Source organism: Larus michahellis, chromosome 1 (genome assembly GCF_964199755.1).
Source record: "Larus michahellis chromosome 1, bLarMic1.1, whole genome shotgun sequence".
NCBI lineage: Eukaryota > Metazoa > Chordata > Aves > Charadriiformes > Laridae > Larus > Larus michahellis.
The window spans coordinates 59,684,383-59,795,962 of NC_133896.1; the positions used below are offsets into that span (position 1 = coordinate 59,684,383).

Genomic DNA, 111,580 nt, shown 5'->3' on the forward strand with positions numbered 1-111,580 from the left:
TAGTGTAAACATGGACCTGTGCCCAGACAGTGTTGGCGGTGGCTGGAAAACCAAGACTGAGAGTCTAACAAGAGAACTGGGAAAAAATCTGCTCCACTGCAGACATGGCGCTGGAGCAAATCTGTCATCGTTCAGTGTACTGAGGGCTTCAGGCAGCCCAGTTTTTGTGTTGGGAGCAGGCACCACTCTTCCCATTTCCCCAGCTCCTTCCCATTCTTCACAGTCACTCAGGAGCCATTTCCCCATAATCCTACTTACACACACATATCAGGCAGAGCTGATAAGGAAGGAGAGGAGGGTCTGATAGCCAAGTTGCTCTGCCACAGGCTCCCTGTGTGGCCTCATCATGCCGTGGCCCAGTTTCTCCCCATAAAATGACTAACAGCACTTCCTTACCTCCTGGGGGCGGTTGGGAGGATGAAAATGGCGACAGCCACAAAGTGCAAAGTTATTACAACCATCCGTCCAGAGAGACTGCCAGCTTTAGCACGTAGGCTGCTATCAGACGTGGTGCTGAGAGCATTCCCAGCGGCTGCCCTGTCGGATGGAGCATGTGGTGCACTCCTCTGGCATAGGTGCCTCTGGGCTCAGAGGGTTGAACAAACTATTTTCTGCCTCGGAGAGAGAAAGTAAACCTCTTCCACCAGGTTCTTCCTTCTCTTCCAGGAGAAGACGTCAAAGGAAACCTCTGCCACCCTGGGCACACTGGGAGAAACAGAGCAGGGGCTCCCGCCCTGCTCTGCAGCAGCCCCCTGATAGGAAAGAGCTGAGAAGCCGTACTGGGATCCATACTGTGAGCCCCCGCTCCTCCCTCCTCCACAAAAGCAACAACTAGGTGTGGAAAGATGCTGTCAAACCCTACACCACATCAGTTCTTGCCACAAGTGCTCCCTTGCCTCCAACCACCCTGAAAGGAAGCACAGCGTAAACAGTCTAGTTAGATCTATTCCAGACGCCTGCTGTGGTGCATCATGAGATTAACATATTAACTCTGAAAAACTCACTAATTTTAAGGAAAACTCTGTACTTAAACTGAAAGAAGTTTTGCAGAGATCAGCAGTTCATCTAATGCCAGGGAACCAGGGAAACCTGTTAACAGCAGACCCTGTGGATAATTGAGAAAAATATTCAACGCTGCTTTTAAAGGACCCTGGATTACAATATTGCATGGGTTGGTAATACTTTGCTCCTAATCTTTTCAAATATACATTTGCAATGGTTTGTTTATCACTAGCTTTTGCCTTGCAATCAGACAAACACGGGCTTTGCTCCTACTGGAGCTCCAGCTAAGCAGGGTAAGCCAAGTCAGACATTGCAAGAAAGATTACGGACAACTACGTCTACCTGATGCAGGAGGTTTGTTTTATTGGTGGGGGTTTTTTTGGACATAAACTGTCCAAGGACATAAGCTGGACATGGACTGTTTTACACACAGTCAGGCACTGAAGTTTTACTTGCTAAAAAGCAGGAGAAGAAACCAACAGCTCAAAATTATACGAACTAAACTACAGCACCTGAGAGGGAGACCAAGGCAGCCCACAGGGCAGGGAGGAGGGGAGGCAGGGACATGAGTACACGAGGGAGCTCAGCACGGCGGGGTGGGAGGGATAAACCTGCTGAAAGAAACGGGACTGGCACTGTGCCCGACATACGCATCCTGGAGCCTGGCAGACCTTCCCTAAGAACCAGTTCCACGAGCGAAGCTCCATCAGTCAGACCGTCCTGCCACTGCGGCTGATTGAGAGCAGCCTGCCTAGGGCTGGCCACGTCCTCCAGGCAAAGGGAAGAGGAGTGCATTCCGCCTCTTACACCACAGCTTATTTGTTTATGTGGCTTCAGCCATGCTATGTGCATATGCTTACCGAGCTCTACAGAAATCAGCAGGGACAATAAATAATGCTTTCACAGACAACTGCTCCCGTGCCTCCTTCACTTGACCAGATAAACAGAGAACATATATTTCTTTTTTACTATCAGGGAGCAGTCACAAACAAATGCCACAAAAATCTGGCCCTAAAACAGCACGCAGAGTAAAAATTAGCCCTGGAGCAATTGGTTGTGTGGGCATGTTTCCCACTTTTTCATCCAGACATACTAAGGAGGAAGAAAGCTGGTGAAAATGGAGAGCTAGGAACTCCCCTGGTGGAACAGAGACCTGGCTGCTGGAGCTCTGTGGTGGTTGCTCTGGAGCAGCCTCTCCATGCTCCAGGGCAGGCAGCACAGCCGGAGAAAAAAGGGACACATCTAGGGCATGCTAGACTGCCAGGGAACCACAGCAAGGACAGCGTGACGTGGCTTGCAGACATTAGAGTCCCAGCTTGCCCTAGAAACCATGTCCCCAACCCTGGTGTGCATCTGCCCTCTCCTCATTCCTGTGCAGGACGACATGAAGTGCCCACCTGGGACAACCACCTTGATTTAAAAAAAAACAAAAGAACCAAACCAGCCAAGAATTCAGGAGCCCAGAGCTACTGCCTTTCCTCAAGCTGTATTTCTTTTGAAGCCAACAATTCTTATTTCTCCCCCTAATCTTGTCAGCAACGATCCAGGCGCAAGCTGTTTGGTTAAGGTGGCCTGTTGCCCCAGTTTTGTCCTGTCCCTATCTTTCACCTTTACTTCACATGAGGAAGATGCATATTATATTTCACATAAGCCCAGACGTATGTGAGTGATTATGTGTGACCAGCTACATATAATTATCTTAGATGTAGGCCTATAAATGATTCATTAAGATCCGTATCAGCTGGTTATTTAACATGTCCTGCTAATTAAAACTTTGTGATAAAGATAACTACAGCTTTCTGTAATTATGCCTCTGGACAGTGTGATGCAGTTCCAACTAGTACTTGCAATCCTGGGTGTAAGTTGACACTTAAAGTAGGGTAGAAAAATATAGGTTAACTGCTGCTCTTAATTGGTCTTCGTTACTAAGATTGTTGAAGAATTTAATTGTACAACACCCTGGGACTCTTCTGCATAGTGCACATTACAGGCACCGTTACATGATGATGCTGTACATTGTACTATCCTTTTGTATACCTGAGAAGCTTGTGAAAAACAAACAAACAAGACTATTTCACCTAGAAGGAATGTATCTGGCTTGGCTCATCTTGGGGGGGAAAGTGGGAGTTGACCAAAGACACGTTTGAGGCAATGTAGTGTGTTTTACCCTACAGGATCAAATTCGGCATTTCTTGCTGAAGCCAGAGATCCTCTAGGCTCACTCTAAGCTTCTCCTGAGTAAGGTCCACAGATTTGTGGTCATCTGGATCCAGCTTCCATCAGTGCCAGTAGGAAGAAACACAGTGACACAGAAAGCCCATTAGGTGCTTGTTTTGTTGGTTGAAAAGGGGGCTACACTAAGTTTACTTCAATGTAACTAAGTAGGTCTAACTCAGTTTGTCTCCAGTCTTGTTCTCTCAAAATACGTTTGGCGTTGAAGGAAATATGCCTATGTATGAAACAGGTAGGGTCTTTAAAACATTTTCTTGGGATAGCTATCAATGTAATAAAACATCAGTAACAAGTGATAAATGCTGAGTAAAAGAAGCTTTTCCTAAGCAGCTTATGCTAAGAAAATAAATCTTGCCTTACTACCAAAAGACTACACTAAGAGTCGTCCTTCTAATCTCATTGGCAGCCTGATATCACCTGATATACGCTAGGATAAACATAAGATCAATCACCTCAGTGGCTCTTCCACTGCAAGTTCTGCTTGGTTCATCACAATGGGAGATGACTGCCCTTGTGTCGACACTTGGTGTCTCCTGGGAGGATGCTCCTGTTGTCATTGGAGCAGGGCATGTTTCACCCAGGGGCATGACTCAGGTATAACTTGTTGGCTCTTGTTAGCCACGGAGCATTGCCTAAACCCTAAAGTCTGCATCCCATGGGAGCAACACACTAACTTAATCTGTGGTTATTTTCTACAAACACTAATTTGTGAAGACAAAATGAAAACTATAGAAGATAGGTCTATCAAATGCATTTGAGTCCCCAAAGGTGACCTGGTATAGTTCATACCACCGTGGCCAGCACCAGTACCTCACCAGGGTAGGAGAAGCAAGAAGTAAACTCTGTGCCGACCCTAAATGCTTTCTTCTCCCCACTGTCTCTTTCCAGCTTCTCATATCCAGTGTCATTCATGTGGTGCCGCATCCTAGAAAGCTACTGCAGAACAGAGCTAGAACAGAATAGGTAAAGAAAATCATTAAATACAACTTTGCTTCAGTTAACAAGGTTTTTACTGACTGACTGACCTCGTGTCTCTAATGGCATAAAAGGTGTATCTAAAAACCTTGGCCATACCAAACAGGCTGTCTGCCATACAAGAAAGTTAATGAAGCCCAGTTTCCTACAAACCTGTGTCTCAGACCTCATTATGGTGGCTCCTCTATTTACTTTTCAGTTATTCTCACGATACAGTGGATGCGATTAGTCCTTAGTCACTCCTGTCTCAACTGTTCTTTGGCATGTGTTGATGTCTGAGTTTCAAGTTAATCTCTTCAGTGCCCTGTGATACCAGCCATTGCTGATCACGTTGCTGATAGCAGCCTCTGGTGATTACTCAGGGGAGCACTCACGGTGTAGCTTTCTCCTCTATGGCAGCATTTCATGGGGTTTCTCTATCCAGTGATCTACTTTAATTAAACTGATAGGAAATTAACTATGTTTGAGACTCCTACTGGTAGTTTATCAGAAGTGATTCAGACTGGTCAGTCTCAAATAAGGAGGTACAGACCAAGTGAGTGTTTAAGTTTCAAACCTCCCATGAGACAAAGAAGTTCACAAAACAGGATAGCCTTGCATCTGCCAGCTCTAGCCTGTTACGATGCCAGCAGACAGTTATCAGTTTGTAGAGAAGAGATCTGGTCTTAGAAAAGAGGGAGACGAAGCTGAAGCTCTTCAGGAGTTCCTCAGCAAGCACCGCCCTTGCTCCTGTCTTTGAGGGATGCTGCTGTCTTTGAAAGATGTCTCAGACATCTTTGTTCTTCTTTAGAAACATCTTGCAGAGTGTCCCCACTGACCACTTTTCCCAGCAAGGGAAATGGGGCAGCATACAACCCTCAAAGGGCTCATCTGTCCATAGTTCACCTCCATTTTCCCAAATATTGGTATGGCCACCTGCTGGGACAGGCAAGAGGCGGCACCATTTCTATGGGGTGATAAAATCCAGGCAAGCTCACCCTGACCTGAAACTATAAGGAAAGATAGCTTATCCTTGTCAAGGTTCACACTTGAGCAACATTGTAGGTCAGTAGCTGCCAGTGAGTGAACGGCAGCGTAGACAAGGCAGTGTAGACAAGGCTGGGGGTTAACCGCAGACACAGATGCATGGCCGTGGCAGCATAGAGATGGAGCACAGACAGGGTGTGATGGCACCTGGACCCAGCAAGTTTTCTTTCAGCATGAAACGGGAACAGCAGCAGGAGCGCCCAGAGCCTGAAAGGACAGGGAGGAGGAGAGTCTGTCCCGCATTAGGACGGGAGCCATGTGCAGCACAGAGAGGGGAGAGGGAAGGCTCTAACGCCATTTAATGTGCTCCTGGCTCAGCAAGTGACTCCATGGCTGCAAACAGCATTGGTGCAACTCAACACTTGCTGCGTTTTCTGTTTTGCATGTCCTTTGGGTGCAGCAGCACCACTGGAAAGGGCACAAATTCCCATTGCAAAACCTACTTCACTGAATAGGAGAGGCACTCGAGCAGAGGAAATGCTATTTCCCTCTTGCGCTACAGTATTTCCCTCTGCCTTTGGGTGACATCATCCTGGCATTCTCCTCCAAAAGCAGGTGGTTCCAGGCACTGACTGACGGTAGCAAATGAATTATCATCTCCTCTGAAAAGATATGGAAACAGAATGGGATTAGGTGCCTTACCCAAGGGCCATGAGGAGAAATGGCATCAAATCCAGAATTAGAGCAAAGGTGCTCCAACAATAGGCTACAAGCTATAGGTTTGCACACTGCCTAGCACAACGTGGCCGTAATCCTGCTGAGGCCTCCGGGCAGCACTGCAATATGTATCATCATAATAATGAGTTTCTAATCCCAATCAAATGCCCAACCCAGTAGGCACCGCCTGACTCACAGCAAGGATTAGCTGACAGATTGTAAACAATAGTTGTGGGAGTTACTGGGTCCATTATGCAATCCTTTTATGCTGAATATACGGGAATAGCTGAGAAAATCAGGAGCTTTTGCTGAGAGCATAAGTAACTGAGATTTTCAACTATAAGTAATGGGTATTCTCATTCTTCAACCCTAGGGATAACCCATCGAATATCATTGCACACCATTCCTAACTCTTGAATCAACCAGATTAACAAGGACAGGGACTCATGTTTGTATTGCGAGACAATAAAGACAAGCTACTTACAAGATGATCCTCTGAAGCATCCAGACTGTGCCTGCTTCTTCCCATGAATAGGTCCTACTATCTTTCGTCACAAAAGTGCCTCTGTCACAAGCCAGAACACATGGGAGAAGCAGGAGGTGCATGGGAAAAATCAACAGAAATTAGAGAAATTACCGCTTCTTTGTGAGAATGAAAAAACTGGAGATTCAATAGATTTTTTGCTGTTAAAATCCATGCTACTAGGCTAGAATTTAGTTCCAGGAAGAGCTGAGAGCAGGGATCTAGGAGACAGACAGAATTGCTTGAGTTACCGTAACTCAAGAGAAACTCATCTGAGGACAGACAGCCTGGTTTAGCCACCAACACTCAGTCTAATCACTGCAATTTCACTGAGCTTGAGCTTCATTGTTCACCTCATGAGGGAGCTGCTTAAACCACCCCCCAAATCAACTTAGAGGGGGAATGTATTAAATAGAAGTCAGCTAGGGACAGTCTTCAGGTTATACTTTAAGCTAATGATGAAGAAAAAAAACCCAACAGGTTTTTTTTATTAATTTTCCTCAGTATTCAGACATTATAATTTATGATGTTTTCACACAACTTTTTTTTAATTTCACCACCCTTTCCATAAGAAAAACAAGGTATAGAATAGTAAATCAGACCTAACATTTGCCAATCCAGATTCTTTGGTAGAGGAGACAAAACAAGCTTGCAGAATGAAGGTTTGTTGCTAACCTTGTCAGCAAGCATAACGAAAATCAAGGGGAATTATATGTGCTAATTTTGTTATCTTTCTGAAGCTTGTGATCTCAAAAATCCTCTGGGATTTTTTGAGATGCTCCCTCTCTGTCAGTTCCAAATAGGAAAGCGTGCTTCATGCGCATTCCTCAGATGAACAGCAATTAACAGCAAAACAACAATTATGATAAATGATGAACAATAACAAAAGAACAATGGAAGGAGCAGGCCTCTCCACCTGTCTTTTATGCACCATTGCAGCCGACTCCTCTGTTTTTGGCTGGGCAGGATACATATTCCAGCACAGCTGAAGTCAAAGGACTTTTGCCATTGAGTTTAGCATCAGCATCAGGACAGGGGCAAAGCAGAACTAAATGAAAGGGATTTCAGTATGATCGGCTGAGGCCTGTCAAAGAGCCCTTTAAGCTTTGCACGCCGGATGGTGGTGGAGCTGACGGCAGCAATGAGGACTTTGTTGGTCGCAGAGTTGGGGTCATGCCTGCCAGACGCGCATGGGGGCTTATTGCTTCACACGAGCATCTTTGGCAGCCTCTGATCCATGGGGTGGCCCATGAACAACGAAGAAGATATTGAACCAGATGTGCACTGCCAAGGTGATAGAGGGAAGGGAGGACAGTAGTGTCCTATCTGGGAAAACTCCCCTGGCACCTCTCAGTATGGACCAGTTTAACTATAACTAATGGAATTAAGTATTAAACTGCCAAAGCTACTTGCAGTTACAACGTGCTGAACTGAAATCCCTTTTGGAGGAAAATGATTCAATTTACCCCTCTCTTCAAGTTCCAATTTTCAGCTTGCTCACATGCCTACAAGGCAACCTTCAGGTAGCTTCAGGTCTACCTTCAGGTCTAGTCTTGGTGGGGTTCTAATCACGGGGGTTGAACATAAGAGAGGGGTATGCCAAGTTAGGGACTATGATTTAAAATAAGCTTACCTTTTGCAGAATGGAGAAAACAGCTAGAGAAACATCAGATCAAGTAGTTGTTGTTGGATATAATTGTTGGCTCTACTTGACCCGAGTCAAAGCCTGCACTCTGAGTCCAGTGCAAAGTCTTCCACTGACTTCGATTAAGGCTGAAGCATGTTCAGGTTAGCAAGGACAACAAAAGAAAGCATTGGGGCTGTTCATAAAGACCTGGAAGTAACATGCCTGAAGGAACAAGAGTAATTGACTGTGCTCTAAGTATCTATCAGACCTACAGGCCATTTTCATAAACCTAACAGCAAGGGAATGATAAAGGAATTTTGTCATTAACTGTGAGGTTTAGCAATTACTTTCTTCATTTCATACTAGGCCTGATAATGGAACATGAAAGCAGAGAAGTTCCTCCTTAAATGTAGTGCTGCCCTGATACAATATGTGCTGTACACCATACTTCTGCACACTGGAGCATCTTGCAGTCCATTTGTTTTCTAGAGAATGGAGTGGAAGGCTGCGGCTGACTGAGCAGCTAATTATTCCCTTTACCCTCGTCCTTTCCCTGCATCTTATTTCCAGGTGGGATTATTTTTGCGATTACTAGGGTATATTTATAATGCAGAAAAATCAGATGCATCCACACCTGTTTGGTAAAGCTGAGGAAATGTTAAGCAACAAAACGGCCCAGTGATGGGGAAAGCCGAATGTTCAGCTCTGATCACAAGGCTGCAGAAAGTCAAAGAATGTGTAATAAGACTCCAAAAAATGGTCCTTGAGCAATGCACGAGAACAAGACAAACCCCAAGGCTTTGCCAACTCACCACATGAGGAAATTCCTTCCTATCCCAAACATAGCCAGAGATTCAGCAGCATGTCTGGGAGCAAATATCATTAGGGCTGATCTAGCTTGTTTTTATCCAGGCGTGACACTGGCACTCAAAAGACAATGTTGGGTTTTGATCTTGCCTTTGAATATTACACAAGGAATCCCCCACGGCAAAAAACTCCAAATAGTGATTAACCTTTTAGGGCAAAAGCCAGACTTTTCAAGTGTTTGATCTAAATTCAGTTATTTTTTAATTTCCAGGAGTAGCTTTTTTTCTTCCTGTTGGTGCTTAGTTCACATAGATTCCTGGGCAGGTCCCGAAGATCTCCTGAAGACACATCAAATCCTACATAAAGACCTGAGGTCCATTAGAGGTTAATGCATTTAAGCTGTGAAAACATGTTTCTGTAAGTGGCAGCACAGCTATGTAGAAATCTTGAATACGAAGTAATTTAACATACAAGGAACATCTTGCAGTTCTTGATGGAGTCAGGTTGCTCCTTTAATTTCCATCCTTGAGGTGGTAGTGGCTGCTCACTGGGAGGGAGGGCAGCATGGGGCTGTTACGAGATGCAACTCCTGGGAAGCCGCCGAGCATGTGGGATTTCAAGGGGTGCAACTGGAGTTGAGGACATTCAACACTACAAAGGATCTGGCCTTTCAAATGCTTCTCACTGCTGCAGGCCAAAATAATTAAAAAATCAGGGGATATCTTGTTTATGCACTGATGTCTCTCATGTCCAGGCACTCTATGATAAATCCTTACAATGGTCATATAAACTGCTCCTAATCTGATTTGGCAAGCTGGCCCAGCGATTCCTGCTTCTGATTAAAAGTGTTTCCTTCTTCACTTGCTCAGTGAAGGCTTAACTCCAGTTAAGCCATCACACTGAAGTGATGAACAGCAGACCCAACAGATCATTTATAGATACCAAACCGGGCTGTTTGGTGGTACATGGCACAAACCAACTTCACTGGCAACAGCCGTCTGCTCTGGATCCACCTTTGAAGACAGGGACTTTCTGGAAGCTCCAGGTGTCCTGAGAGAGTGGGAAAAGCAAGTCAGGTCAGAAATTCAGCCTCCATAATCATGAGGTGAAAAACTGGGCTCAGTTCTACTAAATTAAGCAACAAAGTGGAAACCTCAGAGAAAAACGAGCAGCATTTTTCAGTCTCCTTGCAGCTCATTACGCAGCCTGGCAGCACTGTTCTGTGTAACATAGCTTTTCCCAAACCAAAGCTGTGCCAAGGTATTGTTGAAGGGAGACAGTCCAAAACAGCATTTGGGGGTAAAAACATACAGACATTACAATAATCCAAAATCTAAGCATTAGACATTCAGAATGAAAGATGCGCTGAGAAACAATGCAAGCCCCGCTGAGCGTGGAAATGAATCGTTACTGCAATCAAACTATCTTGCCTCCGCTTCAGATTCAATATCATGACCATGAAACTAAACTAAAATTACAGGCATGTAAGTGTGATCAGAGTGTTATAGTCTGACTACCTTACAAAAATTTAAGGTTTAAAATGTAAAAATGATAAAGGTAGAGTCCAAACATTAGGTGGTAGGACAAAATAATATTACCCTACAATATATTTGTAACATGCTTCGACAAGCCTCTATCCCCTTCCCTTGTTCTATTGCCTGAGCTAGTGTATAAATATTTTTCTAACTAAAGAATAAGATACCCTGGTGCAAGGTGGGGAGAGATTGGATTTTGATTAACTACTTAAGAGACCAAAAAAGGGATGGGTGAAAGAGCAAGTCTGCTTCCCCATATCTTTTATTCTATTCTTGACCACAAAGTAAAGATCAGAAACTTTGCATAAGTATCCGATCCCTCACCACACGAGCAACGTGATAGACGGAAACAGAGAGCAAGACCCAGCTTCTGCATCTTGCTTCAGGAGTAACTCCATGGAGTTGTCTGGAAGCTGGTCCATGGTAAACCACATCCCCCAGTGATGGCATTAACGCCGTGGCCAGCAGCAGTGTGGGGAGAGGATGGAGAGGAAAACGTCAGTACCTGAATTGCAAGAGCATATGTAATGCTGTTTCTTCTCAAGTCCTCAGAGCATCCTGCAGCAGTTTCTCCTTAAAACCAGACATGCTGAAAGAGCCACAGCTCCCTTGCTCTTTTTTGCTGCAGTGCAAAGCCAAACTTCTGCATGCACTGAGCTTCTGTCCTTCCTCACGCGTTCGCTAGTCGCCAAACCTGCCAGAGCTGGGAGCAAGAAGAAACTCAATGGCAAAAAATGCTGATCACACATCTGTAACAACATGGCTGACATCAGCGATGCTGAATCTGCTTACGGAGTATCCACTTAGCATCCTGTGAGATCTCCATGTCACATTTAGGACACTGCAATTTCAGTTTAACTTCTTTGTTTTCATTGTGCAAAACAATGTAATTTAAGATCTGGGAATACTGCAAACCTAGTACACCGCAAACAGCATCCAGCATCTTTCTGCGTCACTGTACCCCTGGAGCTCAGACAGAGGACAAATCCTTCCCAACCTATGGATTTCTCCAATCGTTTTTCCCTCTTCAGACAGGGAAACATGCAGAGCTGAGTGTTTCATTATATGCTAAGACAAAAAGTACAATAAATTATATTTACTTAATCTCTGCTCAAGGGTTCATGCATTCCTCTTTACTCCCATGCTGCCCTTAGGAGTCAGCCTCCCTTGTTCCTTCCAAGGCTATGAGCATCCTTCAGCTCCTGCACGTAATCCTGATCTCTCACGTGTGTTTCCTGCCTGGCATCATCTGATGCAGGGCTTTCAGCCTCCCCAAGGTGCAAAGCCCTCAGATGTTTGTAGGCAGTTTAAATATCCAGGAAACAACCAGGGAGGATTGCAAAGACTTTAAGAAAACCTCTTCCTAAACAAAACCAAGACATTTATAGATTACAGCAAGGAGTCATGCAGCCATGAAAGAGCAAACAGCTAAGCACAACTTTCTTCCCCCCAGCTACCCACGCTGCCATCAGGTCCGTGGTATTTGCAGGAAACTCAGGGACTCCCAGTCTCCTACTTCTGCCTCTTGCTCCAGAGAGTGCCTGTTCCTTGGTGAAGGGCATTTCCCTTTAAAAGAGTCAGCCTGTGGCACTTCTGCCCATTCCCCTTGTACTAGGGTTTTCCATGCACTAGTCCTCAAGGGGAAATGCTGACAGAGCTACTTCAAGTCAATGACTACCAGTTGCTGCCAGCGCTCTGCCAGGGTGGAGTTTCTCAAGGTTGATGTGCCTTGCCTCAGTGTCTAAGACCAAACTGGTTTCCTGCTGCCAAAAACCTCACGATGTTCACCAGAACAAAAATGAATTCATAGGCTGCCACTGACTCCCTCAAAACCCTTGCTGTCTTTCCAACTTAGGAAGTGGAAAATAGAGGAGTTCTCAGAATCTGCTTTCCCTACGTAGGGTAAGCGGCGTACAAATTGTACCTTACTGCTCTGGGCTTTAAAACCTTTATTCTTCTAAGTTGAAACCACAGCACGGTTTCCCACACGTACCGTATGAGAGCAGTTTCTAACCAAAGATGCATTCCCACTAGACTCACCCCGTTCTTGCTGTGGGTACTCAGGGTGGGATGCATCCACAGAGTGTGCGCACTACACGTACAAAACAGTGGATAAATCCCTGTGAAGGAAAAGTTAGCCTCGTGTTTATATTTAGAGCTAGTATTTCATGTAAGCTGTGATGTTACAAAGTCAGGCATATATAGTATTATAAAGACATTTCTCCTTGCCCCTTTGTACATAGCTTGACAGAAGCAAGCAAAAGTCTCTGACAGATGCTGATGAAATGAGCTATCTGGTTACAGAGCTGAAATATTTGGAAAGGACACAGTGAGAGCAGAATCTATTGCCTTTCTGAAAAGGGGATTTAATTTCTAAACTAACCACACGTGGCAATGAACAACCTTGTCTCTGCCCTCTGGTGACAGCCTGCAGGCACCGTGCAATTATAATTAAAGCCTTTTATTGTTTTTGTCCCAGATTAGATTAAGTTGGTATTTAAAGATACAATTTTCTCATTGTGCTGTCATGCCAGGACAGAGACGTGGCTGGCTGTGCACTTTTTTACTGGGGAGCAAAAAGAAATCTGAATGCTTTGAGGTAAACATGGCTGTCAAGACTCCTACCTTTCAGGAAGAGCAGGAGAAGGAATTACAATGCTTCTAGACTATTATTATTATTGATATTAATTCTTAGTTTTCAGTTTAACTGGGAAAACCATTTGAATAAGTTCACACAGCCACTATAGACAAGGCAGGGAAGAGAAGGCCACCGTGCCTTCTAGTGCTGCCTACAGCAGAGGTCCTCTCCCTCCCTGGCCACAGCAAGGTCAGCATCCCTGCTCCCGAAGTTAAGGTCACCTCCACACACAGCCATGCTGGGCACCTCCTCATGCTGCAGGATTGGGATGTTTCTCAAGAATAAATCTTTTCATGCAGCATCTAAAGCTCTGGGACTTATGGATCAATTTACACAGCAAGACCTATGATTGGGTCAGATGATGACCTACACAAGGATCATTGAGTTATGCATCCTTTGTCACATAAAGCAATATCTCAACTATTGTTGTTAACAGTATTATGATTTTACACACACAGTAGCTCACCTGAGGGCTACAATGACAACACGCAGACAACGCAAACCAGAGTAGCTCAATGATACAGCAAGTGACCCATTGGTACCGAGCCACCAGCTTTCTGGTTAGCAGCATCTCCACACGACAATGTGATCTCTGGCCTAGGCATCGCATGGGCTCTCCAAATCATTCCTCATTTATCTTGTGATGATTTTATCCAATCAACATCAGTCTCTGGCAACCCTTGCTTTTTTGCTGCTGATTTCAACCCACCATTTTAAAGGTCAAAATTAATTTGTCTTACAAACTAATTTTACCAATCTTTTTACATTTCAGACCAATCACCTAGAGCAACAGTTTGTGCATTCACCTCTGGCAGCACTTGGGCATCAAGGGAAGGCCGTGTGGACTCCACTGCAAAAGCAGCAATGCCTTTCCCTTTTCACCTGACACTGCTGTCCTTCAGAGGACACCCTTGCTGGATGGGGCTGGTCTCAATGCCATCCCCAGCCCCTGGGAGCTGAGCACACACCATCCCAGCAGGCTGAGCTCGCCCATCACCTCTTGAAGCTGCACCCCTTGGCATGGAAAACTCTCATTCCCCAGGCCAGTGAGAGTGCAGAAACAGGCCTCCAGCCCTTCTTTCTGTGAATATTCAATATGAAATATGTAACCATCTGCAGGGACAGGGACTGAAATTAACAACCCCACCCCTCTGCTTTGGATGGAAGAGCATCTTAATCCGCAGACTAAGAACTTGAGTTTTTTTTTCTTGTGGGCCATGGGGAATATGGCAGTATTTGCATAAAGCAAAGCAAGTTTGTCTGGAGGATTAGCCTTCAACAGGGTAAGGAAGAGTCCCATCTTGGAAGTGGGAGATGGGGATTCAGCTGCTCAGAGGTAGAGGTTAAAACAGAGCCCAACTCTTGCATAGTCCAGGAAAGCACCTTCAGGTATGACCGACAAGAAAAGCCCAACACAATACCAGCCACAAGCTACAAACCTGAAGCAGAATTGCCTCTGGCAGGCTGTTGGGTACCCAACTCCCCACCCATGGCCCTGCCTCTGCATGATGTGACAGCTGTCTTGCAAACCCTCCATTCAGGTGTTTGGGACACCCCTCCTCAGGCACCTAATACTTTGCTCAGCCCCTGCTGCTGCGTCCCTGGCTCTGGGGTACCAATGCACATGTCAGCGTACAGCCACAAACCTTCCCAGAGCAACAGGGCTGCCTCACGTAATCTCTCACGTAGCCTGGGTGCACGGGTCCCTGCTCGCTCATATATTTTCCTCGTTACAGATGTTTGAATCATGTCACACCAATTAGCTGTACAGGAGGGACAGTGGAAGGTGACTTAGTTTTGACGTCACAAATAGCCTCACCTATCTAAGCTGCTGACCTGACTGTATTTTAACCCACTATAATTATAGCAATTTAATGCAATTTTTTTATAACTAGGTTATTTACAACCTAATATTTTTCAGTGTCACATGGACCCAAGATTTTATTTTTATTATATGAAGAGTGTAAGGTATCTGTGCTACTCTGATATCAAGAGTACTCAGTGAAAGATTTGACACAGGTATTAGCTTTCTTAAAGGGACAAACATATAACTAATTTTAACTCCAAGCTAATTAAAGCATACACCTGCAAATTCTCAAAAAAAAAAAAAAAAGGTCCTATTTCTACTCAGTAAGTGTTGTAAAGTTTGTAGAGGACAAATTGTATTGTTCATACAAATAGCTTATGAACCCTAGCCTTATGTACAAACTAGAACTCAATTATAACTATAGCATCGTGACTATTAACTCAAAAATACAGTAGGAGGGGTAAAAATAAATAATCATGGCATACTATAGTTTGGATAAAAATCATACTGCTTATTAGCTCTATTCCAGTATTACAAAGCAGATGGGTCTTATTGTGAGACAGATCTAAGAAATGCCATCAGAGCAAGGAAAGAATGACAAGGAGCAACGCATGAGTACTTGCAAGTATCTAACATTCCCAATTTTAAGAAAATGGGCTAAAGGTGACAACAAATAGCTAATTGCCCAAACAATTTCAGACATACGGGTATGAAAGAAAGGTGAAACAAATAGGCGAGGAGGTTGAGATGGCATGACAAAGAGCAACAGCTGGAAACTGAAAGCACAAAAGAGACATTTTCATGAGCTCCATTTAAATCCCTATTCCGAGAGGCAGTAGATGGGCTCAGAGGGGTTTTTCCAGACCATCACTTATCAAGTAAGGCACAAGGGACTCTGACTGTAGTCTGTTTTACAGCACTTTTACTGTGGGAGTTTCCTATACTTTATACAGGAGTAAGACTTGTAATTTGTTACAGGAGTTGTGGACAATCAGCTCCCAGATCTTTTTTTCTTTTTTTTTTTTTTCCTGTGTGGATACAGAAAGATGGCTAAGAATTGAAAATCACACCTTTTTACCATGAAAGAGCATGGAAGAATGGCAGTCAGGTTTCAATATGACATTTATCAAAGTCGACAAGAGCTCTGCCAGCAGTCACAATGGCGGCACATAACAGCACGTGCTCAGCCAGTAAACGAGAGACCAGGGGAGCCACAGGCTTGCTGCATATGGGACCAGAAACACCAAAAGGTCTTATATCAAAACAGCTTTTCCCAACATGACAGGTTTGCTCTGCCTTACATGGGCTGCTGCTTTCAATCCTTTGGGATTGTCCGCAATGTTTCCTACAGGCATTATTTTCACTCACCAAAATGTGTCTAGTCTGACATCAGGCATTACAGAAAGATACGAAATCCAGTGCAGCACAGGCAGCACCTACACAGCCGACTGCATTCACTGCCTATTTCCCAGCCTGTGCAGCCCTACAGCAGTGTCATTGCCTGCACAGCATTACACTCAAGGACTAACTTCAGCCGTACCGGCAGCATAGCGGTGCCCTGAATGTGGACCTGGCCTGGATACCACTGTCTTCCGCAGCATGCTGTGCTGCAGGCAGAAAAAGCCCTCCAGGGCCTTATTATTTCTAATTATAACGCCTGGCAATCGTGCAATGTTTTGGCAAAGTTTGGCATGGTATCTTATGTTGCTTTGGACTGATTGAGAGAAGCAAGCGCCATCAGCTGAGCAGCTCCCAAGGCGCATTCGTCAGCAAAAGCAAAGTTCTCCAATTAGTAAGTCGGCCCCTTCTGCCTGAGCACTGAAGCGCTGCAGAAAGAACAACTTTCCACCAGCAAAGGGCTGAGCAAGCACTCCTGCCTTTGCCACTGCTGTTTGAACCACAGCAAGATGGGGGGCTCTGCTGGAGGGAAACACTAGTGGAAACATCGGGCTGGGACTCGGGAGATCCCTGCTGCTAACCCTGCCTCCAGCACCCAGGCTCACCAGCTACGTGACAGGCCCTTCCTTCCCCCCACACTCATCCTTTGCCTTATATATTTATGGGAGAAGTTTCTCAAGGCAAACAGTGCCTTTAATATGAGACTGTGAGACTCATTACTGGGCACCTGAGGGAGCCCAATTTCAAATGGAGCCCCCATGTGCTGCTGCATCAATGATTATGAATGATCTCGACTTCAGAAAAGACCTGTATCCCTGGTGGAAAATTACAGCTCAGATCTTCCCTCCATTTTAAAGCCACTGCGTATCTGTTAGTTCACGTTGCGGCTCACAGCTGTAAATGAGCTAGCTGGAGCTCCAGTAACAGCCTTCCTGCCCGAGCACAGAGCCCAGCAGCCACTCATTCATCCTGCTGGAACCATCACGCTCTTGTGAGCGGGCACCTTAGTACCCACCTCAAAAAAAGGCCAAACGGGTTCCCTACCCCGCACTGCAGCCTACAGTCTAGGCATAGCATAGCTCAATGGGCTCCGTTTGCAGGAGCAGGACATGCTTACTTGTTTAAAGAACATTTTATTGACCCCTTCAATGGCATGTCTCAAACTCAGATTTAGGAAGTGGGTTTGTGCCTTTTTTAAATAGAAAATACCTGAGCTGCTCAGGAGATGCTGAGAGTTGTATAACATATGCAGAAAATCTATCAAGTCCCCATAGAAAAGATGTCTAAGTGTGGCTCTACATTCCTTTTTCTTTTAAATGCACTTGAGAACAAGACTTCATAACACACATTGCTGAGAATCTGCAACTGTCACAAAAGGGAGTGGAAATATAAGTACTATCTTAGAAGAGCCTCTCTGACATGCTTAAGAAATAAAGTCACAACAGCCCCTTCAGAGTAATCACTGAAAAATCTAGCTGGAGAGATGTATTTCATACACAGAACATTCAGCTTCTCTCCCTTCCTGGGCTCTGGAAATGCTTTCTTTTGACCTGTCTGAGATTTTCCTTCTACTTCTTCAGCTTTTTCCTGATGAGCTCCTGCTCACGTACAGTCCTATTCACATGGTCAGCTACCCTGAGCTCTAGCTGGGCTCCTCTAATTATTTTTTTAACAATCTAGCAAAAGATCTCATAGTAAAAAAAGTAACTTCTGAATAAGAACATCCAGAGACTTAGCACACTTAAGCATATTAATTTCATAGCTCTAATGGATTTGTCCTAGTAATCACAAGCATCCTAGTAATGACTGCTCTTCCCCCTTCTTCCCCACCCTCATTTACAAAACAGTGAAATTAATGGAGCCTGTGTTTCTACAGGTTTGCATCTTCTGTTCTTCAGCAATCCTCACTATCCCAGCAATAACCAGCTCCTACCCTCTACTTCTGGTGACATACGCATGGGCAAGATGCTGGATCAGCATCGTCTGGACAGAGGTATGAGCATGGTCCCCTTCGTGGGCCCCTGTCTGGGCCCACCTCCTTGATTTAAAAGGCCTCTTCATAAATCAGATGAGAATATATGAGAACTTTGAGACTTTTGAGTTTCTCTCAAACTCTGATGGACTTGGCCAGTGGGATCAAAATTTAATGGTGGTGACAAGCAACCAAGTCCCACTGCCTTGATGCAGGGGGGCTGGAAAAGGTGTCCATTCCATGAGCAGGGGCAAACTCTTCCACTCTTCTGTGGTGCCCAGCACCCTTTGTCTCCTTCCACTGCCTCTCCCCATGCAGAGTGTTAAACTGCTGTTGTAACGGCATGTCCCCATACCCCAAAGCCCCTTTGAGGGGATGGCTGCCCACGAGCTGGGTGGCATTGGGGACTATTTTTGGGGCACAATTCTCAGCCAGCGCCCTCTTCCCTCTCACATTCTCTGTAAGCCTCCCAGACCGTTTTTTAGTCTCCTGACTTAATTGGGTGTGATCCAGATGGCAGACACCTGCACACACCCCCACTAATTACACTGCATGAATAAATGCTTCATCCAGAGAAAATAAATGAGGAAGAAATTAACTCATCACCCTCCCCTGCTGTATTACAAACACAGCATCCCTGGCAGTGGCCCCAAGCTCTAGGAGAGACACCCAATAAAGTCACCCGTGTATGACCTGGAAGCTACGCAGCTGCTGGCAGGAGGCCCCAGATAGCTCCTTGGGATGTTCCAAGCTTTCCAAGTGGAAAGCTGTCCTCCTCAGCTTCAGCTAGAGGAGCTTCCTCCATGGGAAGAAAACCTCCCTGTAATCCAAGTTGAGGAGGGGTTGCAAACAACCAGCATCAGAGCCAGCCGTGCAGGATGGCCTTCCATGCTCCCTAGGTTGTCTCACTGATACCCGCCACCCCCCACCCCCTTCCCCCGCCTCGATCTTTAAGAGACACCTCCTGAGGTTGCCAGCAGCTTGCCTTACTCCTGAAAAAGTGAACACAGCTGCTCCTACCAGAGCTAGTGGACAGACCTGCCGGCGTTTGAGAAAAGCATTTCAGGAGAGAGTCCACCCCGTAAGGCTGGGTGGCCCCAGCACCAGCCAGCTTTGTGTCCACCCTGGGCAAATGTGGCCTCTTTCCCTGCCTTCTTCTCTAGCTGAGCTTCCAAATCCAGGACAGACAGCCATATTAATATAACAAATCCTCTGAAGAGCTACGGAGAAAGAGGCTTTTGGAGGAGGAACACCAGTACAGGGGAAATGTGATACAATGAATCAAGTTTTGCAATTCAGAAATTCTCACTTTCGTTCTCTAGCTTACTCTATTTCTTGAAAAATTAAAGAAATAAAACTTTGCTTTCTGAGGAAGGGGGATGGGGGAGGAAGTGTAGTTTCAGACACTGCCTATCCCCACCCAGGACAAGGTCAGGCCCATCCAAGGTTCTTGAGGCATTTGGGAGAGCGAGAAAAGGCTTTGCCTGGGTGTGGGGGTTGGACAGGGCGCAGTGCTCTCACCACCGGTCACTCTGAAGCAAAGGGTTACTGAAACAGGCAAATGTCTGCAAAGAGTTTCAGTGAATCAGCATTTTACAGCAATATAGGTTACAGAGGGGAGATGAATTCAAGGCTGCCAGAGCTCACTGGTGGTCATGGCCCCTGGTTGCTGTCCTCACCCCACACCTCACAGTTCTCAAAGGGCTCCCAGGAGCTCCCCTCATCTCAGATCTCAAAGTAGAGTCCCAAAACTGCTGCACTAGCTGCTGCATCTGCACCTGCCTCTGCCAGCTACGCTTGACAAGCGGGTCCAGGGACCGTGGGCTCCTCAGACCTGCAAAGAGGTGGTCTGACACCAGGACTGCAGCCCCATTAACAAGAGTTTCAATCACCCAGGGACACTCAGGCATCCGAGAGGCACCTGAACACACACTTCTTGTGTCAGCACAAACCTGCTTGAAGACACAAACCTCGCTGTTTTCTCACAACAACAAGCAAAAAAAAAAAAAAGAGAAGCAGCCACACCAGCTACAGGGAAGGATGGAAACAAAACCTCAGAGAGCAACACCCACCTTTGCTGGACAAAAGCCCCGAGATAGTCACCTGCCTGGGTACGGCATGTGCTGTACATATCAGAAACCTGGTTTTGCCAAAGAACCAGGACAGTGATTCTGGCATAAGCTCAGGCATTTCTCCTTTCCAAGGGCACCTGCTCAGGAAGCAGGGCCTGGCTGGTAATGCAAGAAAGATAAAATAGGAGCAAAAGTGAGAAAAAAGTCTCAATACTTGTCTCTATGCTTTGTAAAGACAAAGCATAATTGGGCATGCACACACTTTAACTATTTCATACTCTTAAGATGGGAAAAGGCTTCACTCAAAAAGATAATTTCCTTTAAAAAATTGAAGCATTATTTATCATGGGTTTTTTTTTCTATATTTCAAGGATACTCTCTAAAGGTTCCAGTGTTGTAAGAGTCTTTGACTTTTCTGTCTCTCTCTGTCTTTGCCTTCTGCAGCTGGGAGAAGAATCTAAAGGCCTTAAATAAGTCTAAATATGAAAGTCAAAAAAAGGCTTTGAAAATAAGCTGTGAAGGAACACTCTGTATTTGAACTCTACAGAGAAAATTAAAAACAAGGGAAAACGTAGAGCTGAAACTGTAATACATCAAATTTTTATATGTATTTATATATATATTTTTCAGAGGGCTCAATGTCTTACTGCTTTCAATGGGACTTTTGTTTGTGTAAAGATGGAAGAACAGAGCTCTGTTTCACCACGGCTCTGTGCTTTGTCTATCTACAGTCCCCAAATTTTTACTCCAAACTGGGGTAGGACACCCGTCTCCAAAGAGCAACTAAGCTCATGTAGGACAGGAGCGTCCTCCTTTGTGCAATAGCACCAGCACCAAAATCCCAGACCCACTGAAACTGGTGGCAAAACTCCCCAGCTCCAGAAGAGCTGGCTTTCCACTGCCAGACACACGTGGTCGCCTTGCTGACTCCCCCAGCACTCTGTCACCCCACCAGGCCCCTGTCATGTAAAAACAACTGTGCTTGTGCCCACAGGGACTTTGCCTTGGTGGGTTTCTCACCTAGAGATGGCACTGCTCTTACCACATCCTGAGCTGCCATCGGGCTGGTCCCCATCACCTGCAGCATCCCCAAAACCAGACTGGAGGGAGCCAGTGTCAAAGGCTGTGCAGACACAGACCCATGTTGGGCACCACCCTCAAATGACTGCTTTTTCCTCTTCATGGTTTGCCTCCTGATGGTTGCATGAACATCCCTGTGCCAAGTTCATCATCTGTTCATGGCCAGCCACATCAAGGTGAGTCTTTCCTAGCAAAATCTGATGAATGGCCCACCACCACCACCTACACCCCATGTCCATCAGCACAAAGTGCATGATCCTGCAGCAGAGAAGCACTCCTCCACAAACGGCCCTAACTCAGCTAGGAACAGCTGACATATTCTGCAGGTTTTCTTACATATATATATATACACACACACATATATAGCCTTCTCCTTCTATCCACCGAGTCTTAAAATATGACCCATCACCATAACATTTGAGCACAACACTATACATGGTGCACACTGCAGCCCCAGTGAAGTGTCTCCCTCTGATGTCAAGGAAAATAATTTATAGGCAAAAAAAGACTGAAAAGTAATTCCAGGGAATGGATAAAGCTTCCTAGTAACTCAAAGGCGGAGGAAGGCACTTCCTGCCACTTTTACTATTGTGGTTTGTAGGAGCAACGAGGAGGATGGCTGGAAAGAGTCTACTTTAACAATAGTACTCACTTACCAGCCAGAGAGGGGAGAAAATTGCTGGAGCTTCAATCAATGTCTTACAGATTTCTCAGTACCACAGATAGGGCTCCAGGGGACAGACCTACGACCGTGGCATCACAAAATGCCCTTTCTCTCCCCATTTGTAATCCAGAATTTCTCCAACCTTGAAGGAACCTCTCACCTCCATGCCACAGCTTCACCCCCAGGAACAAACACAGTACCCACCTGCAAGAGCCACTGTGGACTTCTCTGCTCACCAGCACAGTGTGAATGCTAAGTGCTTGATTGCATCTTTTTTTCTCTCCTGTAAAGGCAATTCTCATTCTACCCAGGTTAACTTTCAGAGTGAATGAGCCCTGCTTTCTGTTCTCATCCGTGTCTCTTCCAGTCACAGAGAGACTGCGGCAGCGCCTCTTCCTTTTTATTAGAGGAACTTTTGGTGTCAATTAAAGTGCACAGACCCAGCTTTTATCTTCTGGCCCCACTGGTACAGCTCTCTTTTGAGAGGCAGGATCCCTTGGTGGAGCGATTACAGCAGCTGAGCATCACTGAAGAGATTAATTCTCCAGAATAAAAGCTAGATGATGAAGGGAGACAGAGTGGGTGACTGTGTACACAAACATTAGACTTTGTTTGCTAATGCAAACAGCTCTCAGGGTGAGAAGGGGATAGCAGAAATATTCAGTTAAACATTTAGCTCCCTGGGTTTACATACAGTGACATACACAGAGGTGGTGTTTGCATGGCTGACACTACTGGCAGCGTTGGATTTTTTAGGGATACTTTCCCAGAGCATTTTTCTTGCCAGGAGAATCTTTAGTGAAATTGTGCAAGCGTAATAGATCCATCATTCACATATACAGAGCCATGCAATTTTTCTTCCTTCTAAAGTACAGTTTCTTCCTCTTTTTACAAGGTATTAATATAGGAAAACCTATTCCTGACGCTTCGATACAGCTTCTCAGGTTTCCCACATGGGTTCAGATCTCAGCTGATGTTAAGTCAGAGTATTTATACAAAGGAAAAAGCAAGCCTGTGGTGTTTTTTTTAGTGTTGATTTTTCTGTGCCTTTGTGGCTGGGCTTTTATGTGATAGCAAAATGTAAATGCAGGAAGCCTTTTCTGTTCTTGGGTTAAAAATGCACAATCACAGAAAGACAGTATCTCCAAGTACTCACATTTTATATAGTATCCGTGGTTATCAAGGAGTCTATCAGGAACGCCAAAAGAGACTGCCCAGCTCCTGAAAGCTAGAAGATTCATTGCTTGAGATGAGGCACTAGTATAAATGAAACGCAGTAAGGTCAACACAAAAAAATTGAGGGAAGTCAGCAGCTTAAGATCCTTTTCTTTAAGCAATAAAAGTGTTTCTTCTACACGTATATTCCCTTAGAAAAGTAAACCCCAATGCCAAGGATTCCCTCAGAGCACTTGCTGCTTCTAACAGTTACAGCGCTGTGCTAAAGGATGCAGATAGGAACCTTAAATTAACCAGAAGCTCTGCAGAAGAAAGTGAAACTTAAGCTTCGCTTTTCTCAACCCAACTGAGACGTAAATTAAAAAAATAATGCAATTACTGAAAAACAGAGCAGGGTCCCAAAAATTTCCTCAGCTTTGCTAACTTTGGTCTTACTTACATTAAGATGTTCTGGTAGACACAATGCTTTCCCTAAACAGATCCTGGGATAGGATACTCCAAGGAAGTTAGGTCCCACCTCAGCCATGTGCTTGGCAATGATACATTTCAGGTGTGCATTTAACTCCTAATCATCTGTGTAAGTCACCTGCATAATTGATCTTACAGCTCTGAACAACAGGGCCTGAACTTGCTGCAGCATAACCAACTTCTGCTCTCTCAAAATCATGAGGTGAGGACTCAAAAAAGCACTCGTGAGGAGGGTTTACTGAGGCACCTTTATTTACCTTCTTGTGCCTGAGTCCTTTCCATCTTGTCCACAATTAGAGGTAGAAACTTTTCCCCTCTTTTTTTTCTGAAAAGAACAACTAAAATGCAAGAGGAACCTCATGACTCCAGGAGCTGCAGCTGTAAAAAGAAAAGCACAGACAATTGAGCGCACATGTTGAATCTGTGAGGCCGTTGTGAGAAGTGCCATTTTTTTCTGGTCCAACTGCAATTAATTGGAGCGTTGCTACTGTTTCCAGGGCCAGCAGGACTGCCTTTTCCTGCCTGCTGAGCTCTGCGGCAGGTGAGTTTCAAAGGGATGAATTCCAATTTAATTAGAGGAAAACAATTTTCTTTTTAAAAAAAAAAAAAAAAAAAAGCCTAGCCAACAAACTGTTCTTACATTTCTCTCAAAATGAACACATATATTATATAAAAACCAAAAAAAAAAAAAAGTAAAGCAAAGAAACTTGACTGCTTTCCACTCCTAGGAGAAGCTGGAAACCCATTTGATATTATGTTTTAAAATACCATTTTTGCTAGCATTGGATACCTTAGTTGGAGGACCCCATGATGGATGTTTTTTTCCCCTCTGTGAAAAGCTTCTATTTCCTCTCTTAAGCCACAAATGTAAATATAGAAATAGATCATTCTGAATTGGTCTGTTTGCGATGATTTATTTAATGGCTAACCACAGTGTCTTGGGCTACTGATACATAATTTAAATATGTCACACAAATACAGCACTTTGTTTTCAATTCATCCTCTGCACATATTCAATAAATCAAGCATGTGAAAATAATAAAGAAAGCGAGGCCTTGGTTATCAATTCTGACAGGGTTCACGGTCCTTCTAAAATGTGTCTTTAAGTAATTTTAGCTTGCATTTGAACATAATGCTCATGACAGGCATGGCTTAAACTGAGCCAACAGAGCTTTAAAATAAATACTGGAAGCTGCTTGCTGAAAGCTGATGCAAAGTCTAAGTCCCATTCCAGCAAACATCCCTGTTTCCCTCAGCAGCTCCAGTCCTGGCATGGCCTCGGCAGGCTGAGGATTCCCGGGACCTCTTTGCTAGCCAGGGTGATGGTCACCAGAGACCACTGCAGGAAAGAAACCCCCAGCTTTGAAATTCAGCTTTTGGCCTCCCCCGCTTCTTCCAAAGACTATTTGGATTTGGGACTTACTTATTTGCCCTTTGCACAGGAGTGAACGTCCCCACTGTTTCCCACCCAAGGTCCAGACCAATCCTTAGTGATGGGGAAACAATCTGGAGGTGATGGCTTTCTGTTGAAGTCCTCCAGGATCATTTGTGTATCATGCTGTTCTGCACACTTTCTGTACTCATATTAAAGCTCTTTGCATGCGAAAGCATTACAGCACACATTTCACGCTTACACTCATTTAGGCTTTACCATTGGATCCATTACACATTGCAATTAAAAGCTACTCTCCTGTGCAGCATTTTAAGAAAGATGCACCTTTAACATTTAAGGATACCATATCTTGCTGCAGGAAGTCAGATCTTCAATGAAATCTTGTCTGCTTTGATTAATAATGGATGACATTTTTGCATAGGAAAGTAAAAAAAAAAAGACACTCTATTGATCTGAGAGACTCAAGTACATGAAACATGAACATTTTTGCCTACATTTGTTAACTATTGATACGACAGCAATACTGAGCAGAGGCTATTTCACAATATATACAAATTTAAGGCTGGAAATAGACAAAGTCTTAAACTGCATCGTGTTCAGTTTCTTTGAAAACTTAAACTGATGTTGAACAGACAGAGAACCTGCATATACTGACAGTTCAAGGTTATGCATAACTTACCCGAATATCGCAATGTTGTTAACATACCAGAAGCAGTGGAGACTGCGCAGGCACTTAAATGACTGAAAGAGTTTTAAAGACTTGGGGGTAGACCTTGAGCTGGGGAAAAAAATCATTTAGAAAGTACTGTTGATTAGTCTGACCTCATGTTGAAGGAAATAATAATCAAGACGCAGAAACGAATGGAGGCAAAAACACAATGTGATTTTAGGAATGGCGGATTGCATCAGACTAAACTTGTTGGATATCTACATGTCTTGATGAGGGAAAATGGTAGATCTAATCTACATGGACTTCAGCTACATTTGAGTGAGGCCCACATGGGAAGCTATCAGTGGATCCAGAGAAGCCACGTGTGGTGGGTTGTGTTTTGTTTTGTTTTTAATTAAATGCCCTTGTTCCAGTTCATACCAAGAGGAGACTAGTCCTCTTCTGATTTCAACAGATTTCACGGAGTTTACAGGTTGAGAGTCTGAGTGCTGATGAAGACAGAGGGTCTTCTCCGAGCAGAAGCTGCCATGGCTTCCCTGCAGCTGACAGCAGACCAAATATACCTGAGCAGGACTTGGTGGCCAGCACCTCAGGGCCACAATGTCACCCTCCACAAACCCGGGGAGCTGGCGGAAGATTTGCCCAGGTACGGAGCAGCAGTTTGCAGCATTCGATGTGCAGGAGAGGTCTCAGAGCCAAGGTGGGGGGATTATAATTAACCAGCAAGGACGCACTGGGAGGGCACTTCTAAGCAATGAATATTTAACTAGAAGAGCTGAGAGGCAGAGGCAGTCCATAAAGTAAGACTGATGAGTCATTGACTGTCAGTCTGTGCCTTCATAGTGCATCAATATTTCTATTAGAAGGTCACAAAATTAAAAATATTACTGGGTCAAGTTTAACCCCAGAAGTTTTGAAAAAAGGTAAGAACAGTGGAATTATTTCCATGAGATCATTTTCTCTTCCCAGCTACATTTATCTAGTGGCAAATACTGCTGTTCTCCAATGTTTCTGGTCCTGTCACTTCTTCCCAAGCTCAAATTCCCCTTTCAACCAAGCGCCCTATGTTTGAGAATGGATGATTTAGTGGATGTGAACATTTATAAACACACCTTCCTAAAAAAAAATGCCATTGCATGCAATTCTCCCTAACAGGAACACAAAAAGGAACAAGTCTCATGTGAGAGACACTGGGTACCGCCAGAGGGATGGCAAGTCAATACCATCAAGATGATGAACAATGACAATCAAACTAGCCAGAAGCACCAGCCCCTTTGAGGCTATTGTTTCTTGTATTTCTGTGTCATGCTCATACTTAATGCAACACGTCAGTGGTAGAAAGCAAAACAGAAAGCAGGTTTAAATATATAAAATGAGTTTAGTATATGAAAAGCAGTTAAAGTTGACATTGCTCAAATGAGAAGTGAATACATCCAGATAACTTGTATTTACCTTTGACTACGGCACCGCATGGGCCAGAGCTGGAAAACAAAAGCAATAGTCTCCTTCCCCTTGCGAGATCAGTGGAAAGGGCAAGTATCAACACCAGTAACAGATAAGTTAGACATCCAAAGATTGTCATGTTTTCACACGCAATGTTTTCTTTTATGTTGGATGGCTTTAGCCTGCAGCTTTATACCTAATATATGATTCTGGGCAGAGACGCCTGGGTGTGCACGGGTCAATCCTAGAAAGACCAGTATATCATGAGAGCTGCCAGGCTGTGCTTTGGTTTCATGGAGTTAGTAAGTCAGTATCTAGTGATTTCCCACACGATTATGGCTAACAATGTCAAACCACATGTGTGTCTAGGCCAGGGCAGATATAAGCTAGGCATGTTTCATGGTCCTCACCTCTCCCTGCAAATGTAGTTACAACTGAGTTAATCCAGTGCCACCAAAATCCATAAACATTGTGTATTGACTTTAGTACAGACAGGATCAGACTCTACATCATCTTACTGCCTATAACCTACCTTACAAGATAAAGAGTTTTAAAAAAAAAAAAAATCAAATCAATGACAAAACCCCTATTGATTCTGGAGGCATGGGAACAAGCCTGTGATGTGAAAAGCCAGCAGGATGCTTTCTGGCTAGGAAGAGCTAAACAGAATTGCTTTTCACTCAGTAAGCAGCAGAAAAGCAGGAGTTCACTGTGGCTACTAGATATCCCCTTAAAAGCTGAATGTACAATTGAATCAATGCTTATATTTTTACAATCTTACACATGCAGTGGGGAAAAAAGTCTGTATTCTGATCGTAATATCTGATGGCTCAACAACAAAGACCATTGAAGCAAAAGGAAAAAAAAGGGGCATTTAAAAATTCATTGGGTGACAGCGGGTACCTTGCCTTTAGGTAGGAATTGTTTCTGCTAAAGAGAATTTAGCAGAGTGAACTAAGTCATCGTATAGGTTTGCAAAGCCCATTCATTGAGGTAGCAATTTGCATGAAGCAGTCTTGCAATACGTAGCAAAACTCGATAGGGAAAAAAATCACTTACTGGGCGTATCCCTGCAGATTAAATAGCCTTGGTAGAAGCAGAAGTATTTCTAAAATTTGAATCACTCTTCTTGTCAGCAGTGAATGAGGAAAAATCCTCCCTAGCCACATCCCTAAGTTCAAGCATGTGCAGAAGCTCTGTTTAGGTTGCTGAGAAGCAAGTCTGACCCAAATCCTACCCTTTGAGCAGTTCAAGCCCTTCAGAGAACAAGGCTTCCAGTGACACCAGGGTTTGACCTCTGGAGGGAGGTAACTTGGGTCTCCACACCACTTCTGGCTCGATGCAGAGGATAGGAGGCTGTAGCACACTTGGACTGTTGCTGACTGTTGCAGACTGTGGGAAGCGGTGTGGGGCTCAGCTTACAGCCATCCTAGTGCTAGTGAGACAAAAATTGGGGGGGTGGGGGTGGTGTCATCTTGTTTATCCTATATTTTGTGCAACTAGGACTGGTGCCTCTCTAACTGCATGTCTGTTGGTGACTGAGAGGCTACAGCAGGGACCCAACAGTGCACTTAAGCACACACTTAAATTTCTCTCTAGTAAATCCTACCCTGGAGTGTGCTGCTGAACCTACACCCTGGTTTGCATTTCTCTACGGATCCCTCTGCCAGGTGAATGAAGCCCTTTTTGTTAGGAGCATCGGATTCAGACGCAATGGTTTGGACTGCGCTGCTACTCCTGTGGGGTCTCAGAAAGAAGGATCAGGAGGAGTCACCTCAGAGGAGCTGAGAGCGTAGCAGAAAGTAAATGCCATACACAAGAGCAAAAGGAATAGTGCACTTTCTTCAAGGAGCGTGACAAAGGGGCATCTTGGGGCCCCGTGTGGCACCGCTGCATAATGTCCAATGGCCTTGCAAGGCACAAATGTACTTACCTTTCCTTATTTTCTAAGGCATATCTCATTTTCAAAATTGGCTTGCAGTGAAAGGCTTCTACAGTAGCTATGTCATTTTTGAGGATGTAGTCTGAGGCTTCCTTCATCATTTCTGAACATTTTTTCATGGAATTACTTGATCCGAGTATGTGAATGTGGGAAACTGGACACAGCTCCTCTGGGATGCAGGTTAGTGTCTTACATGGGCACAAGCACAGGGATCCCGCTCCACACTCCGAATGGCGCTGCCCACCCCAAAGGTGAACATTTGCAGTTTGAAGGGTGTCTGGCTTATCTACAAGAAGCAAAACGTGCAATTCTTTACTGTCTGAAACTCTTTGCAGAGTAGCCATCAGACCCTAGCATTTCACAGCGGATGAGAGCTCGTCTCAAAGAGCAAGCAACTCCAGTGAGTTATTTCTAGGAAAAACTATTTTTTTAAAACACTGATTAAAAGCAGATTTGCGTTCCTAAAACTAACTCATCCTAAAGATCAGGAAAAAAACCAACTGCCATAGATAGAAAACTCTGACAATGCTGTTGCAGAACAAAGCCCGATAGTATAAGCAATTAAATGATCGTTATTTCAGTTGCTGGCTTTCCTTCCTGATAAGCGTGGGAAGCAGCAGTAAAACATCTGCCTCATACAGTGCTGTACTACACAACATGCAAATGCCTTCAGCAGAGGCACGCAGTGATTTGTACTGAGTGGGTACCCATGTACTGCAGTAAAATAAATACTGAGTGGCAGAAAAGGAAAGCTAATGATTTTTTTGTTTTTATTACCACCCTATCCCATACACATTCTTCCCTTTTGAAAGTGCTGTTCCTGGTCAGGGCCAGCTCAGAGAGCCCACATTGCCTGAAGTACATTTTCTTAGTTGAGACCATGGGCAAGACACCACGTGGCTTTGCAGCCCCTACCTCAGGTTCATGTGTGAGCATGTCTTCTCTTGAGTCTCTTTGTCTGTGACGCATGCAGTTGTGAGCTAGATGTGCTCTGAACTGACAGCAGAGTTTTGGCGGGGAGGAAGGCAGCTCTCTGCCCCCCGCAGTCCTCTCATGCAACTCTCTGGGGGAGCATTTGCAGCCACCGTGCACGTCAGCCTTGCAGCTGGTCCCGCACTCCCATGGCTCCCCGGAGAATGGCTCCAACATGCCTGTGGAAGCTCCTCCAAGACACGATACCAGGACCCTTGTTGGTCAGAGCAGGCAGAAAGGAGTTGTAAGAGGAACATGCCCTCTGGAGATCTGCCCTGTGTTCACGGAGGCATGAATGGCTGTGGATCTTCCAAAGTCCACACCGATATTAGGAAGGGCTGCAATCTGCAGAGTGATCTGCTTTACTTCCAGGCCCACAGGTCCCCCAGAATCCTCCTACCACGTGACCTCTCTCCAGATGGTGTCCCCTGGCGTTCCCAAAAAGCAGCAAAGCTCCTTGGGCGAGTCAGTACATGGTCAGAAATACATTGCTTCAGGCTTCAGTGCTGAAATTCATCATGCACAAGGTGCCACTGCTTCTTCCACCTGTGTGGTTCACCTGTGGCAGAGCCCAAGGACATTTAACACCAGTGGTGACGCCTTAACCCTTAGCTAAGGAGCGTGTGTGTAAGTGTTCTCTGTAGCAGCTGCTCCCGGCAATAGTTATCGTGCCCTTAGGGATCAAGGCCTGTCCAAAACCAATACCTTGGTTGTTTGTGTTACCAGCAGCAGCACACACACAAGCTGTCCCAGAAGACCAGGGATGCTGGGCAGCCTGGAGCAAGCACGTTTCCCCAGCTGCTCTGTCTTAGGGCCGGAACACATGATTTTCAGTTTGCCTGGCACCGCCTTACCTTTCTTGGGAAGTTTTCTTTGCTGTGCCAACAGAGCCTCACACTGCAGCAGAAAGAAAAAAAACAAAGATAAAAAAAAAAGACTCACAGTTTTACAGTAGCCGCAAGGACAAGACTGTTTTGTCCTCCTCAGCTGTGCCCTGTTCTGGTGCGCTGACTTGATGAGATGGAAGAAAAAAAGGCAGGACAGCAGATGGTCTCAGTGCCACATAGTGGATCAGCTAATGGAGGGAAAATGACTTTCTGAATGAGAAAGGCTGAGACGATTATAGGACTTGGAGTGTGCAAAGGCTGGTGGTAACAGGAGAGGATAGTGGGATGGAAGAGGAGAAAGAGGCAGTAACCAGGACACGAAATGCTGTGGGACTGGACAAGGCTTTTAGTTATAGGAGCAGAGAGAAAAGGCAACACATCAGAGCAGTGCTGGAAGAAACTGTAAGCTCTGGAGATAGAGGCAGAAATTCCCACAGGGCTGGCTGGCAGTCCTCATGGACTGGTGATGCCGCACTGCTAGATGCTCCACAAACTCATCATAAGGCAAGGTCTGCCCCAAAGACCACCTACTGCTCCAAGGGGCACAGCAAGTTTTCTTTGTTTACTCCTTGATGCTACTTGCTCCACAGCTTGGCATCTCTCCTTGCACTGCAGAAGAGAAGAGGTGCTCACCCTCTAGCCCAGGCAGAGAAGACCTTAGAGAATAACCAACATTTCCCTCCACGACAAAGAGAAATGGGCATTGCACTAGTGGATGCCAGCACTGTGATCCATGCAAAGACAAAACCCTCTTGATGCAGCACGGTAGGGTTGCTGGAGGAGCCTGAGCTAAGAAATGAGACTGGTTTTGGTGTGGGGCCCTGGGCAGCAGGTCGCTTTGGAGAGGGAGCAGTGGCCTTCAGCAATGAGGTGCCAAACAATCACTGCGGCTCTTTCCAGATGCTGAGGAGGGGGAAAAGCCTTTGAGTGAAGTGTTAATTATAGGGATTGCATTCCATTTCCGACAATTAAGGGAACCCATCTGTAGACATTTTAATTAACGGAGATCTTACGAGGAGTTTCAGTTTGGCTGGAGGGTCTTACTGGGTGTATTCTGTCTCCTCGGTATTTTCTGTAATTGTGCAGCCATTAGCATTTGCCCTTAAAGACAATGTTAGATGGCAATAAATAAGGAATGGACAATACAATGATTTTCATACATAGCAGATGTACATATTTGCCTCTTCCCCTGACTCCCACCATCTTTCCTAAATTAATACAACCACTAGCTACAAAAGTCTTTTTTTTTTTTCCTTAAAAAAAAGGGTGGATGGTACAATTCATGTGCATGAAGCCATTTTCTAAAAATGAAATGAGGACATTTCACCCTGTGTAATATATCATATAAAACCAGGCATAGGGTGGATATTAATAAGAATGATCCAAATAAATCCCTGTTCTATCTAAAGTATTTTCATTCCATTTGTTTTTCTATGTGTTACAATTAAAACTTATCAACATTTCTATTGAACTGTTTTCTCCCAGCTTCCTTTATACATAGTCCCTATTCTGAGATCAGCTATTTTTTCCTCAGTTTAACTTACTGAGTTTCTCCTAAAAGCACCTCAAAACTAGCAATCCCAAGAGAAACAAAAAAATAGTTTAAATTACATGTGCCATGTTTAATGTATGCTTAAGACACCCCAATGCATTGACATTTGTGCAGCCAGGAGGAGTGCATAGCCAAAAGCCCAAATCACTGGCCATCTTCTCTTGCCATCAGGGGGCTTTGGGTCTGACCTACACTCATTCCTTCACTCAGGAACTGCCTGAGAGGTCCCACACTGCTAGCTCCTGCTGTAGACTATTTAGGTTTTGCTTGGTCTGAACTAATTATTCCTCATGCCCTGGTTCCCCAGACACAGCTGAGTGTCCTTGCATCTGGCTGTGGGCTGGGAGCTGCCAGGCTTGCCGGCCAGGCAGGGCTGGCAAAGCCCTGGTGTGAAGGGGGGAGACTGAGCCCTCCTGGCCCACCCTGCCTGTGAAACAAAGCCCTAATGTAAAGCCCAAGGAAAGTGACCAACCAAAGGTTGACCCAGGTCAACCAGGCATGACTGACTCCATCAGGCTCTGCCTCCAGCTTCATCTAGCCTGATCTTAAGACAGGAACGAGGGTCCGAGAGTGAAATCCCTGGAAAGCAAGGGAGGCAGCAGCTCTGCAGTTTCTAGGCTCTGCCTGTTGAATGCCACAGCGTGTGTTAGCCCATGTTGCAGCCCAATCCAGACATCATCCCTCCGGGCCCACTCCTCAGCAGTATGGATGAGGCTGCTCTCACAGGGAGGGTCACGGAGCCGGAGGAAGCCACTGCCCGGTGCTGTGAGCTGAAGGCAACTGCACAGATCTCTTTGAGGCTGTGGGATGGTCCCACAGATGCAGCTGGAGAAGTGTCTTCACTATATAGGTGCTTTGAATTTCCTGCTGCTTGGATTTCCCTTCAGTTCCTTCTATTTTTTTCTCATTTTCAGAGACCATTTTTCATTCACTGTCTTTAATGAGACATTCAGTTCCTCAGCAATATCCAACTCATCAATCTTTTCCCTTCAAGAGCACTGCTGCTTTTATTGATCCTCTATTCCTTTTATTATATACAAGGCTATACACAGACACTCATATATATGTGTGTATACAGCAGATTCTTTTCCTTTTGTCTGTCTTTTTGTTCTTTGCTGTGTTTAAGTTGTTTGTAACATTCTTCTAATTACATGGCTGTTGATTACCTTATTGATTTATTGGGCCCTGAATGATCTCTCCTCTTCTGCTGCAAGTGCTTGAGTTTTCCTAGTTGCTCCTAACACCCACTCTTCTCATAGATGTCTCTCAGGAATAATATTAACCATCTTTCCTGACATTCCCTTTCTCCTGTCGCTCCTGCTTGTTAGCTGTCCGCTGGGACCTACCCACTTATCCACAGCTTTCTGGTGAAATGTGCTCTGCAGCAATGAAGTATGTCCATCCTGGCCTTTGCAGAGTCAGCCCTGAGTCAAAGTTGAAGTCTAACTAACGTCAGATTAACGTTTAAGAGACTTGGTAACGTCTGGCCTTCTAACGAGGCCTGCCATGTTGCTCAGAGGCCCAGCAGACAGCTCTGCTTTCTCTCCTCTTTGTGCTCATTGCGCTCCCAGTGCAATCCTTCCCAAATTTCCAAAGCTAAAAAGCTTTACATATTGTCTATTCTCTGTCTCAATGCCTGGAACAAGCCACTGCCGCCTTTACCACTCAGCCAAGTGTTACTGAAAACACAGTAGATACAGACAATCTGCTATGCAAACCAGCAGGCCTTTGGGGGTTTGAGGCCCTGAGTAATGCAACTTCTCCTGTGGGAGCGGTGCAGAAAAACAAACCAGCTGTCTGGATTGAAATCACAAGCAATTAACAGCAGTTTCAATTAGCCAGAACAGAACTTTATAAATATTTGCGAATTACACCCTACCTATTTTCACATGAAGAGCGGCAACCCTAGATCAGAGGGAACGTCGTCTGAGGGAATCCTGATGGTCAAGGGTTCAAGAATATTTCAGAATTATCTTCTTAATTAGAAGCAGCACAGCCCACTCTGCTGTGCGCAGACGGGCACGAGAACTACAGAGAGAAATTAGAGAGGGAGACTGGAGGGAAACTCTGGCAGCGGGTCCTCGTCGCAAGGCACGGCGCGGCAGGGATTCCAGCAGGAGGAGATCCCACCCCTGCCCGCCTCCAGCATCCAGCAGAGACTCCACACTCGTCAGACTGCAGTTATCATCGGAGAAAAAAGGACGCATTCATCTATACTTGCCCTGGGAGAAAGGACTGTTTTGGAAATGAGTGCCCTTGCATACAAGAAAGATTTCTTTGGGTGGATGGGGGGTGGATATGGGTTTCCTTTTCGGGGCACTGGAGGCCAAAGGAAACTTACGGATGGTAATCACTGCCACGTTAAAACACATCATGTCATGATAACGGGAGAGACAGAAACCCACCCCAGATCGTCTGATAAAAATAGCTAAGATACATGGGGAATGGAATCCACCACCACCTCGGTGAAGCCGCAGGAATCTCTTTCCATTGTAAATACACGCCATACAAGGATGCCAGCTCTCGCAGGAGTGATAGCAAAACATAAATCACGCTAACTAGTAACAGGACCCACCAAACAATGCAAAATGCCTAGAAATTGAGGCTTGGCTCTACACACAGAGAACTGTGCCTAAACTTGGAGCATTTTCTAGGGCAGCCGGAGGTGAGACTCAAGGCTCTGCTCCAATCACGGGGAGGAGGACCTAAACCTGGGATACAGTCTGCACAGATAAACCCACACACCTGCATATTTTGTTGCTAGATCGTTTCTGGGGAGATTGTTAAGTGCTCAGTGTGTCTAACAGCCAAAGCCCAGGCAAAGGGAGTACTAGTTTGAATTTGGGCATGAGTTGCAGGAAAGAGGTTATTGTATCAGTTTCAGATGAGGAATAGTTCAGTCAAACCTGATACTCTGACTACATTTTGCTGTCATTAATTATTTAGAAACTGTCTAAATCGGGATTTAGATCCTGAGGTTAGGTATGCAAATTTGGAAATCTTGGCATACGAAACACCTCCCAGGGCTTCAGTTTTGTCACGATTTTCCACATACGTTAACGAGAGCAAGAAAGAGGAGAGTGACTTCTCTCACCAGTGCATGCATGCTCTACCTGCCCACTGATTCCAAGGGACGTGCACACGCAGCCTTGAGAATCAGCCCAGGATTTTCTGTCAGTGGTAGTAAACTGTGAATTAAATGAGAGTTCATCAAGCAGTGCTGTTGTGGTTTCAAAATTGCATTATTCTTTATCTGGATCCACAAATACACGTTTGATTACGGCTGTAAGCACATGACAAAATGCCTTGCAGTGCAAATGCTACACAAAGATAACATTGCGATAATTTTTCTTCTATCTACAGACTTTGTTACTTTGGGTGATGTTTTATGGTATGGAGCATAAAGCTGCAATAAATCTTTCAGATACTACCTTCAAACACGCACTAAGGTAATTTTTCCTTTAACAATTGTGAGTTGATCTTTTTTACATGACCACTCAACACTTTTGTCCTTAAACCAGAGGATTAAACCAGTGCTTTCCAAAGTGTGACCATTTACAGGCTCTAAGTCTTGCCTGCAGCCCGCAAAGAGCCCTGTGAATGGCAGCTGTCCCCCAGCGAGCCAGCTGGCTGCTCATGCTACAAGGAATTAAGGAATGGTCCTGAATTCTCCCTACGGTGATTTGGAGCACCGTGGGACAGGCAAGGTGGCTCGGCCTGACACCACAGCCTCCGTTAGCACTTAAAATCACAGCTTGTTTAGCCTCCACACATATGCGGCAGAGAGAAAAAGCCTCTTGTGAGCTCCAGCTTCTCGAGCAGAAGTCTAGCAATGGGAGCCAGGACAGAGGAGGCATCCCCTCCTCAGTAAGCACTGCAATTTGTAGCATTTGACGTCAAAAATAAAATCAAGGCCCGACCGCGCTAATTGCAAAAGAACCAATACACATATGCAAATACTTTGCACAGGGTGAGCTGCTTTCTTAAGCCCCCAGCCATGCCTTGCCGAGCTGGCCGAGCGCACAAGGGGGATGCTGAAGGACCTGGTGGGGCAGCCCTGCAGAAGGGAGAGACACTGGATCCCATAATGCTTTTCCCTGGAGGGGCTGGTGGTAGAACTGGGACTAAAACCATCAAAATCCCCAACCACTTGGAAACCAAAACCATACGCATGCTAAGTATTTCAGAACATTGTAATGTTGTGTAGTACTTAAAATACCTGCAAATGATCATTTCTTCCTCTTCTCTCCCCCTCAAAAAAGGCTTGTTTTATAAAAGGACTAATTATCCAGTTGGTCAAGACACAACGGATGCTAAATTTATTCATGGACCCTCATCTGCCAACGCACTTCCATTTCTTATCTGATTTTTTGCTTCTTTCCTTCAGCTGGCTACTGACCTTACAGCATCCCTTTAATATTCCTTCTTCCCTCTCTAAGGTTTCTGTAAAATCCTTCCCTACTTCCATCACCTTTCTTCCATCCATTCGCCAAGCTGCTTTGAAATCCCCGGCTCTTGTGTGTGTAGCAGTCACCCTGCGGTCTGAATGCAACATTAAGGATGGTTGCTGGGGCAAGCCCTTCCTCAGAGCAGTGCTCTGTTTCTATCTACCACCAGGTACAGTTGACTTTGCTTAAAAATATTCCTAGTGTGGAAGGGGGTAAAAGGCACTTGAGAAACACGCATAACCCAGGTAATTAAAGACCTTGCGATGACCACACGGTCCGAAGGTCCAGAAAGCCAAACACACCTGAGGAAAAAATCCTCCTTCTCTGTAATTGCTGAGTATAAATTGCTCTTTTATTAATTATTTAGGTGAGTACCAGCTACTCCCAGTCAGAGTAATCACAGTTAACAAGATTATCTTCTTGTGCTAGCTGTAATTAGCAGAGATCAGACAAAAAGTATAAATTACCTGGCATTAGGTGCACAAGCTTCTACTAACCGCAGGTCCTCAGACGTGATCTCGCACATTGGCTGCACTTCGGCGGTTTGCAGCTCTTTTGCAAGAGTTTCAGATTGTGAAATTTGCACTAAGACCTACTGCAAGCAAGCAAAGGAGCAGCATTCTGAAGAGAGAAGCTCCTTGTGGGCATCTTTTCCATTTTCTTGTCTGTATCTTCCATCTTTCTGTTCTGCAGAAGGTTTTGTAAAAAATATTGAAATCAACTCTATTTGCATTTTTTTTTAATTTAATACTGAAGTAATTTTGCATTTGTGGTGCACACAATTCAAACCCAGGAGCTTACATCCCTTGAAATCAACATTAAGATTACCTCTCTGTGTCTGCTTAAGATTTCCCTATGCTTTTTGGATCAATGAAAATGTCCCCCCCTACCCAGAAATTCTTCCACACCTTTGAAATTTTGAATTTCTGGGGAAAAAATGCAATAAACAATCGAGTTGAAAGCTGAGGTAATGGCTAAAATGTGAGAATTTTGTTTGCTTAGTCATTTAAGGGAGGGAATTCTTGCCCAAACACTTTTCTATTGAAAATAAGGAGCACAAAGGAGGAAGAGAGGAGGTTCTCTTTCTACCTAGCTTCATCTAATCTAATCTAATCAAATCAGAACAACCCAGCTACATTAGCAAGACCTTGTGGAGGAAGGCCTCAAAAATGGGCAGAGACATACCTGAGGCTGTTTGGCACGTCTGTGACAGCACAGACAAGAACCCAAATCTCAGGGGTCCCAGCTCCATGCTCTTGTCATAAGGGTCCCCAGGGTACAGAGACAGCCTAATAAAAGCTTCAGGTAGATAAAAGCTTGACTATGTTTTTGAAAGCCAATTTTTAAGTAATTTCTAGGTGAAGGATGTTTAAAAAGAGAATGTCTGTTTATGCACTCAAGCACACAGGGCAGCGTTCCTGAAAAGCAACTTTTAGAGTAACAGAGAAGATTCGGTTTCCAATTTGGAAAAACGGAGCAGTTACCACTGATGGCATCGATACAGCAATTCTGCCATTTCTATGTATTTCCCCTTCCCTGGCTGCCAGCAGAATATTTTGGATGACTAAACCCACTTTTTTTTCCTTCTCAAATCCAAACTTCTCCCTGAAGGCCAGTCTCAAGCTCCCGTTAAAAGGCGACCTGGCACGTTTTATCCCTGCAGGCCGTACCCGGCGGCTGCCCTTGCCCCCTGCGAGGCGGCGGGCTCTCCCCAGCCCCCCCAGCCCAGACGGACCCCGCCGGGCGGCGGCGGCAGCGCAGCTCCGCGCTCGCAGCACCATCTATGGAGCGGGAGGAGCACAGCAGCCAGAGGAGCGGGAGGGCTGGAAAAAGGGAATGAGGAAATATTCCTCCTCAGGCTGCAGTTTGCTCCCAAGGGCACAGGAAGAGAGGCCAAGCTGTACGGCAAGCCCTCGAAGGGCATTTAGGTGTCGCAGGCGTGCGACGCCGTGCGCTCACGACTGCAGGCTGCTGCGCATGGGGAATCATAGAACGGTTTGGGTTGGAAGGGACTTCAAAGATCATCTCATTCCAACCCCCTGCCATGGGCAGGGACACCTCCCACTAGACCAGGTTGCTCAAAGCCCCATCCAGCCTGGCCTTGAACACTTCCAGGGATGGGGCGTCCACAACTTCTCTGGGCGCCCTATTCCAGTGCCTCACCAACCTCACAGTGAAAAACTTCTTCCTCATATCTAATCTAAATCTATCCTCTTCCAGTTTGAAACTGTTACCCTGTGTCCTATCATTACACTCCCTGATAAGGAGTCCCTCCCCATCCTTCCTGTAAGCCCCCTTTGGGTACTAGAAGGCTGCTGTAAGGTCTTGGAGCCTTCTCTTCTCCAGATGAACAACCCCAACTCCCTGAGCCTGTCTTCATAAGAGAGGTGCACCAGCCCTCTGATCATCTTTGTGGCCCTCTGCTAGACCCGTTCCAACAGGTCCATGTCCTTGCGCTGAGGACTCCAGAGCTGGACGCAGTATTCCAGATGGGGTCTCACCAGGGCGGAGTAGAGGGGGGAGAATCATAAGTGAGCCCCTCCAGGCACCTGTACTTGTATAGCTTGTAACACACCAATGATGTACTTTTTCCTTCCATCTCATACTCAAAAAAATGACTGAGTTTCTCTGACTTTGAAGTTTTAGCAAACAGAAAAAACTGCTTCAAGTACATGTACAATACAGCACATTTTAGTTTACCACAACATTTTAAAGTATAATTTTAAAATAATAAAGCTCACAGAGCTTACTAAATAGGCAGTAACAATAGTTTTACTTAAAATATAGATGACATGCAGGGATCTTATTTTTATTTTTTTTACCTCAGAGCATCACTTTCAGTTGCCTACACCGCCCATAAATACAGGGATACAATTCTCCAGGCATTTGCAAGCCCTGCTGTGACAGAAGCCAGTCTCCCAACCACGCCCAAGGGGAGCAGCATGGGCACCCAGCTGCCTTGGCAAACTGCCTTATCCTGACACGGGGGGGAAGTGGTGAACATGTGTATTGCAGCCCGCTGTGGTCCAGTACAGACAGGATTGATAACTTACAAGAAGGTTCATTAAATGTCACTTTTCTTCAACAGAAACCAGTCAACTCTGTCACTAAGCCCAGCATAAAACTAATTTCTGACTTCTGACAGGTACCCCTCATTCCAAATTAGCCCAGGATCCCCTCAGCGGGGCCTTCACAGGTTTGCTCTCGATTTAACTCCTTTCATTCTCCTCCTTTCAGAAAGACCTGTAAGCAGGTAGCACCAGTACGAGTTGTCTCATCCATACACATTATCCTGGGGTTTTGTTTCCGAGAAGGCTCAGCCTGCAACGCTCCTCTCCCCGTCCTCTACCAGCTCAGGGAAGGCCCAGCCAAATCCCTCAGGAACAGAGCTTTCTTGAGGAATACTTTAAGCTCCATTTCTGGAGAAGAGGTCTAATAAGAAACAATATCCTGGACTTTATCCATACTGGGTTTATAACACATGTGCAACTCCTCCTTGAAAATCACAAGGGGGTTAGGCAGGGGCCAGGGGAGAAAACCTCTGCATGATACAATACTTTTGGTCAATTTTTCTGTGCAGCCAAAGCCTCAGCCTTTTTTATTTATTTGTGTGGTCACAGCAACCACGGGTAGGAAGAAAGAATATGAGGCAAAGGGCTTTTATGAACTTCCTGCTACTCAGAAGGCAACTTCTCCCCTCTGTCCCACTGACCCACTTACCGTTTCTTCCACTGCAGTCCTGACACCATCACTCATACACGCCAGCACATCAGTGAAACAGCATCTTCATCACAGATTTTCCTTTGCTAATCTAAGGATTTGCCAGCACCAAAAAGAGGAATCCTCCCTTTAGCATTTAAGGAGGGGGAAATTCACTTACCATAGAAATTAACTGCTTGGGAAACGTCTTCTTTCACCTATTGAACTTCCAGCCTGATTGGGAAAAAGGTGATATTTAAGCATACATTCTTACCTCGAGGAAGTTTCTCTGTGGGAGTTTCATAGCCTATTCATTCAGAACAGCTTGGTGGAATATTTCATTTAGATGGTATTTCTTTTTAGTATAAGTCAGCAGAAAAAAATCCAATATGATCTTGTCTTGACAGAAAAAAAACCTACTTCCTAAAAGAGTGTAGGCCTATAGTCTTCCCCCCCACGCCCCCGCCTACTTAAACAAACAGAATTGTTGATTCTACTGATTGCATATGGCCCTAGGAAACCTTCCATTCTACCTGGACTGATCTGTGGAAAGAAAATACTTAGCATCTGCTTCTCCATTCTCACTGTTGAGATTTTTTTCTTCTTCAAGATCAGTCAAAGATTCTCTGCCTCAAGACAGTAAGCATGCCTGTATTTTCTTAGCAGTACTTTTTGATTTTGCCATCGTATCCAAATCAGTATGCAGAGATATTTATATTAACTATTATCATCTAAAAATCTAGGAACAGGCAGAACCCATGGCAGTCTATTCTGCAGCAAGCACCCTGCTGCGTACATTGTCAACCCATAAATCTAGTCGGAATTTTAAACTGACACACAGAAGTGCCCCACAACTGGAAGTCACCCATGTGATACAAAGATCAAGATAATTAACTCCTCCCACATGAGAATTAATTTGTGCACCCACTCAAGTAGGTAACTGACCTAGTTATATGTAAAATGTAGTAATTTAGACTGCTGCTTCAGAGACCTCAGTGGTTGTCCTGGTCTGAGAAAACATTTAGATACAACTCCCCTAAACATCTGAGACAGTACTGACTGAGTAGTCAGAAAACCTGACGTGTTTTTAGAAATCAACATCCTTGAAGAGCAGCAAATTAGCTGCTTTGCAGGAAAGACTACCAAGCTATCAAGCAAATTGCAATTTTAACAAAATAACCCCCTAGATTTCGAAGAAACATTTAAATACGTTGGTGAAAAACATTTAATGGTAAGAATACATACCTGCATGCAATTTCAACAAAAAGGCCTGAATAGTTTGGATAATGTTTTTCTTCAGTATCATGAAACTTGAAGTGAAAGGTAATATAGTTTCACTGTTCGTGGCTTCCAGATTAAGTCTAAAAATTACATTTTCCTTCTTTTTTCCTGAAACAGTTTTGTTTGGAAATATGTACTGGAGCAGTAGCGTACACAAAAGACAGACATATGTATCTATATATACAATTTTCTTTTATTAACAACGTATGTCATTACTGAACAAGGCAACTGGGAAATACAAGGACTGGACATATACATGAAAATTTTACAACTTGACAAAAAATTGGCATATGACTTATATACAGATGCGATTAATAAAGGTTACAACTCTACTGTATTTGATTAAACACAGTCCTAAGCACTTACATTATGAAAATATGACGTTGATCATACAGAGGTCAAGTTCTGGAATCTAAAAATAATAACAATTTAAAAACTTCAAAACCTTCTATGCCCATCCATTTTACAGACCATCACTACAGCTTTTCCTACTGCCATATACATGAAAGATTATCAAAAATATATTGATGGGTCTATCGCTAATCATGAATGTTTATATTTACATTAAGTTAGCAAATTTTTCACCAAATACTTTATATACAAAACTCAATTTTGCCCTTTGTGAAAGTCGTTAAAAAGTTAAAAACCATAGAAATGCCAGTTAGAAATAACGCATTCCAAAAATCGGACTTGTTTACAACAACTGAGAACAATTGAAAATAATTTATGAAAAGGTATGTCATTTTAGTACACGTACTCTCACAACACTTTAGTTCCAATACAGAGTAGCAGGAATTTTGTTCTGGGTGTGTTCTTTGAGTGGTATCTTCTCTTTCAATAATGCTGCAAGAAAAGAAAAATAGAATTATTCTTAAGCAGTTTGTCATGAGTCTTTGAAGAAGGCAGAAATAATTCAAGGGACCAATATTCCTTCTCCCCTTCTCAGTGCAGGAAGCCCTGTCCCCATTTGTATTGGCCCAAACATTCAAAATTCTTATTTCTTACTTGGAGGCTAAAAGTGGAAGAAAAAAAAAAATTAAAAAAAACCAACCAAACAAACAGAAAAGAGAAACCCAACAGCCTCTGTACTTCAGTGCTATTCAGAAGGCACACATCCTTTTGCCAGCAGTGTTTTTGAATACGAGCTTGGCTGGTTTTTGTATTTGACTAGAATGCTTTTGCAGCATGCTTTGAGCACCCCTAACAAAATCAGTCCTCTCTGCCAAACTAGAAACCCCTCCAACCTGTCTCTCAATTGAAAAAGAGCTTAGACAGGAACCAGACGTTCGCTCTGCAGGCACTTCTTCTACACAGACACGAGCACCTAAGGAATTCTGCAATACAAAACATGGATGCTGAATGAATCTACACATACTAAGGATTAGACAGCTACTGAAACAGGAACTCTCTTGGAATTATGTTCTGCTCAGGCCCACCTGAGTACCAGAAATCCATTTGAGAACACAGAAGCACACTTTACAGTGCTTCCAGTATGTACGAAAAACAGCACATGGATCAATCGAATCGCGAAGGTCTCAGCTCACTTCTTCAAGTGACAGGCATTATGGAAACAACGCTGTGGTTCTTCACTGAATCACAGCAGTACAACACAATTGTTCATAAAGCACCGCAATAACTTTGTCAAAGCACTGACACACATAATAAGCAAAATTAGATCTTGCTGTCAAATCCAAATGAAGTGGACTGAATTTCCCTTTTTATCTCTAGAGATGCTGAATGCATCTTCTGTACTTGCTGTATGGAATCCCTGTCTTCCAATTCCACCAAAGTCTCTCCATGTGCTATTATTTCACATATGTGCTATTCTTACTCATTCTTCAAACTCCATAATGACCAACTCTTAACTTTTTCTTTGTTTGTAAAAGATAAGGGTGAAATGACATGTCAACCACCTTTAATCTATGCAGCCACACTCCTAGTCTTGAGATCTTGTGCCCTCTTGTTTCAGACAGCCCTCCCTTCTTTGGCTTTCCTCCTAAGTAATTATCCTCCAACTTGCCCTTCAGGTCATTCTTCTCAAACCAAGCTCACTGGAGGAAGGGGTATAACATCTTTGGCCTTCTCTTTTCTCTATCCTGTTCCTAAGTCACTTCATCCAAAACACGAGATCCGGTTACCTTCTCAATATTCATGATTTCACACAAATCAAACTATTTCTCCAGTTTATTGCTTCTCTCTACACATTTTCAGACCTGTTCACATATATCTTTCTAGCAATGTTGCCTTCTCCAAATTCAAGTACTTTTCACCACAGCTTTTCTTCACAAACTTTGGCAATCTGAGCATCCTGCTTAGGTTACAGACCAATGACAAATGGTCAAGTCTTCAAGCCTTTCTTGTCTCTACATCTTTCGCATGCAGTAACTGTATCAGCATTTTGCAAGTTTTCGGCAGTCTTTCTAAAACGTGTTCTGCTTAGTCCACTTGAATGTCTAAAACTCTAATCCAGGCCCTGAGCCTTTCCTTTTAAGTTGTGTTAGTCTTCCGATTCAGGTACACTCCCACAAACAGTGCTGCTGGCACAACTTAAGGTGAGGTGTGGGAGGAGACAGTAACTGAAGATACATAAACAGCTCTGCTAATGTATATGAAACTACAGTTTCCTCATCTTCCTTTCACTAACACCTCAAATAATCTGTGTCTGATAATCTTCGGTCTGGTTCTATTTTTATAACTACTTCCTATCTCGCATTTTGTAAACTCTCCAGAGCTAGGATTTGGTATGGTTCATACAGTACCTGGAACTGAAATATTTACAGCAAAAATTTAGGATCCTTTACATTGCAGTGATAGGAAAGATACCACAGCCACAAAATCTGTACAGGAATTTACTCATTAACAGGATAACTTTAAGGTTTCTCAGATCTTACCAGTTTAATTTGTGCTCTGTCGCTGGACTTTTGGTCCAACGCTCTGAGTTTCTTCTTCTGGATTTGGGCGTTTCCCTGCACTAATGCCAGTACCAAGGGTCGTTCTTCCTGATAATTTAAAACCGGTATTGACATTAAGACTCTGTTGACATTACACTTCATATATTCAGGAAAAGCGTTTCGATTTTTTTTGTTGTTCTTTAAATTACCTGCTTGTAATAAGTGTGATTGCTGATTGTCTCCATGAGCATAGTGTAAGATACTACTTGCTTGACAGTAACCTGTTCAGATACAGTAGATATTTATTATAATAAATAAAATTTAAAACTGCAAGCAAGAGTACAATTACATTCTTTACAACAACAAAAAGGAGACGATTTATTTTCCATTATCAAGAAAAACCCTTCCATAAACCGTCCGGAATGCAGAAGAGTTCTTCTGCAAATAATAAAAGTGCCTCATGGCAGTCTACAACAGTTAAATATATATATGCACAGCGAACAATATTAACTGCGTACATATTTATGCATTATATTTGCAACAAGCAGAATGTTTATATATCCAAACACTTAAATTCCAAGCTGTTATGAATTTTAACATTTGTTCTGCCCAGTCTCCTCATCCTCTTTATTATTCTGTTATAGCAATACTAGTGAATCCTTAGCATAACTAAGCTGTGGAAAAAAAACCAAAACCAACAACCAACCAACACGCAAGTAACTTAAAGACGCAAACTATTTTCTGGTTCATGTAAACTATCCACTGGCAACCTTGACACTGAGCGTTCTGCATAAATAATGCAAATTAGCAAAAGCAGTTGCAAGGTTTCTTATTCTGAACAGTTGTGGTGTTCTGGTTATGTTCTGGGTGCTTAAACAAAACACAGATTACAGTCTTTCATGGTCAGTAAACACACAACCTGTTAAGACTGCAAAGAAAGAAACAGTTAGTGCTAAATTTGATTGCAACTTTGATCTATCACAAAGCACAGCTTAAGTCTCTGTATACAGTAACAAAAATTTGCCTCCACAATAGGAGAACATCCACACAAAACTGTGGAAATTTATCACATATGGAAAGAGTCATAGTGAAATCAAGGAAAAGATAACATGCAAATTTTGTTATCAAATACACAAAGTGAACTTCTTTCTTTCAGTATCTTTCATTTAAAGTAACCTAGGATAATGTTTATTAATTTTTGTTTAGTCATACTTGTGATCCCTTCCACTCAAAACATACAAATACTGTTCTGCATGAGCATTTTAAAGATAAAAGTGACAAGACAAGCAAGTTCACTTTAAGAAATAATTTTTACGTTTCAAGAACAGAAACAAGGCCAGTTCAAGTCGCAGACAGCAGCTGTCACAAAAAAAATAAATAATATCTATCCACATTATTTTGATGTTTTGTCTGTCTTTCCATAGTTGCAAGGATTTGGAGATCCTCTACAGACATGGACTGCCATAATACCTTGCTGCTGAATTCCACTTGCTCCTGTATGAGAGTCTCCCAGGGCACACGGCTGAACAACTGTATGGCCATCACCAGTTCCCAGCTGAGCTCCTGGAGAGGCAGGAAAAAGACTTAAATATAACCAGACACAATTCCAATTCTGGTATTTTAAATGTTGGGGATTTCCCCCACACACACTTCAAGAGGTGGACTTTGATTGTGTTTTTTTAAAAAAAAAAAAAAAAAAACAAACAAAACAAAAAACCCAAAAAACAACACAACCCTCGGAACAGGTCCAAAGCTCTAATGCTTCCATCTTTCCAAAAATCACACTTGCAAATTCAGACAAATACACAGTAACCTCCTACAAAATGGATACATTTCTGATGTGAAAAGTGTAAGTACATGTATGCATTTAAGTATAGATGTGTACACTTTAAGGAGAAAAGAGTGCACATAATGTTAATTTTTTTAACTAAGCCCTTCCTGTCTTGTCAATCTCTGAAGCTAAAAGAACTAAAAGCTCAAGCACCCAGCTTTAAGGAGTCTAGATTTTAATTCTTTGAGAGGAATGGTACTGGCTGAGAACGATAAGGTCCACCTTCCTCCACAATCTGCTTCTAACCTTGACTAAAGCCTAATGAGAATACAGACCCAGTAAATTTCCAGTTCTGTTGTATCCTTTTACAATGAGGAGTCCAAACTGTACATAGCATTCGATATATTGATGCACCAAGGATTTATACAACGTTAATACTATTTTTTTCCCTTAGTAACTAGCTAATGCTAGTCTTTGTATGTTACAGTAAGAATGTTAATAGTCTAAAGTAATTTTCATCAAAACTGTATGATAAATTCTACATTCAGTTCTTTCAGACACCGTCTACCAAATTGTTGTTGACATTATGGTATAATTAAATTTCAGTAAGCAAACTAACACTAGCATTAGAAAATTAACAGTTCTGACTTGAAAATTCACAAATCACTCTATTATAAATATGAGGATGCTCGTAGACTTCTAGGAGAAAAATCACATTCAAATGCTTTTGAAATCAAACCGTTTGATACATGTTAATAAGTAATCTTCAGGGGGAAAAAATAGTCTAAAAAATTCTTACATGTTTTAGAAAAAAATCTACGAGATGTCTACATACAAATACTACCAAACAGTGAATAAAATTGAAAATGTTTGTGATTTGTACTGAAAATTGTCTTGTGAAAACAGCTCGCTCTTACAATACATAATGCCAAAGGCATTATAAAAGAAGCTTGTGCAGTTCAGTTCAAATAATTGTAGGTATTAAAAGAATTTGACTGACCTCCTGTACTACCACAACCAGAAATGCTTTCTCCTGGTGAATAGCCCATTAGGCCACCATTTCCATTTCCATTTGGATTAGAAGGCACTGTTGCAAGAAGACCTAAGCAACGAAATAAAACAGAGAGCCACAAAGAAAGAGAGCAAAAAAAGATTAATTGTAGTACACTTTTTTTTCTTCATGATAGTCAATTCTCCACTTTCACCCTGACTGGTTCACCTTTATAACGGGAAAACATCTCTCTATTTTGCCTAATTCTGGGATCTTGCCAAGTAATTTTAGTTCACAATTACTTAACAGGCATTTTCTACATAATATTCTGCATAACCTTTCCAATATCAATCGGTTACACATATCAACTATGTTGCATTGAAGTGCAATGTATCCCGATTCAACATCCGATATCTGAACACACTGACTGCTTACACCTTCCGGAGCAACACAAGTGCATGTGGTTTACCTCTCAGGGCAAAGGGCACAGCCTTTCCCAGCTAAGAAGAATGCTACCAGAGTTTGCACTGGTCTCTGTCTGAGCAACAGCATTTGCAAATGCAAATACAGTATGGCTGAAGTCATGAACCACATTAATTTTCTAATCACTGGTTTTAAAACCAAGAGTATCAGAATGCACGGAAGACCCAGTTTAACCCAAAAACTTCCAAAAACCCACAAAAAAAATTTCTGTGTAAGACTTGCAGAGAGGCGCTTCACTCAAACTCTTCCTTCCCTTTCTTGGTTACATTTAATATTTTCACTTATTTGGATATATAACCCTGGTCACCACACTGAGCTCACAATTGATTACCATTGCTACAGAACAAAATTATTAATTGCTAGAACGTGAGAGAAGTTTTCAAATAAATAAAGCCAATAGCCTATAAACCATACCCAGTCCTCTGTATCGTGAAAGCTGCTGGTAGATCTGTTTCATCCTCTCAATATTCAGACGGCTTGCCTCGGCATGATTTACCATTGGTTTGGGATAATTAACTCCTATAATACATTTTGCAGCCTTCTGGATGCTCTCTGGGGCATTCCAAGGATCATAGATGTATTTTGCAGGATAACCTCTAAGTACTGGCAAATAACGTCTTAAAAAAAATAAAATAAAAAGGTCATTGTAAGTGTAAAGCCACTCGACAGTTTAAGCAACACCCACGAATCGCTGCAATTTCTGGATTGTGAGATACCTGATATAATCCCCATTTGGGTCAGTTCTTCTGCCAAAACCCACTGGACAGTAGCAGTGAAAAAACTGCTGAAAGAAGGAACTGCAGGATAGCCACATCCAGCTTCCAGCATTCACGCTCCAATCCGCGTCAAGTAAGAGCTCTTCAAAGACCTTAAGAAATTAGAGCAACAAGTTAGTCTGAATATGGCACAGCTTTGAGACGCTTATTTTTTCAGGAATTGTTCTTTCTGATTTCAGCAGAGGAAACCCAGATCTTCAACACAGCAACACTCTCTTACCTGGCACCATTCACAGAATGCTCAGTACACAGTTGCAAATACGTAACCTAAATGCCCAAAGTCAAGAACAGAAGTGCGATAGCCTGGTTTGGCTTTTACCCTGTGAAAAAAACCTTGTAGACATCTCAGAAAGCTACAAGCAAGAAGTTACACATTGTTGCATAAACACATCCTTAAATAAATCCCCAAAGGATGGCTGGAGCCTGATTGTTTGCAAGCGGCATTTGTTCCTCTTAGAAGAGTTGCTTCATCCCATTACAATTGGGTAAACTTCGCAAACTTCCAGAAAATAGGGAACATAAAAAGCACATTTCAAACTAAAATTCTCAGTCTGAACAGCTCAACTTGCACAGCACCTTTCACTGTGTGAGGAGGCCCAAGAGCAGAATTCAAGAGCTTCAGGGTAGCACAAACGTTCAGAAGTTGTATTCCTGAAGGCCAACAGTTTATCTAGTAAGTCACCATGCTGAGGATGCACACTTACATCCCTGGAGGTACGTGAACCACCACATGTGCTGAAGAAAGGTGGGACAGATAATGAACTCTGATCTGAAAACAGTCTTTCGGGTAATCGCTACTCCTATTATGTTAAAAATAATGCACAAGGAAGTTGAAGATTTATGAGGGTTTTGATTTAAATCTGGAGCTCAACAGTTGTGAAGCATTCAAGTTTCCGGCATTGATTGTTTTTAATTGTTAACACAGACAATACTAACGTGTATAAAAAGAAGTGTCTCTGCCCAGTCAGATCACTAGCAATACAGGCTAACAAGAACAAAAGAGAAGCCTTATTTTTTGAAAGAGAGCATTCAAGTGCCTTTTATAAAAAGAGTGCACTAAAGTAGTTTCCAAAAGAGATGCTTATTTAATACATATTTTTTTCAAGTTACGATTTTATTTTCAAAATTGGATTGTCCCCAAATATTCCAAAGAAACCATCATTTTTCTTCACGCTAAGACACTAAGACTTAACATCTTACTACTGCCACCCAACTTCAACTAATATTATTCCAATATAAAGTCTAAATAAGGTAATACCATTAAACAAGGATATCTCTTTCTACATATATTCAGTAAAGCATTCATTCTACAGTACACACTGAATAAATGTTACAAAAGTATCTTTACCTAAATATCTGCAACTATTTGAAAAAAGTTTGTTTTGAAAAATAAGATTTATCTTAAAACACTTTTAAAAAAACATTTCAAATAGTAAGTGACTAATAATGTAACAATATTTTTAGATGCACATTAAGTGCTAGCACACCACTGTTCCACTAGATGCTGCCATGTCATAAGACTTTGGAAATAACATCGTCACGGAAGGCCAGATTAACTTTTGCGAGCTCAGCTGTACAAATTAAACATCCTTCCACTGCACAAACCTGGGCCCTCCATATACCCACATTGTTTCAAATGTAAGAACAAATTGGCATTTATCTGTAATACACAGCTTTGTTGTTTGCCTGAGCTACCTATGTATGTGCACCTTCGATGTCTTTATCTATGAACTGTAAAAGGAAAATTCCTACAGCAGCTTATGCTGTTATGTAACTAAGACAATTTTTTTTTTTTTTTAAATGAAAGGTATTTGCTTACAACTGATTTGTTAAGAAAGGTGACATTTTGTAGGGTTATATATATAAAAAAATATGAGGTCACAATCTTGATGACGGGTAAATTCTTTTTTAGATTTCAAGAATAAAAAACTATTTTTAATTGATTAGCATTGCTCAGTAAAAGATGTGCTACCCTTCTAAAAATGTGAAACTGATTCAAAGGCTGAGATTAAATTATTCCATTCTTTTCTTCAAGAGACTGACATTTGTAACTTGAACTTCAGCGTCTCTTAGATACTTGCATAGAAATTAGTTACACTGAAACTTCAGCCAAATCATGTTGCCCATACTCACGCTTCTAGCACTGGGTGAAGGGACAGAAATTGCTGAAAAGAGATTCTCAGCTTTTAGTTTTGTCCCTTTAATTCCTATGGTGCAGACACGAGATGTGAACAAAAACTGTTCACGTAGTACGACTGGAAAGAAATTTCAATTACAAGAGTAATCTATGTTATTTGCCAAGATTTAGGAAGAAATCTCAAATTTAGAAGAATCACAGATCTATTCTGACTGCAAGAAACACTCTAATATTCCAATAAAATGGGAGCATTCAACAGGTAAAGCTTCAGCACCATTGGTTTATCAGAACCAATTTAATTTTGGCCACAGTTTAAGGTTTAAAATTCAACTTACACCACACAGTAACAACGACTGTAGAATGACTGACTATTTGAAACTAACAGGCACTTTAAGAAAATCAAGAATAAGAAACCATACCTTCATTCCTTCTTCCCAGCTAATCCAGAGGTCACCTCGAGTCAAAAAGCATGCTACAGCATGCCGGGCTAAATGGTGAATCCAACCTTCTTGACGAAGCTGCGTCATAATTGCATCAATCCAAGGAAAACCTGTCCTGCCTTCTGCCCACTTGGCCAAAGCCTCAGGATTCTTATCCCATGGAATTTGAACACAGATAGGATTCCCCTCCATTTTATCAAACCGTGGATTGTTAGTTGCTGCTGTGTAGAAAAACTCACGCCATAACAGCTGGCCATAGAGGGAGAGGGGAGGGGAGCTGTTCTTTTTTACCTGAAGATCATCATTAAAGGAAAACATGTTATTAGAAGAAGTAGGGAAAAATCATAGCATCTAAGAACGTGTATCTGGCTATGTAGAAATCATACCTTTTTGTACAGATCCGTTAACTTGAAATAAAAGAGACGACAGGACAAACAGCCAAAGCGGAGGTAGGGACTAAGCCCTGTAGGACTTGCCAGAAGGGAATTTGCATTCATTCGTGGTCTTTCAAAGTTTGCTACCCAAGCCTTAAAAAAAAACAACAGAACACACAGCGACATCAGACTACAGGCTAGGTAGCAACTCGTAAAAATAAAGGGAGAAATCACGCACTGTCTATAACTGAATCCAGACACTGGAGAGATGATCATGTTACCTACAATATCTATGGGTTCCTCTTGAATCAGTGGAATGTCTAGAAGATAATTAATCTACATGCAGAAGGCATGAGCTGTCTTCCAGAACTATCTATCCTTTTTATTTTTTAAATACAGAGGAAATCTGGACAACTAGCAAAGGTTATAAAAAATTCAAAGTTATCAACTTCAAAGTTATAAAAAGTATATTTCAAGTAAAATTCCCTCCAAAGAAAAAATTATTTTTTTTAGTAGAAAATAGTATAAGAGACTTTCTCTAAAATTTAAATTAAAGACAAGCTGCTATCATCTTTTAAAGCTAAGAAACAACAATTTGATTTATAGCATTATTTTGAGGCCTTGAGTTCAAGTTTGTGTTTGTGATTTTTTTTTTTTTTAAAACTAGTTGCCCAATTCCTTTTACATTTCGTTGCAAAGAGCAACTCTGTTTCCCAGATATGTCATACTTGCAATAATTTGAAACATACCTTTCGTTCTAAATGTCTTTCCAATCTTGTGAGAGCTTCTGTTTCTCCCCCTGGCCACACTGCAGAAGGCAGACCATCTGTGTCGAAACCTGAAAAGCAAATTGAAACAAGGAAATTCCTTGTTTGCTTATACTGCAGGGCAACAAAATCCTAGAACATTGATACTTGACTACGTTTTATTCTATCTTGAGAATAACCCTAAGTTAGACACACAGCAGAATACAAATTTTAAAACAGTATGCAACCAAGTCTTATCAAAGCACATTCAATACCTCTAATTTGCAGCAAAAGTCAATTTTTACTTTTACATTTACATTAATTTACATGCTGAATGGTCTTACTTTAATTCTGCTTCTGTTTTTTTACACAAAGAAAGTGAACTTTACCATTTTTCACATTATTTTCAAGTTCTCAGCTCTGCAATACATGGGCTATCCCAAAACCACAACTTTTTTTTTTTTAATTGCAACTAAACAGCAACAACTGCTATTGTAATTTATACAATGTCTAAAAACTTTTCCCATCAAGTGAAAAACATGAGTGCTATTTTCACAACATTCCTAGGTTTCATTGACCTTGACTTAAATAATAGATGGGGATTTATTGTCAATTTGATGATAGACACATACTTGCCCTACAAAAGATGAAAAGAAGGTAACAGGATTTCTCCCACACCTCCCCAAGATGGTTCACCAGGTGCATGATAACATGTTTGCCTACAGTTTAACCTCTGTATAGCGAGATCCTCTCTTCTTAAAAAGGCTTTAAAAGCAAGGTCTGTTGTAAGAGCGTTCAAACAGACTAGACAGAGCATTCTAGCTTAGCCAGAATCTGTCCAGACCCTTTTGTTAGCAATTTGGAGGTCATAACACATTTGCTTGTATTTCAGGGTGGGGGGCAAGGAAACAGGAAAGAGGGGGAGGGATTCATAGGACAATACCTTGATACTATTTCTTAAAATTAAATTTATAGAAACTTAAGGTATATTTTTTTAAAAAAAGTTTCTAAAATAATTATTTGAGAATTATTATCTTTTTTTCTGGCACTGCAAGACAAGACTTTTTTTAATTAACTTGTAAAATGACAGATTAATGATGTGAACTACAGAGATACCAAATGCATTTAATACAAAATGAAGTACCAAAGACTTTTAGTAGCTTAATGATTATTTGGTACCATGGGAAAATGGATACGCTGTATTACAAGAAGCCAAACAGTACTTAGTGTAGTTTGATCTATCTGACCTCCCATTTAAAAGAAAACAACTAGAGTTGGTTACCTTTTTTGTTCCTTTTGTACGTCATAATTGGCATCAGTTTAACAATTAACCATAAGTAGAACCTCTCTTGTGGTTATTTTAAGTGTTATGCTTTTAGTGGTACATTACATCTTACTTGTTTCACAATGTGAAAACAATCTTAGAACATACCTAGCTCTTCAAGTGACGGGACACCGTATTTCTCATCATGGTCATCAGAAACTGGAGTAGTACATTTTTCCATTACCTCTGGGGTTATAGTCTCCACTGGCATCTCCAGTGGTTCCATTCTACTAATTAGGGTTTGGAATCGCTTGTAAGTAAGAGGAGGCTGTCCTCCATTTAATTCTATTATTCTGGATTGAAAAAAAAGAAAAAAAGAAAAGTAGTACGTCATACTATAGTATATAACAATTACTTTTTTTAATAAGATATACACACCTATACACATACAGAAATACCTTCTTACCTGCCTCTAGCATGTTATATAAAAATCACAGATATACATGGCAATCCAGACAGTTTGAACTTTAATTTTACCCTCCTTTTCACCCCAGTAGGAAGACATATAAATTAACTGTTTATGACCAAGTCAATTATTCTTCATTCCCGGGCTGAGTCAAGTCCCTCAAGAATGACTAAGTAATGAATATGGACAGCTCAAGGGGAAGAAAAATACAGATCAGCAAAGCAGATGAGAGACCATAGCTACATAAAGACACATTCGAGTCACCTACAAGACTACACTATTTGCATTAAAAAAATATATCTATTTTTCTATTCTGGTATTGAGAACAGTATTCAATATTACAACTGTCTTAATATTGGGAAAAATTGAGCTGTATTTTATACACAGTGGCTGTTGTAAAAACACACAATTTCCATATTCTGCATTGTCACCTTAAATATATCTAAAATCTCAGAAACAGGAAAACTTTAAAGAAATAATTCACAAAGTGGTAGATGGAACTGACTGTTCATTTGGGGAAAGGTGCTTGGGTGGGGACAGAAGAAAAGGAATTTGCAATTTAGGATTAAAAATAATAATCAGGTATTCATTTCAAAACAGTAAACAATTCCCTTTCCCTTCGTATGTCTAGCTGCCTCTCATATATTGGCTTGTAACAAAATAAAATGGGCATCTACCACAATAAATTACTCAATGTTAAGAGAAGCCAAGTCATACTTTTGAATAGTTTGTGGATTATGTTTCTATAATAGGGAGCTAATACTAATCCATTTAAATAGATCTGTGGAAAAATATAAACAAGACATTAAGTAAGGCAATGCAGGGGTATCAAACAATCCCCACTTACTTATTGGATACATAACTGATAGGAAACAGTTCTTGAAAAATAAAGGACTTTCTGCTAACTTGCGTACAACAAATGAAATAAGGACAAAACAATCTGACAAAACAACTGAACAACAACAGATCTTATTTGGCAGAGTTACAGGCATGTTTCACTATCTTCATTATAAAGACAGATAATTAATATGACCATTATTTTGAAAAGAACCCCAAATTGAAACTGTATTTCAGATAGTTATGTGTCATTTTTTGGAGTTGCAAAGTTCTACTCAATAAGTAATAAAATTTGGATGGATGGATAAGAGAGAAACATAAAACAAATTCGTGGTCTTCCTAACTATAAAGTGCTCTGCGTAGAAAGTAGACAAATACTATGTAAAATTCATAATTTTTTTTTTTTTTAAATCAGATATAGTGGTAACTTACTTGTCTAGGTCATATAACGTGTGGGAAATTCGAACAATGACCTCCACTCCAGCTTCACTAGCAAGCTTCTTAATTGCTGCATCTCTTTCCTTCCCAAATGGTTCAGAGTCGTATTCAATAGAAAGTTTAGCAATATTCCATTCCTGCAACACAAAACAGCAGGTCCTTCAGCAACTTGGCTGTTTGATGGAGGGTGAGGGAAAGCAGAATGGGAAACACATGGACAAGATGGAACACCAGCTACTACCTGCAGATAGCTGTCAGAGACACACAAAGGCCCAAAATACATTTAGACACTGAGACTCACAAAAATAAAGTCCAATGTTTTGGCATTTAAGCAGGAATCAGGCATAAAAAACTGTCTCTATCCGTCCCATTACTGTGGGCGCACACAGTAATGGGACAACTTCTATGCAAATTTTGAAAACTCAGCTCTAACTCTAGGATCCATATACCACCGTAAGAGACACAACAGAAGGGAAAGATGACAGAGACTGTCTTCTGGACATTAATCAGCAGCAGTATCTTCCTCTGCAGAACAGCTTTTCACATATGCCTGTCAGCTTTAACAGCAGAACTGAAGGGGGGGGGGAACGACACAAAATAACACACACACCCCCAAAACAAACACCACAAACTTTCCTTTCCTTTTCCAAAACCCTACCCCTCACCCACCGGAATGGGCAATCTTCAAATTCTCAATTTAAAAAATAAATAAATAAATAAATAAATCTGTCTCCTAAAAAGAGGACACCTTCAAGTCTAATATCCTTTATATCACAGATGCTGTTACCAAGGCCAACAGTAACAGGCAGGGGAAAAGAAGCAAAGGAAAGTATCATCTAGCGGCTAAAGCTTCTGCAACAGTAGGAAACTGGAAAGGTGGGAGTACGCATAGAATGATCCTAGAAAGCCATCCTGCCAATCAAACTCAGATAAATACCTTTCTAATCCCTTAGATTCTTAATCAGTTGTTCTAAAGACACCAGCCAGACTATTTCAGAGAACTGGAAGAACACCAGAGAGACAAGGGGCACTCTACGCTGTTCACCTAGGGTGCTGTTTCACTTCTGAACGCTATCTCTCTCCTCGATGAAGCCCAGGTACAACCCTAAGGATAGGCAATTCCAAGGAGTGCTTGCTCTTTGAAAGAAGGCTTGGCTCCTTCCATCATTAAGTCTGCCAAGACTGACCCAGCAGGCCCTGAATCCTCAAGCAACCTCCTACACCCTCATACAACATTTATTTCCCATTTCATAATGTAAAACCACTATCTGAAAAGTTGCAGCAGATATTTTTTCTAAATCTTTCTTTCCTCTGGCATATTGAAAGGAAAACTATAAAAAACGTGTCGGAGAGCCAGAGCCATGTCCTCAAGGGAGCCAAGGAACTCTGAGACAAGTGCTACGTGATGTGAATATATCCAGATCACATCAGCGTGATTTAGGTACTTAGAAGAAGCAAGGACACAAATCACTTTGCACATACTGCTGCATTCTTTTAGCAACACTGATGCATTTAAAGCATTAGAGATTGTTCCAATACTATTTTCTTTATCAAGCCAGTCCCAAAGAGCTAAAGATATAGAGCAGAACAGGACAAATTGAAGAGAACGAGGCAAGAACCAACCAAAACTTGACTGGTTCAAGTTAACCAACAGGCACCAAGTGGGTACTTGCTACTAGTGAAAGTTGCAGTCAGATAGAACCACCATCCTCAAGAAAAAAAACCCCAAACAAACAAGAAAACCCAGAAGAATTTTGCAAAAGACCTGCATAGTTCACAGGTAAAAATATTCTGTCTCTATGCACTAATCTAGAGGATGACAGCCTGCTGCTGCTATTGGTAGCAGTATTAACTGGTACTGCTGAAAACATGTGACATTGAACTCAGCGTCCTAAGGGAAGCGAAACTGCTCTGAAGGACTGGAAAGCAGAAAGCACAGAGTTATATATACATACATATATACACACACACACATGAATGTTAGAGCCTAAAGGTCCTTGAGGCCTTTTGCAAGGATAAAGATCAATCAGTGCTCTGCCTTTTGAAGGAATTGTCCTTCAGCCTGTGAAAAGAGAGCCCGACCAAGAAGCAGCTGTGAAACATTCATCCCCAGGATATCGAAAGATGCTGGCATCTGTGATAGGGCTCCTGACACAAGGCTCTACAGAAGTTCCACTAGCTCCTATCTATCTACCTCCTAATCTCCTACCACTATTTACCTAAAATTATTTTCTCCCAGCCAAAAAACATCTACATGTGTTCTTCAGGGTCAGGATCATCGCTCGCCTTTGAGACATTTAATGGGGATGATCTGAAAAGCTTGGTTCAGTGTTATATGCCCTTCACTGCATCACAAGTGCCTGATGTACAGCTACTGGCAAAAGAGATTGTGAGACTAATGATGAGACAGATACAAGTTCCAGGTAGTCCTCAGCCAAAAGTTGAAGAAGTCCTCAAGAGTTTCAACAATGTCTCTTATTTGTTCAAGGATAGAGGATGTCCTGAAAAGCCCCTCAGTGAACAAATACACGATAAAGACACCTTTTGGTAATTCAAGAAACCAGAAGACATAGACAGATGTGAATGTTCTTTTTTGATAGCTGTATACTGTCTATATGACAAGTTATTTCATTACTTTCTCAGCACTAAAATTAATATTCTGAAAACGTAGCACTCCAAAGCTGTTAGGCATAGAAAGATCAGCCTAATAGCAAGATCTGAAACAAGAGTTGTCAGAGTAGCCATTAAAGTATTTAAGAAAACTTGTCACAGGTCACTCAAATCCAAGCGGCAGCACACACAACAGCAAGATCTTTGCCCCTATTTAAATGCAATCAAACCAAATTTCTCAGGCAGATATAACAAGCTTGAATATCTGGGGGGTTGCAAGTAGCAACTAATGCCACAGTACTCCTGCGGGAAATTCTTCACTGAGGGGAAGTCAAGAAAAGACCAGTCAGAGTGTCATCTGGTTAGCATTTTGCAACTAAAGCACAAAAATGAAGACAGAAATGTGAGTTTTGGTTGAGTTTTCAGCTTGGTGTTGAAGACTTGGGAATAAAAACAGCTATTTCCCCTCCCACAGTCTTGCTCATCTCAAGTGACCTCAATCCAGTCATTCCATAAAAACTTTTAAAATCAATCTGCAAGTTACTCATTTTTACTATCCTATTGTAGCACTGTTACCTTAAAAACACTTATTATCCATGGAAGACAAATTAATATCAGTAACAATCCCTCAAAGCTTTAATTTGCTCAATAATAAGACCCCTTCCCACAAAAGCCTTTAGCTTCTTTGACTAGAAATTGCTTTTTGCCTGCACTGTGCTTTTACCAAGGCTACTACCAGCAAAAAGCTTATTAAACCACTTTTAATGGCCAAAAAGCAACCACAGCAGATATCCGGCCTAAATAAAACACTGCTTTTACAGGTCAGGCTTTGAACCTGGATTCATGTGCACAGAATTATATTTCAGTATTTCAGAGGGAACCTGAAAAGGAAAATTTAGTAATATAAAGCGCCTACACTTAGCAAACGGTTAGAAATCAGTTCCATTTCTGGAAAAAAAAGAAACCAAAAACTGTAAAGTCTAAAAGCAATTCGGTTCAGTTGGTGATATGTACATTAGAGGAGAAAACTCTAAATCTAACAAAAACAACATTAAAGAGAACCTGCAAGGATAGTTAAGTATTGGCACGTACAACAACTTGCACTGAAGTATACAGCACAAGAAGTATTCCAAGTTGAAATTAGTTTGTCAGTCCTACTGATGGATAGAAACAACTGCAAGGTGGCATTTACCTTAAAAAGTCTGGGGAAAACATCTGCTGGCTGTCCACGAATAACAAACAAACGTGAATTCAGTTTCCGTAGATTGGCATCAAGATCCTCAAGACATTGAAGCAGGAATCTGCAAGGAATTGTAAAGCAGCATTTATTTTCTGAGGTAAACCAGACAATTTTACAATAAGGGAACCATGCGGAACAATCCAACAAAGATCATCAGACCTTCAGTCTTCGGTGCGCATTTGGGTGATCCATGCATGTTCATATCCTAATTACACTTAGTTTACAGTAGTTCAATACTATATAATATATTCAATGATACATAATTCAGAAAACTAAACCGAACTGTCGTTTAAGTTTTCACTTCAACACTATTCAGCTCTGAAATGGACTAAAACATACTCAAGTCTTAACTAAAACTTTAAGTATCTTGTCACTCTACAGAAAAAAAAGCACACCACACAAAACCCCAAACAAACAGACAGTCAGCTGTTGGCATACTGCTACTAAACTTATTCCAAGTCCTTCTTACAACACAGCAGCCTGAACTGTTACTAAAAACAGCATACTAGAGGTCTACATGGTCATAATTATCCCTTTGGCCTTCTTTTATAAAAATAGCCCTCTATATAACATAGTTTCATGCATCTTGCAACTGAAAATGCATGCTCACCTGAATTATTTAATGAACAAACCAGCAAACAAGTCGGGGGAAAAAAAAAAAGCCCATGAAGGAATGGGGTAGTGAAGATCTGCAAGTCTTCAAGAGGAACAGGTGGTTGCACAAAGGATACTGAAACAGGTCCACATGTGCAAAGGTTCATTACTGGGTACAGTACCTAAAAATAACTCCTATGGTGAAAGTTGTTTGGGGGAATAAATAAAAACAAAGGAAGGAGAGGAATAATGAAAACTCTCCCTTGCGCCCAGCCAGAGAGAGATGCTGGGAGTCCCCAGATGAGTCCCCTTCCCCTGGACTCCTCTCCAGCGTAGCAACTGCCTCCTCCGCAATATTTTTCCTCGTATCAATAATATAGTTTTCACCAGGAGCTGCTCAAACCCTCTCGGCTGTTCTTACTTACAATGCTGTTGGCACTCACCAAAGTGCGTGTTGATCAGGGCAGATGCTGAGTCAGAGCCTGCTGGTCATTAACCTCCGTGCACGCACATTATTGGATCCCCTGCCATAAACCAAAAGCTACACCCAAAGCGGGGGGGGGGTGGGGTGGAAGAGAGGAGATTCCCACACTGCAGGCCATTATTCCTGAAAGTCTGCTGTAACGACACTATGTGCAGGTGCAAGGCCAGGAGGATAACACCACAGGAGCAACAGGAGACACTGTGCCCACAGCCTGGGTGAGAAGGTGTGGAGCTACCAGGGAAGGGCAGGATGCACAACGGCAACTGTCCAGAGCATTACAAAGGCAAAGGCGCCAAGCAGCCAGGTTTAGTAAAATCATGAGTTCATAAAACACCTAGGTTTTTAAGAATGAATCCTAAAAAATAACCAGTTACAACGAAAACGCTACACTTCTAGGAGGGATATAGCATGTATGACTGTTGTAAACCTACCAATATTTTTTGTATTTCTTAGAGACTTAGCGATTTATAAGTGATGCCCACCTAACACACATTGTCCCCAACTTTATACGGAAAACAATTAAACATTAATATATAGAAAGCTGGCAGGAAAACCCCCTAGCTCCTATTAAATGCCAAAAATGTGTGGCTCGCTTGACCTGAAAGGGTAACAAAAAGCAAGCAAGTCTGAGAGGAAGCCAGTGCACAAGAATACAACTGCTTCTTGGCTGGCAACTGTGCTTTTATGTTTAACGACTGGAACAAGCCAAAAATGTCTAATTCTTTCACTTAGCTAAGTTTTATTTTTAAAAGAACTCCAGAGTACCGAGATCACGAAGGATATGCTGTATCTAAAAAGAATCTTCAATATACTCATTTAGTTAGAAACCACAGAGTAATTTTAAGAATCAGATGAGAATTGATTCATGCTTCTGTCAGAGAGAACTTGGGCCTCATGTTCCCAGGCCAAAGTCACTTCCAAATGAAGTCTGAGAAGTACAGCTGCATTTTATTTTTTGTTTTTTGGGTTGTTTTTTTTTTGAAACTTGGTATGACAGACCTTATCACTAATCTTAACCATGTGAATCTTGCTTTCAAAGAGTATGTGCCTTCACAAATTGCTATGAAGACAAACTGCAATAGCATCCCTGCTTACCTTTGGAACAGTCCAGGAAAGGTTCAGGTTTTTTTGTTTGTTTGGTGGAGTTTTGTTGTGGTGGGGGGGTTTTTTGTTTTGTTTTGTTTTTTTAGCATCATATCACAGAATATAGGGAAAGAATATGAAGAGAAATTAGTGACATAAAATGCTCATAACTATTCAAAGTAAAAACCTGTCTTCTCGGAATTTTTTAGTGCTTTCATGATTTGCATCTCAGTTCCCTCTAATTTCTCAATCTCTTTCCTTCCTACCTGACTGACCATAACATACAACTTCTAGCCTGGACTTGGCACAAAATCCTATTCAAGAAGATTACATGCACTGACCCAGTCTCCAATTCACATCCAAGATCCCTAAACTTGCCCTTAATACTGTTTAATCTCCATTTTGTTGGTTGCCCAAATCCCCTCTATTATCTCTCCTAACTATCTCTCACCACACTCCTGCATTTCAATCTCCATAAAACTCTTCCATGTATTTAACAAACATAATGGTGTAGACTCAAATTGTTAAATATATGTAGGAGGGGAGCGGTAGAGTGGCTGGGGGAGACACACATTCCCCTTACCTGAACAAAAACAGAACAAATAAAAAACAGCCAAACCACAGAGTCTGAGTTGCTAGACTGCCACTGAAAGCATATTGTTCAAAAATAAAAAAACAAATTAAACCTTAGTGACCCTAGGATATCTACAGTAACTGCAATGCAAAAGAATACTGCTTTTGACTTTCAGAACACAGATTCAGTTTACAAGTGGTTACTCAGAATAAGCATGCAGTTTATTAAGCATATTTTAATCTTTCAGTTGGATCAAATATGTTTTAACAAAATATGCTGCAAATAATTACTCATCTATTGTTTTCACCAACTATATTTATACTGTACTACATCTAAAGGCATTTTAGAGTCTGGGGACTGAATCTTTCCAGTGGTGCCCAGCAACAGGACAAGGGGCAACGAGCACAAACTGGAACACAGGAAATTCCATCTCAACACGAGGAAAAACTTCTTGAAGGGTGACAGAGCACTGGAACAGGCTGCCCAGAGAGGTGGTGGAGTCTCCTTCTCTACAGATATTCAAAAGCCGCCTGGATGCGTTCCTGTGCAACCTGCTCTAGGGGAACCTGCTTTGGCAGGGAGCTGGACTAGATGAGAAGGTCCCTTCCAACCCCTACCATTCTGTGATTTTCTCATTAAAGTGTTAATAAAATTTGTCAAAAAGGAAAGCCATTACACAGATGTGCCTTGCTCAATTAAAAATTAACCTTCTTAAATCATTGCTTCTAGATACAACCGCTACCAAGAAACTCAGTTGAATCAACTACTTGTCATAACCAAAGTTTTCACCTCTCCTTTTTCTCATGAGTACCTTTAGAAGTTGCAGAAGCAGCACAGCATCTTTACGATGGTTAAATACATGCTAATTAACACCTCGCTTCAGGTATATCCAAATTACTTTGAATTTAAGGAAGGAAAATTCTACCTTTCAGAACTTCTGCATTCATCTAACACATTAACATATGCCTATGTGAAGAGGCCTATATGAAAGGAAATTTTTTAATTGCACCATCTCCCTGGGACGACTTCTAATTTCGGCACTTTCTCTGATTTTGGCATGGCATTGTAATGCACTGCATTTACCTCCTGTCCTAGCAAATCAATGTTTCATCTATAACACACACAGGCCAGGGAGGAGTAATAACATGTCCACAACATGCACGTCCCCACACATATTAAGCACACTAATAGAAAAATAATAAAATAATAATTCTCAGCATTCAACACAGTGTCACAGTGAATCATTATGGGATCTGGAAGAGAAGAGTTTTTAGTTTTCCAAGGTATCATTTTGACTGGTAACACCTGTTTGCAATGAAAAATAGTTCTGAATGACTCTAACCCCATGTGGGGGCACTTACTGCAGCACAGCAACGTGCAGGCATTTTGCTCAGTGCAGACGTGCAGATATAATTAAGAGCAGCATTCTAGCACAGAGAAGGCAAAATTATTTGAGCCTTATCTCTTAGGAGTTAACGCCAATATGCACACAAACATGTTCCCTTCACAGTACAACACAAATTAAAATGAAGCGTAAATTAGTCTGTGAACTGAAACCAAATATAAAACCTCCATCTCACAAAAAGTAATTTTGTTTCACTCTATGAGCTCTTGAGGAAAAGTTTCTTCCTAGCAGCCATGAAGTAAGAGCTACTAGCCTGGAACCCTATTCCACTTTACACTAAAGTCTGGCAATTAGGAGCTATTTAAATCTCCCCCTACAGTAACAAGTTGTGTTTCTGAGTCTGCAATATCAAACAACCTTTTCCTCTCAACCCAACAGTCAATGGGAAAGCACTTTCTTTTTCACTTTGAATTAATATAAAAACTACATGACATGATTCCGTTAAAAAGAAAGACACAAAAAGGATGCACAGATACTTTTTATCAGATTAGAGCATCGGCCCAGGTTTCTGCATCTGGTCTTCAACTTCCCTTGGACAAACCAGAGGAAGGAAAAGTTCACCATTGATTTCACAGCAGCAAACTGTTTGAGGTACATGCACGACTGAGACGATGGAGGGAGGCAGAAAAGACATACTTATTGTAACACAGGGAAGATGCCAATGCAAAACATACCTGTCTCCAAGCAACATTCTTAGGGAGCATTACACACATTTTGCTCAGGGTCATCTAATTATGGATATTCAGAATTTTCACGAAAGCTTCTGAAGACCACATTCTTTAAGAGACACCCACATAAAATCTTGGCTGTTTGCTCCAAAAAATTCCACAATCTTCCCTGCTGCCAATCACGCAGTGTCTGCTTGGGGTCTGAAATCTAAACGTTCTGCCCTCTTACATCTTAAGAGCCACTGCCAGAAACTTGTTTGTATAATACAGAGCATAATTTTAGCTACAATGTAACTGAAATAAACCAGCACCATCAAGGCAGACATTCAAAGAGGTAAATAACTAATTGTTAACACAGTTAACCATTGACAAAATAAACAAAACTAAGCAGCACATCATGCAGCCTTCCTGGCTCTGCACTATTAACATGATTGAAGACTTTCTCCAGGGAAGAAGTCAGAAGCAGTCTGTTAAAAAGGTAGCATTTTTACCTAGGAGGAGACTTTCAAGAAGGACGCTTACAGACACACCGTTTAAGGCTACTGTTAAATCCTGTTTGGGGTTATTTTTAGGAGTAATAAACACCCAGAAACCGTAATCACATAGAATCACCCTTGCCAGTATGAAATGAGGACAGTTGCTGGGAGTAGAGGGGACTTCATAAAATGCAATGGCTTCTCTTTCAGGCATCATTCACATCTGAAAACAGTGGTGCTAAGCCATTAAGAATCAAGAAACTTCAGTTTCAGGTTTTTTTCTGAACTGATCCATATTCTGAATTTCACCATTAGGCAAGGCGGGGGTGTTAGACCCCCTACACACAAAAGACAGGAATCTAGTCAGGCTTCCTCGTTCTGAGGAAGAAATTTAAAAAGTGGATTGAAAAAGAACAGCATTAAAACTTGTTTCATTCCTAAGTTTTATTAACACTTTTATCTAGGACTGGTCAACTTCCAGCAACTCATCCAAACTTCTGTTTAACCAATCTTTTTAATTATCTTCTATCTACCCACTAGTCCTCCTGCCAAGCCATTGACTACAACCTCTCCAGGGAAAGAAAAGCACCATCAAACAAGAGGTTCAGGTCATTACGGATGTTTGATTGCCACCCAGTCTTTGTCTATCAGAATTATCTTCAGCAGCCTAATGTCTGCTAGTTTTATTTTCCCATTCATTTCCACCCCCCCCCCCACCCCCCCAACATTGCTATCAGATATTCCTTCATCTTTTGGAGTTTAGTAAAGCTGGATTAAATAAGAAGAAAGAATATTACACACCATATAACATCAACCGCATTTTTTATTTGAGCGAGTATAGTTTACAGCATTAGACCCAGATCGTATTAATAAATTATGCAACATTTATTTCTCTTCATGGGAAGAGAAAGAGAGTGAGCCTTTCTTTTGTACGTATCTGCTATTTTGCCATATGTTCAGTTAGCTCATTATGAAAGTACAGTGTCATTTAGGCAAACATATTCCTCATACTAGCTTCTACACGAATCATAAGGTGGATTTCATCTAACACCAAAACAAAGTATGACACACTGAGAAGTATCTCAAATTTGAGGTATCTATATAAAAACATTTAATATTTTACCAGTATATTTTCCTGTTTGATCGCCACAAACCAAATGTGTCTTGGCGCGAGCAGTATATTCTTATGAAACTGTAAGAAGATTAAGCTCAGACAGGATTTAAGTGTTATGTACACTCCACCGCATCCTTTGGCAGCGAGCCATAGTAATATTTTCCTATTACCAATTCAAGGTCACAGAGGCATGCCTTATTGTATTACATTGTTTCAGCGAATACTGCATACAACTTCCACATCCTAAAAAGGTATACAATAATACATTTCATAGAGGTATTATCCTTTAAGCTTATACACAAGAGCAGGAAAAAGTTCACATTATTCAAGTCTAGATACTTAAGTAAAGTGGCTGCAGGAGCTAAATCTCCTCCAGGGTTGCTTTACAGTCAGTTGAGGAAAAAACAGCTCCTTTAGACAGCAATCTGGGACTTCAGCATCTCTCATAGCCTAGTGAGAGCTGATTCACATGCAAAACCAAAACTAAATACAGACCATGAAGTGCATCACTTGGCTTTTTCCCTCTAATATTTACTACTGTTATAATTTTCAAGCCAAAGCAGAGCTGTACTGGAGGAAGAATGCAAGATACACCCAAGCCCATGGACAGCTGAAAGATTCATAATTGCTGTAGAAGAGATTCAACTCTTTGAAAAAGGATGAAAGAAAGGGCTTTGAACAATAATTGAGACTAACCAACATTTAAAATGTAATCTCTCCAAGCTGAGTCCTATTGGGTGCACCTTCTTTGAAGCTAAGTAGTAAAGACCATTTCACACACAGAGCGGGACTATACCAACTGCAGCAAACAATACTGCTCTATTAAGAACAAGAAGATCATTTGAATCCAACCTAGCTTACATTGAACACAAAGCTAGCATTTCCTTACGTATCATTCCTCATTAATTTCTCCCCAATTGAACCACCTTTTCAAGGTTAGCGTTCCCCAAAGGAAGAAAACACACAAGATTTTTGTTGTATTCAAAAGACATTCATAATCTCCCACACAGCCATCTGTATTTGCTTCCTATTTTGTGAGCCATACGTCACAGCAAATAGTTTATTTAGCTTCTGTAAAGATACGGATCTTAACTCCAAATTCAAAGGGCACCTATTATTCATCTAAACTATTCCCATATAACTAGCAACAAACATCTCAAATTACTTGCTTGTTACAAAGGTCAGCCTTCTGGCGGTACGAGACTAACAGGCTCACAGCTTCCTAAACCTCTCTCCCAGGGTCTTCCATTCTTTAATGTATATATTCTGTGTTTATTTTTCTCTAATCCTCTAATTCCAATCTGATAAATCAAAGTCCTTATTATTTGACTTTAACTCCTTATGCCTACTCTTTCCAGAGAGAAACTCGTTGGATCCATAAAGGAGAACCCAAGAGCAAACAAATGTATTTGCAGTGGGGACAGCTGGGGAAATAAGACCTAGGAGCAAATTACAAAACTAAGTTACTTGAGAGTACAGACATGCTCTTATTTAAATAAATTTAAAACTCCTAGTTCTCATGTACCCAAGTTCTCTTATTTAAATGAGCAGCTCATAAGGCTTGATGTAATTAAACAAGAGCTGGCCTGCTTTATAAAATAGTTCAGTCACATTATTTTCGTCAATTTAAGTGGTCCATGAGAAAGTAACAGCTATGGCTCATTTCAAAAGAGCAAGCACGATAAGAGCACTATAACAAGATACAGTCATGCAATCGGATTCTGAAGGACAAATTTTATACTGCCCCCTCATTTATTTTAATAAAACTTTTTTACTTTCCTTACATTAAAGTGACCTCTTTAAGGTTATAATTACTGCTTATAAGATTGTGCACAGTTTTAAGTTTCCCAGAAATGAAACACTGTATAAAATTAATATATTTCTCAACTATGCTGTATAAATTGTGAGTCCTTAAGGTATAATTCCATCATCTCTGGCTTCTCATATCTGAAAAATCTATTAAACTAATAGAAGAGAATTAAGGATAGAGCTGAAATCTAATAGCAGGCACAGAAATTGGTAGAAAGTTTGGAAAACAGAAAAGAAACCCTGAAGCTATTCCTGAAAATATAAATTAAAACTGACTGGATTTCATCTCTGTGGTCCTCACCTTATGGTGGTCAGACATTCAGCATTATCCTAACTTCCCATTGCTACTCTTATGAATCAAGAAGGCCCAAACTTTCTGAACTGAAAATTGAAATTAGTCATTCATACCTGAATACAAGGTAAACATGAACAAAATGTGTTCAGGTTTTTGAGTAATAATCACGTAGAAAGAATCAACATTTTTTTTTTTTTAAATAATAAAAACACCCAAGTAACTGAAACACAGCTTTGTTTATTAAGCTGCCTAAGGCCAGAAAAACTCCCAAACTTTCTTAGTATATGAGTAGACTAATGGAGGTAATGGTTCACTTCATGCTGCAGAGGTCTTCCATCTCAAAGTCTAAAACCAACAAAAAATATGCACAGAGCTCAGTAACGTAAGCCCTGACATACAGAACTAAAATATTGCTCAAGACATAATAGATGAAAAAATTCAAATAACCTCTAGATAAACATGCTATCTTCATCTGCCACAACTGCAATACTGAAGGTCAGGACCAACACTGGTGTCAAGGACCAACAGAAAGTACCTCACTTCAAGTAACAAAACTAATCTTGAAAAATTACGTAGTACAGTTAAATAGAACATTCTGATAACTAAAAAGTGATATTCAATCATCTCTGCAGAAGTGACAGCAGTTTAGATGAAGATCTATTTTATGAAGAATGAAACCTTTATTAGAACAGCTGCATTCTTCTATTTTCCTCATTTTCCCTGTCTACCCATTCCTTTCAGAAGAAGGGAACGAATTAACAAAATTCACCTCCTGAATGAACATCAGATATTTTTTTACTACTTTGACTGATGAAAGAAGACAGGTTGACAACTGGAAAACATCATCCTACACAGGATCACTTTATTTTTTATATGCACATGGAAACCCCACCAGTTTAAAGAAAAAAAAAAGGGGGGGGGGGAACATGACTAGGGGGGCACCAAGCCCACCTTCCCAAAGGTGGATAAACTTTGTTGAAGACAAAGTGCTTAAAAGAAAAGCACTTGAGTATCAAGCAGACAGACTGTTAGCATTACAGAAAAGAGATACTCCTAAGAAAGAAGATTTTTTTTTTTTTTTTTAAACTCCAAATTATTTCTACGGATAAAAATGACGGCAGCATTTGTAGGCTCTGAACTCTGGAAACTTAATCACCATTGATAAGCATTATTGCTACGCAGAACCTTCAAGCAAAAAGAATTGTTCCCCACTAGAGGTCAAACTGAAGAAAAACAAACCTGATTTGCTTTAATCCCCAAACCTCCAACATCAAGGGGCAAGACCAAAGGAGGGGTAAATGGGAGGCAGGAGGGGAAAGCCTACAAACTCTGCAGCTTTCATGACCACATGTCTCATAACCTGATCATTTCCTTCTACCATTTGTAAGAAGAACATTTCAATATGAATCAACAAAAATAGTTTCCTAAAGTAGGTCGTTGCTGCAGCAACCAGGCGGCTGTTTGGACTACTCCCTGCCACAATGACCTACTTTTCCAGTTATATGTAACCGTTGTAGTAGGAGCCCAATTTCTCCTTCCCTTTGGAGCTCCTCCAAGAGGATTCCCGTACCAGGGCCGAACTTCAGTCCTAACCGGGACAGAGAAAGGCTTCAAGCAGGTAGAAACGGCGGATCTGTTCTGCTCTTCTGTGTTCTATTTAGAACTGCTGGCTGCTAAAGATTAAATGAAACCTAATACGTGCTCAGAGTTCAAGAAGTACCAAGCTGATGTTCAAAACCGGAGGAACTGATAAAAAAAAAAACAAACCAGAAGGGCAAAGTGTCAAAAGGAACAGCAGCTCTTGAACAACGTGTCCCCTGCCACAGTCAACAGCTGGCAGCAAACTCCAGCACAAACAGGCTGCTTCAGTACTATCCCAGCACAAGGACATATTCCTTTATTACAGGTCTAAATAGTATTAAATCTGCATAAAAGAAAAACCCTTGTGAATGACAGGTAAAGCTAACACCTTTTAGAACCCTATCTAACACTGCATGGATGGTGGAGGGGGACATACAAAGGTACCAATGCGAACCCAGGAACTAACGTTGACAATTACTTAATTTCCTGTTTGCTGTTGCTGTTAATGACCATTAGCCTTATGGCAAGGGAAAAAAGATTACCAGTGTAACTCTTCATTGCACCACATCTTAACCTCATGAAGAAAATAGCTTATCTCTGCAGAAATAAGCCCACAAGGCTTCAAACGTCAATCACACTGACTTGTGCAAAGATGCTTTTTTGATCAATTTATGTAAACCCTAAGTTCAAAAGCTTTCAATTCGAGGTAAAATTTTAGAGGCAAGCACAAGCGGCTAATACTTCCAAGCAAAAGACAACTCATTCCAACAAAAGGCAAGTTAAGCATTGCAATACATTGTACATCCTAATTAAAACTTGGATTAACAGAAAGATTCTGGCAGATACAGCTCATACTACGGAAGCAGAAAAACAAAGCGCATGCACCAAAGCTCTCCAAAGTTTACTTTACCTTAGGTCTTCCTAAAACTTGTAAGTTCAGCAGGAAAACACACTGGAATTGATGACAATACAGTACTGCCAGTGGAGAATTTTTTGAGATTTCCCCCATGCTTTCACTCGGGAACAAATCATTGTAATGAGACAATTACTCCTGCGAACCTCACACTCTTCAAACAGAACAGGGAAAAAATAAAAAAACCCTAAAAATTATTTTTACTTTATCATTGTACTTGACAAGGCATACAGCAACAGCTGCAAAGGTAGGAAGAAAGATGGACTAGTAGCAGAAAAAAAATAATCTTAGAATTATGAAAAAAAAGAAACAGAAAAGCTGCTGCTGCAAGAGCAACATCTGATCACTACTAACACTTTTCAATTTGAAAGCGTGACCTCCAGTGCCAAAGAACGCAAGCTCCATTGTGCTGTCTCATATGGAAGTAGTAAAGAACTGGAGTAATACTTTCAGTAAGTGCAGCATTGAAGAACTTTTCTTTGGCAAACTAACACAGTGTTTCAGAGTTGGCACTGAAGAAGAGAGGTTGCTGGAGTTCTGTTTGAAAGAAAGCAGAAAGCCACAATTTAAAATGTAATAAGAGTAAGATCCACATTATCCACATAAACCCATGGTTTTCTTCATGATTTGGAAGAAAAAAAAAAAAAAAAAACTAGCTCTGAAATAAAGTACTTCTCACCAGTAAATTTATTGGCAACTAGCTTACAGAAAGGAAATTTCAATTTAATAAAAAAAACCAAACCAAACCACAAAACAAAAACCTCTGCTCACTGAAAAACCACCAGGACTATGTGATCAATACTAATTTTTATACAGGTGTACTCAAATTATGACAGCCTTGAAATAAAAGAGGAAAATATACCAAAATGATAACTGACCTATCAATATCACATCAATTTAAAACTTCTTCCTTTTTCATAAGCTGATGAAGCAACACATTAGTAGATGTTCACAGGTCATACCAGTTAAAGACTATGCTGGAGAAAAGAAAATTAAGTCATTCATAAAAAGTAATTTAAAGAAGCATTTACAGGATTTGGGATATACTGCATAATAGCAGGAAACAGCAAACAGCTATGTTGTCTAAAAAGAAACACACATAAAGCACAGTAAACCAGATCTTATTAAGCCTGACATCTACTGAAAAAATAATGATGGAAAGTCACAGGAATTATCCCTAGGCAACCCAAATAAAACAAATAATTCAGATGACATCCTTTGCTTGATCACCCTCATTAAGACTTGGAAGTTTCAACTTCTTGAGTTCACTACTATCAAGACTTACAAAAACAAAGAGCAAAAGCAAAAGGCAACCTCCTCCCCAATCAAAGACCCTTCTGGAACCTGGATGGCCAAAATTCCTCTGTAGAATATTTTATTTTAAATACATGTGTCAATTTTACAGATGTAGTCATGCCTCTCCCCTGAGAGAGGAACACTGAAAACAATAGCAGGCAATCTCTGTTAAAAGCTGTATTGTTCTCTTTCTACTTGAAGACTCTTGGAAAAAATTAGCTTGTTTATTCTCAAGAATGTGAAATATGAAGAATAGGAGAAAAATAATAGGAGACAAAATAATTTAAAAAAACAATCACTCAATGCCACAGAATTTACAGGCAGAAAATTTCAACTCAGAGGAAACTTACAAGAGAACATCGGAAAAAAAAATTTTACTCCATTCTCCAATTAGTCCAATGTAGCATTAATTATTTTTAATGCCAGTTGCTCCACAAAATTGAGTCTCAATTCTCTGTGCACTTCCCCAGTTCTTCAGAACTGCACAGATTGCGAAACTGAGATAAAGCTTGCCATGGTGTTCTCTCTCTTTAGTGCATAGCAAAATTGTAACCATGCAAACCATGACCACGTTTTACGAACTATAAAAGGCAGGAATTAACAAGCAATCCACATGAAAGAGTTACCTATTTATTTACTCATCTTTCTGATGAAAGCTGCCATCCTATTTCTATTCTTTCAATCATTATTTTACCTCTCTCACTAAATGGCAGCACAGCATACCCTTTACCTACAAGGTAAGAATAATACTGGCATTAAGAAAAAAAAAATCTGCAAGCGCTGAACTCCACAGGTTCCTTACTACAAAAAGTAAAGCATTTCCTAGGTCACGGATTCCACACTTGGATAGATAACAGATACAAAAAGGCAAGTTTTCCTTCTAGGAGTTGTTCCTAAGTAGCCTGTGCTGTAGGTATTAACCTCCATTACTGAAGAATTAATAACAACACGTATTCGTACTTCAACTTCCCCATTTGAGCTTAAACTGATTTTCTTCCCCCAACATTTCTGGCTTTCATTTTGAAAGGATATGAATTTGTGTTCTGAAAGGAATCGAACTTACAGTCCATGAATTCTGCAGCCTTTACTTCTCACAGCTGTGCAAGACTCACAAATATACTAAGAGATGATAAAAAAGGAATGCGTGTCACTTTATAGGAAAGCCTTTCCTTTCCTGTTGATGCATCAAGAAACACTGAGATAAAGTAAGTTTTAAGGCAGGCCCAGGCAATCTCTCTAGTTTAGTTGCACGAGGAAGCAATGCATAACACAAAAGCTGAGGTGTACATGACATCGCATGCATGTCACCACAGAAATTAGACTTGCAGGACACATTCTGATCAATGTTCAACTGGAAGAAATCCCTTCCGCCTCTGATAATCTGAACAGGTTCCCTTCTACTGCAAGGAACTTGTTGCGTTAGCGCTTTTCAAAGAGATTATGAGCAACAGTTTGACACCTGAATTTACTTCTGGAACCCTGAGTATTATCAAATACTTATTTCCTACACAGATTTACCAATACAGACTTTCAGACCTTTCAAATACCAATGCAATTAAAGAAAAAAAAAAAAACAAATCCAAAAACCAAAATGATCGAAGTACAGAATTTAAGGAAAAACACACCCACATATTTTCAGAAGCTCTGTTCACTGCAGCTCAGCTCCCATTTACACTAATGCCAACAAAGCTCATGACATTAGTCATTGGTATGCTTTCAGATTCAGAACTGTTCCAAAAGTATAGGTACACATGTAGCCTTTTGCCACAACTGTCTCCATTGAGCTACTTGAAACAGAACATTGCAATATTGACCTCTTTTTCCCAGTCCTTTCCAGTCTAACCTTCAGCTCCACTAAACCTTTATTCCTGCATAAAGAAACATTTACACACACAGAACTCCAAAGCAGTGAAAGCAAATGCTTAACAGTGACCTCAAAAATCTATGGAGGCTTCAGGGTTAGAAGAACATTGCAATTATAGTTCACCTGTTGACCTAGATTGCAAGGACTTTCAAGTCAGAAGTATACAGAAGCACACAAACTAACCTTGCTGCACATTCAAATTAGAGTTCTGAAAAACTTAAGTAAAATGTATTGCACCAAAATACCATGAGGTTCTTACCCCGGTAATCAAATCCAATCCTTTCCTAGAGGTAACCAAAGGCATGGCTATTAAACCTGCTGAAATGTGATATGCAAATTACTAAGCCTATAAAACACAAAGCCACACACTCACCCCCCTCTCCACCCTCCCACTCCTTATACAACTGGTTCATGCTCAAGCTTGACTTTTGCCTTTTTAGGTCACTATGGGAAAGTCACAACATTCCTCAAAGCAAGGAGTTTCTTTCAATCTACAAATTAAGACATCACAGACTGTAGTGTCACTGAAAGCATGGTTGACCCGGCCGGTGGCTGTGACCTTTCTCCTGCCGCGGGTTGTATAACTGACCTGCAAACCTGCCAGGCCTCGGGAGGGGATAGAAAATAATCGCTTTCCCTGAAATTAAAGGCTTCCGTGATGTAGACACCAAAAAAAGTTCAGGTGGTACAACGATAAACAGCCTTTTTCTGCAGTATTTGCATAATGAAATGTGTTTCAAGAGTTATCTGCCATCTGTAGGAAAAAAGGATATTTTCACAAACTGGAGGAAAATGTAATTTATTACATGGAAATAGCCAAAAGAGAATGACAATACATAAAGTAATTTCCTTTGAAGAACTGATGCAGAATTCATTGACACTACCACATACCAATCAGTTGCCGGGGGGGGGGAGGGGGGAACCAAACTGTACTCTTGATTGCATTAAAAAACCCCACAAAACTGCTTTTGCACTCACCACAGATGGTGTTTGTTGGGGGTTATCACCCTCTCCTTTTACAACCAAAGGAGGTAACACCACAAGTTGCCGACAGATTACCTTCCCCTGCTTACATAAAGAATGTGATCTATTGATACTTAAGTAAAATAAACTAAAAATAGATTTCTGGTTCCAAGAGAAGGAAGACTGAAATAATCCTATGAAGTTGTTTCAAGACTGCATTTGTCCCTTGATACTCAGCCACAAAGTCCACATGCTACTCTTACCTATCAACAACACTCTGCCCAGACCTTCTCTTGATATCCTCAGACCTGGAGATTAGTGATGTAAAATCAGGTCTCTAAAACCTCAAAACTTCTTAACCTGAGGAATTAGATTCCTTGAAGATCAATCTTGAAGTCAAAAAGCAAATTGTATAAGTGCTCACTGGAATTTTTCTGGTCTATAATAACTGCTACTTGGAAAAAACAACTTATTGAACACTTCGTAAAAAATTGGATTTGCAGTACTACCTGCTCTCTCCAGACCAACCAGCGCAGACTTCTTGTCCAATTTAATAATAGTTGCGTTACAGAATCTGGCAATACAAGATCATACACAAAAATAAGCAAATGAGCATACTCTAATTTCTTAGGTGGAAGTGTTATTTCTTGCATTCTGAGAGTGTGAGAAAAAAATAAATCAGGCCTTTCCCCTAACACAGTAAAAAGGCTGATACTTATTTTCAACAATGTAATTTTAAAGGGTGTTGACAAGTGGCAAGCCACAAAAGAAACCAATAATCACCTTCGAAAAAAACACCCGGTGGTTACTACACACGCAAACAATGCGGGACACAGTTATATGGCCATTTTTATCTGGCTCAAACCCATACAGGCACGGAAAGAAATGGTACCTGCCCTTGCCATGCTCGCCTCTTCACTACTACTACTACTGTGATCTTTTTGCTGGCACAATCTACCAAAACGGGTAATTAATCTGTCAGACAGACTGATGGAGCTAACCTGGTTCACCACAGGGCTGCGTACTATCACGAAAGGGTGGAACCACCCCTTTCATCAACACTGCAGGATTAAAAGCATGAGGACATACGTCAGCATGGTTCAGTGACGTACTTCGCAAATCACAGGACTAGATCATATAACACGACAAATTATAGAGGGAATCACTGAACTGTGGGCACTTTTGGGATAGACGGGGCTTTCTATGAAAGAGGACAGGTGGACAACCTAGGTGCGTGGCACTGGAAGGTTTCTCCAGTCTAACTAGTGGTACCACAGACCTCCCATCTGAACACACAGCTTCTGAAAACAAGTTACCGCTCTTCGATAACAGATTTTGAAATTTACAGATTAATCACCCTCAATTTAGTGGGTTGGTTGGACAAAAGTGCTCCACGTCGGGCACTGAGCTGGAGCTGAAGCCACTCATTAAAAGGTATGACGGGTATGTCTAAAACACAGCACAGGAATACTGAAGGTCCCTTGTGGACCTGTTACACCCTGGCTATAGCAGCGGAGCTCAGCACAGGCTACCTGCCCTGTAAAAGAAACCCCAAATTATCTACAGAATACATACAAAGCTAATGTTACTCACAAACCTGATGTACGTCTAGCTTTGTATATGAAAACCCAAGAACATTGTCTCTATTTATACTTTAGATGATTTTTAATGATGACATTAAATATTTCGTAAATCAAACAGATCTTCATCCCAAGTGCTACACCATGAAAACAAACTTAAAGGGATGGTTTTTAGCAGATAAGTAATTATTATTTTGGCACACTCCTTTTCACATACCAAGCACGTCACCAAAATTAACAGAGTATAATACACAGATTTTGCCTGCCTGAATTACAGATACGATATCATTTAATACTGAAATCATTCATAGAATAATTCTATTGACAAACTTTCTTGACCAATCCTACATCCAACAAACAAGTCTCTATAGGACAAATCATTTCCTACATAATCTGAAACTGTATTTTCAAAACCACATTTTGCAATTAGCAAAATTTAACAGATGCTACAGAAGGACATCCAAGTACTAATTTTTTAAAACAAGCTCCCATTTCTATGAATTGCAGTGATTGTCCTGGAAATAAAACTTTTTTTTCCCCTCAGGTTTTTAGTTTTTAATATGCTTTGAGGTATGAGTGTTAAAAAATATATCACATCTTTTCTTTCTCCTAAATCAATAGGACTATCTGCCATAACAACAGCGGCTAACTCTGCAGGATGTTGAACGCACCAATATTCTCACAAAATCTACTAGATATACAAAACAAGTTTCATTAATCTTATTTTAAAAGTGAAAGGTGTTCTCTTCAGCAATGACTGAAAAAATAAAAGAAATGGGAGGACTGGCAAGATTAGACTATCAACCTTTTTAAAATCAGTTGCTGCTCACCAGTCTTTTAACTAGCATATCAAAAACATACACCCACACTCAAAAAGACAAACTAAAAAAGTAAATAATTAGCCAAAGTAAATTCTTATGCAGCAACTAATGGAATGTTTACATTTCTTTTTAGGTGTTGTGATCAATTGCCACCCTGTACTAAAACGAGGGCTAAATGAAGCCCTCCCCTAAGCGATATTGTTAAACATGCGATCCCGTTCTCCTTAATATGGAAAAGTCTGTGAGCGCATACGAACACATTTTTTCATAAGTAGGTAATGGTTACTTGTTGGAGTATGTAAGTTACATTCTTTGTCTGCTCTGTTGACACAATTAGATGCAGGCTAATTCTGGTGCCAAAAGTTTAATGGCAATTGACAAAACTTTGTTTAACAGAGTGTTAGAGCAATTTTCCATTTAGCATCTCCCTCCATTTCTCCATCACCTTTTACTGTACCAAATAACCTCTCTCTCGCAAGCCTTGGTCTGTGGACGACACTGGAAAACTCATATAGAAAAAGCATGTCTCAGTGGAAGCACATCTGATTTGACAGCTTGAAAGAAGGAACAATAAGAAGAAACAGAACAGAACTGGAAAAAACGAAATGAGGTGAGGAAGGCCCTGGCATTTGCTGCGTAGCTTTCATGATTTTAGAACAGGTAGGCTGAATGCCAGGAGAAAGGAGGTCAGTAAGACCATGTGATTGCTTAGTAATTAGACTTGCTCAATAGTGCAATTACACAAAAATATTAGTTCATGAGCGTTACATGACTGTTTAAAGAGAGAAGTTAATCAGAAAGCACCTATGTATTAAAGGATGCTATTTGCCAGATTTAAAAAACATTTTTTTAAAATTAACCGTAACTGATGACTGCCAAGGGACAGTATTACTTCTAACAAGAAACTAAACCTCCTGGGTTTTCATATTCTTGTACCATTTTTCCTCATATCCATTGTGTTAATAGTCATACTTTGAACTCCGGCAGACAAGAGTTTTGCCCAGGGCATTAGGACCATAAATTCACCAGAACATAAACTCTTGGTGTCAATCAATTCAAACTAAGAAAGGGCCATTGTAAATTCACACCAGAAGGTTAAATTTGACTCATGTTCCAAATGCTGAAGGGCTTCTGCACCTAATCTCAAATAACATATTTTTGACTAATTCAACACCCTATTCCACAGGTATGTAAGCAAGCATCTTGCTTATGGTTATCAAGTGACCAAGGAGATAAAATGCTTGATTATTAATTGCAAGTGCCAAATGAGACCAGGAAACCAAAATAGTGCATCATAGGTCTTGTGTACGTTACCACTGGTTAAGAATAACTCATTACAACCACTGGAACGTAAAACGGATTCATTCCAAACTAGTAACTGTTAATTTAAATAAGAATTTATTGAGATCACTCTAATAAAGATCCAGTTCTAGCAGCTGGTTATTCTATAAAGTTACTGTACTTCTAAACTTGAAAAAATCTGAAGATCTCACAAAACTGGGCCATGAAGGCAGTGAGATTTCCTACTCAAATCCATATGCAGCATGTGCCTTGAGAATATTTGAGTCCCAGGAGATTGTTTGAAGTGCTTTGGATAGGGGAGTTGTAATTTATCCTTCTGAGAGATCTTCGGGGGTGGGGGGAAGCACACAAAAACAAAGGACTAAAAGAAAAATCCTCCTCTTCATAACATAAATAAATCAGTAAGCCCACACCACCAAAAACTCATCTCCTCTATTCAGCAACTAAAAAAAGATGGTTTTCTTCAAATGCAAAATGCCAGTGCAGGAGCTATTTGTCTTTGAGATCACTGAGAATACAGTTAGAATAAACCAACTACCAAATAGAACACGCACAAATGTACTCAATGACTGTATTAGCTAGCAATCACATTAGTCATTGAAGAACCAGGGCAGTAACACTCAAGACATGAACCTCCTTTTGCTAGAGTCAAAGTTCACAGTTGTCTATCGTTCACTAGCTCAGAGAACATAATCAAAAACAGTTTAGCATTTCAATTGCAAAACACATTCGAAACCTATGAAGTATTCTTAACACGTGATTTCCTCAAAACTCACACTTGCACCAATTGCCTTCATTCTTTTAAAACTTTAGTTGTTCACGCTTCATTCATAAAACTAAGGCCTCTGAGCTTTCTTTATAAAGTTAGGATTTGTTACCCAAAAAAACCCTTAGCCTCTTCAAAACAAACGAACAAAACGTTTAAAAGCCTCTACAAAAGAAATGTATGTATGAACCTCAGATAAGGGAAGTATCTAACAATTATTCTTAACTGGTATAAACACTATTTCTGTCAGCTATAACCATTACGTTCAAGTTCACAGAAAGCACTTCTAGTATTTTTATCTTCTGAAAACCACAGAAATAGAACCACAAGGAAAACTTCTCAAAAAAACCACACCTCCAAAGGCAAGTCACCTTGTTGGTAAAGCATTTGATGACCTGGGATAGAAGTTATTAAATCTGAAAGAAGCAATCCTTGAAGAGAAGTAAACTGAACTGAAACCCAAAGTATCTCAACTTTGTCGTTCTTCCATGATGCGGTGTCAAGCCAAGTCTCATTGTATTTGTTCCATAATTGGGCAACTCTTCTCAGCATCATACTCTCTACAGGCTCTGCTTGTGAGCATTTCAAGTTCCTGACACTGGATGGACAGCTGACACAAGAACTCTACTGCATTATGAACCCTTTTAAAAGGGTAACAACTTTCAGATCCCTAGTGATGTTTTAACTAATCACACAAGACAAGCATGCACAGAAGTCCCATTAACCTCTGCCTTACGCCACGCATTTAGCATGCGAGCGCCAGCCACAACTCCACAGTAAAGTTCATTTTTGTATGAGATGGGACCACATCTGGCTTGAAGGTGTAGAAATAGATCTACAGGCTTTGGAAAGGGACACCACCCACCCCTCCTTGCAGGAAAGACATCCCGAGAAATTACTTTTGAACCAATCAAGCAGCTTAACAGGTGGGCTGGTTTTTTGGTTTGTTTTGGGGTGGGGTTTTTTTGTTTTTGTTTTTTTTTTTTTCCAGAACGGAGTGACCCCGTGCGGCGCGGGGTTTCTGGCTGCCCAGAGGTGAAGCAAACCCTCCGGGACGCGGCTCCCGGGGCTCACAGCCCGGCAGCAGCCCCGCTCTGAGCCCAAGCGGGCACCGGGGCCGCCAGCAGGCGCCGAACCGCCGGACTCGGGAGCGGGAACGTGAACCCCCCACCCCTTCCCGGTGAAAGCACGGCCCTCCCGCCCCGCCAGAGGCTTCCCCGTTCCTTCCCCTTTTCCTCCCCCGTCGCGGCAGCCGCGGCCCGGGCTGGATATGTAACACCGCGGGCGGGCGAGGGAAGCCGGCGCTGGCGGCGGCCCAATCGCGGCGGCGATGGGAGGGGATGGCGGGGAGGCGGCGTGACCGCATACATAACGCGTGGGCGAGGGCCCCCCCCCGCCGCCGCCGCCGCCGCCCCGCACTCACCGCCACCTGTTGATGCCCACGTTGGAGGAGCCGGCGAACCAGGGGTCCAGGATGTAGACGCAGCGGACTGTGTCGGCGCCCTGAATGCACTCCCGCAGCGCCGGGTTGTCGTGGAGCCGCAGCCCCTTGCGGAACCAGTGCACGGCGTTCACCCCCATTGCTGCCGGGCCGGGCCGGGCAGGGGGCGCGGGCGCTCAACAGGAACCACCGCCGCCGCCGCCCGCGGGGCCGCTCATGGCGCGGCGCCGCCGCTCGGCGCCCGGGCGAGCAACGGCCACCACCGCCCCGCGCGGGGAAGCCGGGCCGAGCGGCGCGGGGTCCGGCCTGGGGCGGCTCTAGGACCCGGCGGAGACGGCGGGGGCGGCCGCCCGGCGGGGACGCATCACCCCGCGGAAGCCCCCGCGCGCCGGGGAGAGCAGAGACAGAAAGGAAGGAGGGAAGGAGAGTGAGATCCGCCGGTGGCTCCTCCGGGTCAGCGAGGCTTCTTCCTCCCCTTGCCCGCCCAGCGGGATCTGCGGCCGTCGGATGACCGGCCGCGCGCGCCTCGTGCCCACCGGGCAGCCGCCTCCTCGCCGCTCGCCCTGTGACTCTGGGCCGGGCGCCGGGGGCTCCGCCGGCCGCCCCGCCCCACTCCGCCCCCCTGCCGCCCATTGGCCGGTCCCGCCCCCACGTGACCGCCGGCCCTCACGTTTCTGAAGTGTGTTTACTACCGGCGGAGTGCGGGGGGAAGGCGGCGCGGGGAAGGAGGGGGGCTCCGGCCGGCCCCGCTCCCGAGGCGGGGGAGCCGGCTATGGCGGCAGGAATCCCACCCGCCGGGGCGGCGCGGGGCGGCGGAGAGGGACGCCGGGGGCGGAGACGACGGGCCGCCCCCCCCCCCGCCTCGCGCCGGCTCCGTGCGGCGGGACCCGGATGAGCACGGGGCTGCGGGGAGGCTCTGGGAGGCGCCGATTCCTGTCGGGGGGCGCCTGTGCGCATGCGCGGGCGGGAGTTGGGGGGGGGGGCGCGCGCAGCCGGCGCGCGCGCACGCGGACCTGTTATGTATCGCGGCCTGCGCGCCCCTGCGGCGGTGCGTGTCCCCAGAGCCCCGCTGCGGCTGTGGGGACCGGGACCGGCCGATCCCACCATGCCCTATCCCATCCCGCAGGGCAGAGTCGGGGCGCTTATGTAAGCTGTGGGTAGGGAGGTCGGTCCCCGCCCGGTGCCGGTTTGTGCGCGGCGACCGTCGAGGCGCTGCCGGGCCGGGTGGACATGGGGGAGGGTTGGTGCAGCCGCCCGCTCTCCCTCTGTGTCCCCCGTGTTATTCCTCGCACGTCTCCCGCTGCCCGCCCGGCCCGGCCCCCTCCCGCGTTAGGCGGAGGCGGGCGGTGTGGCTTACGAAACGGGCCGTGTTTTCGCGGCCGCCCGCCGCGGCAGCCCTGAGGTGGTTTGGAGCGAGTTCCGAGCAGCAGAATGGGTTAAAATAGCCTCCCTAGCACTTCGTAAAGTCGTTATTAGTAAATGGCGTATATCTAACGTCTTCGCTTTTAACGGCAGCGCTGAAAGCACGGTCTGCGTGCTGCCGGCGGGGCAGGTTTCCCTGCGCCTTCTCCGCGCTGGGCGCTGAGCGAGGCGTCTCGCTGGCAGGACTCGGTAGGGCAATTTCGAGGCCTGACAGGGCAGCTGTAGCCGCCGATCTGAAAAGGAGCCTCCACCTGTGGATCGCAGCTCAAATCTGCAGCTTCCAGAGTGTTCGTAGACAAGGGGGTAGCAACAGAAGGTGAGGTCTCGTTAGGAATCTCGGCTCTCGAGTAAAAGGCAGAGGACTCGCATCAGCAGTACTGGCCTTTCTTGACTTCCAGAATTCCAGAGCGGGACCGTACTTCAAGAATTGTAGTTGCTGTTTCTACTAAAACACTTTTTTCTGCTAAGATACACAGAAAGTGAAAGTCAACAGAAGGAGACGTGCATCACATGCTTCCCTTCATGCTTTTCTTTCCTCACTGTGAATGATTTAAAGTCATTAATGATCAAGGCATGCTAGCAGCAGAGGCCCCAGCCATGACTTTGGTTTTATACAAAATTTCTCTCTAAAAAGTTTGGGGGCCCAGCTTTTCTTAATGAGGTTATCAATTATTCCCCTGTCATACATGGAACATCATGTTCCAGAGCTCATCGTTCCAGTCCAGAAGAACATAGAGGATCCCGTCATATATCCTTGCTGCAACTCAAACCTGGAGTAGTTGGGTTATTGTAAAGTTGAGCATTTTTCTCTCAATTAATAAAAAGTATGTTCTCCCTTGCTTGTTTTTTGTTTTTACTCTTAGGAAATGCCAATTATTTGGTGAATATTTTTCAAAGAAATAAAACAGAAAAATCTTGGTAGTTAATGACCACTTTCCATCAAACTCCTTTTAATTCTATAGTTTTTGAGCACATTGACAGAAGATAGATTCCTTATTTTCAAGGAAGGTCACCTCACAATACAGTTTTTATTTCAAACTTTTAAACCGCTTCTTCATACTCCCTGTGTTCCCTGCTAGCTCTTGAGAAGGCTGCGACACTGAAGATGGCCCTGAGTGAAGTCCAGCGTCAACCAATCTGCCTTTGTGGGAATACCGAGGTGGAAGCAGCCCTCCCTCACTAGACCTTATGGTTTCATAACCAAATTGCAGCCATGAAAACCATCAGTCTATCAGCCGTTTGTCGCTACAGACTAAGTAACAACTGTAATATATCATTAGCTTATCATTATGTGAAATCACCATTGGGCCCTGGCCATACCTTCCATGCCAGGCGGTTTGTTCTTGATTTAGAAGTGGAAGGAAGGTGAAGAATATATTAATTAAAATGTCAAATCTCAAAGGAAGAGTCTCTCCAGGTTATCAGGAAAAGAAAATAGAATCACAGTTAATCAAGGAACTCGTACAGTAAACCTCACTCCTGGGTTCTCTTGTGGATAACTTTTTTAAAGAACATTATTGCTAATTTAGCCAATTTATCTCAGACTGTGATCGTAAAGATCAAGAGAGTGGGGAGGCGTTAGAAGGGAAAAAAGCTAACAGGAAGGTGTGAAATGACAAAAACATAAAGAAGCAAGTATACATTACGTTGTGTGTTACAAATTAGAAGTGTTTTTTTAGGTACATGTTTTTAGTATCATTGTATGTCATTTATATTCACAAACATCATTAACTCTTTTTGAAACAGCAATCATGTAGGACACCAAGCTTGAACTGCCTTTGTAGAACGTCATTTCTTTCTATGGCAGTTCTCTTCTCCATTAGATCCTTTTCACAGACCTAATACAGACTATTGAAAACGTACCTGACAAAAGAAGTGTTCCCGGAGAGAACAGTGTCGATTTTCACTCGCTGAAGGGTGTGATTATGTAGACCCGTAGTTAGTTTAAAAAAATCCTAATGCGCCTAGAAATCATTTATGTGTCTCTGCGCATTTCTTACTCTGAGTTTAGAAGAGAAATAAAGTAGATATAGCTGAAAAAAAGAAAAATAGAGGAAGATGATTCTCACCGTCACAGCTCATTTAACTTCTGAAACACCACCAGCAAAACACTATCAATCCAACGACTACCTATGGGAATTTTATTCTTTTATTCTGTAATAAGTGCAGCGATCATTTGGAAGAAAATATAGTGATGTAAGCCAAACCTCCATCACCGCATCAGCGGTGCCTCCCATCCAAATGTGTACCGCTTCCAAATCAAGTTGAAGCATCTTTGTGGAGGTTAACACCTTTGGTACCAGGAGCTGTGATTGCCGGGTGGTGTGTAGGGTCACTGTTGTGCCGCACAGGGCGCAAAGCCTCACCGGCACCATTATTTTAGCTTCAGTTTGGGATAAATACCAGAAACAGAGCATTTCCCTTACTGAATCAATAGGATCACCTGCTTCCCATCAGAGCACAGGCACTCAAGTAGCCTAGCTTTAAAAAGTTAATTTCTCTGCTATCGTAAGACTTCAAAATGATCGATTTTCAATTTTTTTTTTTTTTTATTTACTACATTAATTCTCTCTTGAAAGCTGTTCAAATCCGACCACCTTTAACTCTTTCTAATCACACTGAAGCCTGCTTTAACGCGTGGAAGAACCTCAGGTGATTTTTGCACCAGGAGGAGATTAAGAACAGAGGGCACCAAGGGATGAACGCTCACAGCCGCGGGATGGCCGAGATTTACCGCAAACTCAGCCCAAATCACTGTCCCTCACTGCCACCCGCCCCTCCCCGCCGCGGACGCCACATGGTACGTCCCCCCCTCTCCTCAGCACCCCCCCGCCGCCCGGCAGCGGTGGTAGGGCCCAGCGCGGCGCTGCGCGGCGGCGAGCCCGGCCAGGTCAGGCGCGGTGCGGGACGGGAGCGGGGCGGCGGGGCGCTCTCGGTCGGCTCCCCACAACGGGGGCTTGGAGGCGGGTCTCAGCGTTGTCCCGCCGGGCACCGGCCGGTGAGGGAAGCAGCCCCGTCGCGGCCCTCAGGCGGGGCGCCGCCGTTAGCGGTCCGGCTGAGGCGGCGTTGGGCCTCCCGCGCGTAGGCGGCAGGTGCGGCCGTGTCATGACAGTGGCGACGGCCCGAGGATAAAGGGGGCGGGGGGGGGGGGGGGGAGGGGGAGAGGAGGGGGGGGAGGGGAGAGGAGCGGCGGGTGGTTGGGAGGGAGAGCTTGCTCCGGGGAGACCCTGTAGCGGCCTTCCAGTACCTAACGGGGGCCTTCGGGAAAGGTGGGGAGGGACTCCATGAGGGAGAGTAGCGATAGGATGAGGGGTGACGGTTTTACACTGAAAGGGGGTTGATTTAGGTTAGATATTGGGAAGAAATTCTGTACCCCGAGGGCGGTGAGGCACTGGAACAGGTTGCCCAGAGAAGCTGTGGATGTTCCATTCCTGGAAGTGTTCAAGACCAGGCTGGATGGGGCTTGGAGCAACCTGGTCTAGTGGGAGGTGTCCCTGCCCATGGCAGGGGGGTTGGAACTAGATGATATTTAAGGCCCCTTCCAACCCAAACCGTTCGGTGATTCTACAGAAGCTTTAGGTGCAAGTTCCGGTTGTAGGCTGGGATTGACCTTTCTGCCAGGTGACAGCAACACAGGAGAACCCAGCCGGGGTAGCGGGGCTCAGGCTGGACAGGGAGAGCAAGCCCTCAGCTCCTGCGCTGGCTGCAGGACTCCATCCTCCTCCAGCCCCTCCACTCTTGAAGCAGAATCCAAAAGAGGGGAAAAGAGGTGTGGAGATAGGGATGGTCCAGGTGGCCAGGTTTACGTGACCAGACTCTGAGTGCTTGCTAGCTTTCAATCTTCTCTATACTAAAAACACCACTTGATGATCTGTGGCTTAAATAGTGCTATGCTTCCTTAAGCTTTTTTTCATGTCTTTCCTAAATAGAAGGAAAAGCTTTTTCCCCCGCAAGGATTGTCAAGCAGTAGAACAGGCAGCCCAGAGAGGCTGGGTGGGCTCCATCCATGGAGGTTTTCAAGACCTGACTAGACAAAGCAGCCTGGTCTTAACTCATAGCAGACTCTGCTTTGAGGTCTTGAGGTCCCTTCCAACCTGGATCATCCTAGGATCCTCTATAGATTTTTCTAGAAAGCTTTATGTTGGTGTAGCGTATTTTTGTAATCCTTCTTTACCTCATTTCCACTACTGATGCAAAGTATGGTATCATTTTTTGCCTGTTAGTGCAGACGTTTGAATGCTTACTCTACTATGTATTAATCTACAAAACTGATACCTATTACCGCTCCAGATTTCATCACAAGCTATTCAAATCCTATCTACACTGCTGTCTTCTAGGGAGATACCCATTTTTCCTGGTTACTTTAAAGTTCAATCTAGGAATTTAGTAGTTCCATTTTATTCTCCACAGCCTGCTAAGACCTGCCTACAGCTTGCTGTAATAAGAATGGAAATGACCAGCATACAGTAGTAGTTACACTGTTGCTCTCTTTAGTGAAAGATGTTGTGAAAAATACAACGTGAGCAAGAGGCTGGTTTGCTAGTTTTTCAAAAAGTGAGATTTGAGTCTCAAAATACACATGCAGAAATCCAAAATGTCTGAATGAAGTGAGGGATGAGTCAGCTAGTTGATCCTAGTATCCATCTCCTATAGAAGATATACATATGAGTCTCATTAAATAATGAAACTTTTAACAGCCCTTTAATCTGTAGATATAGGTCACTGCAAGTGTGCTAACGAGCAGGATCACAGATAACTTCCAGGTAGACATTAGCTCACTTCCTTATTGCTGTTATGACACCTGGCGATAAGAGGGTGCTGCTGGCAGTAAGAGCAAATGTCTCGTCTAAGCTGGCTGGTTTGGTTTTTTGTTCCCTAATGTCTCAATTGATTTACAATCCCTACAGCAATATAGGTGTGTAAAAAGTTGCAGTGGGGTCCTCCATATTAGGACAGTAGTCGAGCATGAGCTTTGAGAGACCTCTGAACTCTGGGAATATGTTACATACCCTGGAAATGTGATACTGTCATCTGTGGACGCTGAAATACACCAAATGATAACTCTTAATCATCTTCTTAGTTTCTACAGAACACCATGACATTAAAATCCATTCATCTCATTTTGCATGTTAAGATTTTGCTTAGTGCTTTACAAGGGCTCCTGAGTACCCCATGCATAGGTGGTTTAGCAAATAAAGTTTTTCTTCCTTCTGTAGTATTCTGTGTTTCTGCGTGGATGATCCTCACTAACAACAGGAAAAAAATTGACTGATGTCAAAGAGTTTCAGACAACAGAAAGCTTCTTTTAAGTGCATATAACAATCATTTCCATGTCAGATCTTAGAGGAGCACAATTTACTATATGAAAATTTTAAAAAATCTGTATAATAGATAAAATGACTGTATTTTAAGTGACTGTATTACTCACAAGGCAATTTGGTTTAACAGCAGGATTACACATTGAAGTAAAAGTCATGGTTAGTTGTTTTTCCAGTTTGTACTTTGGAATTTTCATCTGACATCCCAAACAATTGTAACAATACTTTATGTTGCTGGCAGTGTCCAGCTGAGCTGAAGCATTAATGAAGAAAGCCCTGATGCTTCAGAGATTTATTTACGCTGACTGGACCCACTCAGTTCAATAGAACTGCTCAGAGTACTCGGGCACAGGCAGTTGTGTCGCTCCCTACGGAGGAGAGGCTTTAGTTTGCAGTCGCCATGAAACAGTCACTTTTTCAGGACGTGGAAAGGTCAGCACGCGAAAAGTCTGTGACTTACCTACACTCGCAGTGCTTTCAGGGCTATTTGGAAAAATGGCTTGTTCTGTGGTGGAGCTTGCTGGGCAGCACTTCTTAAGCCAGGAAGTTTATGAAGATAAAATCATTAGCCTTGGGGTTATGACACAAGCAGCTTCATTAGGCGACCGGATTTTGCCTCAGAGATTTAGAAATACTACTAAAAACCAAGTTACCGATAAACAGCTTCAGTTAATAACATAAGCTTGCATATAGGAAATTATTTTTATGTCTTATTCTATTAGTTTATGATGTAGTAACGTAATGAGAGTCTAGCTTTTAGAAGCTGAAAAACATCAACTTAAAAGCAAAGGTACACTTTCTTGAGATAAAGTATTTTACCCCTGGAAGATATTTAACCTTACCTGGCAACTAGATAGAGACTTTATCACTTAAGTTCTTTAAACAAACTATGTATTTTCTTTAAAGATGGGTTATAAAGAAGATTCTAGTACAGCTGTTCCTGCAATAGGCTTCTTGCTCTGTTATGCAGGACATTAGGTTACATGATCATAACAGTCTTTTATCTCCTAAAAACCTCTTAATTTAACTTAATACTTACGTAGGTGTGTTTTGAAGCATGCCATACTTTGGGAGAGCTGAAAAGCAACTTAGAATTGTCAAATGCACAAATTGTAAGTTTGGTTTTTTTTCATTTTCAATTTGAGCAGTTTTAAGCATGTTACCAGCACAATTTGTGCGAGCATTTCACAGACCAGCAATTCTCCCTTTCGCACTCCATGCTTCCATAAAGGTTGTTATGAAAACACCGCCTCATATGTGTTTGACTGCTGCGGCTCCTTTGGCCATTGCAGAGCAGGTGACACCACCTGCGCTATTGGTGGTACCTTGCAGGCAGTTTAAGCAAAGGTGGGGTATGGGATTGCCCACCCCTACCCTCGGGTTGCCGGGTGAACCCCAGCAGAGCCATGCACCTCATCCACAAGGACTCTCTGCCTACTGGGGGTGGCCAGCAATGACAGAAGTGACCTGGAGACAGAAATAAGGCATCAGTGCAGAGGGCACCTGTGGCAAAGGAGGTGCTGGAAGAGGCAAGTGAAGGCCTGAAGATAGTACAGCATACTTGTGTCCTCTCCCAAAATACCAGTGTGCTTATTCAGAACCCAATTAACAGACTCAGCTAATGGAAACATATACATAGAGGTTTTTGATGATTCCCCCCCCCCCCTTAATTATAACAAGAATGATTTCACAATGCCATCAGGCTATGAACTGCTGCTGAAGGAGCATCAGGGGGGTCTCTGACACATGAAGGAATGAGTCATGCTCCAAACAACGCTTGAGAAGTTAACCAAACGCCATTCAGAAGAGTTCAGAAAGATATTGAAGCTGCTTTTTAAAAAATTAATTTGGTAGAATTACTGTCACATTAAATTGTGTGAAACATTTTTCTAATGTGGTGCGGGTGAGCTGTAATGTAATTAACAATGTTAGCTGCAGGAAACGGCTGACAGTTTAGTTCCTGTATGACTACAAGCATTTATGTGGACAGAGCGCTGCCCCCACATCAGGTCTGCCACATCCACAGGTTATTGTTGCAGTGAGGCATCCATCAGAATGTTAACCTTTCAAAAGTCTTCCCCCTCCCCCGAAAGCTAGTTTTTGTGCTAATAACAAAAAACACTGTTGAGAGTAATTTCTTATGCCAGCTCAGTCTAAATACCAGTGTCTCTGAGAACATTATGAGGTATAACTTGTACCTTAAATGTGTTTGCATATAGTTGTTGTTCTCTTTCCATAGGGTTGAATTCCACGATGTTGAGAGGAGTGGCTCACGGTGCAAAAGATATATTTACTCTTCTGTTAACGAGATCTCAGTACTGTAACCCAGGACTGGATTTTTCATCAGTATGGACTGAAGTAGCAAAGAGAAGCTTCCCAATATGTTCCTGTTACACAACTGATACAAAATCAAGGGAGGAAAATAAAAAAACCATTGAGAGTCTCCACAGATTGTCAGTCGACATTAAGAAGATACGCAGACTAAAGGAATGGGTCCTTCTCCAGGATGTGGCCTACGTTAAAGAAATTGCTGGTATCTTACAAGAAATGGGAGCGGATGAGACCACTGTAGCCAACATTTTAGAACGCTGCCCAGAAGCAATTCTCCATACCCCCGCAGAGATAAACTCCCAAAGAGCTCTATGGCAATTAGTATGCCAGAATGAAAAACAGTTGATTAAATTAATAGAGCAATTTCCAGAGTCTTTTTTCACTACTGAATATCATGAGAACCAGAAGGCAAATATACTGTTTTTTCAAGAGCTGGGACTTAAGAATAATATAATCACCAGGTTCTTGACAAGCGCACCCAATATTTTCTACAATCCCGTTGAGAAAAACAAAAACCTGATAGAAACATTGCAAAGAAATTATTTAAATTTAGGAGGTTCTGATGCAAATATGAAGATCTGGATACTGAAGCTATTAAGCCAAAATCCATTTATTTTATTAAATACCTCCACCGTAATCCAGGAGAACTTGGAATTTCTCCAGAAGAATGATTTCACTGACCATGAAGTTCTACAGCTGCTGTCCAAACTTAAAGGTTTCATTTTTCAACTTACTCCTACTACTATGCAGAAGAGTATGCATTTTTCCCAAAATGTCTTTAAGTGCAGTGATCAAGAATTAAAACAGCTAGTGCTGAAATGCCCAGCCCTTCTCTACTATTCTGTTCCAGTTTTGGAAGAAAGACTTGAAGGACTACTGAAGGAAGGAATTTCTGTATCGCAGATTAGAGAGACACCAATGGTGCTGGAGTTGACAACGCAAATTGTTGAGTACCGAATTAAAAAACTCTCCGCTTTGGGATACAATATAAAGAGTGGAACTCTAGAAAGCTTGAATGGTACGAAGAAAGATTTTGAAGTCAATTATGGTAAGATACAATCAAAGAAGGAGAGACCAATTTTTAATCCTGTTGCTCCTGTAAACATTGAAGATTAATTTGAATGCTGTCCTTTAAATTATGCAAAAGAAAACTATCAAAGAGAAAAAGAGATGTTGGTTCTTTGAGACTAGCCAAAACAAAAGTAATCTTAACCAGATTGTAGTCTTACACTGTACTTTGTCCTGCACTGGGTGTTAGGCACAGCTTCACTATACAGTTGTAGTTTTCTAATGCTTTCAAATAATATCATAGAACTTGGTTATGATAAAGGTTGCCTTTTCTTTTTCCCCAGAGAGTACCTCACATGGGTTTTTGTGGGTTTTTTTTGGTTCTGCTACATTTCCTCGTCTAACAGGACATTAACTACTTTGGATTCTCAGCTCTGTCACTGCACAGTCCACCCCATAATAGCGATTAGCACAATCTTTACCTGAGACAGAGAAGGAGGGGTTTTTTTCCAGCAGTGTTCATCAACCCACTCTTCTGCTGACTTTTGGAGACTCTTCTGGAGTTCCGTTCCTTATTGCTGAAATAAGTAGCTCTTGCTCCTGGATCCTGAACTACAGCATTCTTGGATAGGAGAGCCTGGCTAGAGCACAGTCTGAGAACAGGGGCAGGACATGGTATTTTTATTTATTGACTGCTACAGTAAGGCCCTAGTACATTTGTGTACAAACCATAAACGCAAAGAAACATTTTGAAGAAGCCTCCTTCACCTTTCTGAGACTTCAAAATTTACTGCTTTTACAAAACGTTTGGGGCAGGAAGAAATACATTTATTGTGGTTGCCTGGTTCTTAATTTCTTTTCTAGCAAGGCTCGGGGAGAGAAAAGGTTAGGGAGAGACTCAAGTGAGTCTTAGATGATTGCAGGAGAAAGGAAAAAGCCCTGCTTTTATATTAGGTGTAACTCTAGTCCATAAGCCACTGGTGATTAAAAAATGACTACCAGATTTGCAAACAGCTGCCGCAGTTTCTAAATATACGGGTGACACTGCTTCTCGGATATCACTGTATAGTTAATTGTTGACAAGTGCTGGCTTTCAAAATAGTAACTATCTGACAGTGTTTAAGTCCTCAGGGGATTTTACTTATTTTCATTTATGGGCTGTGAATGGTAATATAAATTAGTAGCGTCATTGACGATCTAGAATTAGGATCATCAGTGATTTTATTTCTCAGAAAGACTTTCCTCAGCAACTATTCCATACACATTCCCTCTTGACAGCAGGAGAAAAACCAGTTACACACCCCCTCACTCCGGGCCATTCTTCAAGGTCATTTTTAACAGACATTTTGGCAACAAGTCCAGGGTTCCTTTTCTTAAAGAGAAATTTTAAATTGCTGAGGAAAGCTGGTATTGAATTACTTGTTTAGAGAGTGGGCTGCAAGATGATGATTTTATATAGAGCTTGCCACGTTATGTGCTGCGAGCTTGGAAAGGGCTAGAAACATCTGGTTAGAGCAGTGCCAAGATCTCGACAGCTGAAGGTCTTAAACTCACCGCCATGCAGGCGAGTGCGGACGTGACAGCAGCTTGTGGGGGAAAACACCGCTCGTGTAAGAGCATGTGTGACACTGGCAAGAAGTCAAGAGGCAGCACATATCACCAGCATGATAAGAGTCAGTCTTACTAAGCCATTTCTTTGCTGATTCGTCAAAACGCATTATCATTTTCCAAGAGGAAACTGGGAAGACAGCCGTATTAAAAATTCATAGGGACTTGCCTTTGTCACTTTCTGACTATCCTTTAGTGCTCGACTATTAAGCAGACCACAATATTATTTGAATTCAAAAGCACCCTTCCCCTCAGACACAAGGGGGCATTTCAGCTCGCTGAAGCTATTCATAATACAGCCTTTAATGCTGAATCACAGAACTGATCGGTGGTTTAGGATGAAAAGGAAACCAAGACATAAAACAACATTTGCCCTGAAAATTTACTTTCAGCATTGCTACAGGTGTCTCTTTTTAAAGTTCCTGAAACATCTTATTCCCAGTGGCAATGGACAGAACAGGCAAGAGACATATTTCCTTAATTGAGTCACAGCCTGAGTTACCACAAACTCATTTTCCATTCTGAACATTTCAGTTTCTCCTCCTCCCCTTTCAAAACAAAAGCATAAGCAGAGGCTCCTTTTCTTTTACCAGCAGAGCAAAATTCATTCAATCCTTCATTCACAACTCTATGCCTGGGACTGGTTTCTCTCTTCTTCACAGGATTAATTTATAATAAAACCTCAGAGAAGCTCCCAATTACCAACATGTTGTGTTGCTGAAATCTGCTTCCTTGTCTCTCGCTGTTACTCACAGAGAACATGAACCAGTTTATACCATTATAGTCTGGCACATGAAAGCCTGCAGACCAGAGTTTTGTTATACAGTGAGCAGTCAGACATACAAGTACTTTCATGAACATTTCCCCTTTTGAAATGAGGGCTATGAAAAGGGAAGTAAAATAAAACCACCACAAAACCACCCCCAAAACACAAGAACAATCCCACTCCGTCTGAAAACTTCAGTTCCATATTCCATTCAGCTCACTGATTTAAAAAGTGAGTATCCCCAAACCTTGGTTCCCAGGTAACAACAACAACAAACATGTAGTACAAGGGATTTTGTGTCTATGCACAGCCAACACCACAGTGAAGGTACGGTTTTTGTTAAGAGCTGGTTGGTGCTATTTAGATGCAGATAAAAGACACTCTGGGGCATGATACAGTGGGAAGATTCATACCTGGGCATGCTTTTCTCCACAAATTAACTGGGAAGCTTTCAAATGTCTGAAACAGCAACAATTTAATGTTTCACAAGTGTCATGACAGAATCAGAACAAGTTTTTAAGACTAGGCAAGTTTCACAAGTGAATGGAAAATATGCAGGACATAGGACAAAGCTCTTTTCGGAAACTAAAACCATATGCCATGTTAGTGTTTCAGTTACAAGACTCAGAAGTAATAACTACAGGGTATGTTAAGAACAAAACATAATGAAGTGTTGGCAGCTCTTTACAGATCTAACATCGCACATCTCAGACCACACTTGTTTTGCAACAAGTTTCATAGTATAAAAATTAAAGAATGTCATAAAAAAAAAAAAAAAAAAGGAGTATGACCGGTTCAACATTTATGTTTTCAGAAAACAATTACGAAGGGTTTGGTTGAGCGTCACAAATATCACTGTGCTCCAAACAGGTGACTCTTAAGTTCAGTGGTAGCACTCTGGGATACATCTACATTGGATACTGCAAGGGAGCAGACAATACTAAATTATTTGCTTCAGCTAGATTGCCTCCGATATCCAAGCCAGCTCATTTCTAGAGCTAACTGGCATCCTTAAACTACACTACCCTATATTCTATGCACATAGCTTTTGACTATAAAAAACAGTTAAAGTCTTCCATTTGTTGCATAAACTTACCTCATTACACCCTTGCAGCAGAATGGAGTGAAGCAGCTGGTGCAGCTAACAAAAGGAGCAGGTAATTCCACTTGCTGGGTTTTTGCTCTCCCCACCGCCCCAAATCCCTGTGCTTATGAATAACCTGCTACCAACACATACAACAATTACTGATATCAAATAAAGTTGTTCCAGGCTGCACCTGAAGTACCCACAGCTCTGAGAGACTAGGTGACTACTGTACCATCATTTACACATAGGATACTTTCAACACCCATGAATACAGGACTAAGCTTTAGAAAAGTGATACGTTTGGATATTTATTTTTTTTTTTTTAAATTTCTAAAAAGTCTCCCTATATATCCTTCTTGTAAGTTCTTTGTAGGAACTCAAGTTTTTAGAAAATACTGCATACACAACATTCACAGTCTTCTTCTGTGGGCTTCCAAGGAGATTATTTGCAAAGTCAGTACACACACACACAGAGAAAAGATCACCAACAGCTTCTATTTTAAGGCAACCTCAAGCTGTGTATTTCACAAGTGCATTTTGCCTCACGCGCTGCAGAGGACCTACAGATGTTCCCATCAGAGGTGTGTCAACACTTGGAATCTGTCAGTATACAATTTACTTGGATGATGTTTCTTCCTTTTTTTTTTTTTCTTAAGGCCTCATCTACCTTTTTTGGCTTGGTTTTAAATAAAAGTATTGCATTTTATAAAAAAAAAAATCAAAACACGAAGTATGAGAGAAAGATGTAGTGAAAAATTCCTTGCATTTGTTTAAACAGAGCAAGAAGCTAACCTGGTGCACCATGGAGTTGAGAGAACAGCTTTGCTGGTTCTTCAGTGGTTTCCAACTACACAAGGGAATTTCTTTCAAGTCAGACAGTTGTGCTAGATGACCACACACATCAGCCCAGTTTCCATTAAGCCCTCATTTTTTTCTAGTGTCTACAAAAAGTTTATTAGAAGCAAGTTTTCACTTGCAGGAAATAGATGCATATCATTAAATACACCTGAGATGGAGCAATCTTGTTTTCAGCAAAAATTTACAAAGTTTCAGATACCAGGATTCGTAAAGAGAGTGTAAAGCTCGTTCTGTGAGCGGCACTGAAACAACAGAACAGGTTTTCTTTACACAGCTTCACCTAGTAAAAAGATTTTTATTTTTTTCCTAATAAGGCATTAAGTTATTTACTCTTTATGATTGCCTCTACCACGTCGTCAAACTTTCTCACTTCTATCTCCCACCCTCATTTCCAATTTCTGCCCACCTCCAGTTCTATTTGCTCCAGTCCGCACTGGCAGAATGAGGTCATTGATAGTTTACAGGCTGTCTGCAAATACAGTTTCATAACCGAAACTATTCGGGCACATCCAACAATGCCATTATGCAGCTGAAGGATCCTTAGGCAGGAGGATGTGGAAACCACTGAGAACAGTAAATGGCATCTCGTCATATGGATGGAAGGGGAGAGATTACCAAGTTTCTATGTTCACATTTTAGTCCAAAACTGCAAAAGACTTACAGTAAATGAATATTCAAATACATATTATCCCTTCAGATACACTTACTCACTTCTATAGTTATCAAGTGTAACATTTCACCAGATACAAAGCTTCAATCTAGACTCTAATAAATCTTCATACTCTGTGCTAGCCAAACTTCTTCTGTCCTTTACAGATGAAATCGAGTTACTCGCACAGCTCTTCAGAAGACAAAGTGTCTAAGACACGTGGCTTCTCATGGTCCAAATCTTAGCAGATTTTAATGCCACTGATGTAATATTCTGAAGAATCAAGTATGTCTCAGTTTTGGTTTTAGTCAGACTTATCCTTTTTCTTTCCTGTTAAAGGCACTTTACTTGCAACAGCAGATCCTACAGCTGTAACACCTCCAGCCACAGCAGAAACACTTCCTTTGACTAGCCCCACTCCCATTGAGGGCACAGATGTGACCGCTGTTTTGGTAATTTCCAAGCTCTTCCCTCCAATCCAAGCAACGCCCCCAATTGTGGCACCAACAGCTCCCTTCGTGACACTGAAGAGGCCACCAGTCACACGAGAAAGCATGCCAGGCTGCTGCTGCGGGTGGTCCTTTAGTGAACCTAAGGGAGGAAACAACATGCAGATCAATCACAGTGCTATAATCAAAAGAGAACCACCATAGTTCCACATAAGAAAAGATGTTTTGCTGCAGCGAGACATACCTCAATGCTGTTTTCTAAAGCACAAGTCAATACTGAGCCTACAAATATCAGGCATATAGCTCCTAGACAGTCCTACATGATAAACTTCTGTCCTCTGTATGCTCCACTACCTTCCCAGACTCTGAATGGTCTCACAGCCAGATTAGCCTCATTTCTGGACTTTATTAACGGGGGGGATGACACACCCTCCTGTTCACCCCATCCTAATACTAAGAGTTAACCCACAGAGTGGGGGACACACAAAAGCAGCAACACTACCTTGTTCAAATCTATAAGGAAGGACTGGAAAAAGTTTCCTGGAGAAGCAGAGCCAAAGATTTATTTAAAAAAGATCTATTCTTTGAAAAGAGCTCACCTTGAGACAAAATTGCTTCTTTTCTTAGTAATTATTGCTTTGAAGATGTGTTTACGAGGGTTGCGTGCACGCGTCAGGTAAGAAGGAAAGAAGGTTACAAGCAAGAGAGCAATCAGAAGAGTCAAAAGAAGAGCAAGAAGGACAAAACTAACGCCAGCTCTTCACTGTATCACTTCCTTTCTTCATCACGTACACAAATTTGATTTTCTTCCATAAAGGCCTTTTCTGTAATTTGGATAGGGGAGGGGGGGAAGTGTCCCAATAAGCTCATTAAATACCAAAAGTGGTCCCCAAAGACATTAACAATAGCAAAAGTTACAGGCTTACAACAGAAGTCCCAATACGATGTCCAAAACTCAGTCTCAAACCATAGGATTTCTGCATGTTATTGACCACATAAACATATTTTTTCTTTTTAATGTTATGTTTAACCTGCATTTTACATAGTTTCTTGCTATACGCTGTAGAAGTCAATTCCTATTCCATATTTATGGTATAATTACATAGCCTCAAAATAATATAAAGTATTGGAAAGACTCCCAGAATTAGCCACTTAGCCTTACAATAGTTTAGTAATTACTTCAGTATTTCTACATGTAAGCTTCAAAATCCTAAAAAAAGATACATGCACCTTGCTGCTAAAGGGAATTAAGACTGCAACTCCATGACCCGCTACTGCAAAAGCATCATCTAATCTTCAAAGAAAAAATAGGAAGATGAAATAGTATGTTAATTTAAGCACACAAGAAAGTATCACCTACTGCACCTATAAACTAGTAGCCCTGGCACATGTTTCTCTGTAAGGTATTTTTGATATGAACTTTGAGAAACCTCTGGTCTCAACAGTGACGCTGCACAGGTAAGCATTTTTCAGCTCCTGTCTTGTCAATTCCTCACCCACTCCAAACACTTTAAAAAAGTTTCAGAGGGAACCATGGCAAGAGACAGCCAGTTAACAAAAGTAGGATAAGAGTTCCACAGTTTTTTGCATTTTCTAACTACCTGTAGATAATATATGGGATTTAACAGACCCATTTCCCTTTCTTAGGGAAAAACAACAGGGGCAACTAAGGAAAGAGCAAGTGGAACCACAGTGGGCAGAGCTAGGAAAGAAATAAACATGAAATAAAGAGGTGAGGGAGTCAGCAGTAGAAAGAACACGCTTGGAAGAGGACGAGCCTAGAGAGGCATAGGAAAAGAAAAAATCAGCTCTAGATCCACCAGAGACCTATATCCAGCCCCTGTCAACGCATTCACTCTGCACTGCAACATGCCTTAGGAGAACCAGCAGAGCAGGTCTCTGCCTCCAGTGCCCTGACTGCTGAAAACTCGCATTCAGAGGGAGAGTTTCCAAGAGTCACCTCCCAGCACTCATTTACTACAATATGAAAACTAAGGTGAGGAACTTCCCATGCACCTCCAATGAGTTTGTGATAGCGCCAGGACTGACCCAGCACTCAGGCTTCATTAAAAAAGTGTGAAGTTTGGCGTTCCTATGTGCACGTCCAGAATAATTCAAACAAATGGCAGGGGGATTGGAACTAGATGGTCTCTAAGGTCCCTTCCAACCCAAACCATTCTATGATAAGATGCCATCTAAATGAGAGAAGTTCTTAAAAGTTTAACAAAAAGAAAAATTAGCATAAATAGGAACAGTGCAGCTCAAGGGAGCAAAAAGAAAAAAAAATTAAATAGTAAAAATGTTTCCAGCTTACGCTGGTCTCTCTCTGTTACCTGTATCAATTTCTTCAATAAGAGAAAGAGTCATGGAAACTAGAAACACACGTGACAGCCTTTTACTTAAAGCCAAGTAATACCCTTGCTGGTTCATTCTAGGCCAGCAGCTTTTCACCTGGAGATCTCCAGCAAAAATGCATTGCCAACACAAGCACACAGGGATCAAAATTTTTATTTATATACAGAACGCCTTTAAAGAATCTCTCTCAGAGAGGAGTATGTAGAGCCTGGTATAAAATCCACTGTCTGGGTATTATTAGTTAGAGGATTCTTGTGACCAGACTTGCACACCTTGTAAAAAATTTGGTCAGAAAGTGCTTCACTTCCACCCATCACCATCATCAGAGTGAATGGGACCAAATTCTTACCACGTTAAGAGCTGATTTCAGTAAATCAGACCTGATGTTAGCAAGAAAGGACTTACCATAGCTAACTTAAGAAGTAACGAGAGAAACAAACAAGCAAAAGTAATCTTGACATGCTTTTCTTCACATAACTTCAGGAATCCTCTGACAACATCTACTCCATTTCACAAGTGTAAATACTGACTGTGCCTTGGTGTATTAATAACTTCTGATGATGGCTGACACACTTCCATTTCATTCCTGTTTGCCTTGCCCATTAGATTAGTAAATGCCTGCAGCTGTGAAGTTTTCATTGCCAGCTGATTTCTATTCTAGCACACACATTCCTGGTCTCCTTGTTTCTAATCAGTACAAGAAAGAAGGTGAAACAGATCATTCCTAGATCTAGGGAGAAAATGACACAAGTTCTCTGTTTGGGGGTTGGCTCAACCATGCTATGTTGCAGCCAGCTTCCTGCTGAAGAGAGTCCAACGGTGAACAAGAGTTTGAGTGAGCGTAGGTTGCAAAGGTTGGCACCACTTGCAAAGCAGAAAATAAAGGATCAGAACAGCCCTACTCATAGAAAGCTTAAGCACAAAAGCTTCTTCTACATATGTATTTCTTTAAAGCCTTTGGGCACCAAGCTTGCCGAGCGCGATTGGGACAAACTGGAACTATTTATATCTTTACGAAAAACTGCAAATTGGTTTTGGAATTGAGCCTTTCTTGTAAGGATTTTTGTTGGCAGCCTGTTCAGAGACTATCTCTTGCCAACATTGAACTGGTAGCCTTCCATCCACATTTGTCCTCCTTTCTACGATGGTGTAAGCATATTGCTTATGAAGGCCCTGTATGACATTTAAAACAGGGATCTTCTTCAAGGGTGTTACAACATTTTAACTAAACTCATAAGGCTTGAAGAGTGCATGTGAAACAGAATCAAAAGGAAAATGCCTCTTCAAGGATGGAGTTTCCATTAAGAGGAGCTGTGTTACATTCTATTCTCTCAAACTACACAACCTTTCTCCATCTATTTAGACTATATATCCAAACTGGTTCTTGTCATACTGAAAAGAAGATACTGTGCAGAAGAAAGTCAGTCTTAATTGCTCACAATCTATAAATAAAACCTCACAGTACCTAGTGATGATCAGACTCTGCTGTTATGCTCTAAATCTGGACAACCTACTCAATATTCTAGGAAGATTAAAAAAAAAAAAACAACACTCATTTGTTTCACTGCCTTCCTCAAGAAAGAATCAGTTGTAGTTTACCAGTCAGACCACTGTTCACTTTCTACATGCAAGGTTTAACGTGTATAAAATACAATTCGATCTTTAAGGGGAGAAGAAAAAAAGCAGCACCTTAAACAATTAGACTTGAAGATAACACACATTAGAACATAGTTTCCAACCTGGCATTTTCTTTCAGAAATGCTTCTGGGATCTTGACAACCCCATAAGAGCTTAAAAAGACTGATTTTTGTCCTCACACCATGATAACTGTAACAATTTTAGTAGAGTCTAAGAACCACTGTGCCATGAAAATCTATTTCTCCCTTTCCTCTCACCTTCTTGTACTTGTGTTTCCTGCCTAATAGTTGTTAAGAATAGAGTGAGCTATTCCACTTCAACCCTTCTGCTACAGTTAGCGGGTAATACTGTTGTTCAAGTGAAGTGAATTGTTCCGTTATACAACATATAAGAGCTAAGAAAAAAAAAACCACAAACGAGCAAACAGAGCTTTAAAAAGGCCATTATAAATTGAAGAGCAATGAACTGAGAGGAATCAGGACCCACCGACCTCGACCTCTACATCCAAGACATTTAGTCTTAAAGAGACTTCTTAAAGAGAAGAGGGAACACCGACAACCTGTGTGCCAAGAACGGCTTTTGATCTAGTATGCTCCCGGTCACATTATACACACAGGAGTCTTCACAGTCCTGCCGTTCCACAGCCCGGAAGAGAACTCTGCTCATTTGCAACTGCATTTCCTCTGCAGATCTAATAACCCATTTAAGATTCATTTAATTCAGGAGACCAAGATGCCACTGCATTAATGAAGTCAAGTGTGTGTTTGTTTTTAGGAAACCATGAGATTAAGTCAACAATGAGAACCACAGTTAACTGTATAATGGAAAAGGGTCTCCAGAAGTAGTAATGAAGTTCCATGTATTTTTAAACATATCTTGTTCAAAAGTTGCAAGCACTATGAACTCAGCAAGGTCTCCAAAAGTGAAGCTGGGCTCTTTCCATCTCACATAATGAACAGCAGAAATAAATACTTATTGAACCAATTCACATCTCTGGAAACTAATCTGCAAATTATGCCCTTTAGTTTCTACCCATCTGCTCCATAGTAAACAACTGTACTGATAAACTGAGTTATATGCAATGGTTTTATTGTACATGATAATGCAGATGTGAACAATAACCCAGTCATGGCTTGCTTACTGCTACTTAAACTAAAGTTAAAGCATTCAACTTGCAGCTCCATTTCTTTTAAGAGATATCTGAACTTCTGATGAAATTCAGTGAATTTACTTGATATTATGAAACTAATACATACCTTCTGGTGGTTCATCATGAAGGTATGATGGGACTTCCTGTTGATTTTTGTCCGTTTGATTCATTGTTGCCTAAAAAAAGAAATTCACATATGCTGTACATCTTTTCTGGCAAAGCATAAGTGTTACCCATGAATCCAAAATTCACATAGTTTAAGTTCCATAGAAAAGGAAGTTCTTATTTGTTACTAGATACACTAGCAGCTCCTGACAAAGCTACTACTATTTCATTACAAGACTCTGCTTTTGTACTCTTCGACCAGACTTAACACTTGGTGGGGGGGGCGGGGGGGGGCCCTTCACCAGGTCAACAGGCTTGGTGAGGGCTGCTGCCCCACACCAAGTGCATCTCAAACCTAAAAAGCAATTAGGAAGAAAAACAGTAGGAAAAGAACAGCAGCAGCATGCCTATGAGATCTAACAGTACCTGGAAAGCAGTACTTTAACGAAACAAGTCCTTGCAGCAGAATTTCAATAAATGCCACGAAAACAAGATGGAAGAAATGTAGTGAAAACATTCCATTTATCTTGTAACAGTACTGCATACACAGTGTGGTGATAGCAGAACTAGACTGTTTTAACTCTACACAAACTTGCCAATTGAAACATTTCCGAAAAAAGATTTCTTTACACCAAAAGCTGTTTCCTAGAGCAGTTCTAGAACACCAGTCCCTGACAGTGATGGGAAGCACAGGAGAAAGCTCAAATCAGCAGCTCTGATTACTGCATTTTCCCCTTCAGAAGGGGGAAAAAAAGCAATATCTAGTCCAGGTTTCCCTCCTCCTTTCCTCTGCACCAAGTGTGCCTTGGTGTTAAGTCCTGCCTCCTCCCTTGAGCCCCACTACCAACCCTGCCTTCCCTTCTCAGCAGGCACTCAGGTCAGGAAAAGGGGAAAGAAAAACAAGTTTATTATATCACTCAGCATCCTTCTGTCTTCCTGCCAGTGACCTCTTAGTTCCCTTTTCCCTGCACATACAGGGAGATGTACGTGCACAAGCCTTTAAATAATTTAATTTATTCCAGGAGTCACTGACCACCACAAAAATAATTCCAGCCTGCCCAGATCTCTCCATACCTCCTCTGGGTGAGAAAACAGTGGCTGGGATCTGAAGAAGGGATGAGGAGGTAGAAGCAGAACCTAAGGGTGGGAAGACTCACCTGGAAAACAACAGCTAAAACCCTTGCAGTCTAATTATGAAGTCAAAACATCACAGTAAAAACCGGAACCCACACGCTACATGATAGATCTTTGGATGCAAAGCAAGCCTGAATTGAATATTAAAGAGTCTGCACAATCAGCACTAAGGGTATCAGTTCACAACGCAGAAAACATAGCTACCTTTACAGAAGCAGCTGAATAGGAAAGCAAGCAAAAAAACCCTCTTACCAGGATGGCTGATTTGATGGCAATGCTGAACAAGGACCTCTCAAAAGCCAGAAACACAGATGTGGAAGCTAAGAAATAGGAAAGTGAGCAGCAACGCATCAAGATGGATGACTTGAGGGCTAAGGGGCAATCCGAAAAGTATCAATTATAGACTTCCTTGTCATTTTATTTAATCATGGGTCAGTTAAGTCAAGAAAAAGTAAAAAAGAAAGAAAAAAAAATAGCCCAACCAATCACAGAGAGCAACCAAGGGCAATCAGGTTCTGAGAAGGGACTGGATTCAGGTACTACACAACTTCTTTGCATTCATCTAATGCAAGCTGGAAGAAATAGAAGGATTTTGTCCTCACTAAGTGAAGTCACATGCAGGTTGTTGTTTTTTTCCAACTTGAAACAAAAATATCAAGCATTGCAAGAAAGAGAAGGCAGATGCTGTAAGACATCTGTAAGGCCTGACATTATGTCATCAAAACATCTGTACAAAGATGAAGCAACTATCTTTCTACTTAACATGTGGCCATTTTGTTCATTAAGATGATTATCAGGAATCTGGAAGGATTTTATTCGCTGTACGTGGAAAGGTCCTAAAAACATAAAATAAAAGTCACAACCTAGCAATTCTTACTTCAAAGGAATAAAAAAAAAAAGTTACCAAAACAGTTTTAAAGCAGGCTCAAGGGAGACATAAATGAGTTAAGCCAGAGATAAATTAATTTTTATAAAGAACTACCTCCACTAATATGTTTGTATCTAGCCAGCACATAATTCCCCAAAAGAAACCCCAATGAAATTGCTTGTTTGAGCTTCCAAAAAGTTTCTGTCAGCAATTCCTCATAAGCAGCTCAGAAAAGTTATTTAATCTTATAAGGAAAGACAAAACACTGTCAGGTACCATCAACAAGTTTAGAGGGAAGTTGGAGTAGGTTACCAGTTTTGAATACGGCAGAACGTTACAAAGTGTCACAAGGCTCCACACAAGTTTTCTGCTATTAAGAAGGTACTGGACACAGCAGCGCTGACACCAGATACGGCCCCGATGAAGTACCGAGGATCTGTCGTGCTAGGCATTGTACAAGTATTTAATTAAGATGAGACCTGTCCAATGGAAAGGGTCAGACTGGCAAACAGCGCATGGAAAAGATGCTTTCATAACTCTCCTTAATCTAGTTTAGGCTGTGGTCAGATTTGCTTGCAGTTCCTGCAAAGTTAAATGAGCAAAGCAACGTATTGGGGCGTGGGAGTTCCAAAGCTGTGTTCCTAGTCTAGTAATAAAGTATTAAAAAAAAAAACACCCGCCCCCCCAACATATAAAATCAAAGCACTACATAAAAAAAGTCGTAAGATTAGGCATTCCCTCCCCTGCTACCTTCCCCAGAACCTCAAGGTTACATAATTGTTGACCACAAGTTACTTTTAAAAAGGTGCCTTACACAATACATCATTCAAATGCAGTGACTTAACACAACTGCAACTCCTTCTAAACCACGGAAATACTTCACACTCTTAAAATTACAAGGACCACAGTGGTCTATCTTCTACAGCTGACGCACCAGTAACCTGCTGCTATCAGGCCTCAGAAGTCAATAGAGTACCTACGTGGGCCTGAGAAGAGCAGCCTAAGGGAAATAAGTCACCCTTGAACTGAATTTGTTCTACGCAAAAGCAAGCCTTCAGTGGTCTGCAGATCAGGAAGTTGAGAACTACTCTATGATGTGTGGTTCTGCAGGTGCCTGGAAGCACTACAGGAATGCTGCAAGAGATGTGCCTAACCAGCTCGTGCTAGTTTTTACTCACTGTTCTCCTACTACATCACTGCAAGTGAAAACAGTCACACCACTGTCAGAAAAGGCTCACAGCTTGACCCGAAACAGAATTTGGCGTCCAAGAGCTCACAAAGCACAATTCAAGTCCTTTTTCTGTAGAAGCTCTCCAGTGAACCACAGAATCAAGACCGAGATCCAACAAAGGACTTAAGCAGAAAAATTTAAGGTATCTAGGTTACAGCCTGCGTCAGGCATCCTTGTATCAAATTTAGCGCATCAGGAGACTTAAGAGCCTCTGAAAAGTGATCCAAAATCCTGTGTGCTAAACAGGGTGTAGCATATCTGGTGAGCAGGAAATACTACACACATGTCTTAAACCTGGCTCCCCTCCAGATATTTAAGGTGAGTATTTCTACTGACTGGAGGTCAAAGGCCTGGAATAACTGCTTGGTGGCATATGACTTCATCCAGTCTTGGAAGAGAGCAGGAATATAATTTTCTTCAAAAATTGCAGTGAGAAAAGCAGAAACCACTCACTATCTTTCACGTAATACTGTCAAGGTGAAAACACTCACCTATAGTTTAATGCCTCCTTTGTCTAATAAGATTCAAGCTCGTATGTCCCACGTTGCAGGAGTCCCCTGGTCACCAGACTGCAGTGTATCCTAAGGGAGGTTCCTCTTCACCCTCCCTGCTGAAGGTGTGTCCCCACAAAGAAGAAAGCAAAATTCATGAGACCCAACAGAGATTACAACTCAGCTAACACCTAAGGAACCGATCTGGAGGTGCAAGGATAAGATTTTGTGCAGAGAATTAAGTCATTCAGACACGGTATTGATTAACGAACTTTGGAAACTTAAGTTGGAAGCTGCAGATTCAAAGTCCCCTGTGCACGGAATCATTAGTCACAGTTATTACCAGTATTGCACATGCATGCAACAAGGCAAAGATTTATCAGAAACTTGAACCTTGGAACTTTTCTGATACATCTTTCAGAATCTTCAAAGTATGCCGACGGGCCAAAAAAAAGGGAAAAAGAAAGCGAGCAAGTAGATCTTTCTCTCTGGCATTTTCATCCTGTCATGCCAAATTCACAGTATCTTGTGTCACTGGGGAAAAGTCTCCAGCTTAATTTAACACCTGCATTAAATGATCACAGGAAATGAGGTGGGATCTCGATGAGTCCTGGCAGAACTCTCATACGCATTCACCGAGCAGACATCTAGTGTATCAGTGGTACTCTCCAGTTTCCTCTTTCATCTGTGCAGATGAATACATAAGCTTTCTCTTTTCTTGTTAAGAAGCAAAAGCAAAACCAGATCTTAAAAGATTTCAAACAGGGACACATGCAAACTACTTTCTGGGGTTTTTTCCTGTGGGCTTATGAGGGTGCTAGTCATTCAAGAGATAAGGAATAACTTCTCATCTTTTTAACAACACGTTAAAATACCTATCAACCTTCAGACTAAAAAAATAAAAATGGAAAGTCACTCTTTCAATTGGTTTTAAAGAAGAAAACACACTGTCATATTGTCAGAATATGAAATACTTAGGAAGCTTCACTGTTTTACACAGTTGTAAAGAAAGAAGTGGTTTAGAAGAGGATTTTTAATTCAAGAGCTATTTATAACATTAACACTGTTAAAGGACCCTGAATGAAAGTGCTAGGAATCCGTGGAGGTTAACAGTACAACCACACATACATTCACATCAAAGCTGATTCAGATAAAACTTTCTCACCAAATAAGATTCCTTTGTGAAGATTTCTAGTTATTTGTTTCCACAAACGTATTCTCCATACACCTACAAGAAAAGCAGAAGGTTAATGATATCTTATGGAACAGCACTACTGTCACATATTTGCCATGCATGTATGGTGGGAATCATAAATACAAAGCGCCGCGGTGGGGGAGAAGCATACTCGGCATGGCCTTAAGATGCCACAATTTTATGAGATTTATCTCACCAAAACACCGATTCCTTCTTGTCCTTGGGCAATGGAGATAATTTTACTTGCTCCATATGCTGCCATGAGGATTACTATGAAGCGTGGTAATCAATGTTAAGACCCAACCTCTCCTTAACGAGTCTGCAGTTCTTGGACCGCAATTTGTGTAAAGTTTTAGCCTTCCGTTGAGAAGTGGGCTCTAACCATTACAGATGTGTGTGCAGTTTCCTGAGCTTCAGATGATGCTCTCGATGTCTTTCTGACTTTACAGACAAAAAGCCCTACTGTTTCAGCACAGCAAACCTGGCCCAAGCAGCAGCCAGTAAAAACTGGCTTGTTTCAATGCCACTACTCAGATATTTGCGGGCAGCAGCGAAACTATCCAAGGATGGGGCCAATTTCAGTTGGCAGCATAACACTGCTCCAGAAGGCTGCAGCAGCAGCAGACAGCACTGGAACTATTCACCTGACAGAACTGCAAACAAACCGATCGCCTCATCTTAGTCCACCATGAAAAAATTATCTTCCTTCTGCCCACCAGCTATGCAGTTAGAAAGCCTGGCTACAGAGCTGATGGAAAACAAAACAACCCTTGCCACATGCACAGCTCTCCTTCCCCTCCTTCAGTGGCTGCAGCAGACTTCAAAACGAACCTGATGTCTCTCATGTACACGAAAAATTATTTTTAGGGACGATACTTTAAGAAATACACTTTGGAAAGATTAACAGTGCTCTACTCTCCAAATTAAACAAGGAAATAAGAATGAAGCCAAGAAGGTAATCCCACTCATGGCTGCCCTGCAGGGTATTGCTTCAAGCTGCACAAGCGACCCCTGACTATGAGCTTCCTGCTTTACGCCTTGAATTAGGGTTTGTAACATATCATGAGTGCTCAGTGCTGTCAGTTCTCTCAGACACAACCCTCAGAGCATGATATGGAAATGTGTTTTTCAGTTAGTTAAGGCAAGGGAGACAGTTGACTGAACTTCTGCAAGAAGAAAGAGTCCACGCTAACAGCGCTAAAGTAAAAAAACAAATCCAGGCACGTAGAAAGCACGTAGCTAAAAACCAAGAGCATAGCTGACATTTCAACAAGCCTTCTGTTTAAAAGCCAAGTTTCAAAATTCAAATTTATATACAAAGCAAGACTGGCTTGGAAGCAAGCATCCCCTTTTCAGAGAAAAAAAAAGAGTTTTCAGAGAAAGACTATAGCAAGCTGATCAGAAGTTTCCAGGTGTGAACCACAGCTTACTTTTAAACATATAGCACGGTGGGCTACAACACCCTTCCCCCTGTCCCCAAAGACACAAGTCTGCCATAATACAGACAACAGGCCCACAGCATGCAGAGTTCAACATACAGCTGGAAAGGTAACGCAACATATCTGCATTAAAAAACAGACACCACAATTAAAGGCAAAAAAGGAGGCATACCTCCTGAAAAAAAACCAAACCACCAAACCCTTAGCTCTGCCCGGGACATTATATCATCAATTCTGCCTATAAAAAAAATCCAGCATTTCCCCATCACCCTCAACTGAAGTATAGGTCAGGCGCCAAAAGAGGCTCTAGGGAACACCTGATGTTGGCAATCAAGTTTTCTCCAAATCAAGCATTCGCAAGATACCAAATCAAAGGCCACAGGAACCCAAATTCCCCTTTTCTTGTCCTCCAAAACTGGTTTCTAGAAATTAAACGGTGAATTCCAGTAAGGCATAGGGCAGAGCTTTAGAAAGGCCATAGAAGCTCCATTTTATGAGTCCTGTCAGCCCCCACCTCCTGCTAACTCAGCTTTCTAAAGCAGAGCCTTCCCCATGTCTTCTAATGCTTTCCCAACTGCCTGAGCACCACACCTGCCTCAGCTCTCCTTTTCCAGGAGACCTACAAAGACAAAACCTGACAGTGCCTAACAGCCAGGGCAATAAAGCAGCTGCTGTACTTCCCTGCCACCCTGCAAACGAAATAATGAACTTTTTCCCTAGCATCCACCACCTGTTTGTTGGCTCCTGCCTGACATTTATCCATTCACTTGCCAGACAAGGACCACCTTTTTTGGTTTGCACTTTTGCGCCACTGTCCATTTCTATACTGAGGAGGCAACATCAACTCTACTGAGCGTTAACCACAGCTTAACAGAAAGCTTTAAAAAAACCCAAAACCTCAACAACAGTCTGGAGAGTATTTACTGAGCAGTCTTAAAACTGATGTGCGTAAAAAACAGTATTTGTGTACTGAATTAAGCTGTCTTGTGTGTACCCTTCCAATTACACAGAGCCATGCTGCCCAAAGCAATGTTCCGCACGCACTGAAGCGGGCTTCATGCACTTGGTATTTATCTTCCTTACGCAGCGACATCCTGATTCAGAGTTCTCGTTTGCAGCCCGGTTAAACGAGCAGAAGGAAGCATATAATTGCATCCGCAGAGGCTGTCTATGAGCTTCGCACAATGACCAGAACCAGCTGCATGGCTAAAACAACTTGGATTTATTTTAGGCCACATCACGCCTAGGCTAGGTGAATGCCGAAAGCTAAGCTGCTCCCAGTTCACAATAAAACTCTTCCAGATTCTGCTCCATCAAGCTGGACTTGAGAGAAATAGATGAAATAAAGAGAAATAAAGATACAGGAAACATGAGAGTACAGTGAAGTTTAAAAAGAGAAAAAAATCCGAAACAAAGCTTCTCCTGGCAGGGAGAAGTTCAGGGGGTAGAACAAGACCACCCAGGAAACAGGTCAAGGCGAGCAGGGGTCCCAAGCCGCCCCCCGGGGGGAGACGCTCCACCACGGACTGGGGGAGCCCGGCCCGGGGGAGTCCGGCCCAGGGCAGCCGACCCCGAGCCCGGTCCCGCACCCGCGGAGGCGCCGGCCCCGGCCCGTCGAGGCCCCACACCCCTCCCCCCGATCCCCGGCAGGGCGGCCCGAGCCCCCACCGCCCCCGCCACGTCCCCTCCTCGCAGCTACCTGCCTCGCCGGCGCAGCTCGCCCGGCGGCGACCCCCGCCCGCCTCCCCCACCGGGCCGGCCGCGGGCACCGCCGGGCACCTCGGCGCAGGGCGGCGGCACTGACGTGGCAGCCAAGGCCTCGGCGGAGCCGCTACGCCCGGCGCGGCCCTGCCTCCCTCCCTCACGCCCCCCGGTGCCGCGGCAGGAAGCACAAAGGCGGGCGGGAGGCGCCGGGGGCAGGTGGCGGCGGCGACAGCAGAAGCGGCGGCCCCACTTCCCCGGGCCCGCCTCTCCCGCCGGCGGCTCCGCCGGGTCCCCTCCCGCCTCCTCCCCCAGAAGTTTCCCTTCCTCCGTGGGAAGGCACGGAATGCGCTCGGCCGGGCTCCCCCGACTAACGGCGGGGCCGGGGCGGCTGCGGCCGCTCAGCCCTCACTCACCGCGCGGCTCGGCGCGGCTGGGCTCCGCCGCAGACTTTACTCCTGCGCCTTTCCCCGCTGCCGACGTGGCGCCCCGCCGCCGCCCGCCCCGTCGGCGCCCGCAGACCCCGCCCCAGCGCCCGGCCCGGCGCGGCCCCCTCGGCGGCCGGGGGGCGCGCAGGCGCCGCCGCTCCCGCCCCCTCCCCGCCCCGGGGCTGCCGGGGGCCACCGCGGCGTCTTTCCCCGGTCCTCCCCCTCCGGCGCTACACGTCGCTGCCGGCCGCTGTCGGAGGGACCGCGCCGGCCCCGAGGGCCTACACAGGCGTCGGATCCACCTTCGTGGCCCTCACAGGCACCTTCCACCCCCGGGACACAGCGGGCCCGGGTCCCGAAGGGGGCACGGAGGGGGGATTTCCCCGCTGAGCGGGGCCCTCCGTGGCCACGGGGCCGGGGCGCCGAGGTGGAGGAAAGTGCCGGGTAGCGGTAGGGCAGAGGAGAGGAGGAAAGGGAGGACGGCATCGCCATGGCTGACTGAGATGCTGTGGGGAGTTTGGCCAGCGGTGCTCAGCTGGGCTTGGGGTGAACAGATGGGCCTTGGGGCACCCTGCCGAATGGGGAGGCTGCAGGAGCTCTCTGCATCGGGGAACGGCACCGTCCTGCGAGGAACACTGCCCGGCGTGGTGCAAAGCGCTAATCCAAAGGATACGGGTTTACGTTAAGCAGCATGTACATTGCACCCTTTATCCCAGCCGTTATCTGGGCGAGTGGAGCTACTTGCATGCAAGCTGTAGGGGATCAAGTTGTAGTCATGCTGGTTTGAGGGCATGGCTTTCCAGGTGACTACACCAACATGGATAGCTGGGGAAAGACAGATTTTCTGGCACTCGACCCCTCCTTTGGCACCTCTCCATCTCTTGGGACCCTTGGGGATGAACAGTGACTTTCAAGTTTGTTAGACAAGGAAGTGTTGGACAGCCAAGGGAGAGAGGGAAGTCCCGGGTACTCCGAGCGTGAGTTTAGGAACAGAACTCCTCTCAGTGGCACAGGAATACTAAATACCCCACGAAACGCTTCACAAGATTAAAAAACTTGCATAGGCAAAATACTGCCTCCGCTTCCTCGGCCCAGCTTCATGCTTGGCTGCCGCCCTCCTGCTCCACCCTCCTCTCTACGAAGAGGCGTGTATGGAGGATAATCTTTTCTGGACTCCTCCAAAATAATTAGTTTCTGTCTGAAGTGTGAGCTCAGCTCCCACACGGAAAATACAAAGCAGCATCTTGTTTCCACAGAGATGTGTCTGAAGAGGCCTTTTCCGGGCTCTATATTCAGCCCCAGCTTCAGCAGTTTACCCCTGCGTTAGGGCAGAGGGACGTTAACTCAGGTGTGAGATGAGGGTGAAAGATATCTGTCCTCCTCAGCGTGTGCAGCTCTAGTCAGGTGTCACTGGATAGTTGCAGAAGCATCAGTGCGACCCGTCAGAGCAACACTGTACGGGCCTTGGAGGGGTTTGCTGGTAACGGGGACTCGGCATTCCTGACCCGCTGAACAAAGAGCAGCCACAATCTTTACTTTGGCACTGAACGGGTGAAAGCATGAACGCAGGGGAGTCCAAGTGAAAAACCAAGGATGTTGTGTGGTTGGGAGCACACCTTGGGATCTTTCCGGACATGGGAGGCACACGGGGTCCATGAATTAGTTGTGTTTTTTGGAAATAGTACACAGGCACACAGGAGTCCTACTCTGGGATCTTGATTTCCAGCTGTGAGGACAGGTCAGCGACTCTCCGAACTCATAGAGCATTTACCTCCCTGGTACTGACAGACACGCTTGCCACTGTTACCATCTTTTCGGTCTTTGAGATAAGGGGATTTTCTGATAGCTGCTGCTCATCCCGTGCCCTAGGGCCCAGGTGTACGCAGTGCTTTCTTTACGTGCGGTGCTGC

At 42.6% G+C, this 111,580-nt stretch overlaps 3 protein-coding genes and 2 long non-coding RNA genes across 18 annotated transcripts; 1 reads left to right on the top strand and 4 right to left on the bottom strand.

Moving 5' to 3' along the window:
• Positions 1 to 4,753: 4,753 nt before the first annotated feature.
• On the bottom strand, positions 4,754 to 8,232 carry LOC141737767 (uncharacterized). Its single transcript, XR_012585238.1, has 3 exons — positions 8,049 to 8,232; positions 6,377 to 6,457; positions 4,754 to 5,837 (listed from the first exon to the last, which is right to left on the bottom strand). It is a non-coding gene; the product is annotated as an uncharacterized LOC141737767 (long non-coding RNA).
• A 4,208-nt stretch (positions 8,233 to 12,440) lies between these two features.
• LOC141737768 (uncharacterized) lies at positions 12,441 to 23,708 on the bottom strand. The gene is made up of 3 exons (XR_012585239.1): positions 23,631 to 23,708; positions 23,172 to 23,243; positions 12,441 to 12,504 (listed from the first exon to the last, which is right to left on the bottom strand). It is a non-coding gene; the product is annotated as an uncharacterized LOC141737768 (long non-coding RNA).
• Positions 23,709 to 42,117: 18,409 nt separating this feature from the next.
• CRY1 (cryptochrome circadian regulator 1) lies at positions 42,118 to 81,011 on the bottom strand. Of its 2 annotated transcripts, XM_074580702.1 has the most exons (14): positions 80,422 to 81,011; positions 59,363 to 59,471; positions 55,555 to 55,697; positions 53,988 to 54,172; positions 52,559 to 52,647; positions 51,822 to 51,962; positions 51,415 to 51,726; positions 48,799 to 48,950; positions 48,497 to 48,699; positions 47,609 to 47,710; positions 46,308 to 46,400; positions 45,047 to 45,118; positions 44,838 to 44,945; positions 42,118 to 42,789 (listed from the first exon to the last, which is right to left on the bottom strand). In XM_074580702.1, the coding sequence occupies exons 1-13, from the start codon at positions 80,577 to 80,579 to the stop codon at positions 44,842 to 44,844; spliced, it is 1,863 nt and encodes a 620-aa protein (XP_074436803.1). In that variant the 5' UTR covers positions 80,580 to 81,011; the 3' UTR covers positions 42,118 to 42,789; positions 44,838 to 44,841. The 2 variants fall into 2 exon arrangements, with proteins under 2 accessions (XP_074436803.1, XP_074436812.1); XM_074580711.1 differs by lacking the exon at positions 45,047 to 45,118 and having other exon boundaries at positions 80,422 to 80,758.
• A 3,667-nt stretch (positions 81,012 to 84,678) lies between these two features.
• MTERF2 (mitochondrial transcription termination factor 2) lies at positions 84,679 to 93,653 on the top strand. Of its 3 annotated transcripts, none has more exons than XM_074580745.1 (2): positions 84,679 to 84,751; positions 89,419 to 93,653. In XM_074580745.1, the coding sequence occupies exon 2, from the start codon at positions 89,433 to 89,435 to the stop codon at positions 90,624 to 90,626; it is 1,194 nt and encodes a 397-aa protein (XP_074436846.1). In that variant the 5' UTR covers positions 84,679 to 84,751; positions 89,419 to 89,432; the 3' UTR covers positions 90,627 to 93,653. The 3 variants fall into 3 exon arrangements, with proteins under 3 accessions (XP_074436846.1, XP_074436826.1, XP_074436837.1); XM_074580725.1 differs by having other exon boundaries at positions 84,722 to 84,953; positions 89,419 to 92,829; XM_074580736.1 differs by lacking the exon at positions 84,679 to 84,751 and adding an exon at positions 84,755 to 84,859 and having other exon boundaries at positions 89,419 to 92,829.
• On the bottom strand, positions 93,349 to 109,779 carry TMEM263 (transmembrane protein 263). 11 transcript variants are annotated; one of them, XM_074580792.1, is made up of 6 exons: positions 109,659 to 109,772; positions 108,625 to 108,859; positions 106,073 to 106,135; positions 104,908 to 105,026; positions 101,185 to 101,254; positions 93,349 to 96,077 (listed from the first exon to the last, which is right to left on the bottom strand). In XM_074580792.1, exons 5-6 carry the CDS (start codon positions 101,246 to 101,248, stop codon positions 95,791 to 95,793), a joined length of 351 nt encoding a protein of 116 aa, XP_074436893.1. In that variant the 5' UTR covers positions 101,249 to 101,254; positions 104,908 to 105,026; positions 106,073 to 106,135; positions 108,625 to 108,859; positions 109,659 to 109,772; the 3' UTR covers positions 93,349 to 95,790. The 11 variants fall into 11 exon arrangements, 10 of the variants coding, with proteins under 10 accessions (XP_074436893.1, XP_074436922.1, XP_074436872.1 ...); XM_074580821.1 differs by having other exon boundaries at positions 104,908 to 105,023; positions 109,659 to 109,754; XM_074580771.1 differs by having other exon boundaries at positions 108,625 to 108,864; positions 109,659 to 109,754.
• Positions 109,780 to 111,580: the final 1,801 nt, after the last annotated feature.

Excerpts from the sequence above, each read along its gene's own strand:
- CRY1 (XM_074580702.1), bottom strand. The coding sequence starts at position 80,579 with ATGGGGGTGAACGCCGTGCACTGGTTCCGCAAGGGGCTGCGGCTCCAC. Across the intron at positions 54,173-55,554 it reads ACGTTATATGACCTAGACAA|AATAATAGAATTAAATGGAG; the intron begins GTAAGTTACCAC and ends TTTTCAATCCAG. Across the intron at positions 46,401-47,608 it reads TGGTTGTGGTAGTACAGGAG|GAGCTCAGCTGGGAACTGGT; the intron begins GTCAGTCAAATT and ends CTGCCTCTCCAG.
- TMEM263 (XM_074580831.1), bottom strand. The coding sequence starts at position 101,248 with ATGAATCAAACGGACAAAAATCAACAGGAAGTCCCATCATACCTTCAT. Across the intron at positions 96,078-101,184 it reads TCATGATGAACCACCAGAAG|GTTCACTAAAGGACCACCCG; the intron begins GTATGTATTAGT and ends TTCCTCCCTTAG.
- MTERF2 (XM_074580745.1), top strand. The coding sequence starts at position 89,433 with ATGTTGAGAGGAGTGGCTCACGGTGCAAAAGATATATTTACTCTTCTG.